General features: G+C 43.8%; 2 protein-coding genes and 1 non-coding gene across 4 annotated transcripts; 2 read left to right on the top strand and 1 right to left on the bottom strand.

The window, feature by feature from the left end:
- Positions 1-44,197: 44,197 nt before the first annotated feature.
- On the bottom strand, positions 44,198-85,498 carry LOC124407058. Of its 2 annotated transcripts, none has more exons than XM_046882866.1 (4): positions 85,366-85,498; positions 76,315-77,414; positions 50,890-51,042; positions 44,198-46,925 (listed from the first exon to the last, which is right to left on the bottom strand). In XM_046882866.1, exons 2-4 carry the CDS (start codon positions 77,320-77,322, stop codon positions 45,948-45,950), a joined length of 2,139 nt encoding a protein of 712 aa, XP_046738822.1. In that variant the 5' UTR covers positions 77,323-77,414; positions 85,366-85,498; the 3' UTR covers positions 44,198-45,947. The 2 variants fall into 2 exon arrangements, with proteins under 2 accessions (XP_046738822.1, XP_046738823.1); XM_046882867.1 differs by lacking the exon at positions 85,366-85,498 and adding an exon at positions 83,857-84,421.
- LOC124407825 lies at positions 80,174-80,314 on the top strand. The gene has a single exon (XR_006929362.1). It is a non-coding gene; the product is annotated as a U11 spliceosomal RNA (small nuclear RNA).
- Positions 85,499-87,099: 1,601 nt separating the features above from the next.
- Positions 87,100-117,568, top strand: LOC124406978. Its single transcript, XM_046882725.1, has 5 exons — positions 87,100-87,158; positions 115,546-115,650; positions 115,835-115,977; positions 116,810-117,036; positions 117,452-117,568. The coding sequence occupies exons 3-5, from the start codon at positions 115,883-115,885 to the stop codon at positions 117,493-117,495; spliced, it is 366 nt and encodes a 121-aa protein (XP_046738681.1). The 5' UTR covers positions 87,100-87,158; positions 115,546-115,650; positions 115,835-115,882; the 3' UTR covers positions 117,496-117,568.
- Positions 117,569-118,356: the final 788 nt, after the last annotated feature.

Genomic DNA, 118,356 nt, shown 5'->3' with positions numbered 1-118,356 from the left:
GTCGCAAAACTTGAACGCAGCCGCTAGGCTTCCCGCAGACTTGAAATTCATTTGGCTAATCGCGATCAAATAATTAATTCCTGACCTTTCGATCCTTTGACAAGTTGCTTTTGGTTGACCCAGCAGCCGTAACAAACGTTCGTCAGATCCTGAATGGTCTTGATCCGGCGTAGAAACCTTCGGAGAAAGTTTAAAAAAATCGAAGGTTGTTCACCGCGGCGATGACGGTCAAGTAGCCGGCCCTTTTACTGTGCGTTGGTTCACTGTTTGCTCATGAAAATCCGGAATTGAACGTGGAGTCGAATGAAGCGAATACGACGAGTGATTTGCATGAAATAATTCAACCCCGACGATAATGGGCGCTGAGTGCTCCGCGCGAACCACTCCCCAGAAAAATATGAAATCATATATTAAGTTTCCCCGAAATATTCAATCTGCAAAAAGCCTCACCAGCCTAAGCTACCGTTATTGTTCCTGCCGTTAGGGTCTGGCTGGGGTCAATACGGAGTTGCTGCCGCGGAGAGGGGTGAAGAAAGCCTAGCGCGACTCGACTGGGGGAGAGTCTTCTACTTTGACTATACGTTAGGCGAATGGAAACCGTCGAGGAGGCAAAAGAAAAATAACACGACGAAGCCAACGTTATAGGTTACAAAAGAACCGTATCACCAGTGGTTTGAAACAGGTTCAAATGCACCGAGTAATAATAATGTATGTATTCATTCCGATGATTCGATTATACTGTGATTAGACATAGAGATATTGTATTATTGGTGTTACAACTGATCCAAAATGGCCCAGCGTGCCCCACTATAGAACTATTTTTGTGGTATTGTAGATGGACGTCAGATAGTGCTAGTTCGACACGAAATTATAGGCGTTTTTTTACAGTGATACGAAACATGAATGAGTGTTGAACGCCGGAAAAAAGCTGTGCGTAGTTGGAAATTATAAATGGCGTAGATACTTGGCCGATGTGTAACCTCTTTGTGTTCCAACTTTTACGGATGGAATTTCGAGCCGAGCACAGCCAGCACATCGGCATAATTTAGAGCACTGGATTGTAGCGCTGGGCATTGGTATAGTTAGGTGAGCTGCGGTGTCCAGGACTACCTTCCATATCCACCCTCGCCACCACATCGGCGCTACCCACCCGCCAGCCTCAACCACCACCACCCTTTCCACCCATCTACACTACCTCTATCCCAGCTTAGTTCAAAGCAGCGTTCCCACCCCCGACCCAATGTACCCTTGCGTGCTCGCCTGCCTGCCTGCCTGCCTGCCTGCCACCCACCGTGGGCGCAACCTACCGACCCTACCCAACCTAACTCAGCCCCAACCCCTCGGCCCCAGCCCCTGCACCACCAGGTCTCCTGCTACCAGCAGATCCCCGTTCCCCGCACGCGTCGCACCGTCGCCGAAGAGAGAGCACAGCTGAGCCAACGCTGTGAGTAGAAATACCTTCCACCTTGAAGCCCACGTCGAGGCTCGAGGCACCCATACCGAGTTGAAGCAGGCTCTGCCCACCATTCGTGCTAAAAATACACGGGCTGGAAAATAATTGGAGATGTTATCCCTCATAACGACTCCCTCCATCTCTCTCTCCCGTTTTCCTTTCCGTTTCCCGCTCTGTTACCATCATGTCGTCCCTTCCTGTCGCTCTCCTTTCCTTTCCTTTCCTTTCCTTTCCCCTCCCCTCCTCTCTGCGCCTCTCTTCTTCGACCCCATCTTCGGTTGCCGTTGGTACTATTCTTCTCCTCCCTGCGATTATCGTGCTGTAACATGCCGACTCGAACTGCGAGCCACCTGCACGCTAAAAACCGCAATTAGCTAATGCACTATTAAAAGGATTGTGCGTGAGCGTGTCGCGGGGTGTAAACTCGCGTCAGAGTCTCCCGACGAAGGATAAGAGTGGTAACTAATCACCGGACACGTACGAATTTCATCCCTCACCTGGACGAGTTCTCCTAGATATAACTGGAAAGTCCTGCTCATCCCTGAATGCGAAAAGCAGCGTACAAGGACGACAGAAACTCGCTGGTGAAACTCTGTCAGCCCTACCTGCCCGTAATCTATGGACGAAACGTAGGCGCCCACCCCCTCCCTCTCCCTCTCCCTCTCCGCATGCGGGGGTGGCTGGATGAGTGGGTACGCAGAGCCACATGAACAGAGGTACGTACGCCTGTACGGGGCATGTATGTTCCCATCCCGTGCACAGGACCGCGACATAATTCTCTCCCGACGCACACGGCGAGCTCTGTACCGTGTGGGAGGAACGCGGTTCTCCAGGTCTGCGTGTCGCACGGACGCACACGCGTGCCTTTGCCGAGGCCGCAGAGCACCTAGGGGGCACGTTACGTACAGCCCATCTACCATGTGCCAGGCAGAGAACGGTATATGCCGAGCTGTTTGCGAGACACACAACCCCGAACGCGCTCACGCAGCTCTCCGCGTTCCTCTCCCTCTCCCTCTCCCTCTCCCTCTCCCTCTCTGTCTCTCTCTCTCTCCCTCTCTCTCTCCAGCCCCGGTTCACCGGCGTCGAGGAGTCGGGGGCCGCCGGACGAGCGCGGAGTCTCAATGCGACTGACACACAAACACCGGGAGTTCGCCTCCCGACAGAACCCTGGAACCATCCGACCATCCGACCATCCGACCGTTCGATCAGGGCCAAGCCACGCACCCGCGGCTACAAACGTGCGAATAGATCCGGCCGCGTAATCACTTGTAACCACGTCACGAAATAGCTGCTGACCTGCAACGCCTCCGTCTCTACAATCTCAGCACCCCGTTGACTGGCCTGATGGACCTGATTAGAATTTTGAGGGTGCTGACGACACTCACCCTCGCGGGGAAATCTGAAAGAAATGCACGCACGGTCAGTCGTTTAATGAATGGACCGAGTCACTCTGTTTTGGTGGCGGACGTATGTTGCGGAACTGGTTTGCTGTAATAATAATCACTACGATTACAGTATTGTACTGACTATGGGGTTGGCAGTAATTGCTGTTCCATTAACTCACTTGTACTCCGATCTCAGTCATTTTAATGGCAAAACTGTTTGATAACATATATTCGTATGCACACTTTCTATGACTGTGATTAACTTCGACATTTCTCGATTCTTCATCTTCGAATCTATTTTTACATGTACAAATAAGTTCGTTTGTGTTTATTCTGAATTAGGTATTTAATTGTTATTTCATTGACGAATATTTAAATTCCACGAAGCGAAAGTACTTTGCGTTTACCCCTGGCAGTAAAACATTAGAAACGAAAGAGTAAAACATTTTGTCAAGTATTGTGTAAACTATAAATTAAAACGGTACATTAGAAACCACAAAATGTAGTGATATAGAAAAAACTGTTATGTATATCATAAAATCAAAAAGCCATGGTCCAATTTTATAAATCGTAGTTGGCGATCTAAATTTTATATCAGTGAACATTAATATAAATCATGTCTTAAGATTCGTTGCCAATTTTGACCGATTTTCTATTAAAACAACGCCTTGAAAAATTGAACTTTTCTTTTACGCCAATTTTCATTTGTCACAATTTCAATGGTTCGTTGCAATGGGATATCGGCGCGAATAGACAAGGGTTTAAACTACTCCCGATAAAAAAAATGTACGATAATTGATGGGTTTTCATCCATAAATTTGATGTTCAATCATATCAATTCCGAAATACACCGTCGCCACCAACCCACTCCACGCTCCATTAACGGTGACACATATTCACCCGTGAATGCCGGCATTATTATACTCCTACATCGACGATGAGGAGGTCCGAATTACACGCGTCAGGCACCCGGTTATGCCCGTGTTCCCACGCGCGGACCAACTCGACACGCGTAACCGAGGATCGAAGCAGCATCGCCTGGTAGCCGGACGTCGCGCGTCGTTGACGAGTCCGTCGAGAGCACGGCCTGTTGACCGTAAACCAAGGAGCGTCGAGATTAGAGCGGCGCTAGGTGGGCGGAACTTTTTACTCCACTGCCATCGAGCAGTGACGGGTGTCTGGTGACGCGACCCGACGGTGTGGCAACAAACCCAACCTCAAGTACCGTAGACGAGGAAACTCTGAAATACCATTGTTGTATTGGTATGAAAATCTTAGGAAAGACGAGAAACTCCAATTGTATTTCTGTTGAAAAAACGAACCGAGATGGAGATAAAAAGATTCAGATTGCTGGAAGCTTTCTGAATTCATGTACCTACGCAGAGTCGATTGACGAAGACTTTGAGTAGTAACAGCGGTATCGCGAAGAGCTTCTAATGTGGCACTGCAAATTTGAATTTGTTACGAATGTAACTATGAGATTCATTCTGGAGCATCCCAGCATCACGCTACATGGATGCAAACGTGGAACACTGTTCATTTGATTGAGGGTCGGATGGCAATTTACGATGTATCAGCGTTTGATGGTTAACTGCTAATAGCCGGTAATTAAAGGAATCCGGTACTCCGAAATCCCTGAGGAATATCCCTCGATTTCTCATCGGGCATGCCAGTTCGGCAAATTAATAATTTGCAAGTTTTGCTTTGCTAATTTTTGGCTGTGTAGTTTAGTAATGGTTGGAGTTCTGAGGTAGACTTACAGTTTTCATTAAAAAAGTTGAATCCGTTTATCGCACTCTACAAATCTGAACGAGTTATTTATGTCAACTATTTTCTTCTGCAATATAACTTTATACTGACCGTACAGATGATACTTTTCATACAATTTTCATCAAGAAGGTATGTGAGGTATAATTGCAGACTAATTCTTACGAGCAAAGTTTGTCGCTCCGCGTAACCATCGCCTTTTAATACCTCAAAAATGATGAACGGTGTATTACTGGGATTGCCTTTTGCACGTTTTCACGAAGCAAGATTGAGGAGCATCGCACGTGTTCGTTTAGAAAAAGATACATTCAGATATAATCGCCATAATCATTCCTCCGAGTAGGAAGGTATAAAACGCGAAGTTCACTCGACGATCAGCCCTAGCTGCCTGGTCGAGACGTGCACGCGATCAGCTGATGTCTGCTGGTCATTCGCTGTCCCTCGAGCGACTCTTGACCCTCTTTGCAGTTGTAAACTTCAACCGATCGCCCTAATTTTCGCGTGACCTGGTCATCCTACTTCGAAACGCTGCAGCCGAAGGGGAGTTGAGAAAGAGTAAATTAACACGAAAAGCAATCTCACAGGATCACTGAGGATAGTGTATTAAGCCCTCACTTACGAACGGCTGGGTGCTACTTTCACTCGTAGCTGTACTTGGCGAAAGAATAGTAGGTATTATGCCGAACACCTGTACACGTACAAGATGCATATCCCATCATCCTGAATTTACGACTCTTCAGATTCAAAATGCGGCGTTTGGGAGAGTTTTTATGGTCAAGACAAGATTGCGAAAGTATGCACTGTAAGAGAGTGCAGAGTTTACTTATGTCACATCAACGTAGTATTTAAGTTCGAAATCCGAATTTCGGGTGTCCGTGTGTTGAGAAAACCAATAATCGTGGTCATCGAAACTTCTCTCTCTTCAGATTATCTGATCGATCGATAATTATAATCGTCATCACCGAAAACTTCAGAATTCCTCAACTCAAAAATAAACGTTTAATAGCGAGAACGTCTGGACTCGACAGGGAAGAAGCCAGGACTCGACGTCGAAGGAGCACATTTTGGTGCGGAAATATTCTAGGTCAGGAAAGTTTGTACGTAGGGGAAATATTTTTTATCAATCTGTGATTCGGATAGTTCGATCACGGGTCGCACTTTGATGACAGAGGCTCCTTATCAGCCTGAAACTATAAATTATGCAGGACCAGATGAAATAAACTAATATATTTATAGAAAACTGTTTGTTAGTTACAAAAAAAATAAGAACGCATAAGTGATGTATGAATAATCTTGAAAAATAAGATACAGATGAAAATCTGATGGAGTACTTGATAATCTGGGATAATACAAACATTTTTCTGCACGATGCATTGCATTTTAAAGCTATGCATTAGGATGCCTCAAGAAAACATTTTTTCTATCGGCCACTTCATGGAATCATATTTAATACCGTATTTTTTTTCTTTTGAACACCGGAACACCGCTCGTCCAAACGAGGAAGCGAGTGAATGAGCACAAAAATCAGCTAGTAAATCACAATTTTGAATCCACCTCAACACCATTTAATGTTGAATTTCTAAATTAAGCACAAAAATTGTTCTTTGTCAGTTCAAACTCACCAATTTTGGTCCATTTCCACACAACTGGTATTCACAGTGTTCAAACTCTACATGTTTAGCGACATTTATTCGCACATCACATGAAACGGATTCGAAGGATCACACAAAATCTACTCTAATTAGATATCGATTCGATCGTTTGAGACAAGCTCTCGAAGGATCGCGGGATTGTCAACATCGCGAGTTCAACGCACCTCGAAAACGTGATACACACCTCTTCATACCTTCTCCGGCAACCTCCCAGTTGCCTTAATTCCTCGGCCCGCACCCCTCGACATACGTGCCCCAAGCCATGCCGCATCTCAAGTCCCTGCACGAGTGTGTTACCACACATTATACAGGAGGTATACACACACGCGTTCGCATTGCATCAGTATGTGGGTCCTCCGATAAGTCGGTCGGGTAACCACCGAGCCCCTTTCCATCTGCACCATGGATTATAGGAGTATATAGGATAGGTACGAGTATATGCACATCGCGTACTTGCAGAGGAAGGAGTATTGTTGCTGGGATGATTGTGGGCGAAGGATGGAGCTTTGCACTGCAGGTTAAAGCCGCTACTACGTGCTGATAATTACAGGTAGCATAGGACCACGCCGAGTGGGTTAGGCTGTTGTTAGGACCAAATCTGACTACGCTTTTCTGGATGAATGCATTGTCGCTTTGCGAATCCTGCAGCCACTTCGTTGCCAGTCACTGGTCTATGGCGGTAGCGCAAACCTGTTCACAACTTGCTGATGATCTTTGTATGAGTCTGACTTCCTCGCTGAGGTACCTGCGTAAAGCCAACAGAATTCGATCGACGCTGCAGGCCAGCAGGCTTTGCTCTTTTCCGAGGAGACTTGTATGTAAGGTAAGTGTAGCGGTTATTGACATATTCAGACCCAATTATTGACCTTTTTAGTTTTCAAAATTATAAATTGACGGCAGAAATTGTGGATTTCTCGATTACCAAAACTAGTCACTAGAGAGTTAGACACTACAAATTTATGTTTTGGTAAGTTTAGAAGTAAGGATCAAATAGATACAACAAAAAACGGGGCAATAATTGAGGCAGGGTCAATAACTTGTACACTTACTTTACACTGTTCTTTCCGTCCTCTGGAAATAATTTACGAGCCTAAAATATGAGCGGCAAATACTGCAAGGGGTTGTTGAGATGCGAAATGGGAAAAAGTAGAAGTTAAGGTTATTGAAAATCCCGTTAAGGAAACGAGTATGTCGCGGAAACTGTTTACCTTGGGATGACGAGTATCAATTTTTTCCCAGCACTTTGAACTCTACAAGTTTTTGAAAAATTCGAGGTCCATGTTTACCATTTGAACATTAAAAACCTTGATTCACGCGTTTAATTCATTTCCGTGCGAGTGCGAAGATTTTTTTGCTTTTCATTTTTGATAGAGTAATTCTGTGTTAAATATTTTCTATGTTATATTTTTATAAGTGCCCATACTTGAGAGGAACCATTATTTATCATTATTTAGTAATCCATACTTTACAAAGAATTAGATTTCTAATTTATATTAACAAATATAGTAACAACAGGTTAATACGCATAATTGAGAAGCCAATCTTTGCGGTAATTACGTTGAAACGCGATATACGGATACTGCGGAATGCAAACATGTATGAAATGCTTAACAAATAATCAGAATAACAATTGACAGCACCAAAGGTGCGAGACAATGAGCTATATAATAAGCGATAATAAGATAACTCAAGTACAAATCGACAAGTTTAAAATTGTATAACGACGAACATACAATACAGTAAAACGATTGAGAATAAAACTGGTGATCACTTCAGAGATACATTAATACAAGTACATAAATTAATCATTGTCAAATAACGACTACACAAAATATAAAACAATGAACAAATAGAAAAAACTAGGCGATATAACAAATGTATTGATATAAATGCAACTCAGTATAATTCGGCTCACAGCCTCAAAAACGATTCGTTTGAACAAATTTAATCGAAATTGTACCTCACACAGAACCAGAATGTTTCGATGTAGTTATTATAACAGGACGATAAATTTAAGATTTACTGAGCTGCGTCTGCCGGTCTTACCCAGAGCACGTTTCGCCTAGATCTGCCGTATGATGACGACGCTACGCTCCTACAGATTATACATCGAAGAGGGGGAAATTCGTGACGACACATGTCGTGAAATTGTGAGAGTAGTTTAAGGGGTATCAAAATCTGTTACATGTTTTCTCATGTTGAAATAGTAAACATCGTTTCCGAATTCTTCAAAACCTCCAGAATTTGTAATAGTTGAGAACCAAACCGATATTCAATTTCTATCATAATCAATCACCGCGAATACTGACTCTCTTAATCCTAATTCTGACATCAACTAGTACGCACAAGTCGCACCACGGTTTTCGGTACGCTTCTTATTTCACCACTGTCCGGGTTCTTCGTTGTATCGTTGTTGAACGCCGGCTTAAGGTTAGGCGAGTTGGAACGGCTCCCTTTTCTCTGAAAGGAAGGGTTCCGTTAATCTAGGTTCCAAGGGACGTGGGTGGGAGCGAAGGTTAGGCGAGGTGATAGCGGGGAAGCGGGCGAAAAGCTCCGCCGGGGCGGACGACCCGTGGGATGGGGCAGAATGATGGAGGAAGGTGAGTAGGAGGGGTGAGCCGGGTGGGACGACTCCAGGCAGAGGGTGCTTGGGGGAGGGACGGGGACGAGGGGGAAGGTGGGAGAGGACGAGGGAGAGAGCGGGCTTGGCTCTGGGGGTTCTTGATAAAGGTGGGGTTGGTGGTCCCCTTGATGAAGGTTCAGGCAGGAGGGTTACTTCGCTCTGCTACTCTGATGGCTTTGGGGGAGGTCGAGGGGTGCCGAGGGTGGTGAGGGTGGTCGAGCCGGCTCCCAGCCCGAGAGCTCGGCCCTGCAGCCTCGACCAAGAAGCACTGATTCATCAGAGAGGCATGCGTCTGACCGCCGCCTAAGACACAATGACGAAGTATTCCAGACCGAAAAGAACCAGGTTCCACCCACCACGTTATACGGACAAACGCCCAACGATGACAAAACACCCCAAAACTCGTCCTCTTCGTCCTTCCACCTCGCGAGGAAAAAGGGTGAATGCAGTGCGGCTCAATACTCGCGTGTAACGCGAATCACTGACGCCGAGCAAGTCGAGGTTACTTCTCCTTTTGTGCCCTCGAAATTGTCCTCCTATGGTCTTCCCATTACTCAAATTCCCCCTTCGTGCTCTCGATGGTTCGGTTTACTGCCAACTGCTGCTGCTCACATCGCACCCACTATCTTTGATTGTTACTTACGGCGATGTTATTATCATCACCATTATACGCGTTACACATCACACGCTTGTGGACGAGTCGACGGATGGATTGGTTGGTTAGTCGCTGGGTGAGTGAGTGAGTGAGTGAGTGAGTGAGTGAGTGCTACGAATGCGTTCACGAGGTCTGCCTCGAGGCCATGATACACGGCCCATTGATTTCCCTCATGTTTATCGCATTCCCCAGAGCGCGGCAGTTGACGTTCGTGCCGCAGTAAAAATGTGTTTATGTTTATACGAGGTACATATCTACGTGCGTACACATCGATACAGACACAAGTACACCTCGTCACGCTGATATCACCGCACATGTGTTTGAGATTGCCTAGGAGACGGTCCCATCCAAGCCCAGAACGTCTCGGGAACGAGTTAGCGATTCGAATGGTCTAGGTGTAGCAACTCCCGACAAAGACGTTTTGTTATCCACGATGTAAAATCTGGCACCCATTTATACCCGGTTCTATACATACGCAGAGCCCCGTGCTTGAAAAGCATCACGTAAATTTGCCACGCGAATTTAGATACTTGGTGCCAGTGAGCGAATAAAATTACACTCATTATCAGTCGGTGAAGACCCAAAGAGCCTGCACACTAATCAATCATTTATGACAAGTTGCGTCCTCATTTTTCGGCAAGATCATTACATGAAGGATTTTGGCTGTATTTCAGCAGTAGTAATAACTGCTGTAAATTTGGTAATTTGTTAAAAATGCAGACGCATCGAAATGAGGTTTTATCGACGATGCATCTGGTTACTTGGATCGATCGTCACAACGACTGTTATTGTTACTGCGTTTATTTTTAATCGGAAATCGAGGGGGGTTGCATTAGCATTTTGAAAATTTTTCAGCCACCGTCCATCCACTTTGTCGCCGGGAATCTCCGGGGAGTAAAGAAAACTCGTTACCAATTTTTTAATCACTTTACCTTCTCTTTCCTACTCGGCAGGTAATTAGCGACCCGAGAGTAACTAAGCTGGGGGTAAAACTTTAAGAATGATTAGGCGCTGCACCGGGTTACGAAGAGGCTAGGAACGAGGGGTGAATCCGGTAGTTTACGAGCCGCGAAAAGTTAAAAGTCCAAGAGTATCTTTGTTCTATCTCTCCCCAAACTCGGTGCGAGGTACAGATGACGGCTCCTGCACGAGGGAGGGATTACTTTAACTTCAAGACTCTCGTCCGCTCTCCTCTCTGTTCATTTTGAATTAAGACGCATGGAAAGTTTGAGTCACTGCGACCTCAAGGGCCGCCTGTCGACAGCCCAACTGCCTGAAGGTCGCGTTGTATCATCAATCCAAAGTTCGAGAGGCGATATCGACTGACAAGCAGTGACTTATGGGTAGTCGAGATACGGCGTAGGTACATACAATCTACTCATATTCGTCCCACTGAGCTAATTATTCTCTGGTGAAAAACAGGCCCGATTTCGTCTTTCCGATGGCACGAAATGCTGTTTCTTTCTTCGTAGGACTTGAATCTGTGGCTTTGACTGAATGCAATCGTTTAATCTCGATCAAATGTATATACTAGATTGGTCCAAAAAAGCGGCCGTTTTTTTTCTAGGTCATATGTTTATTAGTGTAGAAAAAGGAAATAAGACACCCGTTAGAATTTGAGCCATTAATATTAATATTTAGTGGTTTCTGAACGAGATTTTCAGTTTTCCATTTTATTAAGATTAGAAAATAATTTTTATTGTTTCTGAATTTTTTTTGCTCCGTAATGAGGGAATACACATGAATGTCTGATACTTTTTTTTCGTAGGACTTTTATAATTTTTTGATAACTCAAGTTATTTTAAAAGTTATTCAACGTCGAAGTTGAAATCATGTAAAAATTCATTTTTTTCAGGATTAACAGCGGAAATATTAGACTTAATAAAAAGTATTGTGGTGTTTTTTTATGGAGCATTTCATACGCTATAAAATTGTATCATTTAATTAATTTTCAACTTAAGCAAATAATTGTGTAATTGTTACAAGTGATAAAAGTAAAATGTAATACATGCAATTCCACTTTAAAAGCACCTTTTTTTTTAGGTAAAAATAAATTTGCCTCAATTATTGAACATTTTAAATATTTGCATAATTTTATAGGGTTTAAAATGCTTTACAAAAGAAAAACCACAATATTTTGCGATATCTTGAAAAAAGCGAATTTTTACATGATTTCAACTTTAACCTCGAATAACTTTTGAAAGAGTTCAGTTATCAAAAAATTACAGGATACCTTTTTTGTAAAGCACTCACTTCCCTACAAAATCATGTATCGCATATTTATATACATTGCTTTCTTACTGTGCTACAAAGTTCAGAAATAACAAAAATTACGTTATCGTGTTAATTAAATGGAAAGCGAAAACTGCGTTCAGGACCTACTAAATATTAATACTAAGGACTCAAATTATAACACTCGTCTTATTTCTTCTTTATACAACCATTAAACATGTGTTTTTGAAAAAAAACATACATTCGATTTTTTCGGCCACCCTAATGTATATTGGGGTGGTCCTACATATACCATAACCCATATGTATGTACGCAGGTATATATCTTTCGGGATATATCGAGCGTGGGAAGCGGTTACCTTGAATCAACGACTCCCTCATCCTGTTCAGAAGATAATTAGTAGTCACGACGCCCGGTCGCCTTGTTATCCAAGGACTCCTTATCACTGTCGGACTGCGTCTAATTGTACGCGACAGGTGTTACCGAGACTTGATGACAAGTTTTATTACCATACCGTGATTTTAATCGAACGACATTTTTTTCTTCTTTTAAACAAAAAATGAAAGCAAAACTATTTACTATAGGTGAGGCGATTATTCAAGATAAAAAATTACGTTTCTGGCCAAAAGCATGCTTTGCCATTGCGATGATTTTCAAAACTGATGGGATCAAGGGTAACTAATTCTTTACGTTATTGACGTGCAATAGTTGTTATTAAGTAAAGTACTTCAAAATTATGGGTGAAAAATTCTTTACCTTCGAGATTATTACATCATTCAAAGCAGCAGTAAACAATCCGATACTAAGTCCTTTTTCAATAAAGTATTTCGAAACCTTGAGAGACCAAAACTCACGACAGTGAGAAATTGGTATGCATTTGCTGGTGTAAGTATGTATCAACCAATGTGAAAAAGGTTGCAAATACTCAACGGTATCCTAAAAAGTGTACATTTTTATCGCTCAGTTTGAATCCGTTTGTAGAATTATCTACTACGACAATCGTGATACTAGTTGTGCCCTGAAAGTATAATGCGAAAAAAGGGTTGCCGTTGTTACTGCGTTGAAATCACTTTTTCACGATTGACGTGGTGGAAACTCACCAAAACCAGTTTCATACTCGGGAGTAAGAAACTCTAGTAGCACTCGGCTTGATTATTATCGAAGTCAAACCCGCGCAGCGAAGTCTTATCACAAGATCGAAAAAAATATGCAAAAGAGTGGGAGCTTGTTTTTTGTCCGTTTCGGTTCGCATCGCTCGGACTAACGTTCCCCGAGCGTGCTTTCATAATACGAGTAATGGGGCTACAATTCGTAGTAAATTGGTCCTAATTCTTGAGGGACGGAGCCTGCACGGGTCTCTAAGGGTAAACAACATTGTAGCGGCACACAACCCCGTAAGCTAAATGTGACGCGGTATCTGCGAACAAATAGGTTCGGGAGAGCGAAAACGAACCTCGGGAAAGAGGGTTTGCAGGTGTGTATAGGGTTTACAGGTGTGTGAGGGGGTGGGAGAGAAGGAGGGAGGTTGGAAGGGCGGGAGGGAGGGAGAGCCTCTCGCGCTCCACGGAAAGCTGGGTCTTCTTGATAAAGGAGGATTTTCGTTCACCCTGATGAACATGGTGTGGCCGCGTGGGTGGATCCGGGAGGATCCCTCCCGCCTCGACTTCGCTCCATCTCCGCATCCCGTCGACCCTCCGAATCCTTCGAACCCTCCGAGCCTCCGACCCTCCGACCCTCCGAGGCTCGCTCCCTATATTGGGATGCTTAGCTTCACAGGGAGCGCTCCTCCATCTCGGATAGAAGCAGAGGTATAGGTGCTGTGCTCGGAGGCCGCGGGGGGAACACGGGAACGCCGGGGGTGTGGGGGACTCTGGATGGCGGTGGGTGGATGAGAGGCGACTGGGTGGCGCTGGGTGTTTGGAAGACGAAGGGGGGCTTCCAGAGTTTCAGAGCACCACGTCATCCTACGCTACCCTTACCTAGCGAGGGATACAAACTAACCGATCCGTTTGTTCGACTCGTTAAACCCCCGAAACACACCAAAGATACTTGATTAGAACTCTTCCAAGGCGATGCTTTTATCTCGCTGTGGTTACAAGGAATAAGGATCGATTGCTACGAGGATGCGATGACATCTGAGTACCTTCAACTTTTTTTTTTCCATCACGTGCGGAAGCGCGGTGTTAACGCGGGGGGGTGGGATGGTGCGGCGTGTCGACACGGCGACGAGTTCCACCGATTGAAAAAAGTTATAAACTGAGAGAGGGGGTGAGGGAAGAGGAAGGAAATCAAAATTCCGGTCAGCGCTTGAACGGCTGCGAGTAACGGCCGGCGGTCGTACCCTTCGCTACCCCTCGGGATCCTCGGCTACCTCTGCCGTTGCCTCTTTCCTCCCCCGCGACTCCTCGCCCTCCCCGCATTCGCCCTAACGCCAGGCTCGTCGGCCTCGGCCGCCTCTCGGGCGCCTTCCTTGGCCCCCTGCCACCCCTTCCCCCGGGGGTGGTCTCCGGCTGGATATCTCGGCGTCCTGTCCGTAATATCCCCTTTGCCGCCCTTCGTCGCTCCTCGCCACCCCTGGACGGCGTTAGGAGGGTTTGGTTGGCGTCCGGCGTCCGGTGCTGGAGCCTTCTTCCACCCCCGCCGCCCCCGGCTCCGAGGGGGTCGACTCGAATAGGGGCCACGGACCGGAGGATATGAACACTAGATGCCGATGACGCACTGTCGCCCGAGTTTCGTGCGTTATCTCGGGGTTACATGCCTCAAGACCGCCGGAGTAGTCCTTCCGCGAAAACCGAGAACAATATCTCGTAGAAAGTGGAAAAGTCACGTCAGCTCTAACTTCATTTATTTACTCCTCATACGTCGGCGTAAGCTGTAGGTGTGTGGATGTATATGTATGTATGTATGTGTGTACACATGCACCCAGCTCACCCGTTGAAATGAAACGGTTAAGAGACCGGAAGTACCGCTTATTGAGAGACAAATATACAGTCACGTACATCCGTCCTTAAAAATCCCCTTCTTAAATCCGAACCCTTACGAGATCCATACGAGAGCCTTTTACTCGGCAGCTTCGTCAACGGTATACACCAACCGATTGGAAATTACCAAAAAGAAAGAGCTGTGTCAAATTCGGTAAACAGTACATTGTGAAGTACGAAGTTTCCTCACTCCGCGAATTAGTGGAAACACAACGAAGATTCATTGCTTCTGTGGTTACCACTTAGAAAGTTTGACCAAAATTATTTTATACTTCAAAAGCATGGAAACCAATACCGTAGACGCTGGTTAGTGAAAGTATTCGTGTCGAAAATAAAATCACCAATCAGTCGCTATTTGAAATTTCATGATGGATCAAAAAACGTTTTTTATGTTGAAGCAGTTTCAACGCCAATTACAGTGATATTACAGAATTTACTTGTTTACTTTGGTAAAGCGATAAAAATAAATCCATGCCCTTATCTTGAATCATTCTCTTTGCTATATTCTCTGCTGCATACGATACATATATTCTGATATATTTTTCAACGCAATGCCCTATTGGGATTCATACACTTTCCACTACGATCAACAAAACTTTGTTCAAAATATATTTGTAATCGATTTAAAAATGACACATCTTGTAACACCGATCTCCGTATCTCAATACATTAAGGTTAATTCGGACAAAGGATCAATTATTTCCATAATCAATTATCTCCCGTGTGAAATCCATTTATGTGGTAAAATTTCCCGTCAGTAGGGCGAGTCGCGAATGATGCACACTAAACTCGACATAAGCAAAAGTAAGACCTTTTGTAACGGATTGGGTGTAGGGTGAAGGCTCATTTCAATGAAAAGAAACGGCGAGGAGTTTCTTATCGCGGAGTCGGAATCACGGAATTCTATATAGTACTGAATTATTCATGTATACACCCAGACACACATCCCCCGATTCGCAATTCGCGGGCATTAGGTATGCGTGTGCACAAGTCACTATACGTACGTATATATATACACAGACATTTATACCGACACACGACACGAGATCGAAAGTTGCATGCAGCCTGAAAAGCGGGATAATTTATAATCCGGCTAAGGTCAGTAGCGAAAAGTTTTCCCATCCGACCTTGCGGGTCGTGATGAACTACATATATATATACCTAACGTATCACCAACGGAACGAGGTAACGACTTGGAAAATTTTTAATTACCGGCAGACTTCATCTGCCGCAAATTGCAGATGCACGATGCACCCTTAACTTAAGAGCAGTCGATTGATCGGACGGCAGAAGTATATCAAAAACTTCCACAGATTATGCATACATAAGGATTTCGCGAAGCCCAAAGGGTGTTCCAAAACCATTTCGTCGATTCCCAAGCAATTTTGTCGAATCCATCTCGCACCTGAGCTCCGCGTATTTTCACTCCCGTTGAGTAAGGGACATGAGAACATTAGGCGTGTATCACTCGAGTGTATAAGTGCACTCGGAGCATGGAACAAGGAGCAATTTATCCGGGCGGTAATAGCTGATGGCGGTGAAAGTGTGCGGCGGTACCTCGAAGAAAAAATTGCCGTGCAAATCGATAGCTCGTAATTTCCCCGAGGCGGTGTGAGGCTCGATAGATACCTAGACGGCGACCACCCCGTATAAGGTGCAGTATCAAGCTTCCTCGAAACGGCTGAAGGACGGGGGAGTTTTTCACCCCGAATCCGTTCCACCCCCGCATCCGTCACGGCTTCCAACCCCCTGCGCAACGGCTCTATATCTAATATATATCTGGGACTCACCCGTGCACCCCCGCGAATCGCCGGCGGACGCCCCTCGTCCGGTCTCGTCTTTCGCAACGACGTAGGACCCCCACCCCCACCCCCACCCCTACTGTCGACATCCGCACCGTCAACTCCCGCGCGGATACGCGTCCCCAATATCACCCTCAGGCCTTGCAATCACGGCATACAGGGAATAGGATGGTCTGGCAGGAGAGCCCCGCCAACCCCCCGCAAATTGTGCGTCCTCGTTGACAGGCCTGCCTGCGCCGAACTGGGGGAGGGTGAAACTTATTGTTGCGCAGCAACCCAAAGAGAATAATATCCCTTTCGAACGACTCTGCGGGCGACAAAGTCGCGGATTAAACGTCGAGGAGTTACTGATAGAGGTGAGGAAGCCCTCGGGATACGGACGACTGAGGATATGCTCGTTTTAACCCTTCTTTCTTAGGTTTAAAAAGCGTCGTACGCACCGTGGGAACGTGCGAATGTCCACATTTCTCAACGTGACGTTGTTGGTTAGAGTCTAATCAGTACTGCCAGCGATTTCATATGGTGAAAAAGTGACTTTTCTATAAGAATACGTCACCAAATGGTGATAGAAATTTTTCTACACTGTTACGTTAAATGCAGTCGTAACAAAAAATGTACAATTGTACCCTTTCTGAAGAAAAAACTCGAATATAGAAGAAATTTGTTTTTTCAAAGTGACTAAGATAATGAATATCATGGCATAAAAAATGATACGAGGGACGCTACAAGTGACATTTAATTTTCAAACCCGTCGTCGTTTTTTATTCAACCCGCCACAATTTACGTCGTTTTACAGAGTAAATTTTCCATTTCATCAAGTAAAATTATATTATATAATTACTATTTTTTACGACAGGAGTGTTATAAACACGAATTCACAGAGAGAACTTGAACTCGAGAAATTGCAAATTGTTAGTAATTAATACGAAGTGAATTTGCGTGCGTATTTTTTCAATTCTTAATTTTCAGAATTGTATTTTGTACTGGAATTTTTTGTAACGAAATTCTCAAACAGTAGAATTTGTACAATTTCCAATACCATAAATTTATCTCTCTTGAAATTGTCAATTTTTCAAATTCAATTACATACCAGCGTGGTGTCGAGTGTGTTGAGTATGTTGGTTTATCTCGTGAAATAACTATCGATTACCTTCCAAAATTTTCTAACTCACTAAATAAAGAATATTATATTAAATTATCACATTTTAACAAATTTAAATGCACACAATTTTGAATCGCAGTAACACACAGAACGGGTGCGAAAATAGTTAGCAAGGAATTAGACGAGCATAGAAAGTCATAATTCGCACCAACAAATCACATTTCTTGAATCGTAATTCTGATAAATTTAATCAATGTTATAATGACGTTCAAAATGAAAAAGTAAAATTGTTTTCCGACGGTGATTAAAATATTACAAACTCTTCAAATTATTGATACAGATAGTTTTAACTTTGGAATATATTTATCTGTAATCGAGCACTGTCACGAAGCATTGCAGCTAGTTTTATTCGATAATTTAACCAATTCAAAAATCAAACTACCCGACTAACGACATACACATATATACACATATATGTATTGAAATAACCATTGCATTTACTGGCACAAAAAAATGGATCAATCATTTTTAGACCAATTTGTGAACTGGCTTGTTAAAACATGAACATCTTTATAAATTCTACTCGACGTTTTTTCTATCGGAAGAAGTCCACCCCTCTGTTTGAGTAAAGTGCAACACATCAGCCCCACAAGGATAAAAAAATTCACCTCAAACGGACCCACAACGCCTCACACCGTTCTACGCAGTTTTTTTCCACTCACTGTGATTAGCCAAAACTACGATCATGAAACGCCAGCAAGTCATCCAGAGAAAAAATTATCCCCACCAATAGAATTCCAATAGAAAAGTGGTTATTTGGGGAACTATTCATTGCTCTAGCACAGAACTAGCGCCTCAAAGCGCATATTCCCAGGCCTACACGCAACGCATCGAGTAAACGAACCATCGACAAGGGTTGTAACTAATAAACGGGGTAAACCCGAATTCCGTAGAATCCAAAAATTTTCTCCATACGGTCGAACGTATAACGCTCGTCGATACAGCGAGACGGATTCCATTCGCAGTCGTCGGTGCATCGGTGCGAAAAATAACCGCAACGTAAAAGTGTAAAAACCGCAAAAACGTAGCAACAAAGACAATTTTCGCCGTGGCAGATGACAAAGCACCGATGAATTAGCACCCGGTGAGTTATGGCCGCGTCGCGGGCTGCGGGTTGCGGGGTGACAGGGACGGTGGAAAGGGTGAAGAGGGGGTGAAGAGAGAGCGAGTCCCCACCGACAGCCGGACCGCGGCTGTGGGTGTCCGGAGGGCTCCGCGTGTTCCCGGTATCGACCTGGCAAGGGGTGTGGAAACCCTCGGGCCGAGCCTCGACAGGGGTAGCAATGGCCACCGTGTCCACTTCTACGCTTTTCCCGCTCGATCCTCCCCGTGGAGGCGAAACGCGAGTGTTCAGAGACGAGAAGTTGCTCGACGAAGCCGTTGAGTACAGAGAGCATGGCGACAGCGCGGAAAACGCGAAAGATCGTCTGCAGCGGCGGTTTCCTCAGGCTCGTGGTTTTTACCTGAAACCCTTTAACCCAACCCTTGGGACTGGGATGTGGATTAGACCTGTGCCGTGGAGAAATTAAGCCGAAGCGGAGAGAGGATGGGGGAGAGAAAGAGAGAGAAAGAGGCGCGAGTGGGAAGACGGAAAAAAATCCCACAAAGAACGGAAGGATCCGGGAAAAAGGAACGGAGTGCAAAATGCTCCAATTCCGGCAATGTCGGGCAGCTGTTCCCTTCCCTAACCAACCCCTCCCGCCCCACTCATCTACCCTTAGTTTAATTAAAATTAAAAGACGGCAAACGCGAGATTCCCCGCGCCATTTTCATCTCTCCCTTCAACGGTTCCACCCCTCCCGCCGATTTATATTCATAATTGCTGCCACCCACTCCCACCCATCTCCAACCCCCTGATTCCTCGATCTCTTTCCTCGTCTTTTACCTTCCGCGTGTACCGTTGGGCCCGCTACCGGTTCCCCACCTGCCGCTATGACTGCGAGGGTGAGGCACTGAAGAGATTATTAGCAGATGATGGAAACACTGCGAGCAAGAAGAGAGAGAGAGAGAGAGAGAAGAGAATATTTCTCAGCGTTCAGGTACAGGAAAGTCGCTGTTGTGGGAAGGGGGATTCCTAATTTTAAGGTATCTGATATATCTGGACGAAACAGTAAATAAAGTTACAATCTTAATTAGTACTGCAACTAAAGCGATACTCACTTGGTGTTGATTTCGTCGCCACGACAATAACAGCCATTCGGCAGAACGGCAGGTAATCAGATACTTTTTAGTGTACATTTCACTTTTGAAATAGGTTGTGTAGGTAGCTGTAACATTTAAAGATAACATAAAATAAAACTTATGACGATTAAAAAAAAAAATTTTATTAACTAATAACGAGACGAAGAACTTAGACAAACTACAAATAAAATTGTTAGACATGTATTATACAAGGTACAGATTGTAATATATATATTTGTTTAGTTGCGAGATGTTTATTATTTAGAATAAGAGTAAGAGACATAATATTTAGGATATGCTGTATAATTTATTCGATCAATGAGGTCTCAGAAGCGGAGTAACAAAAGAAAAGTGCGATAGTGAAGCAGATTTCTAATTTATATTAACAAACATAGTAACAACAGGTTAATGCGCATAATTGAGAAGCCAATCTTTGTGGTAATTACGTTGAAATGCGATATACGGATACTGCGGAATACGAAGAATGCGAAAATGTATAAAATGCTTAACAAATCATCAAAATAACAGTTGATAGCACCAAAGGTGCGAAACGATGAGCTATATAATAAGATAACTAGAGTACGAATCGACAAGTTTAAAATTGTACAACAACAAACATATAATACAGTGAAAAGATTGAGAATAAAACTGGTGATCGCCGCAGAGATACATTAATACAAGTACATAAATTGATAATTGTAGAATAACGACTGCACAAAATATAAAACAATGAACAAATAGAGAAAACTAGACGGTATAACAAATGTATTGATATAAATGCAACAAAGTATAATTCGGCTCACAGCCTCAAAAACGATTCATTTGAACAAATTTAATCAAAATTGTAACTCACACAGAACCAGAATGTTTCGATGTAGTTATTATAACAGGATGATAAATTAAAAATTTACTGAGTTGCGTCTGCCGGTCTTACGCAGAGCACGTTTCGCCTAGATCTGCCGTATGATGACGACGCTACGCACCTACAGATTATACAACGAAGAGGGGGAAATTCGTGACGACACATGTTGTGAAATTGTGAGAGTAGTTTAAGGGGCATCAAAATCCGTTACAAGACAGGCAAATAAAAGTGTAAATATCAAGTGCTTTTAATCATTCATTCCTTTCTCTTAAATCGTTCGCTGGATTCGAATACACTTTTCCTACAAGTACAAGTTCAGTTTTTTGTTTTTGAATCTCACAGTTTTCCTTTTCTCTCTTGTATGACTACTCCTTCTTTTATAATCACGGTTTCCTTTTTTTATTACTCGTTTTACTTACCTTCTACTTCGGTTATTGTTGACCCGCGACCTCGGCGCAAATGACCAACTTGCTCAAGTCATTGCGCAAGGTTTTCGTTATATTGATATCCTTTTGAAGATAATTTTGAAGGCAATGTTTTCATTTGTAGCTTAGAAAGGTCAAGGACTAGGCTTTGTTTAGTTACAACAGGAAGGTTAACATGGATTGATCAATTGAATTTTTCAGAGTGTCTATTACGAAGAATTTATCAGATGTTACTACCTAGGTGTTTTCTCGTAAACTGTGGTCAAAGCCATTCACCCCTCCTACCCGGCCGGTCCACCTCAACCCCTCAATCCACTTGACGCGGTAATATTTGAACCTCACAAATTCTAAGTCTAAATGTAGATAGTGCACAATTTGGGTTCCAACTTTTTATATCTCGCTGTAAATGTCGTTGATGCATCTTTGAGATATATATGGATGACACTGATATGCGAAGAAAAGGCGTTGCTCACAACGCAGAGTAATCGATTTTCTACTTTTTTCTAGAACGGATAAAGAAGTTTCTATTTGTTGTAAACGGCTTGGAATTAGTCCCAAAGTTAATTTGTGGTCATATTCAACGTTAACAAGACCTACGAGTAAACGGAGTCAGATGATGCACAATGTGAGTTTAATCTATATCTGGCTGTTAGATTCTACTTACAATATCATCCTGTCTCAGAAATGAAACCATTTGATTCTAATGAATACGCGTTAAAAAGTGCGCGAGCGTAAAACTAGTAAAGCGTTCTTACAAAGAGGTTGGAATGTATGTCCGATGAAAGAGTGTCTTGAGAAAGTGATTCAAAATCATGATCGTAAAGCGATCACAATAGAGGCTCACGATTTTCGATTGTTAATCGTGATCGCAATCTAGATCTAACCTGCTGCGTTGACGATACTGTCGTCTCACAGAAACTGCTGAATCCAAATCACGAAAACAGATGTTTATATACAATCAAGAGAATCAGATATTTTACTTTGTCCACGACCGTCCAAAAATTGTTCATATCACGATGGCACGGAGTGATTTAATGCATTGATTATATATGTTATATAATACATAAATAATTACATAAAAAGTAATAAATTTCGGAGAACCAAAGGCTAGCAGAAATATTCAGTGATGATGACACCATGTCATCGAGTTCTGGCACAGTAGTTGGGTATTCTATAAATTTCTTAACTACAAAGTTCTACACTTGTCGTTATTTTTGCAATCTACGTTTGTAACTCTCGAGTTCATTAAACGGTGTTTATCGCTATATCTTGCATAGAATAAAGGCTACGAAACTATTTGCCAGAGCAACTTTTGGACGCCAAACATTCTTGCATTATGCTTCAGAAATTCTCGTACCTCTCCAACGACATTGCTGATGCAAAAGCCTGCACCAAGGCAACCACGATAGTGAGAAGGGTCGACTTTTCACAGTATTACAGTATACAAATTAAACCTTCACCGCAGGATTGACCCCGCAGTTGAACTCGAAGCGTTTATTGCGCCTTGTAAATTGTCAGCAGTGTTAACCCGACACCAATTAGCACATTTATAAAACGTGACACACGTTCGCAGACAGGAGTAAATCGAGTCGACCATGGATCTCGATAATCTTGAAACTCTGTCAGTACCACTGCTAGAATGAAATTGCTTCGGTTCCGTAGTTGGTTTACCTCCTACAAATATGCACGAATTGCCCACCAAAGGGCGACAGCATTTAATCTGATAAATTCCGATACAAAATTGAGAACCGCTTTTGAGGATAAAACCTTCCTCTCCTACGTGAGAAAAGGTGATCCCAATTATGTCAGACATACAACTTACCGTGTGTATGCATTCTTATATATTTTGAAGCAAAATGACCTCGATGAGACTGAGTATTTCTGAAAAAAAAACGTAGATTTGTGAAACAAAAACGATTGCACAGTCTGAAGTCTGTTGATGGTCCCACGCTTTTTTCGATGTCCTTTTCGTATTCCTAAGGGGCCCAATCAGTGTAAAAATTGTCATGCAAATCATCGCGCAATCCTTACAAAAATCTGAAATAATTCGTGGGGATAAAATACACCTAAAGCAATGTAATGGCAGAAGTAAAAGTTCATGTTTCATCGCTTGGTTTTCAAAATATAACGATCTTTAACTTTTTTGAATTTGCATAAAGAAGATCTTACGGTAACGGATACCCATAATTTTTTTCGTGAGGATCCGTCAATCAAATCTCGAGACAAAAAATCGAATGCAGAAAATGTCTTTTTTTACCCCCTGAAGAGGGTGAAATGGTTCATTGAGTTTCGAACCGTTGGGCACATGTTTTTCGTATTTCACAATACGTACTTTTACATAACCCACGCTCTAGTGACAGTTACAATCCGGTTCGAATGAAATCAATGTAACAAATTGTTTTTATAAAGCATAAATTAAAAGTAGTAAATTTTAATTTGGCAATTTTTATAGTCTATGAAAGAAAACCATATTACATAATTCATTCATTCATTAATGCAGCATTCACTCATACTGTACATAAATAAATTAATTAAAAGGTGTATATTATAAAATCGTAAATATAAATGATCTCTCTTCGAGTTTAATTGTACCAGTAAAACGTCTGAATTTTTTAATTAATATTATATGTATAAATCGTTGTTCGTTAGTCAATTTGTCTATGAAAATTGTCTCTCTTTAATTTTAAAATAATAAATACTCTCTCCTACTGAATTCAATACATTCTGATAAAGTTTTGTCATTTTGTATGTTTAAATGTGTTTACCAATAACGACTTAACGTTTGCTACCAGTAACGTAGATAATTCGATGATATAAATGGCGACACGTGATCTACACAGAGAGTCAATTACACTGATCAAGACTTGTTTTGATCTAAGCGCAAATATTTGGATCGTTACAACACACAAAAGTACGTTTCCCACATGCAATATGTTATTCAGGGATAGATACCTTTTGATAAATTCTCAATGTTGGACCATTTCGTAATCAAATTACCAAAAAGGTATTGAATTTCGACTCACGAACCTCCTTAATTCTTTGATCAATTCATTCCAGAAAACGTAAACTAAATAACTAACTAGAGTGTATAGAACTAGCTTTAAATCCGTGTTAATTTCTATGTATAAGATCGAACATTTATTGCTCGAATTATACGAGTCAAGTTAATCGAGACTCGGTGCAGCAGGCTGCATATGGCAGAGGATTTTTGCAATCTGTCAAAGGGTGTTTTGCTCCCGGCAGTTTGACAACAGGATTTCGAAACCCCGGAGGTGATCACGAAGCATCCGTAACGCGGAATGCGTTTGATCCGCTCACGGCTTGTGTTCAGTTATACGAGAGCCAAAAAAAAAAGTAGAAAAAAAGAAAAAAAAAAATTTCGCCCCATCATATTTACAGATGAATTCCCGCTTCCGTAAACGGGAGCAGTGCAACAATTTATTACTCTGGAATTAATATTCGTAGCTGAAAACCGGTTTGGATTCACCTCCATCGGTCCGTGTATCCGTCGAGCCTTTGCAAATGGGCGAGAAGGCGGATTTACTCGGATCACCGATAGCATTTCCCACGTAAATCAGGCCCGCGGCTGACCGGCCGTGTCCCGCAAAGAAGCATTGCTGAATCACAAGTGATCCGGGAAAATCAACCCTTTTCGTCGACGCGACGACCGCTAGGAACATGGGGTCGTATTTCAATCGAATTTGTCGCAAGCCATAAAGCAACGATTACTCGTTCATTAATTGCCAGCTCTCACCGAGCTGAAACCACTGACATTATATGTTTACGTACGGCAACCAAACCGTATCGAACAATTTGAACGGCTTTTAATTGACGAACGGGTAATTAAAAAGCACCGCGTCGACGCACCGTATTAATAAATAAGCCGCAATCAAGCCTGGTCTCGGTGTTAGCTAGTCGTCAAACTTCGACCGGCCAGACAATATTTACATCGCAAGGGGACTCGGTGAGTTATATGAAAATGAGATTAACCCTTTTACGCACGTAATTATCGACGCGATTTTAATTATTGCGCCTGATCCTTGCTAGCATTTTTTTGGGTTTTTTTTTTCCTGGCCGAAACAAGTTTTCATTGACATGGCGTGTACCATGGAAAACGAATCAAAAGATGATATGAGCCAAAAGTAAAATTTGTATATCTATATACGACTTGCACTTTTTTTTCAAATTACAATATTTCTGGAAGTTGAATTTTTCTCCGATCGTTGGTTTCCTCCCCTTCGAGTACTAAATTTTCCAGTTTCAATTTACGAAGTTTTTACGTGTAGATAGAAAAATGGAAAACAAAAATTTTGTAGAATTTAAGGAAACATCGATTTTATTCGACTAGTACAATTATTACACAGTTTTCGAGTGATCATAGAAAAATTCAAGTCTTGCATGACTTAATGTATGTAATGAGGACTTATTTTACGAAAATCCAAAAACTTACTGACGTGGATGTCACAATGACGAAGTGAAACCCGGATGATAATCACGTTAAAAAATACACTCTCGATTGTTTCAGGTTTCTTTCCTTTGTGTAAATGATGGAAAATAATTGAATTATTACATTTACAGAGTCTGCAAAATTTATTATTCAACAACCAATGCAATCTATAAGATAAATTGGTGAAATCTTATTCCCATTTTGTATAAGCTTAACTGAGTATGGGTCAAGACGTAAATACCAAGGAATGGGAAGGACACAACGTGAAATTTTCAAAGACGGAAAATTTGTTTCATCGGATTTCAAGGTATAAAATTCGATGTGTAGAAAATTGAAAGAAATTGTAAAAATAAATCCAGACAAAAAATCGTCAGAATTCTGACGATTTTAAAAATTATGACCCTCTGCAATCTCTATAATCTATACCTTTCTACATTCTGATTTCTCATTACTTGACCTTTGCATCTTTCGAAATTCGATGGATCAAATTTTTAGGTTGTATTGAAAATCCGATATTTTTACCCTTCTATTGTCTGACCTGTCGGATATAATCGGAGCCCCGCGCTTCGAGGAAAGACATGTCCTCTAATGTGTCAGTAAAGTTGATTACTTACGATTAGTCCGACTCAATCAGTTAGGGGGATTGAAAAATCTCTTCAGCCAAATCGCGAAAAAAATAATTCCAGGTATAATAAAGACCCATGTGAGGCTCGAGAGTTGAGACCAACCCCTGTGTTCCCGTAACGCGTTTTCTTTCCTTTCCAATTACACCAGTCACCGCAAATTTTGACTCTAGATTCTAGATCGTAACTGTTGATTTTTTTCACGTAACTAATAAAATAAAAACTAGTTTTATTGGATAAAGTTTCCGTTTTATTTCAACGTGCTGCTACCCCTACTTCTTATACCATCAACTAAAAACTTCAAGACTTATTTACAAACGTAAAAAAGTCAAAAGCAAACTTTATAAGTAAAAAATGCAGATATTGTTTATTATTCGATGCATAGAATCAAAATTTATTCATTTAAAAATAAACTCAAGTAAAAAAAAAAAAAAAAAAAAAAAAACATTCCCTGACTTGTGTAATTCACCGACAAAGTGCATGCACATATTCCAAGCAGAAACATACGTGCCTGCATAACGTACGTAACGAACTTTAACCAGAGGTAGGGCTCATTTTTTAACAATCACCGTTTGAAATATTCATCGGGCAGAAAAGTTGTACCTGGGTAGTTTGCCGTGGCCGGGCGTTATACGGACCCCGCATGTCCTAGAAGAGGGGCTGCACTGTGCGGCCCCCGCAACGCACACTCGACACCGTTCGGAATCACCTACACGGGACCCCCGGAGTTCCCGCGTCCGGGTTTCGAGCAGGCTTTGCACGAGGGGTGCGGAAACGGGCGGGTGATACTCGTTGGTGACTATTCAGAGCTAGGGGGTGGTATAAATTATACCGTTCAATCGATTTGCTGTCAACCCCCCGCGTTCCCTCCGCACTCACTCGGGCAGCGGTGTGGCGATGCGTTTAGGCGAACACGCGTCTATGGCTGTGTGGGGGTTCATGGTGAGCCGGGGGTGAACCGGAGTTCTAGCAAACATGGTGCTCGGGTTATACCTACCGTGATGGGAACTGACAGCGCACTGCTGCTGCTGCTGCTGCTGCTGTTGTTGCAGACCTCTGCAAACGCTGTGAATATACCTTTATTATTAATCGGTACCCATATGCGATTAAAATCGATCCCCCCGCGGGTTAAAGGTAACTAGGATATTCCGCAGGGCACCTGCACCGTGGTTAGCAGTTTAGCCATTTACTCGTGGAATACTTGAAATTGCACGGTTTCGACTGCGCTTGATTTATTTTTTTTTATTAGACACTTGGGGAGAGTAAGATGTATTGAGTTATGAGGTACTTCTTATATAAACCAGTTAAATTTTAAACCTGGTGATCCAACGTACAGTGTTTACCCCTAAATTAACGCCAATTCATAATCTATGGAAGTCTAAACGTAAATTTTTCTCACAGTCTAAAATTGCAATAAAAGCCGGCCTGCATTCGTTTAATCCTGTAAGGTAAAAAATACCCACAAGAATCGTGGAGTGATAATGTTTTATAATCGTCTAACAATAAAGTTGAATGTTTGCATAGTGATTAATTTCCATTTCCTCTTCCTTTTCCTTTCGTAATTCTATCTCAGACTGGGATTGCGATATGAATTTTCAGACCCTCAGTTATAGCAGTGAATAAAATCTTTCAACTCTGCAGTGAAACGTGAGCTCCTGCATGAGTCCTTCGTCGATTTCGTAACATCCCTTGCGATGTAAAATTCAGCTTAGGCGCCTGCCTGACCCAGCCTGGAAGCGGCGTAACACACTAGGCAATGTGTCTGTCGCGTATGTAGGAGAAGACCTTGTGTCGGGCGAGAGGGAATATGAGGGCGGGGAAAGGGTGAAGCGAGGAGTGGAAGGAGCGAAGGGTCGAATCCTGCACGTCCTCGGTAACTCACCCCCTTCCTGCCCTCCTCCCCCGGACCGCCTAGGCGCCTTACTTCGCCTCGCAGGGACGCATAGCGCGACGAAATTCCAAATTTCGTATACAAAAGGCATACCGACACGCTGAATTTCTTTGCTTGAAGAACCTTAGGTACGAAATATTACCCCCATATTATCATCAAAGAACCTCTTCTCGCGAAACAGAAATAATCTCTCGTCAAACGATGCTTGCAAAAAAATTACGAAACTTTTCAGATGCAGTAACACGTCCGAGGAAATGGTTTATATTTTTTTCTTGTTGTAATGTGTTTGAAATTATACGTGGATATATTTTTTACTTTTTTTCTTATCGGTACTTTATTACTGTGAATATTTGGTTAGAATATCGCAGAAGGTTTCGTCAACAATTAATTTTCATCATGTCCAAAGTTGATGAATAAAACGACGTGTGAGAAGGAATCAGAAATCCAATACTTCGACTTTATCTTTACAACACTGGGAAAATTTATCTCTTTTGAGTTCAGTTTTATCATCGACTTCCAAAAATGAATCTCCAAATCGAAAACAACTCGTACTAAGTATATATAAAAAAAAAAACGCTTACATATAGTTGTAACACCAGTTAACACTTGCTTGGAAATCCAATTCTAATTCAAAACAGATCAAGTTCAATATCGAGAAATATACGATAATGTACCCAATTCCGAGTGATCTTGAGAATCGAAGTCACGGGGGTGCCAAAAAGTTAAGTGATATCTGTTAACTACCCATTGTACACACATTTCACATTTAGTTTGAAAAAAATGAAAAAAAATCGATATTTCTCGATGTGGATAAAAGTACACGATGCTTCAATTTTGCTAACTTCAACGTTAAAAAATTATGCATTTCATAGGATTGGAACTAAGAGAAGGGAGATGCGAAATGTCTCGAATCTGACGCAAGAATAATTGGACGTTCACACCCACGAACCGATTTCACGAATGTTAAGACCGCAATTACAAGACGGCCCTGCCGATCGGCCCCTGGCTACTCCGAAGCCATCCTTCCCCCCCCCCCCCCCTCCAGCGTCTCCGTCGCTGTAGTTTCTCTCAGTTTCCACCCTTGCTCTCCCTCCGGTTCTTTTTCTCCGTCGTATTCTCAGCCCCTCGGGTTGAGCCCGTTTCACCCAATTCCATCCTCCACCCCCCTAGTTCTCCACCCTGGTTTCGTCAAGCCTTGGCCCTCGTTCGCTCGTTCCCTGCTCGTTCCGCTTCCTGGCGGACAAACGAACGAACGAGCGAGCGAGCAGAGAGCGCACGTCACCGTCTTATGCCATCACCCCGAACAAATATCTTCTCCCCTGGTTTACAGCCGGGGGTGAGGTGCAGGGCGTGCGAGGATGTAGAGCCTCGAGGACGACGTCGTCTGATACGGCGATGGGGTTATACCAGTATTCGCATATCACGTGGGCTCACAGCCCCCGTTTGGCATTTAGCGAGCAATCAGTTACGGGGAACTTGAGGTAGCCAAGTAAGTAATTGAGTTCCGCGAGTTCCGATTACACTGCAGCGCAGGGACGGTGGCAAAAATTCTTTTGCTTTTCATTAAATCCCAGGATTCTTTGGAAAGCAGACGAGCCAAGAACGCGAGGGTATAATAACGAAAGACGTAAACAAGAAACAACAAATCTCTGCTTTTGTCAATCTGCCAAGAATTGTGATCAGCCTGGTAATGTATTGCCTCGAATCCGTTGATCGAGAACAAAGCCCGTACCTACTCGTGAAGGGGTAAAAAGCATCACAGATAATTAACCACGTGACCATGACATTCGTTCAATTTTTCACCATTCAATTACTCAAACGTTACAGGTATGACACATTTCAGGCAATGTCGACTGAATGAAAAACTCATTTCGATTTGAGTATCGATTTCTATGCTAATACTTCGTTTCAAATCCTCTTTCTACTAATTCTCGCTAATTCTATGCGAACCATTCTCTCGGTCAGATAGGATTATACTAAGATTATGAAAGGATTGTGAGTAATGGGTGCGGAGCGTTTTCAGAAAAATTATAAAGTGAAGGGTGTCAAAGATCATGTGTTCAGTTTTAATAAAATCAAGCAAACTCTGTTCGTCATACGAGATAATTCTTTAAGCTACCTGTAATGATGCTAACTGAACGATTCTAGACTGATTATGAAAACGTTTTGCCTTTTTGATTTGTCACATTTTTTATGTGAATTTGAAATAATTCAATATGCAGCAATATGATGATCAAATATCAAATTATCCGACAATTATTTGTGAAAATTATTGAATAAAAAAATATTTCAATAAATGTGTTACAATTTAACATCAATTCTATTTTTGAAGTCAAATATTACTGGATCATCAAACTTGTTATAATTAAAAATTTATGAGGATGTTGTTGATAGGGTAAAAAAAGTTTGTAATTTCAGTGACTTATCCGCTCAACGCTCAGAGAGTGCCACTTCGTTTTATGCTGTTTCTTTCATCCAAATAAAGCAACAAAAGTCGCACTTGTCAACTTTTGCAACTTCAGGATAGTTACTATACGTAAGTGAATCGCTTCTTTTACAAAAATATCGATTTTACGATTGTTATAAACAATAAAGGTGTGTAAAAATGTTTTTTTTTTTTAATGACGGATTCGTGATCAGCGACCCAAAAACCCAACCTATCCTAAATTTCACGGAAATCTATTCGATAGATTAACGTACCACTTAAAGGGTAAAAAGGGGAAAAGGCTTCACCAACAGTTTTCAGTATCCAAGTACCTTCCACCACTGCAGCAAATCCCGACATTAAAAGTTGAAGAATCCCGACAAGTAGTCCGGTGCCTAACGTTGGTACAAAGAAGTAAAGAGAACGGAATAACTCTACGAGCCGTAAATCATTCGCTGTTTCATTTTCTCCAGTGTACCCCATTCGCTTGCCGAAGGATCAGCAGCGGCACTTCAGCGTCTCGTTCAGTCTCTATTCGCAAGAGAATTCGCTCGTTGCCGAAGCGTGAGTTCGAATACTGGTTAAAATCGGAGCCACAGCGAACCAGGGTGCGTATACTTTTAGCAAGACGTGCGTCGAGACGCCCGGTGAGAAGTCGACGGCGTCAGCGACGTTCGTGCCAAACGTCGAAAGGCCGAAGTGTCTATCGGTGACATTAATCTCTTAATAACACGTCGACTCACCCCGAAAGAGGCATCTTCACTCGCACGCTTATATTAAGCAGGCGAATTTAATTCCCGCAATCCAACCCCAATTCTATGAATACTCTTAGGGGCGCCACCGTCTCATCTGCCCTTGTGTTCCCAAACATACGCAACCCCTCCCCCCACCCTTTTCCGTCCTCTATGTATATCTGTCTCTCTCTCTCTCTCTCTGTCTCTGTCTCTTTCCTGGCGGAAGGATGTACCCTTATTCGCCATGTGGCACCTCGCTTCTATTTGCGTAGGCGCGGAGATACATTGCGGAGATACATTGCGTTTATCCCCAGTCACGCCCGACCCGCGTCGGCTAGTTCCAGCCCGGCCGATCCAACTTCACCCGACTTTCACCCCTGCACGACCCAAAACTCCCGGTGCGGCGTGGAGACCAAGGGTGGAATGTGTGTGTGCTCGCTGATATAATTTTACAGCGCCTCTTACCGGGGCCTTCGTATAAACGTCCCGCTATTATAACTTCTACCTTCAAGGGAACTTGCCACGGGTTCGTTATATGCGAGTGTCGCCGTATTGCCTCTCCTGTCTTCCAAGTTTCTCACGGGTCTCAATCCCTTCCTTCCATCGCGTTTATTACTCACGCCGGGACATTCGTCGACAATTAGTCAAACAGCTACGTGCAGTGACCATATTAGGTGACACGAGATATACAGCGAAAACCAACGAATGCTTGCTGTAATCCCATTGCAGGAGTCGCATAACAAGTATAGCAATCGGAAATTGCTGTTATACGGTTGTACTACTTCATTTGTGGCAGTAATTAGACAGTTGGAAATTAAATGAACTGTTGCAATTTATTAACATTTATTTTTCGATAGTTTTTATTGATTTCCGAATGCTTTCTAGACGATTTTGAATAGTTTTTAGATTGGAAAGAATCACAAGTAAATCGTAACAAATCACTGAAAGTTAGCTACGGTTGAAAAACAATTGAAATCACCAAGTGAACTGGGAAGCAACAGAAGCAAATGATGTAAAAAATTCGATAGAATTTTCATGGATTGAAATCTGCAATTTCCGTTTATTGAAAGCCTTTTATTTCTTCGGTATTGTCCTTCCGTGATTTCAAGTGATTCGTAGTGATTTCCAATGATTCTAGGTATCACAGTTCGATCATTTAAATTCTTTTGATTTACAATTGACTTTACAGAAAAAAATCAAGGAATTTAACAAGAAATCTAAAATTTGTAATTACGTGATATTGATATTTTCTTAGCCACAGCTTAATTATACAGTAGCTGATATTTTTATACTTCATAATAGCCGCACAGTGTTTTTCGTATACGCGTCATTCAAGTATTACGTAACGCCCTCAGAGGGGGAAGGGGTTATCGTCTCAAATGTTACATAACAGTTTGTTTTTGGAAATTTTTAACTCAAAACGTCGTTCAAGTTTTAAAAAACATGTATCCACATCGCAAAACAGTTTAACTGTGGAGTTATAATCTCAATTTTTTTTAAGTTTTTAGCATCTCGTCATAATCTTAAAGCAGTTAGTCGAGTAACGTAATATTGCGAAGGGGGGGGGGGGGGGGGGGGGGTCGAAAAAGGTAAAAAATAGCGTTACCCAATACTTGAATGACGCCATATTGAAGCCATTGTACACTTCGCCTTTATGATATAAACTACTGTACAATCATTTAGAAGTTTCCCGTACAATAAGATGTTTTTTGGCATAATCAAAAAAGTGTACCTACTTTTGGTCAAAGGTCCTGAAAAAGTCCGGAGAAGTTTATGAAAATTCTGATACTATGAGCATCCAAGCGCTAAGATGACAGGTCTGAGTGATAAATATATAAAAGTTGTTCTACCGGCCACTACTTCGACAGAATAAATTTCATCGCATTGTAAATTTCAACATACTAATAAAAACCTTCGTGAAATCTTCAAATCTTAAAATTTACCTACGTTATTTATTGACATATGTAATCGATTTCTGACACTTCCAATCGATTATCGTTACTATCAAACAATGCAGAAATGAAGTAATATCATCGATCAGAAATGAAAATTGTATGGTGCAATGAATTATTGATAAGGTTACCGAAATTCGTATGATTATGGTGACACGAAAAGAATTAAGAAAACATTCTAAGTGTGAATATACTTCGACTTTTCACCGTACAACATGCAGAAGCGGTATCAAAGTCGTAATTCTTGACGTGCACAACCAGCGAAGCTAGTGAATAGTGAGCGTTTTAAACTTGTCTTGACCCTTTCTCTTGCAGTGACAATTCTACCAGTTTCATTGAGCGACTTAGGGGTACCCTCCTGGCGAAATTCAACTCGTACAACTTTTTATCAAGCTATTCGAGGCGCACTCGAAGCGGGACATGAGCCAGCAGAGGCGATAATGCAGCGGAAAGCCAGACCGAGGACTCGGTACGACTTTAGATCTGCTTACAAATAGTAATCTCGACCCCTCGTTATCTCCCGTCATTTACCCCTTGCCCATCAGGAGTGTTACTCCGCAACTTTGGCTGCAACTTTTGATCCGTTGCTCGTAGCGTATTGGGCCTGCGGTTAATCGATGTCTCTCGCAAAATTACGTCGGAATAGTGCCGCAACGAATTAATCACAGCAATTTTCAAAGTCGTCGAAATTTTTGCCAAAAATCCAAAGGGATTTTTTCCCTTCCCTCCGTCCCTCGATCCCTTTAACGGGAGTCAGCAGAGGCGATGCAAAGCCCGGGGTGCTTAAGATTCACGCTCGGTTGATTTTGTTGAAGAGCAAAATGCATGACGAAGAGACGCACGTGTTGCATACAGAGCTTTGTTAAACTGCCGCGTCAAATGAGTTTGATATTGAATTGGCGGTGTTAATCACCGTTCAAAACACACGTGTATTATGATGACGCTGTACGTAAAAACGACGGAAACACTTCGACGTACCTGTTAAAACCGTCTTCCAAATGTATGGTATCTGCGCAAGATGGTAGACTGGCACTGCTCCCAGAACGTGTATTTGAATATCCTCTAACAGCCGATACCAATAACTCAATTTCTACTCCAAACTCGAAGCGAGGTGCCTCTGCCAGCGTCGAGAGGCGAATGCTTCGTAATTCACATCGTAGATGTTACACGTACGCATAAAAGCACTTGCTTCTACGTACGGGAGAGCATATCCCATATTCATTTGTCTATTTAAGGGGACCATTACATGCGTCAGAGGCTTGAAGTATGCGAGGGGATTTTCAAAGTGGCTGCATATTGGTGTAAAGCAAGGTAGATGCACGTTTTTACTTTTTTCATTCTTTTCCTGGCGTTCTATCAAAACAACTATTCAGGCGCCTTAAAGTATCGTTTATGTATCCATTTAAGAGGGTGCTCACAGACGTGTGACGAGAATCGCGTTCAATGTAATATAATAGCACGAGACAAACGTACCATGACACGGTATAAAATTCAGGAATTAGGTCAATCTCAATCAGAATTGGTCTTGTACAGAGATTTTGTTACAATCACTTCACCAAATAATCAACTAACAAGTGTTGGCGCAAAATATTAATTACCCAATCAATATATCTTTTAAAATGACCAGCATTCCATTCGCGCAGACGAGAATATATCCCCGTTGAAAATTCCTGATCAACAATCTGTTAAGCGAGTGATGTAAGTATAATGAATTTTCGAAATACTCATCAACTGTCCACTTGCAAATAAGGGGCAAGCACTGGAAATCGAATAAACAAAACTCGACACCACGCAATCAATATAAATACATAACGGTTATAAAAACGTATAAGAGCAGATGATTCCGTTGCTTACAGCTGGGTCGAGAGCCCGATCCAACTTTTTTTAAACCACTATCGACTAGGCAAGTTGCATAAATCAGCAGCAATGTATTTTTCCTCTTTATCCGCGTAACTGCAAATGATTCAAAAGTAACCGTACCACAACGCAGAACGACTTGGAAAGTTCTCAAATGGTATAATCTGGCATTGAGACTTGAGTTAACCGTGAGAAATATCTCAGTAGACACTGTAAACGCGGGTCTTAAAATCATGCTTTGTGAGTGTCTTTAAGCACACTTTCGGGCGTAAATAATTGTAGGACAAAAACAGAATAAAGCAGAATTAGAAATGGGTACAAATTTCACATTCAATTCGTAAATTTTGCGCAGTTTCGTCAAGTGAAAAACAATAAGATAATATTTACACCCACGTCTTCGGCATGAGCTGAGGGTGTTTTTTAGAGACGGTAAATATATTTCCTTTGTACCTGCCTCGAAAGGAGTCGAACAATGGTTGTTCGTAGTCACTAGCCACCGTCGTAGCTAATCCTAACAATCTAGCCTTCCCTCTAGGCAAAAGAAAATGACAATTCCGTAGATACACGTAATCCTATATAACGGATGCACCCTTCCTCCCCCTAATTTTCCTCAGCATAGCGGGCGGCGCACCCCCCGGGCGTAGGTACTCATTCATTTAATTTCAGTCACTCCCGGCAGGCGCACCCCTGTCGGACGACCGACAAAAAATAATTAGTGAAGCCTTACACCGCGTTACCGTCTCTGTCCCTCCGTTCTCTCCCTCGACTTCCCCCCCCCTTCTCCTCATCCCGCTACCCACCCCCCCTTTTCCACTCACCCTCGAAAGCCCCGGGTTGCTTCAACCCGACGGGGGATGGAATGGAATGGGCTGGGGTAGGGTGGGTGCCTCGTGCTCGAATTCCCCCCAACTCCAGCGCGTTCCACCCCCAGAACTCCGCCGTCCCCCGACCGCCAAGCCATTCGCCCACCCACGAAAACCGTGGCTCAGTCAGCCACCCCCGACCCACCACCCACCGCCCACTCGGACGGCCTCGGGCTGGATGATTCAGGCGCCAGCGGGGCGCGCCCACCTACGAGGTTGGACGGGGTTAGAGGGTTCGGGGCTTTCGGGGTCTGGGGGCGGGGGCGGGTGTTCGCGAGGGTGCTTTGCCGGCGGGGTATTGGTACGTGCGAGTTTCACGCACACCTAGACCGACGCCACGCGGTCGCGCGAGGGGAATCGGCGCCCAAGGACGGCTCTGTTACCGGGATATCTGTCCCAGAAAAATGGTACCGGACTCACGCGACACCTCGTGTCGACGCTTCACGACGAGCTTTTCTACCCCACTAATTAGTCAACAAATGGCTGTCTCCCGAGATTTTTGAAAGGAATTGGAGGTCTTAAGGCACCTTCATTCGGTCCGGCTCGTCAAACTAGTCAAATTCTGGTCTCGTTAAGGCGATAATTTAAACACGATACACCTACTTTTACTTGTCCTCATAATGTAGAATGTTCTGAATGATGTGTTATTATCAAGTATGCGTAGGATTACATATTCACTTGTGAAACGTAAAAAAAGTTTTGTGGAATTGTCATAAGCTTCAATCAAACTATAGTTTAATGTAAAACTGACAAATACTGATTCATTGTCAATCACGTTGTTCTTATTATTTGAATAAATGTAATTTATGTAGACTGACGTAGAAAAATCATTTGTATTCCAATGAAGGTTTCGAATTCCCTCTCGAACTCGTTATGATTTCTTGGCCAGCAGCAACTACATGATGATAGTTGTAAGAATAAAACCAATCACCTTTTTGTCACAAGTTATTCCTAAAGTTCATAATTTTATAACCATTTCCCAAAATTCGTAATTTTCTTGAATTTCTTGAGGACGATGACAAAGTCCGTAATGCACATTCTTGGTTGTAATTAGTGATTAGTGAAATACTTTTTTCAAAAAGTACCTGCCTGCAAAAAAAAGCCACTAAATTACTTTGCAGCTTTGGAAACTTACATACGACTGGCGTCCAGTTAAGACGTACGCAGAATAGACGAGCATTGGGGGGCTTCCGTTCTCGAATATGGTTTCCTGGCGCGAGTTCTGGATCCTGAGCTCGGCGCCGTCGAGGCGTCGTTATCGGTTCCCTTTTGATATCTGAAACTCGAAACGCCTCGCCGCAACTGCATGCTCCTTAAACGGATCTTAGTGAAGTAACGACGCAGCTTCTCGAGTCGAGCTGTCTTTACTCCTGTCCAATTAAAAACGTATCATTCCAAGCGAGGATAATTCTTCGGAAATGCACGTAACGACGCAAGCAAAACCCTACATACCAGGATTTTCCTGTGGAATTCGGTGTTAAACGCCAGCAGATAAACCATCGAAGCTACATTTTGAATATGTCAGAACACAGAATGAGTTTCAGTTGACTATCAGCTGGCGTTTATCAGCGCATATCACAGAAGACTTTGCGTGTACCAATTCGACTTCTTCATCGACGTTTTAGAAGCTTCAGCACCATACAATGGCCTATATATTTATAAGATGAATAAATTCTGCGTCTCCCTGTCTGTTTGCCGGTGAAAATGAAAAGGCGGAGTCTCCTTATCCCAACTTATACTCGTTGAAGGCCTTTGTCGGATGGGTTTAAACACTCACATTCCAACCTGATTACGATCTCAAGACACACGGAAGCTGGCGATGACGTACGTCGTCTGACACAGTCGAATCGACGGTCGACGGATTCTCAGCGTCAGTCGCCTTGTCATGAGCAGATTGCATTATCCGAGTATAGAATTTTCACTCACGTTCAGACTTAAGTTACAACCACTTTATCGCAACAAGTACAACAAATAAGGAATTATATTTTTCCAGGTTCGTTGTGCTACCGTCCATAATTCGCAGGCCATATTCCATTGGCTGATTCTTAATCATTGCACTTATCGATAGCTCAACTTTCTCGAGATGCTAAAAATTATCAACGAAATCGAAATATCGTTCAAGCAAAATCCCCGAGACGTAGAGATTGCATTCAGTGAAGAAGTACCATTAATCTAGATTTTTCTTCGATCTAGTGTTGATCAGCATTACCGGAAGTTAGTAATGGGTCTTAGACCCGAAACCAAATTTCGATGATAATAATAAGGGTTATTCCTCAAATAACAAGTCATTGTGGTGTTACGTGTAACAGGTTACAAAGGAAGACTCGCCCAATGGAATACATGAGCATTATCTGGAGACTCTCTACTTACCGTAGCGGATTCATTTCTCTCCTCCTGTCTTTTTCACGTTAGCATCTACAGTGTATGGCTGTTATTCTCTCTAGAGGAAACTGCATCAGTGTACATTTGGGATGCGCTACAGAATTGATTTCTAATGGTTGCAGCTAATACCGATTGCAATCAAGCGCTGTAACCAAATGCAACGGGAACTCAGATATGTTCGGAAAGACGAGTCACAATTCTTTCACTTTTTTGTACTACAATTCAAATGCAACGGGAATATATAGCACATACTCGAAAGTCTAATATGAAGCGATTAATTTATTCAATTACATTATTCGTCATTATTGTTATGATCAGTCCACCGTATCATGCCATCAGCTTCTAGAAGTCATGAGCACGATTTGGCACATAATTATGAGCAGCAGCATGGAGTCTTGAAAGAGAGAAGCCACCTTCACAGGCATTTATGTTGCTTTGAGTCGTTCGTCAGTTTTGCAACGTACATCACGCCTGAAGATGCAGTTCTGCCTGTCATGCTATCATGGCCTCTTGGAAAAGCTTTTGAACAAGGGAAGTCGCGTGAAACGCAAGCGAATCATCATTCAGCGTTTCTGGGGAGTTTTCCTCGTGGTATGACGTCTGCAGAAGAGGCGTAATAAATTGTCGCACACAAGTAATCGGTCTTCTGGAATGAGAGTATTTCGTATGCGTTCCTGAGGTCCACGTGGACATCTATTTGCGTTTGAATAGAAGTAGTTGTGTAAGCACTGTTATTGGTTGGGCGGGAAAAGAGATATAAAATGTAGAACCGCAAGTATGAATATTTAAAATCGTTTCTTTCGGGGTAGTAAAGCAGTTTTTTTCATGCTTCTGGCATCTGGCCATCGAACGCTGTGATTCATATTCGCTGGTTACATGGAAGAACACCTAGCTCAAGTTATCCGAAAAAATCCACGCCATTCGTCAGACGGTTATCGAAACGTAGCGTCTGTTGCAACCGACCCCTCGACAACTCGCCCGGGATTTTCCGTATCCAAAAAAGACAAACCTATCGTAACACTTTCGAATAATAAATCACCCACCGTGACTTTCACCCTCACCAATGCTCCGGTATAACCTCTAATGAACCCATTATTCCATGGACACGATTAAACGACTCGACTCGCCCTATGCGTAGTTCTATAATATCAGTAATATTTCAAGTTGCATTTCGTAGTTCAGGCTTTTTTACTGAACATCAATCAGCCTGTACTTTGTGCTTTTATAAATCCTCCAGAATATGTTTACAAATGAATTTAACACGTGGTGTTATAGTTCATCAAAATTGAGTAACAATATCGTAATATCAAGAAAGGTTGTTGAGCAATATCCAAAAAAATTATTGACGCCAATGGTTGACAACCCGAAAGCCATACATGCACGTTAAATAGGCAAGACCTGTACTCTCCAGGGGTCGGGGTGTCAAATATTGAAACGGTGAACGATGTTCAAATTATGTGACGGCGTTTAGAAGAGGAAAAATAAAACGAATGCGTCCTTCTTGCGAAATTTGCCGAGCAATTAATCCCTTCGTTATTTGGGAATTAGTAACCCTATTTCATTCACGGTCTCCCTCTATCTCTCTCTCTCACGCTCCCTTTTCCCCTCCCCTTTTCGGGTGTGTTCGGGCTGTAAGACTTCGTCTTTTTTCATGTTTTTCCATCGAGCGAGAAGAAGCCATCCCCACCGCGATGGCACGAGAAGACTCGTGGCCCGAACCATAAATATGATGTAATAAAAGAAAAATGCTTTAAAACGCTCAAAATGGTATGGAATTAAACGCCGTTATTGGTCGTAAATACATGCCCTGATACATAATGGTACATTTTATATCGCGGCAGCCCGACTGCGGATCTATACCTGTGTTTACGCTAGAAATAACACGTCTTCAATTCCGCTCGGATACCGTGATTTGCATACTCCTCAATAGCCTCTCTCATTCATCGTTACAGATATTGTGAGTATGTGTGTGTATTCGTGTGGGAACGCAAGTAGGCCTGTAAGTATAAGAGATCCTTGCCTTCAAGAAGCAACGGTGCGTAATTTACTCAGGATTCAATCCGTCGTCACTGGTTTTCTGTTCCTTTCGCTCTTTGAACATCCTTCGTACTAATTCCAAAGCTAATAATAAAGTTTTCGCTACCATTTATCATTTAACATAATATTTTACTAGAGCAATCTATGGTGTAGAAATGGAGGTATTATTTCTATACTTTTTTAATAATTTTCGAACCGATAATTAGTTCCTTCAAAGTATCAAAGAGTTACTTTTGACTCGTTTAAGGTACGTCATAATTTGCATACCAGGTGAATGAATTGGTTTTTAATCAAGACTATGGTAAATAACAGTTTGAGTAAGAAGGAGAAAGGAGAAATTAAATTGAAACAAGGTAATCAGAGGACTGATCACCTGAGACATGAAACAGACATGGAACAACACCGTATAAAGTTGCCTTATTTTTTGAAAGCATGACTCCAAGCAATACCAGGTTGGACATAAATCAAATATTTCAAAGTCTGTGCTGTAATTTGATTTTTACTTGCTTGACAGGACATGAAGCTTTCTTGAAAGTACTTTTTGAAAGCTATACCCTTCACAAATTCCCTTGAAGAAATGGTCTCCTCTAAATGTATATAAATACTAGTCCGATATGCTATCGGCCAGTTTTCCTTCGGTAAGTATTGAAATTAGGTATATGAGGTGTTCAATATTCATGGGAAGGGCAATAAAAGCCTGAAATAATAAAAAAAAATGACGAAATCCGATGCTGCGAGAAGAGAGAGAGAGAAAGTGAGAGGAGGGGCGGTGAATTGGACGAGGCGTAACCCGCCTATATTTTGCGGCAAGTCTTTTTTTCTCCTATTCGAAAATTAAATGGAACGCAAGAGCGGCGGGTAGGTACATATATAGCCGTCGTACCACCCGGCGGATCGCTACATAGCGAAGCGACACCTTGGCGCCAAACTCACCCTCTGAGACTTCGCAGACTCACCTCCGTTCCCGGTTTTCCCCAGGCTCACGATCCCCATCCCCGTTCCGTCCCCCACACCCAAAGACTCGACGACCCTCTAGCTATCTCCGAAATCATCCCTTACATTCTGGAGCTAGCGCTATTCTCGAGGGTGGAATGGGCCGAGGTTCGTTGGGGAGGCGAGAGGGGCAGGGCTAGATATCGCCCGAAGAACAAGAATTCTTCTGCTTTCTCCGCAGTGGCGGGCAGAAAGAACGAATAAGCTCTTCACCCCGAGTTGGAGCACGAGGCGTCCCCGAATCCGCTTCCCAAAAATGCGGTCCGAAAAAAGCTCTCTGCTTAGGAGGCAGAAGTGTATTTTTCTACGATCGACCAAGGCAAATCTAATCATGCGACCTCACGCGAAAAGGGTTTCACCGTGTACCAACCACGACTACCGGTGATGTATATTTGAGGGAGTGAATCGTGCAAATCGAAACGAACGTGTTACGCCGTGGTAAAACGAATTTCGGTTTGCGAAACACGTTTATACACCCACCTTCGCTACGCGGCATTCGTTATGTCGTGTCGCAATTCATCAATCATTTAACCGTTCCGCGATCAGCCTCGCACTGTCCAAAACCCGAAATTATTTTTGGCAGGTCGCCGAGGTTTGCAAAAAACCAGTAACACAAACTTTTAGTAGAAAAATTGTAGGTATATTAAAAAAGCGAAACGGTAGAATGCGGTAGACCAAAAATGAACGAATGGCACATACGGACATTAATTTCTCGTAAAGAGAAGAAAAAACGAAAAACGAAAAACAAACACGACTAGCGTATAATGTGTGAAGTCATTTTTCTCGGTTAGATCAAATGAAAAGAGTTACGGCAAGCTGCAGATGCTTGGTTTCCAAATAAACTATCAAATTAGCTAGTAACTAGCAAATAACTGTGAATTCAGCACCGTCAACCAGAGGATTACCCGAAAGTCATTGATGAACGATGAAGGTAGCCAAGAGAATGAAATACGACATATTCCCCAAAGAATAATGCACAACCCATCTTGCGGTGCGAAGGGGTGTAACAGAGTCAGATTCAGTCCCCACAGTGAAAATAGCAAATTGACGTTCAACGGTCTTGCGACCCTCACCAGATATCCTCCCGCGACGTCGAACGGATGCCTGGAGGCAATTGGATGGGGGCAGCGTAATTGGATGGACGATTGAAAGTATAGAACCTACATTCACCCCCTAAAAAGGACCGCTGATTGACCGACTGCGATTTGATGGTGGATGTGTAACGCGTTCCACAACGGCGTCACGGTCATTTACGAACTTACCTATGAGTATGCGATGAGTATGGATATACGTAGGTGCATCATTCGAGGCCACACGAATGTAATTCTGAATTCACTATGTTGACGTTTGATCTGTTCAATTACTCGATCCAAGACTGAAATCCAAGTTTGAATAAAATTTGGCCGAAAGTTTTTGATACTTGGTAGGTACACTTTGTTATTAAAACATCAGTGGTCACCTAGATCTCAAAGCACGTCTGTACCATCTATGGCCGTAACTTTAAATCAACTCAATCAAATAATAGCCAGAACTGATGCTAAGCTGAAAGGTAAAGAATTGATACTTAAACTGACTGTGGATTAACTTTCCCGACGAAATATTTCCACAAATTATTTTCAACAACAGGACCGCTTAAAAGTGGCAACTAATCCTCTTTTCCCGTAAGACCCGGGATTGAAAATAAACGATCTTGCATCGGCCAAACGCATCAGGTACGAGCAGGTACCCATCGGTATCCTGCGGCATTCGACCGACCGAAAGTATATATATCGGGAAACCACGAAAAATCCAAGAAAAACACGCGCGGTGGTAGAGGAGGAATCGATAACAACAATGGTGAGGGCGAAGCGAGGCCTTTGGTCGTAAGGGTGGCGGAGGGTTGGGTGGCGGCAGCCTTATTGGAAGCGTTGGGGATGGGGCAGAGTTTTCCTGAGGGCTGACTAAGGGGCAGTAGGTGGATGGCGGTTGCAGGGGCGGAGGAGGGTGAACGGGGGTGGAAGTAGGCGTGCGGAGGACTTGCGAGGGGGTCGAGGGACGTACGGATGAGGCGGTGGAAGAGGAACGGCGGAACGAACGGCGAACAACCGGCGTGGAACGAACGGTGAGAGCGAGGGGCGAAGGCGAAGCGATGGGTAAAGTACGCCAGGGTATATAGAGTTAGTCTCGGGATTCTAGATACTGGATTCTGCGTGTCGGATCAGAGTTCGGATCGTCAGGTCCATTTGACGATTTGTAAGAAGCCGGTGTATACGTACACATCATACACACACAGCCACATATTATAGTCATACCTACATGTACCAAAGACCGAAAACAGACGTAACACGGCTGAATGAGCGCCCCATACCATCGAAATTTTTTTTCATCCTTCTCCTTTCCTTTTCAGAGTTTCATTCAGAGTTTCAAGATATTCACTCTGGCTTCGTTCTCGGTGAACGCCAATTACTTTGTTCTTCGCTACGAAACGTACAGATATGACCCCACCTTGTAGTTAGATGGAAAGATCGTGGCGATCTTAAATCATTTTTCTTTTTCACTTGTAACGGAGATCTCGATAGATCCGAGTAAGTACACATCTTTTCTCTTTGTTTTGCTGCTTTCCGGTTTTTCGGTACACAAACAGATGACTTATGAACATCTTTCAAGTACCTTTATTACCTCATATAGTCAATTTTTGTGCAACAAAATGACAAGATCCACAAAGTTCGAATGCTGTAGATCTTTTGATCACATAGGTACGTTACTGTAAATCGTAAGACAAAAGACAACCAGACTATATAAACAATTCAGAACAGCACTATACGTAGCATATTTTATATTTCATGTATGTGTTTTTCCATCTTTTATCGGTGTGCATTTTAAATACAATAATAATAATAATATTAATAGTATTAATAATAATATAATAATAATAGCAATAATAATCGTGATAATAGTAATATAATAACATAGTATATAACATTAGAAATTCACACTATGTTACAACAATGTTATATTTACAAAATTGAAAGTTCTGTGCTTTGCATAGGGTTTTTATTATAATATTACATTTATATATATATATGTATATATATAATTTAAAGACATTTTTTCACGTTTAACGTTTGCCAAATCTAAACTCTCTAACATATATATTATATAGACAACATCGCGCATAAACTTTTATCGCAATTATAATTACAATCTCTATGACTATACTATTGTTAAGAATTATTGTTAATTAAGGCTGGTATTATAATGTCATATAATATACAGATAAGCTACTTCCTCTAGCAAAGAGACACGACAAGAATGAAGATTGTTTTTTTTCTTAATTTTTCTTTTTTCTTTTTCCTTGTTTTTGAGGCGTATTATACGTATTATTTGAAAGAATTAATTCAGCCCTAAATAAGGTCTGTCCTATAACACATTGAAGTATGCAGGTAGATACGACGACATAAGTATATTATATGTATAGAGACGGAATTGAAAACCAGCATGCTTTCTCACTAAACGTAACGAGAATATAATTATTATTAAAGATTCAGAAAACTAGTGTTTTATACGTGTTATACATTCAATAATTTTTTCTTTCTTTCTTTTTTTTCTTTTTTTTTTTCACTATCTTGTTTTCTTCCATTTCAAGAGAAAAAAACCGAATCCCTTTCATTCAATATTTGATGCATGGGCTTTTCCGGAACTCTAAACTTTTGCAGTTAGTCAACTGTGCGGACAAGAAGCTTTCGAAACTCATTCGAGTGTCTTTAAGATTGCTTCAGCGATATTCAAAACCTTGCTTGACGCGCTTAACGACTTTTGTCCTACCCTAGATGCAAAGTAGCGCAGATGATTCGTCGTAAGGTATCAATCCGAAAACCTGTCGCGACTTTCTGTACCTGATGAGAACCTCTTCATTAGAAACTAAAAATAGTCAGATCAAATTTGCGTTGACGATACCCTTGAACGAGGAACACCTACCAATCGCTTCCATTGCATTTTAATGCCCATCAACATGTGAGAATGAAAAATTATCATACAATGTGTCTCCCTGCGTTGCGACCAAGATGCGAATCGATGATAGTGCCAAAAACCTGTGTCAAGCAGGGTTTGAGTTACCTCCTAGAGAGGCAGATATAATTGACAATGTAAATCAAACGCTTGATAGAAAAACAATAGCTCTCGTTCTACGAAAGTTAAAATCTCCAGTCTGAAGCCCTTCCAGTTTTTTTTTTTTTTTTTCATGATCATGAACATAGATGTAACAAATAACGGGGAAATCAGAACCGATAATTTTCAGTAAGTAGAAGAAAAGAGTTACAATTATTAACGCTTCCTTGAAGTGTGATATTTTTATGAGTAATTGAAACTTGATACATTGTGCATATAATTAATTATTATACCGTAGTAGATACGAAATTCAACTTGTGGTGAAAGCTACGTCGAGAAACTCGCTAAAGGGAGAAACCTTCTGTCCTACAATTTACAAAGAAGAAGAAAAGTAAACGATCCCGAGGTGGGTACCAGAAAATACTAATTCAGTACCTTTCCATCGAATGAATCGTAGGGTGTGACTTGAATAAAAACTCAGGAATGGTTTTGGTTTATAATAGAAGGAATCGAGATCCCAGGATGCAGCATCGAGGATGCGAGTATGGACGATGCCTGCGGCAAGGCGAGGGAGGACGGGACAACAGCAGGTCTGAGCCTCTCGGTAAGAGCAAGCATCACCTGACAGTGAAGATGCTGAATAGTAGCGAGGAGGTTGAGGTTGGTGTCGATGAGCCCAGCAGCCGGGGAGAATCTCTCTCTCTCTAGCGCTTCGGTGTCGATGTTATTCGCGACCTGAACATCCTCGACGGGTCCTTCGGCTGTCTTCGAGGCGAGCTTGGTCTTCTCGGCGAGAAGCCTCTGCTGGTGCTTCAAGTAGGTGGTGGTGATGGGCAGGCTGTAGTCGATGGGAGTGTCTTTCGGGTCAATACTAGGACTCCAAGGTCGCGCCAAGGGCGCTGAGGGCGGTGGGGACGGCGTCCGACCTTCCGGAAGCATCCGCCGCCTCTTCGAGGACGCCGAGCTCCGGGAACTCGCTCTGTCGGACTCCGGGGTTCGCCGGGACTCGGCGAGGTTCTCCGTCGACGTGGTCGTAGTCGTGATCGTGGTAGCGGTGGGGAACCCGACGACCGGAGGATCCTTCTTGAGGAGGTTCGAGATGCTGAGCGGATTGTACTTCTCCTCCTTGTCCTTGACGCCGGTCGTCTCAGCAGCGCTCGTCTGCTGCTCCGGCTTGTCCTTCGGGTGCTTCGGGTGCCTGTAATTGAATAGACTTTTCCCTTCCGGGGCGTGGCTCGCTTCCCTGGGTCTTTGGCTCGTCTGGACCGGAGACGCTGATAGGGCGGTGGCGGGCGTCGGACTCGGTGGCGTCGCGGACGTCGCCAAGGGCGTCGTCTGCGACTGGGCGGAGAGATTTGTCGGGCTCGGCGTCCTGGGGCGTCGTTGGCACTCCGTACATCCGAGGAGAAATCTGGTCACAGCTTCGCGGGGCAGAAACGCGTACGTTTCGGTGATCTGAAACAAGAAGAAAACGGGGGCGACCCTCGTAAACAGTCCTTCGTATTCGCTCAGCGCGGATCGACCGCAACCTTAATGCTAGATAAGGACGAGATGACGCAGAGGATAGCCACGGTTACCCTGCCTTCGATCCGCAAAAAAACCACTCGAATCAACACAGTTTTAACCAGTCTGACCACTCATCCATTAATCTGAGTAGTTTGATCATGTAAGAAAACAAAACGATTCGTCTATGAGATCATTCCGTGAATGAGTGACTTGCTATCATATATACAGCATCGCTAGCAAGACGCTGCAGCATCTTTGATCCGTTACGTTCCTGAAATTTCTTAACCGCATGAAAACGCGCCCCCGTTATATAATACACGCGTCTTATGAAACCACGGGAAAAAACACTTTGATGTCTCTCCACCTTGCAGGTATTTTCCCCGTAGGCTTCAGCGTTCTTTACCGTTTGATAGCAAACATTTTTTCGGGGGGCGTGAGAGCTCCCGCATAACTTGATCAGAGGACGAGAAAAGATAAGATGGAAGGCCCTCGGAGCCCTGGAACCCGATGGTGTACGCCCCTCGGTATATTCGCAAAACTCGCACAGTTCTGAAATGTGTTTACTGTGTCTTCTCTTTCTGCGGTAAAACTCGCGACAATAGATTCGGTTAGGAGTTTCCTCCGGGAGACCGAGACGAACGGACGTACCTACAACCTGCCGGTCGCTCAGCCAAGCTCCGAGAATGAGATACCATTCAGGAATCGAATCCCGGTGTAACGGAGTCTGCATTCGATCTACGTCGTAACCTTATACTGTGCGTACGGAAGCTCTGCACATTCCATAGGGGAGAATTTTACGACTCGCGAAGAGCAATGTTACAGAGAATATCTGAGCTCTGAATTCTTCAACTTGGCAGCGCAGCAGATCCACCAACTGATAAATTCAACTTTTCCTCCGAATTTCATGGTACTTTTAGGATGGTGTCGTAACACTTCTGTTATATCTAAAGTCGCTACGCTGTAATGACGTATGCAAAAAGATTTCCACGAGTTTTCCAAACTATCAAATTAATGTAAGTTTTTTCTTAGATCGTTTGTCGTTATTTAGTGAATTTCCAAAATTCAAATTCTCTAATCTTAGCCACATCCAATTACGAGTTTTACAACGTGAGGATCAAGTAACTTTAAGAAAAATTGATAATTTCTCCACAATTCTTTGTGAATCGCCGTGATTTCCCATTATTTTGACAGTTTGCTTCCAATCGTATAAAATATCTTGTATATACAAAGACACAGAATTTTCTGATCCAAATTTTTTCACGTCACCACAATCGTTTCCCCTTTTATCACGAGCTTATAAGGTTTAGAAAATCTGAGAAGATCAAGAAATTTCGGAGGATATTTAATCTCTCAACGTTCTCCATCAATTTCAAATCAGCCCAACCTAGTCCTGTCACTGGATGACGCAGGATGTTCAAAAAAACCAAAGGATACTAAAGATTCCGTAAAAACCAAATCATCCGCCGAGAGGAATTGTTACATGATAATATGTGAGTAAATTGTGTTTTATTTGAGAGTCACAAGTATCGTTATTTCCTGGACGAATCACTGGAACAAGTTACTACAGCCACTGAATATGCATATAATTGGTAACCGGTTCGTACAGATTCGAGGTGCGTACGTATAGTTGAACATAGAGTTGATTCCCTTTCCTGTTCGACGCTGGATGCCAAACAAGTAAAAAGTTAGCGTACCGATAACTTGGAGAACTTGTCCTGCATGACGGCGACGGCGGTGCACCTGAATAGCGTAATGCTCGTACAGCAAAGCCGCCTCCGAATCACGTTTGACGACAACTCCACTCGAGCGGTACACGATAGATAACGGCTGCAAGTTCAACGTCCAAGTTCATGCAGCCGGCTTGTATCTGGAGAAATTGAGGATCGGAAATCGAGAATAATCGAGTGTACGTTACGGGGAATGAGAAGTCTCCTGCCGGGTGACGAGAAGGGAAAGAAAGAAAGAGAGAAAGAGAAAAAGAGAGAGGAGCTCGAGGCAAAATAGTTTCACAGCTTCGTCGTTCAAGTGTGCGCGAGTATAAGCGGGCGCAATGCAACAAGTGTCCTTAGGTTTTGAATCACAAGCAGATCGCGGCCCACGAGCAAGAGAGAGAGAAAGAGGGAGCGAAGGGGGGGGGAGATAGAGAGGGAGATGAGGATAAAGAAGGAGACAGACACATCGCCCACACATTAGAGGGCGTAATATAGAGAGGGAAAGGAAAACGAGCGCTGAAGAGAGACAGACGGATGCTGCGATTGGTGGAAAGGAGAGAGATGAAAATGTTTGCGTGAATCTACCGTTGCCCGAATACACTGTACACGAACGTACCTACGTATAACTTCCGTAAAATGAGAAATGCACCGTCGCTCGACGTATATCGACGCTTCAAGGTCTGCTCGGTGCTCAATGCATGAATGGCTTGATACACCGATCTACCGTCCCTCGCAAGTTTTCCTGCGGGAGTCTGTAAATATCTGCGACAGAACGTCTGCGACTGCGGCGTGACTATAGGTCCGTATAAACTTCTCCGAAGTATTATATATTACCGATGATTCAGGAGTTTTCTGGTGGAGAAACTTGTGGTAGTGAGTTTTTGATCAGTTTAATGCTTACTTTTTCAGTAATGCTTCGATTAGGTTAAGTCAGGAATTTCATACAGCTTTCACTATGATATGGATCTGCGTAAACGAAAAAGTAATTTAAAAAATTACTAATACGTGAATTGGCAAACATTTGAAATGCGTGCGATCAAAATTAGACAAAAACTGTTCCCGGAAATGAATCCGCTGAAATTTCTTCCTTGAAAGGAGTGGCTAAATATGCCTCCCCGTAGACTTTTTACTTCTGTAAAGCAATTTGAAAAAGTCTCTGCATTTTTTCATCCTGCGCATAGAATATCTTGTTTTGTTATCAAGATAAAGTTCATAAATTTACAGCGTAACGAAACAGTGAACACTACTCACTCTTTTACGACTTTCGAATTAATTCTTGAGTGTTGCGACTGTATAGGATAAGTAAGTTTGATACATTGGGCCTTTTACAATTCAGAACTTCTAGAATAGTTAAATAAAATATTTAGTCAAGTTCAGGATAAGAACTAAACGTCGTAATTTCTGGCACCGAGATAACAAAGCGAGCGAAACTTTTGCCGCGAAATCTGTTGACACCGGATGGAATCTTTGTAGACAAAAAAGAACGATACTCGTGGAAATACCCGGTACACCGTGCATTTAAAAAAAATCCTCAAACAATTCGAATGCAAAAAAATTTACAGCAAGATACATCTATTGGCCTACTAGGCACGTATCAATTCTTTGAAACTTCGTCTAGCCGGGAATAGCACACGATGATCGTTCTAACCATCTATGCCTGTTACCGAGAACATGCACCCATCAAAATTCCAAGGTATGCTTTTCATCCTTGTGGTAGGTGAAAAAAATTCTGAATCGTGCAACTAATAACAGCCTAAGTTTCACGAATTTTAAACTCAAAGATGAAATCTTGAATTATAAAAGAGAAACAAGAGATTTGGAAAAGTATGGCATTGAACAAAATTGTTACTGGATTCCCCGTAAATTACAATGTCCAACAGCGATTTGTGGACTTTTCTTTTTTTAATAGTCGATATGAATCTTTCAGACAATAGGAAGTCTGGGTGTAATATGAAAGCCTTTTGTTAACTCTGACTTAGGAACGTTCAATCCTACAAATGAAGCACACCGCAAGCTTAAAAATGGCGAGAAAATCATTTTCAAGCTGCTATACAATACTCGCATAATCACGAGGTATGAGCTGGTTAAGTATGAGGTACGTGTAGTAAATTCATAGATCGATTGATTTACTGTACAGACTGTAGCGACCTACGCAAGTTTTACAACGTACAACGCTTTCACGTCATAGAATAGGGACTCACCGTCCGGTACGTGCGCTTTTGGCCAGCATGTTTTCCAGGGCGACCCTCCAGGTCGACGTGCACAGCATGAATGATGTCGAAGAAATTCTCGACGATCGCTACCTTCTTGTAAACTCGTCCAGGTGGTACCGTACCTTCAGCTCCATTCAAGGCCTGCAAAAACAAAGAAAAGTCATTCATTAGTTGGTTTCATTTTAATTTTTATCAAAATATACAAATATAAAATTGATAAGAATATTTCTGCCGATAAAACAGAGCTACGAAAATTACGAAGACATGAACCAAAAATCTCAATTCCCGGGCAATTTTTCGCGGGATATTTGCCTGGTAATACGTATGATGTATGTATGTAGCGTGATCGGCGATGCTGCAAGGATACCGTAGCGACATCAGGCGGCCGCCTGGCGAATCGGAACGCGAAGCCGCGCTCCGTAGAGAAGCTTGCGGTGCAGAAGCGCAGAAGTACAGAAGCGCCAGCGACGTTAAGCTCGAGTACTAAACTAGGGGTTGGATTTCCTGCCTTACCGACGGATCGTGGCGTACCGTCAGCCACATCAAACACCCGTTGAGCAGTAGAGCTGATTCCGGGTGGTTGAAAACTCCTCCCGAGAAAAGCCGATACATCAGTAATATAGGAATCTTCCGTATCGGGTTCGAAGCGCGAAAAAGCTTCGATTATTATTGCACCCAGAACGTTTTTCACCGGATATGGTTTGTTTTTTTGTTTTTTTCTTTGCAACGTCAAAACAGACGCTCGGAGACGTGACATGATTCTTCATTAATATAATACGGCGTTTCGAAGGGGGATCGAATAAGTGTGATTAAAAAAGTTTATCATTTCAACCGCATAGCTCACGGCCCTGCTGCAGGTGACATCCTTCATATCCGACCTTGTCCAAACGACGATGAATACGATTGGTTGAGAAATTAAAACGCGCGAGCGAACAATAGTATGACGTAAATGGTTTAAAAATAGCCACCAGTACTTCAAGCACTCGACTGGCAATGACGTTCGAGATAACAACAGCTTAACAAAATCCATTCGAATTAATGAAAATCCGTTTTCCCTCTTTATCAACCCTCTCGTTCAGACCCTTCGCACAAACGGGATGCGGAGATGTAAATTTTCCACACCGTTGGCCCGATTCGTAAACGTAAACAGGCTTTTGTACCTGTTTCTATTTTTGGCGATACGTAATTCGCAACAATATCCACTATAGAGAAAGTTTCACCTGATTTTTTATGATTAAGAAAATAAACAACAGAATATGTAATTAGTTTTTTAGATAAATCTGCAGACATTTTGAAAGCTCACAAACGGTATAAAATTGATAATCTCAATTTTACCCCATATCATAATTGATTATGAACAGCCAACTTGTCAGTAAATTTTAGGTGGAAGTAATTACTGGCGTAAAATTTAGAAGAGAGTTCACGAAGATAAGTTTCTGGCCGTCTCCGTTTTGTGAATATTAAATTGGATAACAAATTGTTATTAGATAATACCAGTTTCACATAAAAAAAAAAGTTTCAAAGTAAAATTATTCCACACAGTTCGTATTCCAGTTTAATGAAAAAGAACTAAAGCTCCGAATGAAAAATCCTCTGTCCAAAACTCGGTCCATAAATTCCTTGAGTGTTATATTCTTCGAAAATAACATACAGGGGTGAAAATTGTATCGAACTGGATTCCATTGCTAATTAAAAAATAAAATCGAAACAAATTCCTAAGCTTGATCAGTTTTAAAAGAACTAAAATGTTGTTCCTCTCAACTGTTCGATGTTTATTATAAATATCGTACGAGAATCTTGAATAATACAAAATGTTGAATCCTCGAAAGGTTTTCAAGATTCGTGTTTCCTTTGTCTTCGCGTGACGCATTGCAGTGCATGTTACAGTGTTTCTCTGTCGGTTTTTGTAAACTCCACGATATTTCCCATTCCTTCTACCTAAACCGGGAAAAACAAAATTCGTGTCGTGCAATAAAGGATCCGCGATGCCGGGACCGTAAACCATAATAAAATTATCCAGAAACCTAACCGTTTAAAATTTGCAATGAAACGCGTACGTATGTATGTATTAGGTACAGCTAAATCTCTTCATAGTAATTATCCACATCATATTATACGGCCGTAAAACAACAGCCAGAACCCTTCAACCAAGCCGTTAACATAGATACCAATGTACTCGTATCCGTTGGTGCTTCTACATACATGAAACATGGTAACGATATAACAAGTACAGAGTGCAGCAGTACACTGCATAGAGTAACGTATCGATGCAAGGTCCGAGCAGGAAATCAGAGAGGTAGGTAAATTGTTGGAAACAACTTTGCAACTCGACTCGGTAGTTGTTCGATTGCGCCTGCGCGTATATATTGTATTTCAGTAAAACACCTGTTGAAGGGTGGAAGTTAAACTCGTGGAGACCGCGGTTCGGTTAGAGAGCGAGGTGGTGGTGGTGGTGGTGGTGGTGGTGGTGGGAGTGGGGGGTGGGGGTGACGGGGGTTGTGGTCAGGCCAGTCGACAAAACCGCGCTCCGTCTGGAGCGGAGATCGCGGTCGGTGCTTTTCTGCCGAGGTGTGCCAAAGCGGCATTCTGTGGATGTGTAAGTATGTACATAGGACGAGTCGCAGCTCACTAACATCTAGCGTTACGCAACGATCAGTGACCGTGCGCGAAGGCTAAAGCCAGCAAACTTGATGGTGGGAGGCGGCGGCGGCGGCGGCGGGAATTGCGCAACGAAGCCAACGACGACGTCGCGAGTCACGGGACAATTTCGCACGACGCGCGCTACGCGTCTGCGAAAAAAGGTGTAAAAGAAAAAAGGGGGGAAAAAATGATCATCGATCAGTCCTCGAGTATGTCGCACCTCTTCACACCCACACGATGACGCTCGGCTTACTTCGCGTGCCGCGCCAGCTATTCGAGAGATCGACTCGAGATACATATCATACTACAGCCGTCGGTATTCTGGGGACGCCGACGTCGCGACGGATTCCCGGCTCTATCGGTTGGCCGCGATTTTCCACGCTTGGACGCGTCGGCGTGTGTTTAGCATCCCGTCGCCGTCTCTCGACGTCACGCGACGCGGTTTTCGGGGTGTAAAGAGCCTGCGACGGCGTCGCGTGACGTGGCACGGACTTATTCGTTGAAAAAATCGATTGGAAATGAGAAATTTGTTAACTTTTTTTCAAAAAAAATTACCCAAATGGCCACAAAATTCTTGCAATTTAGTTGAAGGATGTCTGAAATTGCGGTGGACTATATCACATGCAACACTAACTAGCTATTCTCAATTTTTATGAAAAACATTGATGTCTTTTTTCAATGTTTCGTTACGTTAACGTCACTAATTTCAGCCTCGCACGCCTCGCTACCGGGTCACCCGGACGATATGCCATGTTCACAGGCGGACCCGTCGACGCCATGGGAATACCTATTAGAGTATTCTTGCGTCACTGGCTGAGACACGTTCCACCGAAAATACGTGCCACGTGATTCCTTTCCTGGCGTAGCTGGAAGACGCGCAGTTTCGCGTTACGTGGGTCGACAGATTCTGGAGACAACAGACCCACGAAGAGAGGCCTGTAGTAATAATCTGCAAACACTTCTATGCGATCCAAGATATATTCCTTGTTTTTTTTTTTTTTATCTCACCTTTTCCTGTTAAAAATCTTTTTTCTTGATTATGTCGTTGACAGAGTGTTTGCATGGAAAATGAATGCAATTTTTATATGTAAATAAAACCAAGAAACTGTACAAATCATCAGATCTCATTTGCTCTTGCTTGTCGATAATGATAATTGTAATAAATCTTACAAACAATAGACTTTTACATAGTTAGTGAATTGTTTGCCATGCAAAGACTCAATTCACAGAAAACAGCAAGCCGATTCGCCTGCAGCTGACACTCAAAGGATGTTGAATTTACTTGATTCTGATACCCTACCGTCTTCGCATTAAATATAATAATATTCGATCGATCTTCTCTGACATTATACATTCATTAAGCATGACAACACCCGTTTAAACGAGATATTCGTTTTCCCTGATTGACCCAACGAACGTATTTCCCAGACTTCTTCTGACCAACGGATTTTCCGAATGTCCGAGGTTTTTCTGGTTATGTATTTTCTCCCTCGAACAAGTTTTTCTCATACAAAGGCATAACTTCCGTCGATTGCATTCATGCGTAATCGGAATTTCAACTTAACAATTATAATATAGTCCTAAGAACAAGATTCTAAAAAGCAGGATACAGACAATGGTGATACAAGAAAAGGAAGTCGATCAATACCCCTGTAACAAAAGCGGAAACAAATCGATAAAACCAAACTTTTAACGATTTGGTATGAGACTGATTTTTATTCGAAACAGAGTGATTAATTGATTAATTTCAAATTAATGTTTTCTCCAAAATCAAAGCTGTGAATCAAGATCCCAGTTATTTGAATTCGATTAAGAACACATGTTCCGGCTCTCTAGAAACACAAACAACCCCTTCAATACCATGTGAATAAATCCTCGTGACTACGTCACCTCGGTAATTGGCCAAATCCTGTTTCTTTATTCTCGTTTTTTACCCTGCACGTGAATAGTTCACGAAAGAATACTTTAAGTCAAATTGTTTTTATTTTTACAATTGTACAACAATTGTAGCAAACACGATGATTCGGAAATGACAAATTTGTGACGTCACCCATGCTAAGACATATATTTACGTACAGCAAAAACACTGCAATTCAATTCCCGGTAACATTCGCAATTGTTACTTTGCAGAAAAAAAAGAATAATAAAAAAAAAAAACCACATTACAACACACCATAATTATTTCAGGTTACTTGACCAAACGTACGTTCTTATCAATGTGACAAATTGAAATTCGTTATAAAGTCTGCAGCCTCCGTGATCCGTCCGATGTCCGCTGTACATAACGATTAACATTTATATGAGGTGGAAATTGTTAAGTACAATACTCTCGATGCGTTTTTCAATGCAGTCGATACGACGACACCCGGTATACCCGAGGCTTAGTGGCCACGAACTCTCGTCGGCAAACGGGCCGTCAAAGCTGCGCACCGCGCTGGCAAGTGAAACGGAGGCGTCGCGGCGGGTAGCGAGGAAAGGGGGGAGGCGTCGGCCTTTCCACGGAGGTGTCCCCGAACACCTCGACGTCGTACCGGGTGGCCACATACGCTGTGAAACTCCAAATGCGGAACCAGATCCGGAGGGGGAAACGCGGGGTTCGCGACGACGTGTAGTAAAGAAAATCAGATATTTAACTGTTGGAAATCGAAATTCGAATCAAAGGAATTTGAATGACTGAAACACTTTTTCAAGTTACTGTAGGGATTGAATCGAGAGATTACTAGAATTATTGGAAATCTTTGCGAGTCACTTGAGATCACGTGACTCAGTGCTCAAAAAATCTTTAAACAAACTTTGTGAATCGATATAAGTCTTGTGGTAAATACCGAATGGTTACAATTCATTAACATTCTATTTATACCTATCTTATCACGTGATTTCATTGGTTTCCGATAGTTCTGTTTTGGAATTAGGAAAATGCAGTTCAGTTTTAATCTCAAAGTATTGGAGGTTCGAGGGGTATCACAAAATTTTGACTTTCAGACTTCACTACCTTATTCGAATGAATATTAGAACTTTTGTTGCCAATTCTGGTTGCTAGCTTCAGCCTCGTGATCTACATGCATAGGTACATGGTTTGTTTAAAATCCTAAGACTGAGTCTCGCGGTTATTGCAGATCTTATTGCGATAAGAACAATGGATCCGGTCGAAGATTATTTCTAACGGTAAGTTGATACCGTAAGCAATAATGCAACAACTTAAGCTCGGCTATCCACATAGATGTTATAATTACTGAGGGAAGATGACGGTGCTTGGGTCAAAATAATCGCCTGGGAATCGAACTGAAATTGAGATAAAAAGTAAAGGCTTACAAAAAACACAGGCACCGACAACAAGCTGCGGGTAGCTCGTTCTTATACCGCAGTAAGGAAAGAAGAAGCCGTGCACGGCGGCCTTCTTAAGCCCAGCTGCATTGTTCGCGAATTCCTCACGTTAAGTGGAAGCGAGTTCCACAGTTTGCGGCGAGAGTGAGAGAGGAACGAGAGATAGAAGAGAATAGCGGATTATAATTGAAGGTCTGTGAGGCGATTCCGTACGAAGAATTGTTCATCAGGCTATCGCAAGATTGATTTCAAATCAGAATTTATAACAATTTTTTTTTTCTTTAAATCGTCTATCAATCGAAAAATTCAGGATTATACAAATGAAAACTAGCGTTACTGGAAAATAACATTTTATACTTTGACCATATTTTCAAATATACATGCTGTTTTACTAAAATTATTAAAATCCTGTATATACTGATAAAAACAACGTCTTTACATTATGAGATATGAAACTGGATATCCTCACACATTTATGGATGCAGAATCCGGTTTCAAGTCGTAAAAATCAACATCCATATTTTCCTAGTTTACGTCTTTGAAATTAAACGATACGAAATACATTTTTTCGACAACTTTAAACACACGTTACTAAAAAGATAAAAGAACGAAAATCGAAGACCCTGCGGGACTTGTTTAAACAAAATGCATACTCTGCGTTGGGTTTCATGTCTAATTCCTTATAACTATTGAGATAAACGCGACAACCGTTACGTCGAAGAACGGGTCTTCCACGAACTAAAATTCAGAACCATTACACAAGATACCAATTCCAGAATCCCGGCTTACTTTCAAAAACAATTAGATATTATACCTCGCCTGCGTAACAGCCACGCAAGTGTCGCATTTGAAACCGTCAATGATTGGGCGGGGCTCGTCTTATACGTCTGAAACGATACTTGATCGATGACGTAACTGTGGGATGCGGAGGCGCCGCGGTATCAACAGACGCATAAGAGGCACAGCAGTAAACATCTGCGGTTTAAACAAACGAAAACCGATCGTGGACCACCTGCATCGTCGCCATTTTTCACGCAGCTGTATACCCGCAGGTTGTAGGTACCAAAAATTTTCCCGTTGCTGCCTCTGGCCGACGACTCGACATCCACGCTGCACAAACGTCGAGATAGACGTCGACGTCGATGCAGCGGGTATTCAGGCGTGTTCGTTCCGTCGACGAGTTGACTCGTCTAAATAGCGCGACACCGACGTCGTCGTATCTCATCCTGCACGGCTCCGGATCTTCGTCGAAGCGACGAAGGCATAGGCAGTGTAGTTGTGTACAAGAACGCAGGCGGGGGCGGGGAGGCAGCTTATCGATTCGTTGTTAGGCGTCGATCGGCCCGCGCCCTGCAACCGACAAGCCGACGGAGGCAGATATGTCAGTATGTGTGTGTGCGTGTGTGCGCGCGTGCGAACGGGAAAATTACAGAGCCATCGCGACCGAGACTCAAACTGAGATCCGCTTCCTTACTTAATCTCTATTCTCATTCCAAATTCAAGGCCCCGTGCAGAGCAATCATCCAGATTTTGTATTACGTGAAGACTGGGCCTTTATAAGAAAATCCCGTGATCAACGAAATATCGCTAATACTAAGTACGAGTATGTATATACAATGAATTTAATAGGATCATGTATAACTCGATGTTTTGAGGGTTACAAATTGTTGTGTTTGTTAGAAATAGTGTTAAAATTATAAATAAATTCATGCAATATCGAAATCTTTGAGTATTTATAAAAATAATTGAATCTACTACTGCAGGTTAGACTTCAAAAAGACTTGAACTCATCAGAGAATTATCATAGTTTGAATTTGGATGGCTACTCTAACAATAAGATCACAACATTATCACAAACAACAGTCATCTCTGCAGCTGTCTCTAAACTAACTTAATTTTATCTCCATTACGATATATACAGTATAAAAACCTATGTGATTATCAGGATAAAATAAAAGAGTGTAAAAAAGGTATCGGAAGGTGTGGACAGACAATCAGAAACTCCATAAAAAGTGAGAAAATTTCTTTGTCGCCAATTATCCAATGAATATAATTAGATAGACGACGTTTTTTAACTACAGTTACTTAATGTGACAAACGACTGCAAATGAGGTATCGTTCATTATATCTGAATCTCAATTTTCCCGAATATTTCAAAGAAAACAAAATGACACACAAAAATCTCTATCAGTCAGAATAAAGTCCTTCGAAATCAACCGATCGACGCGACGCTGCACACCCGTTCGGCTCGTTTTCACGCTACTTGCGACGCGGGCGTAACTTTCGTTTGCCGGGACCAAACGGAGTCAGACAGGCCACCCAGTAGCCATTTAGATAAACGACCGGCCTCCGTTGAGTGCTGCGGTACACCAGCCGGCCGGCCGAGACTCGAGAGCGAGGAGTTGCGGCTGGCGGCATGGAGTGGGACAGAAAAGGCGAGAGAGAAAGAAAGAGTGATAGGGGGGGAGGGGGGGGAGGAGAGAGAGAGCTAGTGAGAGTGAGAGATAAGGACCGTGTTTGGTCTTTAGCGACGGAACAAAGAGGCTTAAGACTCGGGTACGGATCATCCCCGGAGGATCGATTTGTTTAGACTTTCCTTGTATATTAGTTTAGGGTCCCGGCACGTAGCGCACTTGTTTATTTTTAACCCTGCACCGCGGCCATCCATCCACGACGCAAATATTACCAATGAGATGGGTAGCCGATGATCACCAATGATTCGAGAACCGTTTTTCAGCCCTTAGTTGAGGACCGTTTGCTTCTAAATTGAGATGAAATTAGATGGAAGTCGATTCCGGTTCGAAAAGCTGACGACTGGAAGGTTAAAGTTTGTAACGTTGATGTAACAATGGTGATTTAAGAAAGATCGTTGTCTCGCAAACTTTAGGATTGACTGAACCCCAGTAAACCGTAAAACTTGACACTTTTGGAATCATTGAATTTACGACTTTTTTAAATTAATTTTTCTTTGCGTTAATGTTACTAATCTGAAATTCGACTTGAATTTCTTTCCGCTCTTTTCAGTGACGTCTAAGAAATGAACAATGTAAAAACTTTTGCACAAAGACTTGACGAGTTTGACTCTTCTAACGTCATCTAAATGACAACTCATGATCGACGTTGAAAAGCTAGAAATACGATAATGATAATGGCGACTAAAAAAAGAAATATGTCAAATAAAAAAAACTAAAGAGTAATTTTTGCTGCAAACAATCGTTGTCAAACAAAATGAATATCTCGAGTATTTTCAAAGTTCCTCGTTCCCTTGATTTTTTATATCTTTAATCAAACTCTCCAGTTTTACCTGCAGTTATTAATATGTTTCGAGAAATTGTTGAACAATTACTTGAGGTCAACGAACTACGACCAGAAACCTCTCAACTAAGATACAAGTGAAATGCAGTCCCTGAGCAATCGCAAATGATAGCCTAACCTCACAGCCAATCTCATTTGTTTATGCGATGTTATCTCAATCAACAACTTTATCGATCCAAGTTTCCAATGTTTATCGTTTTAAGCCCTCTCGCAGCAAGTTATAGACATAGACGAGACCCCGTCCGACACGTCGAGTTCTTGTCTCGAGGAGCCAATAAAATGGGCCTTCAAAGTGATCAGCAATAACTGAAGTCGATTATAGACCTCCATAGGAGAGACGGTGCGACAGTTTTTGGCATCAAGTTCTCGCCTTTTTCTCTTCCTTTTGCACCTTCACCATTTCTTCTTCTCTCCCTCCTGGGTTTCCACTTTTTACTACATTTCCTTTCACCGAAAAATGAGGTCAGACTCTAAAGTGTCCCGCACAACGAAATAAACGGTGAATCAAAAGACTTCAGATCCAAAATGCCTCAACTTTTGGTATTTTTAATTGTACTTTCGCAGAGTGAATACGGTTCTCATTGACAGATCTAGATTCGCAGAGCGTTGAATAAAACTTTCGAATTATTTTTTCCGACTGCCCCGTTTTCCAGCAAACGTAATTCGCATTTTTCATTTTTGGGAGAACAACTTCGGCTGACTGAATGATTTATGTAGAACAGCACCGTGATCAAATGTCAAGATCGTTAAAACATTGGCCAAATTCAGAGTACGTAGTGCAGTGTTTCAAATATCCGCCTGAGATAAAATCAAATCCCGTGTCTACATCATTAGAATACATTTCAGCTGATTAAAACCTCAAATCGAGAATCTAAAAACACGATAAGCAAACCAAGCATATCATATCCTCGTTTACGTAAGAAAAAAAAAAAGTTTTCAGCCTCAAGTTTTCAGGACTAATCGATACATTTTTCCAATAACGCAGGAATGCCTTATTCTTTCCATTACGATACCCCGACATCCAGCGTCAGTAATTCGCGACTCTGGCATAAGGCAAAGACTCCATGCATCATTTCGGCGCAAGTATTTCGCCCGTAATCTGCGACGAATGTGATTTCTGTGTCGAGTTATAGTCGCATATCCTTGAGGGCAGAAGCCCGGGTCTCGAGTGACGCGCCGCGGACGAGCGCGAGACCCGAACTGAATAAATTATCATCGGCGCGCATCCCGCTCTCGGTATCCCCGCCATCGTCTCAGCGTGACCGGGCTGCCGCAGAAGATTCATATCTGACTCGACTAGTCCGTTCACAGGCGGCGTCGTCGCCGTGAGTCCCGTACGGGACACTCACGGCCTGCGGCGGGAAGGCGGCGAGGCGGCGAACCGACTCGAGTCGACTCAAGCCGAAGCGGGCCGGGACAGCCGGCGTCGAGTGGGACAATAATTGTCCCGGCGTCATTACACCTTTGACAAGACTTCGGCATCCGGCTCGTCGGCGGTGGGACGCCAGGGAGGCAGAGGGAGCGAGAGAATCTCTCCGAGAGATTCCACGCATGGCGCGGTCGGTCGCCGAGGGAGGAAAGGGGGGGGAGGGGGGGGAGCTCAGCCGGTGCCAAGCCTCGTTGGTTCCTCGGAAGGCAGCTGGCAGTCGGACACTCACCGCGGGCTTCGGGTTCTGCGTGGATATATATACGGTTGGTATCGCACCACCAGCGGCGATATAAAGTGAGAGGGACTATGTATGTACCTATGCATGATCGCGGGAGTTGGAAGGACCAGAGATAGTCGCGCTGCGATGCCCACCCCCTGTTACAACCGACGAGAAGCTTCGAATTTCCGGGGGATAAAATTTCCGTGGGCGACGACGTTGGTCGAAGTGGTGGGCTTTCTCGGTAAAAGGAAGGTCGTTCAGACTCCGGGTGCTACATGCGCCGCGTCGGCTAGGCTTCAGCGGTACGTGCTGTGTATATCCGGCCGGCATGCTATGCAGTCTCGCGATTCTTCTTTACGTTCCTCGAGGATCGATTTACAGACTTTTATCAAGGAATTGAGGAGCTTGATGGATTTTTATTCTCTTTGCTTTTTTAGCATTCCTTTGAAGACCGTTTAGCGACTTTTCACCAAGGACGCCTGCAATTTATAAAGCGGGCAGAGGGGTTTGAAGAATATTGGTAACGAAGGACGGTTGTTGCACAGTATTAGGACTTCCGCTTTTTTCTCAGACGAAAACTTGGTCTACTTATGTGTTTATGCATGCATGTTCGCATCTGCTAAGCTCGTTTACTGTCTACGTCTATCTCAGAAATGTAGAACTTAGTGAAATTAATTATAGTTATTACTATTCTGGTATGAAAAGTACAACTCAGTTTACAACGGAAGGGGCATTTTTCGTATATAATGTAAAGATCATCCGTCCCAAAAACACTACAAAGTGTGACAAAATAAAAAAGAGATTTAGCTCATGTTTAAAAAACTAGAAATGAGACAAAGACTAACCCACGAGTGATTCATTTTCCGGCAACATATACATGAAAAAATTAAATTTGATTGACATCAAGAGAGAGAGAGAGTCAAGTATAATATATCTTGAAATCGCAATAAAATGGTCTGAAAATGGAGATAGAAATGGTTACTACTCAGTTTAATTTTCATCATATACCGATTCGACTTTCACGAAAGGGTTAGAAATTTCTCATCGACAGAGCGGATCGCGGCCTCCGGGATGCGCATACCTCTGCATATTTAGCCAGGTGCCGCACACGGCGCAGGGACCGCGACTCCGAGTCCTTCGAAGGTTTTAAGATGACGCTGGCGCATCTTGCCTGCCTACCCTCGTACTCCAAAAAGTTTCTGTTACGTGGCGCGACTCGGGTTTCCACCCGCCGTTGATGGCAGGTCACAGTCAGCCTACAGGGGAGGAAGGGGATGGGAAAGCCGGGCCTCCCCCGTTCGCCACGCTCGACTACCCTAGTCGGTGTACAGGCACGTCAGATTTCAGTTTCCTTGACGCAACGCGTCAGACGACGGCCGTGGAAAACTGGGCACGTACATCGCGGACGTATTAGAATCATTTAGCTAGGCGAAATGCGAAATTGAACATTTATTTTGATTTTCCACAGATGGTGATGATACTCGCAAAACTGACAGAGTAAAAGCATGTCATGAGCTGTAATGCTGATTTCCCATATCAGTTAGTTCTTCCGATGTGTTGAGTAAAAATCTCACAAACAACGAAATCACAACTGGAAATCTAGTAGACGACTTTCTCTTTCTGTCTCATTTTAAAGTTTTCTCGGGCTGAAATTGATATTTCAAATATGCAGTGCAGTTTCCGAAAAATATGCTTTTATTATCTTCTTTGATCATCGCGTGAGTTATACGCTCATATAAATATCTCACATAAGTACTTAACTTTGAAAAGTTGTTGTTGAATAATAGGAAGGATAAGAATTTTTGGGTGCTATGGTCAATTGCAAAAAATATGAATACTTCATTACGACGTTTCGGTCGGAGCATGTCTGGCCATCCACAGTTAATCTTGATGAGCAAGTAGAAGCCAAAAATATCAAAGATACAACCGAAGTAAGAGATAACAAATTGCGGACCATCTTTGAGCTCTCTAATCTGAGCGAGTGTAAAAAATTTCACCACGATCAAAAAGTCTCTCTGCATCGTGGAGAAAACGAAAAAGCTATAACCTACGGTGACACTCGTCGTCGGCCGTAGTCAAGGCAAGCCAGGTTTGCCTCGGGACCGACAACGTCGATCGAAAGGAGGGAGAGACCGGGAACATTAGCGCGAGGTGTTCATTGTGAAGTGTTGGCGTTGCACGACCATGTGGATGTGCGGGCCGTTCGGGACGTGATGCAGAGAGCGCAGAGCGCTTTTTCCGGGGTCTCATGGTCCCGTTGGTGAGTCAAGCAGGATTGGTGAATACATCGGCAGCTCGTCGCGCGGCGGGGGCCTGCAGGAGGATTTCCATTGATCCCAGAGGTCGGCGAGGGACCGAGGACAATAAAGCGGCAACCGTTGTTCGCGTTCCACGAACCACCTTTGCACGTGGCTGTCCCGAATCAGGATTTCCTCGCGTATCGATCGACAGGGTGATGAAAAGAGATCGAAAACGAGGGGGAGAATTAGAGAAGGAGTATACGAGGGAAAGGCGGCGTAAGGCGTGAGGCGTGAGCGTTCGCGATTTCGGATCTCTCTGGGTGGGCTTGTGTACATTCCCAACGGGCTCGGCCGGGAGTGGAATGGCAGCGACCAGAAAGCGCCGCCGATTACCCACCAACCTCGATGCAGCGAATTTGCCAGCTCTTCGTCGAATTAGACTTTCTTCGTTTCTGAGACTGCGGTACCCCAAGACGCCGACTCTCGGTGCTCGTTACCGTTATCTCAGCGTGTCGCCTCGCCTGCCGGGTGTTCCGCTAGTCGCAGAGACACCATCATTATTATTATTAACCGAGACATAGGCGCGTTGGTGGCGGCGTCGCGGTTGCTCTGCTCGCTTCTAGGCTCTCGGCCGCGCGGGTCGTTGTATACAGAGCGTCGAAAGGCGCGCGCATGCCTTTTAGATCTAAAAACGGAGGCGGACCTAAACTTTCAGCCGTAATTGAAGGGTCGCGAGGCTCCCGCGGCCGCTCCGACCGACTGAAATATAGCCGCGGCAGCAACCCGACAGCTCTGATCTCTGTGTGCGCGGTCACACAGACGCGACGCCGCCGACCCGGTATCGGAGAGACGGAGACGGAGACGGTGCGCCGAGAGCGAGACGGAAGAAGGCGAGCCAGCGAGCCGGCCGAGGCGAGGCGAGGCGAGGTGGCTGAGAGAGCCGCGTTCACCGCAAATCCACAAGTGAAACGGAGGCCGACGCTCGCGCCGTTACGGATCCGAGAGAGACGCGGATAGCGCGACGTAATGGGCCGTAGGTGCGAGGTTTGCGTGTAATTGGATTCATCCCCTCGCTACACGCTGGTACTCTCCGTTTCGCTCCCTCTTTGCCCCTTCGCTTCTCTCTTTTGCGTTCAACGGCGGCGCTGCGACCCGGCCGCTCCAACCCCCCCCCTCTTCAGATATCTCTTCCTCTTTCATTGCTGAAAATTAACCGAGTACAAGTACGGACGCGAAACAGCGAGAGAGAGAGAGATAGAGAGAGAAAAATAAGAGTCAGAGATGCAGCGCTCGCACGGCTTCCGCGAGTTTCGTAATCGCAGGGCATTTCAAAGCTGCCGACTCTGTTCAAAGAGAGCGTGTCTAGGTTTACAACGCTGCGTCATCCTAGACTAAGAGCCGAGGGTACGAAATCAGGCTTTTCAACTACCTTTATTTTTTAATCTTGGTGACTTTTTGTACATAAGTTTTCAAACCAGTATTGGGATTTCACGTTTGATGATTTTGCAATTCTCATCCGAGATAAAATCATGTTTCGCAATTGATAACGTTCAGGAAAAAGGTTGATCTGAATTAATCACAAAGGATATATAATACATATGGTAGTTACAAGCGATTACTGAAAATAACGCAAACCTTTAAAACCTGTATTCCATATTACAAATTTTTTATCGGATCTCCTGATTTATTTAAATTCGCCATAATATTACGTCTTAACGTTCCAATTTTCAGAAATTTTTCATCAGAAACCCGCAGAGGCAAGCTGGTGTAGAAGCGATTTAGCCTGCACCCACCAATTCCGGAAGAACAGGAAATTACTAATCAACAACAGATTTTCCGCTCTCTCGCCTCTTGACTATAGGGTGAGTCAGTTTTTCGTGACCAGCAAGGGGAACGACAGATGCGAGAACTAGAAAATGGATGGTCGAATCATTTCTTAATAATAAAACGAAACATACATACATACTTTACAGTGTCTAAAGAGTTGGTTACGTTGGTTTTAGGGGGCATTATCAGGGGTGGCATGCATACAGAGTTTTCATCAAGAAGTTGAGTCTCTTCTCAGAAACTCTCCACAAAAAGTAAAACTATAGGTATCATGTGGTAATTGTATAATGTCGATAAGATGATCAAAAATGTTTTTGCATCGTGCAGAGAATAAAGATCATAATTTCAGAAGACGATATGCATATACTACTTTTCAAAAGTCTGAAAACATATTCACACTCTACCTACCAACAAGTCCAACAGAGTTACAATTGAATTTTTCATAGGAGTACAAGAACTTGAAAATAACGAAAAAGGGTCATTTCTATAACGTCGAAATTTCGTCCATCGGCTTATCATTACAGTCTAATACTCCGTCCGGGTCAATTCAACGCACCCGAACGTGCAAACACACAAACCTATACCTATAATTCACAAATAAAGCAATAAGTGGCGTCGCGACGCACCGTGTCACGTAGCCGCGATCGACGTGCCGCATTATACTCCACAGCCACTCGATCGGCCGCCGAAGGCGGCCTCGGCACAGAGCCTGAAAGACGTAGCTCCGCGAAGCGAGGGAGACAGAGGCAGAGAGAGAGCGATCGCGAGGGTGAGCAAGAGGGAGGGAGGCGTCGGGCCGACGAACGTGGCGAGAGGCCAGGGGCATGTGGTAATTCGACTCATCGATAGCCGGCGGTGGCGGGCCGAGAGGCCACGCGAGGTCTCGGCTCACCAACTCACCGACTCACCGACTCACCGACTCACCCGCCTGCAGCTGTGTCGGCCAGGGGCGCTGAGTGGGCCGAGTGTTATGTCCCCAGGCCCGGGCAGGCAGGCAGGCAGCCGACCGTCGCTCGCGTCGCGTGTGTGCGTCGCTCATTAGGCGGCATTCGCGAGCGGCTGCTGCGGTCGCTGCTAAACGACCGACCGACCGACCGGAGCGGGACTCGCGATCGCCGCCCCAGTAACGGTGACCCCGGATGCGAGGCAGCTGGTCGCTGCAACGGGGGCGATGGGCACCTGTGTTTTCACGTCGGGCTATACGAGAGCACGTGTTCGCTCGGGGCCGGTTTGGCCGCTGCGCGGGACTGCCTCGCGCTTGCTTTATCTACGATGTAACCGATAAATTTTCACTCTCTGACGCAGACGCTATCCGCCCACCGTAATCTGATTAGCGCCTCCATGCGCGACCCCCGCTTCGCATCGCTCCAACCTCTGCAGCTTTGCCCTCGCCGGAACGGAATTTTGGTGTTTCGGGAATTCCAGAGGCGGCACCCACTCCAACTTCGAAATCGACTTCGCCTGACTTTTTAAGGAGCTGCGGGACAGTCGATTTACCAGTTTTCTCTTTCTTGCTACATTTATTACTGATATCGATGAATTTTATCCGAACTTTAGGTTAAAATATCACTGGATTTTTGTATTCGAATTAAATCACAGCATTTCTCTGTCAAGTCACACACATACGTTGGAAAGCATAGGTTTCGCTAGCAAAACGTATATGGGTTACTAAAGTCCCTACCAAAAACTTTGGTTACCTTTTCAAAAATATTGTTGACACAATCATATTATGTGTCAGTGTGGCTAGATTAAACAACGTTTCAAATATCACTATAAAGTGTAATTCTGATATACGAAGTAAAGATCTACGCGAGTGAGAATTCTATATTCATTTATCGAACGCGTATAAAATTGCAAATTGCAAAATGTGTCTCAGAATCTTAGTTCAGTTACAATTGAATTGATTTCTCTTTCCACAAACCCAACGGGAATGATTTGAGGCCGGCATTACACAGACAGCTGGAACAAGTCTTAACTCATTGCCAGCTCGGTGAAAATGGTACAGACAGATGCTCTTGCCAAGTGCCACAAGTAATTTCTTCTCCCAGCTCTTCCGTAACGACTTTATCAAAACCACCACGAAATCGATAGAGTAATTATCTTTTCGTCAAATTGGTTTCCTATTTTTACTATTCCGTTCTCTCCCTCTTTCTCTCTCTCTCTCTCTCTCTCTCTCTCTCTCTCTCTCTCTCTCTCTCTCTCTCTCTCTCTCTCTCTCTCTCTCTCTCTCTCTCTCTCTCTCTCTCTCTCTCTCTAGTTATAACCTAACATCTCGCCATTAAAAGTCTTCTGCCCATACATAGTTTTCTTTCCTTTTTACAAACCGATTGTCTTTATTTATTCGTTCGTCATCATCTTTTATCGCCAATCCTAATTTCCTAGCCTGATCAACCCCACCCTCCGCAGGGAAAAAATCGTTCAATATTGTTATCACGCACCTGGTCGCATGCACCGCGAAGTATAAAATAGGTACAGCGGGTGATCCAAGGCCACCGGAAAGAATCCATCCCACTCCATCATAATACATAACTGAAGAAAGATGCAGGCGAGCACCCCGCGTGCCCTTTACTAGCTAGCTACACCTTTCACGTAGGCCGCACACATACACCAAGAGATAGAGATCGTCGGGCAGGGCGCTATCGGACTTATCTCTCCCTTCATCCACCCTCTAACAACCAGCTCGTACGGGACGGTGAACATCGCCGCCGAGGAGATGCAAAGAGAGACGAAACTTGTTGGGGCGGAGGACGGAAGGGGACTCGAGAGGGCGAGGGGGCGTCTATTTTTGTCGGTCGTCGGCGGCCGCGGCCGCAGGACAAAAAGTCCCGGTTTTCTCTCTGTCGCTCTCGCTCTCGCTCTCGCTCTCTTTATCCCGCTCCGTCTCGGTCCGTTTTGCTGCCGCTCTCCAAGGCGCTTTTTATACACGCGCGCGCGCTCCAAGCGCTGCCAAAGCCGAGGGTGACGGGTTGGGGGCCCGGAGCCGGAGCCGGAGCTGGGAGCCGGCTCTCCTCTTCCCCCCGGTCGCTTCTCCCTTGGCGGCAAAATACTAATTGCCCCCGGGCCGGCGAGCTGAGCGCACGCACGCCTCTTTCGGAAACGCGGGGCGAGAGGGACGGACGATGATGAGAGGTCCCGGTCCCGGTCCCGGCCTCGATCCCGCGCGAAACCCCGCGGGACACTCCGATGTGCGTGAGACCGTACCCGCCCTCGAATTTTGAAGGAATTAATGCCCGTGTCCGGGACGCTCTCGAAATACCGTCGTTGGTCCATGACCGGCAAAAAGGAGAGCGAAAATTGGCGGCGGCTATGCCTAATTACCGTTGTCAGTAAAAAGAAAAACTATTATTAATTGATTAATGGAATAAGCGATATGTTTAAAGGGCTGAGAACCGATTAATCGATTGATCGCGATTTCCTGTCCTAAACTGAGGTCTGTGTAGAAAGATAGTTTCAATTATATTGGTTTATAAATTTTTCGAAACTTGCACGCCGATTAATCTTGCAGACTTTGTTAACGTATGATTATAATTTCCTATATAATTTTACCTAATTATATTATCAATTCGTATATTGCAATACATCCCAATCTAGGCTGTGATTCAAATCCATTTTGACCAACTTTAAAACTGAATTTGACAGAAAATAAATTCTTATAATTCTTCACCAGAAAATTCAGCGCTTGATTATTTTCTTCCGATAAAATCAAAATTTGTCTGTACAGGTTGTGAAAGAAGATTTTAAACTCGAGTGTAAAAGCCAACATAATAATCGTATAAAATGACGATACTTTATTTCTGAGAAAACTTGCACGATGATGCAGCTATACTTTAATCGCTCTGTAAGTGATAATTTTTTTGATTCTCACATAAAACAGCAGGGGCTCTCATAATGGCGAATAATCATTCAATAACCGTCGTCTCATTCTCCACCATATATAGCGAACCACGAATAGCAAAGCATCATGGTACAATGAAAGGATTTCTCGGCAGAGAGTATCACAATACATGCTCTAATATCTTATCTTGAATCAATCCCTGGCAGTTTTCCAACACGGCACGATAATGAACAGAGATCAAGTAGGTGCGCCTTTTCGATCGAGTTATACGACTTTAACTAATGAACAGTGCTCGTCATTGGTTATTGTTACTAATATCATCATTACCGATGTTCACGCAACGTAATTATCGTAATAGTTTCGAAAAGTTTTCCGTTATTCTCAAATGATTTTGGAAAAAAAAATCAGTGATTATCATACAACCTTTCACGTGCCTCGTTATTCGATACGCGGCGACTTGAATATACGAGAAATTGTGTAAAAGGATTTGGTTCTTATATACGTTCTTTCGCGTTACGTCGTATAACGGAGCATTTAGAGAGGTACAAGCCATCGTTCGTAAAAGACAAACAAAAACACTGCAAATAATAAGATGAAAAAGGAGGAAGAGGAAGGAAAGGAGAAGTGCTATTGGATAGCGAGTCGAGGCAGAGCGAGGGAGCAAGGCTTATCTCCTCTCGTTGACTCCTGGTATAAGGATAGGCGATCTTCTCCGCCTCTCAACCTCGCCGCAATTTCCTCGAGCATTCCGGGCAGCCGAAGTTTAGTTATGACCGGTTAAACGGATTTTTAATTAGCGAAGGCCAAAGTGCAATTACACGCCACCCCCGGCACGGGGTTTGCAAATTTCGCGTATAATCTCGTTGGAGTCCCCGCAGGCTCAAATCCTCGCGATTCGCTTTTAGGTAACAGTTAACAGAAGGATTCAAGTGAACCAGTAACTGCAGTAAAAAGTGACTCGCGGATAATTGGTGACTTGATAAATAATCCTTTCAAATACACCATCCTAATTATGAAAAAACAGGAAACTCGAGACAAGAATAAATTTAAGGGTAGTACAGGTGCCAGTTACACTGAGGTTCTCGGATCGTATCCGTTTCGGAAAAGCTCCTGCTGCAGGACACGGTGCAAGCGTATAAATGTGAATGTACTTGTGCTGGTATTGGAGAATATTGCGGTTTTAACTACAGCACAGCTGTGCGGCGCAATTACAGAGAGTTAAAGAGGTTGAGGACCGGTTTTCGCGGCACTTGTGTGTTCGAATTTCGGACTGCAAGTTTGAAGAAATAAATTAAACATGACTCAGAATTATTTAGATAGAATTGAAATATACAATTTAAGATTGCTCAGGATGGTTTCATATTTAACAAAATATTTCAAGTACTCGTTGAAGTGCGTTGTAATACTAATTATACGACGATTTTCTGTTACAATGCAGAGATAAAATTTGAGGCACCGATAAGTTAAAAAAAAAAGAGGATACACTCGACAAGCCCCAAAGGTTATTTTCAAAAAACTGTATAGCATCGAAAAAAAAATTGTACGTATACTTGCTGTACGTAAATCGGAGATTCGAGGTTAGGTAAAGAGGAAGTCGAGTCTGACGGTTTTGAGAATATTAATAGAATACAGGGCTACGCCCCGGCAGGCTGCGTGCCTAGCTCTGGTCAGCTTGAAGGTCCATTACTCCGCTCCAGGAAGTCACAGCGTTGTGATACCTGAACTAAAACTTTTGCGGGAAGGAACAAATTATAAAGAAGCCGGACGTAAGTCCGTCCAGTTATTTCGGAGTGCAATTGCGAAAGAGGCGGACAGACGACAGCCCAAAAATGCCTTCCATCGTCTTTTCTGAAAACTTTATCTTCGTTCTATTTCATTGTTTCATTACCACGAGCCATCGACCCTATAAAATCGTTTCACTTTTAACAAAGTTATGGAAAAATTATGCAGGTGAAATATTTTATCCTTGCTTGTCTAGAATAGACGAAGATATACGAGCGACAAATTTCACGGCGTTTAGTGGAGACGATCGGTTCGGATGACCTCGACTCATAACATGATACTGGCGGTAAGCAAACTGGAGAACGTGAGGCTAGTAACGTTGACTAATTGGATACCTGCGTTACGAGAAGCAGCTCGTTAAAGGGCCGCTCTTCCTACATTGTTGAGCTTCAAAGCTCCGTAACCCTTGAATGTCGCAAGCGAAGGACCGACCAAAGTTCCGCCCACGACTGACTCTCGAGTATAAAACCGACCAATCAAGGTATAGCAATGATATTCTATTTCTCGGAATCCAACCCCCTCAAAGCCTCGTGATGAATAAAACTTATAACGAAAGACAGCGAGAGCATCAGTGAAAAGTGTGTTGAAATTTCGCTATACGCGTTTAGCAAAAAATTGAATGAAAAACACGAACTTTTTTCTTTATTCAAAATCTCAGCCGGGCTCGCAGTTCCTGGCTGCCGTTCAGTAGGTATGTAGTGAAGACCGAGCCGCAGCCCGGTTCGTACGCACATGTGTGTCTCGCTCGAATTACCGCGGCTCGAAATCCTCGGTCTCTATTTTCCTCCCCTTGGAGTCCCGGACTCTCCGTTGAGTGCGTGACTCAGCCGAGCTGAAAACCCGTGTATCGCCACCCCAGCTCTTTCCTTTTTTTCTGTAGCTCTGGCCTCCTCACCCCGGGCGAAACCAACACCAGCAAACGCGTGTGCTTTCATTATCGGGGCAGCCTGGCGATAATCATCGAGGGCGTGGGGCGGGAGCGCAGAAGGAGAGAGAGAGAGAGAGAGAGAGAGAGAGAGAGAGAGAGAACAGCAGGAACCGAAGGGTCCCTTCGACGCGGATATTGGGGTTAGCGATGGTTAGCGACGGTTAGCGACCTAGCATCGAAAGACTCTGAGCTCTCTCTCTCTCTCTCTCTCTCTCTCTCTCAGATAAATATGCGCTCCTACAACCCGTTTTCCCACCGAGGGGATCGACGACTGCTGACTCGAAACGTAATCTCAACCAGATTCGAATATTTAGAGTAGATTCGTACTTCGGATACTTGCGAATTCTTACATTCTCATCTCTTGCCAAAGAGTCAAAGTACAGTAATGGTGTATAAGATTGATTATGAGGTGATAAACTTCGTCAAGATGCAATTTTTGAAAAAACTCTTTATTTTGAAGCAGCAGGATTGTCATATTTTGCAAAGAAAAACTCAACTCCATCAAAGTTATGCGTATAGTTACAAAGTTGTGGTTGATTTTTTGTTCAATCTTTTATAAGTTACATAAACGTTACTAAATTAAAATTCATGATTAGTTGAAAAAACAAAGGGAAAAAAAATTATTCAAGTCCCACACTTTATTCGAACGGAAGATTGAAAATTTCCCCATGCATGGTGATTATCAGAACCTTATTTACAATTCAATGTACATTCTGTCTGATATAAATCGCGGTTTTCGAGCGAATTCCCAGACTCTGTCCGGTTTTTCCGGCTCGTAATAACGATCCTGCAGTTATGGCTGTTATATCAGCGACGAGATGAGTCGCGCTGTTAAATTATATTCTCGTAATCATTTTTTCCAGTGTAAAAGATGCAATAAGAATTAGGTATACGGACTAAATTCAAAAACTAAATGTTATACCTGCGGAGGTTTGCTGCAGGACTGCGCAACGGGATACGGCGAGACTCCGGGGCGTTGCAGATGTATATTGAATAAAGTTAAAAGTTAAAGTGAGCGAAGCTGAGGCCGGCCGGGTGTCTGCAACCCGAGCGAATTCTTGTGTCCCAGATTCCCGCAATTATTTCGTAATTACTTTGCCTCCCATCGAGAGTCTGGTTGACGAGTTGCTGCTGCAGTTGTAATTAGATTTTTCCTAATTATTCACAATTACGCGGAAGAAAGGTCCGTCTGTCTGGCTGCTGAGGCTTGTCTGCCTGTCAGTCGCCCGTTGGGTCGTAGTTCGATTCGATGTCGAACGGAAATTGCGCTGTGAGGATTCGTTCTCTCTGCAGCTAACCGCATTTTTTTCATCAATGCAGAATGCACTGTACTTCCTTTATTAACCGACGTATCGAGTCAAGGCTTATTGTTAATACCGAGATATGATTCTAAAATTAATGGAATACAATTTAATCGGGTATTCGGTGAGCTGGAGGGTCATTTTCAGACCGGAAATAGTTTGTTAGAAATCGACTATAATCAGTGTAAGGAATGAAAAAAGTGGGTTGCAAAGTAGGCCAGGTTAGAATGCATTGGCTTGGGTTAGGCGAAAATTTCGGCATTCTTCAATCCCTTATAGTGATACTTTGACAGTGAAATTCCGTGACCACGAATTTGATTGAAATGTTTCAAAACAGTCACAAAGATTACAATTCATCAAAAATGACATTCGTAACGAAGCAAAACGCAATTTTTTTCATTTTTGAAGGTTTCGTTATTTTTGACAAAAAATTCTGAATTACAATCAATGAGATGTGATACTTTGAGAGAAAAATACTTCTATATTATGACTTGTAAAATTGATTTGACGTTATTACTGCATAAACTGCTGTCTCTCTATTGCAGAGTTTATTCTTCAAACTTTCCGTAAATTTTGTATAAAACAAATGGTAAATATTATTTAATACGTACATGAACCCAAGTCTGAATTAGTTTCGAAGAACAAACAAAATAGGTTATTTTTTCGCGACAATTCCTACAGGCATAGCACGAATCCCCTAGAAAAATTGCAGCCTTATCAGAACAGAGTCCTACGCAATTAGACTCCGCGTTTACGATCTAACAATAAGAAAACTTTGAGTATAGCGATAATATATCTCGGTCGAAGCACGGACTGCGGGACCGAGTGGAAAAGCAGCTCCCAGGAACGAGGCGAGGCGACGTGGCAGAGGCGTCGACGGCCTGCACGGGACCTTTAGCGGCGAGTTGCAGTCGGCGGACGATCAATGACAACCAGAGTCGGTCTCTGTCGGGCCGGAGGCCCTGGCGTCGGTTCGTTTCTCTCCATACTCACCGGGCCCGTCCGGAGAACTCCCTCTCAATCAAGATAGACGGGCGAGAGGCTTAGCGCCGAGAGAGGCGAACACGATCGGTAGAATTTCCGTGCAGCAAGAGGGAGAAGGAAGGAAGACGAGCATCGGCGGAGCCTGTCTGTGCCTCTGCTTCGGCAAGTGACTAATGACTAGCCCGAGACCCCACGCTTCTGCCTGCCACCCAGTGAGAGAAACGAAGAGGGCAATATGCCGCGGGGCTTTTTTAACCAACGCGTATCAGCGGCAACGGCAGCAGAATGCGAGCGGCGCGTCGTTATCTCCTCGCATCCCCGTTGCGCAACGGTCAACCATGAAAAATGAGTATCGGGTAGCCGAAAATATTTTATATCCCTGAGCCCTGGAACATCATCTCCTCGTGGATATGGCGTGACGGTAGCGAGGTGAGTCGACGAAATGGAAATTTTTGCGAATTTAGACTGGATGTCGGAAGTACGGATTTGGGATTATGAAGGCAAAGTTGAACGGTTATTAGACACACTCTACGCACGTCGGTAAGATGTTTGTCAATTCTCAATTCTAGTCGATCACACCTCAGTAGAATCGCATAATTGGTTGAAATTCACCCTAAAAGGATTTTTTTTTTAAATATCTAGGCATTGTTTAAGGATCGCAGAAAAGTGCTCTGTTTTCCTAATCAAAATTGATTGTTTAAATTTGCTAAAACATCGGGAAAGTTCATGAAAGTGCCAAAATGTCGAAAAAGATCTTTACTTCGCATGAAGAATGACGCCACGGGGTCCGTTTCCACGACTATGAGACTCCATAAGGAGTTTGAAATTCACTCAGAGTGACGTGGTTGATACTAAAAGTATTCCACTGACGTATTCCATTCCCGAAAAGCTTCACTACAAGTGTTACTAAATGATCTGAAACGGTTTACCTTCACTCCCGAGTGTTCATAAATAGTATATTACATACCTAGGGCAGTAAAATAAGAAAAGTCTCAGATCACATGCAATTGTTGGCCGAGGCAAAGCCGAGGCTAACAAACATGTGATCTGAGGCTTTCTTTTTTACTGCCCAAGGTTAGTATACCATTTTTCTGCCCGACAGAGCCGGAAAGTGGTAACTTCGTTTCGCGCAGGCGGCAGAAAGTTGCCACTTTCTGCTCTGTGGACAGAAAATGAATTGAATATTATCAATTATCGTTGACTTTGAGCTCAGCTAAAATAAAATTCACCGCCGGTACATAAAAAGTATTTTGAGGCGACGGTCAAACCTGTTCCATCAGGTCATTCTTGCGGACGGAACGAAATTGCTGATCAACTGGTTACAATTTGTTTCTGTAATTCACCTGTCTAGGGTGACCATAAATAATGCGTCTAAAGTTTTCATCGTTCATCAGGCGCAATCGCAAATACTCAAATTTTCACCGATAGCAACTTCCAAAAATTCACGAATAGCAACAAGTGGTGAAACTACGTCAAAAGTCAGAGTAAAATATTTCCTTCAGATCAGAAGTTAGATCAGTAATCTATGAGAACTTAATGTACGTCAAGAAATTGTCCCCAGGGCTTGATGCAAAAAGATGACACTTACCTTGTTATGAGGTGGCTGGGTGGGAACATAGAGAGGTGGATCGAGTCCCGGACTGGTGACGGCGTGTCTGCCGACGATCCTATCGGCAGGTTTGGCATCGTATCCATCGGGCTGTCCGATGTGAAAGCCCTTGCTCTTGACCCAAAACCTGAACTTGCTATTTTCCGCGCTGTTGGCCTCCTCGCCTCTGAGGGTGCGAAGAATCCTGGCGTACTTTTTAATCGTGATAGTTTTGGTCTTAGCGAGATCGCCGTAGGTCTTGATGACCCAAGGCTGGTAGGCGTTGAACATAGTATCGTTCTGGAACTTCTTAGCGGGTCCATCCTTGCCCAGACCGACTCTAAATACGCTGCTCGCGTTCTTGGTCGGCGAGTGAGCGTTGTTTGGACTGGCAAAAGCCGCGTTGGCCGTCGATCCGATGTTGCCACCGCCGGCGCTCGTCATGTTTGATATATCGAGGTAAGAAACTGCCGTGTTTTTGTTCAAATTCGTCGCGTTACCAACGAACGTTGCAACGGACGGTGTCACCGACGGTGTCATGTACGGAATGGCGCTCCCGGCGCCAAGAGACGACGAGGAGGAATTACTGCCGCCGCTCATCGTCGGCTGTCCCGTGGCGAGAGGCAGCGCCGCTACAGACGAGAAGCTCGATCTGGGTACGGGCCAATTCATGGGTCCCGATTGGCCCGCGGCCTTCGAGGGGCCCTCGCTCTTCGCGACGGACCCTCCGCGGCCCGAGCCGCCCCGACTCTTGGTCCCCAAAGCCTCGGAGGTCCCGGTAGCAGAGCTCCTCGTCGATCCGGAACCCGTCGAGCGCGACTTCTTCGCCGGAGGTTCGCCCTGCCCGCTCGTTAACGAGTTCAGATTCCCATGGGACGGACTGTTGTTGTTCTCCGACCTCGAGCGCTTGTTGGAGGACGTTGAGGCCGGGGATATGCCGCCGTTCGTTGTCGAGCAGCCGTTGTTCACGGGGACTCTTCGTCGTAGTCCCATCATCACCGAAGCCATGGTAAGAATATCACGTCGAATCGCTGACGATGGAATTAAGTTGCAGCTTTATAATTCCGGAAGAAATAGCTCTGCGTTTCCAAACTCAAAGCCTGAAACATAAAGGGAAAAAGGTTGAAGATCAGAGAGAGATTCACTTAAACAGTGTATAGTTCGATGAATACAGGCGACGCGTTTTAGAAACACCGTATAACTTTCAGGAAAATAGTCTAAACTTATACCGCGAACTAAATTTCGGTCCGCTAGTCAACCGTAACGGCCGTCCTCGCCTGCCTATACTTACACTTACACTTACACTTGCGTTGTGGCGGCCCGAGTCAATACGGTCGCAAGATAAGGCCGTGCACGAGGGTTTTGGCATTTTCCTGACGACAGCATCGCGCAAACAAAAACCGATAACGACGATAATAGCGTCGCGAGGAGGTGCCGCGACGGTAGAGTTTGCAGGTGTACCACACGCAATGCAGTGCATTCACAGTACTGGCGATTGCAACGCTAGAACGCTATGCGATGGTATAGGTATGACACGAACGGGATCCAGTTTTTCGCAGTTTTCTTCTTTCTTCGATACTCCGATTATCATCAAGTATTCAAATCACATGCAATACCTATTTTTCGAGGCATACTTGCCGCACTGAGGTCTATCTGTGGGAACCCACCGGATTTTCGTTTATAACTTCGACTAAAATGGTTATAGTTTGATTTGTGATAGTTTTTTGTTTACGATAGCCAATTGGTTGAGAAATCTATCCATGCATTGACAAAGTTGTAAGAGTTGAAGACTTTTGTGATATGGTTATAGATCGAAAAATGTCTTCTCTCGAGAAACGCTAGTGTATAGGGTTTCACCTGAAACTCCGTCGAACCATAATTGAAAAACCCATACGCTGCATGTTTGGAAACTCAATACAAGTTGAAAAGTCATTCCACAACTGTAAAATGTCGATAATTTTGTTTCATTGTTTCCTTAGGGTAACGTCAATTTCCGATCTTACGGGCGAATTTACCTTCTCGCAAATCAGAAACACACGTCTTCTATTTTCCGTATCTCCGAGCGAAAGGTGTCTCAAGAACAGATATCTACCTATAAATCTATATCATGATCCTGTACTGCAAAAACAAGCCCTGAGGCATGTGTGAATCGTCAACCATTTCAAGAATGAGTGCAACTCCAAGTGTGACACCTAGATACCGTTCTCTGCAGAAAAACTTCGGCGCTCGAAGTGTACAAAATCGGGAAACGAATTCTTCCGGGTCACAAATTAGGGTCCTTTACCCCGCCTTGTCCCCATGCAACGACACAGGGTTCGAAGAAAGCGGGGTGCGCGCAAGCGGCATCCCGAGGACTCACGCGTCATTTGACCCCCCACGTTGACGACCGCTGAAAACCCGAACGAAACGACAAGGCCTAGTACGTCGGGTGAGAGGGGGGCGGAGGGCGACGTCTGCAGTCCCAAAGAAGGTAATGAAATATAACGGCATAAAAATGAACCGTCCTCTCTTGCGCGTGTGTGCTTTTGGTCAATGCGCGCAGAGCGCATTAAACCTCCCTTGGAAGAATAATCTCTGTGTGTTTCACTCTCTGCATTCATCATCAACGCGACCTTGTTGACGGTTAGGTCTCTATTCTCATCGTGACTATTCGTCAGGCCTGTGGAGTACCTAGTTGTTTGGTCCTTCGAGGGTGCAGTGTACATTACGGTAGGTGTACGCTCATAACTCTGTACATAGCGCAGCATGCGCTTCTAAGGACGACCGGTGCGTAGTTCGCGCTCCGATGCATGGTCGCGCCGGAGTTCCCGAGTCATTAAATAGGCGACCTTTCCAGCCGACGGAGGCGGCGGAGGCGGCGGGGGCGCCAGGGAAGCCGAGCCCGAGTCACGTAACACCAACTAACCAAGCAGCCAGCCAACCTACCGCGCTGCACCCACACATCCAAAAGGACTCTAGCAACTCCGTAGCGTCGCGGCGCAGACGGCGGTGCTCCACTGCTCGCCCACACGCTTCTTACTATCTCGCGCAATGCATACGACCTCCTCCTCCTCCTCCTTCTCCTCCTCCTCCTCCTCTTCCCGCATGGGACGAGGACGGGACACATTGCGCGGCCAGTGTCACGCTAGGCGCTTCCTGTCGGCTGCCCTCGTCGGCACGGAGAGGCCGGGGCGCGTGTCCGCAATACGTAATCGCGAGTCGCCCCCTCGTGCAGCGTGGGTATCGAACCGGGGGTGCCAGGGGGAATCTCTCCACGTTTAAATGCCGCTCCCGGTTCTCTAGCGCAAAACCACCCGGAGGGACTCTCTGACTGGGAGAGCAGCGACCGACAATCGCTGATCCGATACGTATACGATATATGTATGTACGTATGTATATGGAATTGAGATACAGAGCTTCAATATCGTTATTACAGGAACTGGATATATGCATGCTAGTATGGCACTCAATTTGGGACATTTTCACATTACTTTTTGGGAGAAGAGAAGAGGGTTTTTTGCAGTATTGACCAATTAGAAATATTTTTTAGTTTGATGAAATATAATTCAAGCTGATTCGAAAGTACGAGGCGAATTATTGAACGAATCGTCTTAACTTTTTTATTTTGTTTAATCAAGTGCTATAATCTTGATAATCGAACATAAACATTTATTTTTCCATTCTTTATTGTCATGTGCGGTATCGCCGATTGTCTCGACAGAATGTCTTCGCTTCGTATTGTAGCACCGAGTAGCGCAGAATTGACGACTTCGTTCAAAATATGCACAAGTGTAATATATATACAACTGTCAGTTTCAATTGCATAGTCGTTTGTAACACACCGGGAATTAATATCCTGATCCGTAAAATTTCACTAAAAAAAAAGTGTGCTAGTCATTTAAATGGCGCTACGAATCAATATTGATTCGGCGGGGTATGGCTATCAAGACATACCCAGAACGTAATTTTCGATAACGTGAGGCTGCCACTATAAAAAAAATAATGCGAGTGGAACGTCTCTCTCAAATATTACAAATCAGAAAGTAGAAATTATATGAAATTGCGGTTTTTAGATCAAATAACAATTTGACTTGGATTCTTCAGTAGATTAAGAGTTAATACTCTGTCACATAAGTTTGTGACATTTGAACTACTATGTTGTAGAACTAAATTCAGACTACTGATTGCACGTTCAAATGATCCGGATGGTTCCACCTACAGTGGATTATTTTTCCACATATTGCCAACTATCGAGAGGGAAACACCGCGTCCGCAGATTAACCTAAGTTGCACTGAAAAAGTAGGAGAATAATAATTTGTAAATCGTTAAATGTTCAAAGAACCGATCATCTCTCTCTCGTTTATATCCGGTGTAATTTACAAAGCCGCCAGAGACTTTCATGTGTGTGTGTGTGTGTGTGTGTCCCCTTAACGGGCAGTGCGTCGCATCGCCTCGGAGCTAGATGCAACGCAGCAGCAGCAGGAGCCCGAAGCATGAGGTCGACTGGAGAATTAAGGAGGTCGGGTGAGCGAGGCGAAGAGCGAGCGCAGCGGTCGGGCGCGATAAGGAAGCCCGGGACTAATTTGGAGGTGTGCGAGGTCTTGAATTTCACTCGCAGGATACCGAGCCGTCGTCCTCGTTAGCCGCCGCACCGTAGGTGAAGAAGCGGGCAGCGCGAGTCGGAGAAATAATTCTCGTTCCTCCTCCTCCATCGTCGTGCAGGTTTCGCGACGACGCGACGGTGAACCGACGACGGCCCGGATAGCCGTTCTATGCCTCCGTTCCACGGATCTTGGCTACGCGTCGGTGTACTGGCTATAATATTACAGACGGGCGCCGCACAGCTCAAGTGTTATTTATCCGCGGATGGCGGCTGGCTCTTTGTTTCGCGCTGAAGCGGCTATAGGCTCTGTAGGTACCGTGCTCGCGGATGGATCGGAGGAGGAATTCTCCGCCGCTGATCACTCAGGCACGAAAACTGAAGCTGGTACGCGACCGTCACGAACGGTCGTCCGAACGAGGCAATCGCATGTGTTGCGCGCCGGCCACGTTATACGGTTTATACCTATATCTATAGGTATAAAACCAACGTCTCTCTATCTGACTGTCCGTATGTTCGCTTGTAACTCCGGAACTACCGAACGGATTTTGAATCTTTTTTATTCTGTGGATAACTGGAATGTCTGGTCAGGTCTCAGGCTATATCTCATTACAACTGAATCGACAGTTTTGGAGGTACAACGATATTTGTAAACACCAAGTTGTAACGGAATCACACATTTATCCGAACGCTGACCGAACTATTACAGATACAGAAAAGGTATGGTCGAGAGTTTTCAAGGTCTCGACACGTTCTACAAAAGAGTTTGCAAGAGCATAAAGTCTTTTGTGTAATAATTTTGAAAAAATTTACAATCGGTACCGCCAAGGGCTGCAGTATACATCTGTACAAAAATAAAAAATACACACGCAGTTCCTGTGCCCACGTAATAGAGTGCAAAGCATTATACGTGCAGAAACAGCAAAAGTATTGATCACCGGGTAGCGCAAGTGATACGGACTATACGACGTGCACACGCGTGTTCCGCAATGTTCGTACATTCCGGGGATACAACGTGTGCATTGCCAGATCCATGCTGAACACTTTCGCGACTCATGTATCGTGACATATGAATGTAGGTACTTCACCGCGATAGCGTATGTGCACAGAAGCCACCGCGGCGGCCAGAAAGTCGGAATACTGAATCATTCGTCACTCGATCTGTTCCTCTTCCATATACCTAATTAGAAGTAGACACGAAATCCGGTTTATAACGTGTCCGCCGTAATCATTCAAGAATCGTTCGAATTGAATATAGACTCAGAAATTGTCAAGATTCTGATCAAAAAATATTTAAAAAAAAGGAACAAATTATTCTTACTCACTTAGTCATTAATTTTATATAGGGTCGACCGTTAAAAATATTCGTTTTTATCATTTACTCCGAGTAAAATTTACCTGCATATAATCAAATTAATGTTTGTTATAAAAACCATGAGACGAGAATATTTCCTTCATACTTGAGTAAACATCTACAGATTTGTATATTCCATTGACATAAAAAACGAATGTCATATCGCTTTTAACAATAATTGAAAACTAAGCACAACTATAGTGATTTCTCCGACGAGTATGTGGAACTAGTTAATTTTTTTTTAGTTTTTGTTTTTCTCTTCTCATCCAATTTCACTAAGGTTTGATTAATTCGTGGTGCATTTGACCTAACCGATCCCCCCCCCCCCCCCCCCCCCCTCCCCATATACGTGGCATACCCGCCGAACGACCAATTGCCCAGCACCCCTTGCACTTGGGCCAATCGCGCTTATCCCCCAATTACTCCTCGACGGGCCGCTCGCTCTTTCCTTCCCTCTCTCTCTCTCTCTCTCTCTCTCTCTCTCTCTCAAATATCGTCGTCTCTGTCTCCCTCTTTCTCTCTTCGCGGCGCAACTCGGTATTTACGCGCACCTATATACATCTATATACCAGTAATTACACCAAGCTCGGTTCGCCACCGTTTGAAAGTAGAGTTTATTGTGTTGCTCGTGGTAGCCGCCGGGCCGTCGTCAGTCCGACTTGAATCCAGACGAAACAAGGATCCGGCTAGCAGCGATTGGTCAGAATAGATAAACGTATAAACGGATGAACAAGGAACCGAGTTGGGGAACGCTGTCTGATCTCGGACACTAACCACACACAACTAGAGGTCTTAATTAACCCTCGAATTCTCTTCTTCGCCAAATGAGCTAAAACGTGCTAAAAAAATCCGACCAAATTCCGGTAACGGGTTCGATATTACGGGGGCGAAATCCGATCAGGGATACGGAAATTTCGGCAAAAGAGAGACGCGGAAAAGGCGGATGAGTCGAAAGAGAAGTTTGTCGGAAGCGTCCGTCTCGAACAAAGGACGGCACTCGGTATCTCGCACGCTTCGAGGAATCCCGGCGGCATTCGTCGCCCGCGGTGAGCTGAATTCCCGAACGGGCGGGTGTGGCGAACCCCGACGACCCACGGCGACCTGGGCCTCCACGACCGTTAGCGATTCCCGATCCCCCGGATTTCCTACGAGCTCTCGCGCCTTACCCAAACCCCAGACGGCGCGACTCGCCTATTTTTAATGATCCGCCAGCCGTTTAGCGGGCTGCTAACAAGCTCCAGCTCCTCGCCTCTCGAAGTCGTTGTAGGTACTGCATGATCCGGGCGAGATGAACCCTCAGGGTTGCTGCATGTGAAACATGTGAGGCATATACGAGTATGTGTGTTTTCGAAAAGGAAAAGACGGTATGATATTTATCATTGCGATCTCGATCAATGCTCAATGAAGAGAGCGTCGAAGGATCCGTTTGTTTGGATTAACGACCACTGCCGAAGATCACGCTACTGGAAAGTTTCAGGATCAGTCTAACGATTTGGGATGCAGTTTTGTTTTCACAGCTGGAGCAGGAAGTGCAGAGAATGAAAAAATAAACAGACACTGTCCAGCTTCTTCTCACTATTCGCATGACAACTGAAATTGGATTATTACCTATACAACAAGTACTGCAGTTCCGGTAATGCTGCGTCGCGTAGGTAATCCAAGAAAACTCTGCATGGTCGTGTGTTCGTCAGTATTTCTTATCCGTAGCTTGGCACTGTAATACAAGGTAAGTTCACACAAATAACTATTCATCCACGAATCGAGCTATAATTTCTGTTTTTAATTTCCAATCAACACAGTTCACACACCGCAAAGTCTGAGATTTCGTAGCGATCAGAGAAAGAGCGGTATCAACACCCCGACTACCGCAAAGCGATGGTAGAAATCCCGCACCCGGTAGAACCGAGACGAACCGACGAACCAAGAAACTCGCTTAGGTAGACAGGAACTCTCGAGTTGCGACGCGGCGCGAGGGAGCCGCGTGAGTCGTCTGATCAGGTGACAGCGCCGGTGAACACGTTTCAAAAGTGCCGCGAGTGACTGGGACGGAGGCGTACGCGTTCCGTACGTCCCGAGGCGGCGGCGGCGCTCACCGCTCAGGAGAGAGCGAGAGAGGCTGAGAGAGAGGAGAGAGGAGAGCGGCGCGGGCGTCGATCGCTTCTGAGTGCAAACTGTTCGGCGCGCGGTGGGACACTGGCGCATGGATAGCGGCGGCGGCGGCTGGAGGCGGAGGCGGGAGGTGGGCGGCTCTCTCTACGCCGCCACTATGCCAGCCGCTGAGCGCAACCGAGTCGGGCCGAGCGGCGACGGAGGCGACGGGACACCGTCGGCGCTCACGTTGCTGCACCGAGAGAGCCGGAGAGCCGGAGAGTATCGGCTCTCCCCCCACCCTGTACTCCGACGAGGCTGCAACCGCTCCCATGCCGCCTGGCAGTAGCGTAATATCTCGGGCTCTGCCTGCGACCAGAGCCTTTCAGGGAGCTTCGAGTCGAGGGAGAGAGAGAGAGAGGGAGACAGAGAGGGAAAGAGGTGTCCCGCGTACGTACGTCTGGCAGCGGGTGAATAAAAACGAACTTTGATTACGAGTCCAAGTGTGGATGAATTTCACTCAGATTGCGCTTTTCTCACCGCGAGAAACGATCCGAAGATTTATTACCAGCTGTCACGGTTTAGAATTTTTTTTTTTTTTTTTTGTCTTGTTTTCTCAATCGATATTCAGTCGTCATGAATTTTGTGTAAATATTATATCATCGTAAAGTGATGAATTATACGTAAGTACTGTGGATACCTGCTCAGTTATCGGTGTCTCGGGAATTTTTCATTGTTCAACTATTTCTACTAAATAACTGATTGAAAATTTCGTAATGTAAACTATTGGAATATGAAGTAGGTACCTGAAACTGATTATCTGAATTTTTTGCAAATTTTTGAGAAGCCATAAATGGAGGAAAAAGAGCCCAGAACGAAATCGTCCATGAAGACCGGCAACGTTCGTGAGAAACCACATGGTCGGTGGAGAGTTGATACGAAATTTGAAATTCCTTTGAAACGAAACCACGGTTTATAAAAATCTAGACCACTACGCTGAATCTTGCAAATTTCTATGAATATACTCACATAATACTCACATCTGATGATCGTTGTAAAGCGCCGTTAAACATGAACCACGTGCTTGTTTATGAAAATTTATTCAATTTTGCATGAAAGGACCCGATTTATGAAACTGATAGCACACGCAAAAATGAACTAGTTTTTTTGATCATTTATACTTTCACAGCGTACTTTCATTTCTCAACTTTTCACTGAAATTCACATAACTGTATAATCTGATGTTGAGTATTGACGACACAGCCTGATTCTACCGCGATCAAATCCAATCGACTGTTCCTTTTATTCGTTTCATTTGCTTTTTTAATTTACACATCCTGGATTTGAAATGGTCAAATCCCGGATCTGCATATCGAAGATTATTATCAAATTTCGAATTCCATTTGAAACACGATTACACAATGGGATCGCAGTGTAATATGATTGAGACTGAAATGCCGGTGTGAACTTCCTCCCAGAGGGAAGTAAAATGACGAGAATAATACATCATACGATTTATCTTCCTTATTGACGTCGATGTTACAGTTAATCGAAAGAACGAAAAACAATTCACATCAATTTTTCTGGGCGATTAGACTGCAGCGTTCGAAATCGAATATTCACACTATTTCCAAATACATTTCTACCAGTTCCTAATGTTTTTAATTTTAATTGAACTTTAGTGATTAGTCTGGCGCGGTGGCGCCGTTCCTAAACCAACTAGACAAACTGTCAAGGTGACTATCGGTTTTCCCCCCCTCTTAATGGAAAGCACCGAAGAGACAGTCCCGTGAACGACTTAAGAAAGAGAAAGGGAAATGAAGAAAGAGAGAAAGACGGATACGGTGTCGATTTTCGAAATGCGGAATTTGACTTTTCATAAACTTGATAGATTTAATCTGAATATAGATGTAGATGTTGGTGTCGTTTATAGTCAATAGCTATTTTGAGTCGTCCTCATACATGTACGCACACTCGCGTGCAATGTTTACCAGCCCATCTCTACTTCAAATCCTACCGCTTGCCGTGTCGCACTTCGAAACAGATTAGTTGTGTATTTCGTGTATTGTATACTTACTGTCTCATAGTCAGTATCTTCTATGGGTATCGTCTGCAAGTATTATCTCGCCTTTGTCAAATCTCAGTTGTTATACAGATCTCATGCGATACTCATCGTGTTGCCTTATCTTACTTAAATAAGATATCCCTTATTGTTATTTAATCATTATCTATCCTAATCACCATCCCGCTTGTTCACTACAGTCATTTATTGAGTCACTGATTCGCGGATCCTATGTCAACGATCCAGATCTATCGCTATCTCTCAAATCATCCATAATTTATTTATCTGTCTATTACTATTCCTTTTTGAACGATTCTTTTGAAATCCCACGAATCTGTAGATTTTGCAATGTGTGGTATTCGTCGTTAATTCATCATTCTAATTCAGATTGATTCAGTTTCAGTAAGTATACCGAAACCACCGAATTTCTCTGATACTGGGTACAAAATAATCATTTATCACACTTCACTCAAAATAGGTCAACTCATTATATAGAATGGAATCAAATTTTTGTTCCCATGATTGTAATGCTTTATAATCTTTGACGTTTCTTTAACGAATTTACTTCCTTCAATCCCAATGTATACCGCTCGGAGAGAGACAAATTTCATATTCTTCTTTACAAGTAATTGATTTTTATATATTTTTAACTAGCTATTCAATGATTGCAAGCTTGGCACATCCTCTCCGGGGAAATAGTGAGACTGAAGGAAGAAGAACGATTGCAAGCTATGCCGAGTACTGCAGGCGTTCATACGAGGTAAGTTACGGATGAATTTTTAGGTTTGTGTAACGTACCTTTGTTTGTATCAAAGAGTAGATTTATTATAGGTACATATGTGAATAAGAGTCATGAAAAAGAAGTATATGTAAAAATTATTCGTCCCGCCGGTCTCCGAGAAATAAATAAATGCGTAACCGTCTCAAGAGACATAATTAAAACAGGAACATCCTCGCGAACTACCTATATTGCCTATATTATACCACAAAATGAATATAAAAATATATTCAGATGGAAGGTGCCGACGAGACGAATGTTACAGGTACAGTTACAATACCTGCTTATAGTACAATGCACAATTAGTCCAAGAATAGTGAAAACGAAATAAAACTAGTTTCAAAGCAAAACGTCATTCAACCTTACAGAGACACGCGCGGGATCATATATAGGCAAAACCTTAGCGATCGTGAGCGCAAGCTCTATAAGAGTAAGGTGTTATTCCAGAATACGTTTCGAGGGTAGCGGCGTGGAAAGGGGGCGGCGGGGGGGGAGGTCCAAACATATTCCGCTTCCCGTCGGGAACGTGGAAGTTTCAAGACCACCAGTTCGTAGCGTCGGTTAGACGATAAACAAAAGAGCAACGAGGCGAGCAAGCGAGCGGTGGACGGTGACTTTAGCCGTCCGGAAATTCCGTTAACCCGCGGGTATGAGGAGAGGAGAAGAGAGAGAAGTGGATAGCGTCCATCGAGCGCTGGCAAAGCTCGTCGCCGCTGCTCGTGGGTCGTTCCGTCCTTCCACGGACGAACAGAATTTCCAAAAACCCTGGGCGCCCGTCGCCCTCGCCCAACACACACACACACAGGCATGAACCCGCGGGTGCGACGGAGCTGGGCTGAACGCGGTGGGGGGCCGGTGCCCCGTAACGCCCGGCACGAGGCTCGGGGCCCGTCGGTCCCCCGCTGGCTCGGCCGGAGGGCCCGGAATTATTAAACTCCGGCACACATGCCGCGTCTCCCTGCCCCCACCCTGCCCTCCCGACAGGAAACCGGTACTTCATGCGGCACCGCAGGCTAGTAGACTGTGTGCGTTAATGTACCTACGACCTACGGGCAGCGTGCGTGACGTACACACGTGCGTACACCGTGTGTACCCCCTTCGACAATCGACCCCATCAATTCTGGCGGTGTTTGTCTCCGCAGCGTTACGTGGGCTGTGGGCTGTGTGCTGTCGGCCCGATCGCTCTGGGTGAGCGGGACGTACGTGTTTGGCGGTGTGGGGCCCAGTTGGGACGGTGAGTATAATTCGACGGTATATCCTGCTGCAGCTTCGGACTACCGAACGCCGCTAGTTACCGCGACGCGACGGGATCAATTTATGCGACTCGTCGCCTTTGATCGCTCTGCATGGGTCGACTCTCTTTGTCGAATCGAACGGTACGTGCGGACGCCTTGTGGACGGTGGCGCTGAGTTTTTGAAATACCTGGTTATTGCGGGATGCGGTATTCTGGGATTTTGAAAGGTTTATGGGTAGACCGTAAGTAGCATTGAGATACGATTTGTGACTTGTCTGGGACTGGAAATGCTACATTTTTCTTGCTACGTTCGATGAACGTTGTATAATTAGTACTAAATTACGATGTTCTCATATCTGAGAAAATTTATCACAAAAATTGATTCGTCGACCGTGAATTGATGTGATTTTTTTTAAGAACAGCCTGAATAAGATTCGGACTTCTGTAACATCCGGATTACGTGGTCATGATCGAGAAAATCAATAAACATAACCTTTGGATGGTGGAAACGTATTTTCTTTAGATCGTAACGATTGTCCTGAGATATAACGCAGGTTTGTCACAGTTACAAAATTGTTGTTAAATAGGTACTTGGCATTCAAGATTAAACGCTGGTGTAAAATCGACATGGCTGTTATACGCCTATTTCACTTCGAAACATTATTTTAGTTCATCATCATTTTATTGTTGACGGAATTCCAAACGCTGAGTATTTACCTGACTCAACCGTAAACCCATCAGGTCGTCCGTTTCAGGCTTTCAATCTCTACCCGAATAATTTTTAATATACAACCCACTTAACAAAGCTTGACAATATTAGGGTGCCCGGACCCTTTGCAGTGAAATTTTCCGGGGATGCTCACGGGAGCATAATGCAGCCGAGGGGCAAGATAGAAGAATAGTTATCGCCGTATACCCGTGGTCCAGAGATCTGGAAACCGAGCCTAGCCGCGTCATCGGAACTAATTGATCGCCTCGTCCGCGTGTCGGAGGGCCGGCATGAGATTTGATTGGAGTTTTTGTCGATAACTCAGGACTGAGATATAAATCGGGTAGTGAGTTGGACGCACATACACAGCCGGAGAGATGTTTACCGCCGGGAACCCGTCCGGGGTAATGAGATTTTTTAAATTAATCGGCAAGTCGCCAATATTGGATAGCTCTCCGCTCCGCCTGGTGCGGGTTTCCATCCGGCCGGCAAACTTTCCGCCGCCGGAGAGACGAAGTGCCGGGGTAAGAGGGAGGACAGGGTTTATTACGGCTAATTCAGAGAGTAACCCGGTCGCCGGAACGGGAAGAGAAACGGGAAGTCCCGAGCGCGTCGAGGGCCGGAGGCGGCAGCGATGTGGGCTCAAAATCTGGCTGCCCGCACCTTGCACAACTCTTAAAGCTCCCGCAAGAAGACGGATCAGCAACGCGCCCGCACGGCCCGCCGCGCTGGCTACCTGCCGGATGGGCCTGAGTCCCACTCCCGTTCGGGGCCCGGTGACCCGCGCGGCGACCCGGCGACCCAGCACCACCCATTGTGTCGCGGACAACTTTGGTGGCAGCAAATGTAGCCATTAGGCCCGCCCGCCTTTCGCCTCCCGTGTGTCGTGTTGGTACAACGAAATGCGGTGTAGGTATTCAGGCGCGTCGCTGTGTCGAACCCGGCTAACGGAGGTAAAGAAAACACCGATTTCAGTCTGGCTGGAACAGCTTCTGACTAATCGGACCCGGTCTGCTTTGGGATTTTACGACAACTCGATTCCCTGACCGTAAAACGACTCAGCGAAGATTCTAGCGAGTCAAGTTTTTCATTTCGTGCATATTGTACGTATCAGTGTTTCTATATGTACACGCAGTTTCGACTGGGTTTTTGCAATATTGCCTAACTTGGAGATCGATATAATTAATATTCGTATACGAAGAAAGTTATTATATGGGATTCCACAGCAGTTTGCCCAAAATTGTCTCGGCTAAAGTGTAACATTTTTGCTCGCCGAATCAGATCGAGATTGTTTGAACTGAATACATGAATCGTTCTAAGAATTTGCGTCCAGTGAGAATTGACCATTATTTAAGGGTGAGAATATTGGTGTTTCCTTTTTTGAAGAATGTTTAAGGCTTCAGTGGAACTTTAGAATACATTCACATTGTTTCAAAAATTTTATAAACTTCAGTTGAGAACAGGAAGATTCTGAATCGCTATAGACTCCGTATCTATACTGTGTTCAAATTTTAATTCAGACTAAAAACGTTTAAAAGAGACATGGATTTCATAGATCTCATAGATTCATTCCGAATGTTTTAAACTATTCTTCTTCTTCCTGCAATTCCAAGTTATTTTTGAAATTCACCCTTGTTCCGGGTGTGTCAGCCTATACGATTCCCCTAGAGGATTAATCGAATTTGTAAATTGTCGCACGAATTCCGAATTTCCCGTCACGTATATCCGCATGTTTTGACAGTTAAAAAGTGGCAAATAAAATAACAATCAACAGGTGTGACATGGCTTTGCGATTTTTTGATACCTCTTCTCCGCAACAGAAGCTCAGGCAGCGCGCGCATGTCGAGTTTCAACGAAGCCTCTCAGCCCCGCGGGTCAAATAACTGGCTAAATCATGCAGCGAAAAACTAGGCGGCGCCCAATCGCGGTCACCCTTATTTACCGCACTGGTTTTATACCTCGATTCCACCCCGTTCCGCCCGGAGATCATATCGTCACGTGATACCAGAATGAAAATACACATGCGAGGGTTCATATCTACTCGTGAAATTCTACCACCGTAGGGTGGAAGTCAACGGCAAATGCGGATTCGATGTAACGAGGCAAAATGTAATTTGAATAGAAATTAAAAAGAGATATAAGAAATTTCTCAATTAGTTTCTCGAATTTGTTACTAACCTTTGAAATCAAAATTCCATAGATTTTCACTCTGTATCACGGCTATTCATCGAGTGCAATAAATTATACGTGTATTCGTTCACCCAAACTTGTTTCCAATGCCAATATAGTATTGAAATGAATAAAGGCGGAAAGAAAATGTTCAGGTGTTTTCAGTGCTATTCGGATGAAAAATTAGATGCATTACCTGAACACGAGCCGAGTCACTCTCAACGCATTAAATCGTGGAAAAAACGGTTTCTAGCAAGTTATGGTGCACGTTATCCACGGTCATGCTAATCCGTTTCTCTTTCATTTTTCACTAATTTAAATGAACGCCTTTCTATTCCTATATGTTTTATCTGTCTCTCTTATATTGCATTGGCAATGAAAGTTGTATCGGATAGAATGTATATTCAGGAAATGTACGGCAAAATTTTGAGACATATTGGTACTAACTCATAATCCCTCAAAGTCGTTTATGTTTCAATACAACTGTGATATTTCAGTCCTTGTTACGTAGGATGTCTCAAAAAGTACCAGAAATACGGCGAAATCAGTTTTACGATCACGATGATAACGGGTTTAGCCGAAAACATGACAACTTTCAGCTACTCATGGAAATCCGTTACCTCATTAAAACCTGCAAATGCGACGATTTTCGTTTATTTTCATTCATTTCAACTTTCGAAAAGTAATTGGCCCAGAAATTGTGAAATTCTTTACGGAATTCGTTGCGACATTTTACGATGTGATCAATCGTGACACAATGGAAATACTACGTTATGCATGCATATATTAGATAGTACAGTGACTGCACTCACGATTTTCCACACATCGTATTTTCCCCATAATTTTCGCAAAGTCGCAAAACGCACGATTTCGTCGCCTCTTAGGTATAGCTCTCGCGAACGATGAAATGAACTCGTGGCAAAAGTAACCTTCTAATCAGCTTGTGCTTCTGCTTCCCCCGCTTCTTCACACATTATTCAAGGTGCCTGCGTAGAACGATCGGAAAAGCCAGCAACATCAAAGCGAAATTTCTCACCAATCCTCCGGTATATAGATGTCTAGTGAAATCCCGGGGCGTCGTTAGAGGCAAGTGGATCAGAGCTGGGTAGGTGCCTGGCTCCAGTCCAACGCTGAGTAGATTAAAAGCTTCTTGGCTTCTTCCGTGGAAACTGAAACTTCCGGTTCGCGGTCGCGGCGGCTCCTGAACAATCCCGTCGCTGCCGGGCCTTCCCTCAACCGCCACACGCGCACTCCGACGAGCCGACGAGCCGACGCCGACGTGGGGGGGCTTCTGCGACGTCCCGGACCGCGATCAACGGGTTTGCTAAACCTGAAACACTTACACGGACAACACTTTACCGCCTTTTCACGCACTTGTGCCGCGTCACCTGCGTGCAAAAGCTGATAAGAAGTCTCAAAAATTGGACCACCTTAAGAAGCATGAAAGAATGTATGATTCAAAAATTTTTTTTTGTTTATTCTATTCGTGTAGACAATTTTTGAAAACCGGTACCTGTTCTACTACAAATTAATATTACGTTACTAAATCGTGAGTAGTGGAGAGTCAAACCATACTTTGTAAACTTTTTTGCACCAGATAAATTTCGTAAGGGTTGTTATACTAATGGTACGTGAAAAGAAAATTTGAACAATTTCTGATCCTTTAAACGTGACACCGTGGAACGAATAAATATTTGGTCACGGAACAAATGAAAATGGCTATTAACAGGTGTTGAATCTTTTGGAAAATTTTGACAAATCTTTGCTTCTCGTTGCTTTGGATACAGAAAAAAATAAAGTCAGCCTAAGTCGATATCAATATACATATTTCTAAACCATACGTTATATAGGGCTAGGAATTAGAACAGTATACGTAAATTTTAACTGTTGGGAAAAATATCCGGTATGATGTTTCGCTCCGATCCTCGTCACTTGGACGATGTTTGAAAGTTCGCAGCGTCACTGATACAGTTTTAAGCCGGTTCACACACCATTGAACATCACGTCACAAGGGCTTATACGGTATTATGCAAAAATTGAACCGATCGTAGAGTGAAAAGTTTCGAAACGGTGGAAAATAAAAATAAACAAGCAGCAAAAAGAAGTAAACAACTGAAAATAAAAAGATAAATAAGAAATTGTTGGATGAAAAACTTGCAAAGCGTCAAGCGAATATAAACTTTTCTAAAAAGATGTAAATGCGAAACCACCGTCAAACTTCGTAGACGCGAAAAGTACGATTATTTAAAGGCAAGAATTGCGTCGCTGTTGATACGTCGATGAATGAAAAACGAGACGTCTCTGCAAAGTGAGCACTGAATCCAAAAGAAGATGAGTACGAAGTGAAACGAAGAATTTTGATTCCCATCTTCTTGTATATACGCCGCAAGTATCTCCCCTCCTCTTTTTCACTCTGGGCGTATAAATTTTTCACTTTCGCTGGACCAGTTTCTGGGCGCGTTTTAATTCTCACGGGCCGGTACAGCGAGAGATGCTGCTACACTGGTGCCGCAGGGGCAATGGACAACGGTCAAGCTCCCGGGCTGTTTCAAGTCCCGCGGGATGCAGCCGTGCCACATAGGGGATGCTCTCGAGGGAAACGCGTCATCTTCGAAAAATCGGAAGGGGTTTAATTCTGGTTTTCTGATCCGGAGGGATGCGAGGATCCACGAAGATGGACACTGGTCAGCCCGTGAGAAAGGACTGCACCGAATTGACCTTATGCGATCTCGACTTGCTCCGTACGATTATGCTGCAAGCCAGGAATTCAAACCTGCCGAGAAACGGGCTTCAGAGATACAAAAAATGTACGCGCAGGATCTTCCACTTGAAATGTGCGTCACTTTTCTGATGTGCGTGTCCATTTGTTTTTATGAAACTTAACTCTAACAAATTATTTGATTTCTTGAATGGGTTCCGATGCTTTTCAATACCTTACTCGTCATTCATTTGTAAACATTTTGTAGTGTTTCTTACATCTTATTGGGTGGCACCTGTAAGATTAAATATCTTCATGTGTAGAATCAACGTTCAACCATGTTTAGAATGAATTTTGAAAACAAATCTTGAAATGTAAGACTGCAGGTACTAAATAATTGAAGATTGATCACGTTGTAAAAACATGAAAGCTATAATAGTTTGGTCAATGTAATTTGTTGTTTTTTCTTGATTTTACCATATGTACTACTAAGAATTGATTTTTTTTAAACAGTTTTATCCAAAAATATTTTTACAATATGTAACATAGAGACCAAACTGAATCGATTTATCACTTCAAGAGCAATGATTTCTTTTGTGTACGAGAATTTTATTTCATGGCTAATTTCGTTGACTCTTCTCGAATTCTTGCCCCTTCACCTCTTATTCAAAAATGTGTGTCGAAAGATTGATCAGTGAATATCCTCATTTTTTTTAAATCAAAGGTACCTCATAATGGCTATCCGAAAAATCGGATCAATGATCCCTGGCATTCGGGTCACCTTTGAGAAAAATTGATTTAAAAGTTAAAGAATATTTAAAATCCTTGTAAAAAAATATTGTTCACCGTGAGAGTGCAGCTGTTACCGAAAATCTGCTTTCATCATTGATAGCACAGAAGTGCACTCTAATCGATTTATCTAGAATTTATACACAGTAGGTTTAGTGCCTGCAGGTAACTGCAGCATCAGTAATGGCCGACCGGTGAACACAAGGAGAGAATATCATGCATATATATATTATATATATATACATATACTCGTGTCGTAATAGAATCAGTCGTATGTGAGGCGTAAATGGATAAAGCGTGCAGACCATGCCTTTATTCCTGCTTCCTGATTTTGCGTACCTTGTTTTTCCTCTTTGTTTCGTGTTCCGAGGTGTTTTCTCGTAATAATACTACACCCTGCTCTGTGTGTACTCGTGCTTTGTGACTTTCTGTAACTCGAGATGTCTTGACACAGTCATTGAGTTATCCTGAAAGTCGATCACTATTATTCCAAAAGAACGTCCTTACATAACTGATAAAAATAAGACAACGGAGCTCAACAATACCAATCTTGTCAAATATCACGAAAAGTTGACACACATTTTCGAGAATTAGTCAGTGGAAGTAACGCTGTGCTGCATAATCCTATTCGAAAGAAGTTTGGACGCATGTTTAGCAGCAGCTAACTCTGACTACTAACTTCAGTTTCATCCGGTTTGCATGGAATTCCGTGCACATATATCTACGCACAATCGTATAACAATTTACGGACAACTAATGCTTCCGTAGCGCTGACGGTAATTAACGCAATTGAGCCCCAGCTATGATAATTACAGAGTAGATAAGTCGTTAATTTTATAAACATCTTCTATCTCACGTAAAAATAACTTAACCTTGTTCTGGTCCTACACACGTGTAGAAAGGGTATCATGTTCCATGTACGCGGAAGTCTGCAAAAGGTAGATGAAATAGATAAATTACATTGCACACGGACTGTGGCATCGAGTCCCAATCAAAGGCCGTCGAGGTTTTGTTTTTTTCTTTTGAAAAAAGTAAATCCGTAATAAAAGTAAAGTAAACGAAAGGAATTCATGAAAAACAAAACCCCACTGCGGGATGCACAAGAGCCAAGTGTCCGCACGTACAGCGGCCCTTCCTTCCCGTCGACGGAGTATCGATGCCACGAGTTTCCTCCTGGAGTCAAATTGAAAGTACAAAGCCGCAGGCGCCCAGAGCAGCCGAAGTCGCGCCTATCTGATAGGCCAGAGGTTGCTGCCGCCCGTTGGATCCGTGGAAAAGTTAATACATACAACCCACCGGCAAACTTTGACCATCCCTCTGAGAAAACAAAACGTGAGTTGAAACCCAGCGGGACAGGGAAAAGGTGGGAGGGGTAAATTAATCAATAGCTGGGGAAATTCACGCTAATAAAGGCGTTGTGCGGTGTTAAGCTACGGAAATTTTTGCCCCGGATGTTGCATCCGATGCACGTGCTCATTGGTGTTTTGTATAGCTGTGCACCCTGATATACAGACACCCGGCTAATTCGAATAAATATTTACTACGGACGCCTCATCTTGGGGTGGGGGTATACACTTGCATGATCATACGTATATTCGCACGTACATATACGCGGCCCACTGTATATATCTATGTACTTGAATCTCGCGAGGAGCCTAATTCGGTTAGTTCACTTGGCAGACGCCCAAAGGAACTGCGAAATTCTTATTTTTCCCGCCTCGAGTAGAGTGCGTAAATAAATTAATAAGAAAGAGGGAGGCTTAAGGCGTGGAAGAGACCGGAGTCTGAAAAGAGAGGGGTTGTAAGAAAAGAAAAATGCAAACAGGAGGCTAGTATCGATATTATACACCTAGCGTCTCACCACGATCCGACGCTTCCGTAAAACTAAATCGGTCCGTTACGCACGTTCCAAATTCAAATTTCAACCGCGTGTTTGTCACGCTTAAGAACCTTGCTTCCCTTCCGTGTAGAGACTACATGTAACATAAATTTGGTAAACCTCAAAGAAGAATTAACACAAAAACTGATATATTTCACAAATTAAGACCTACGTACAACTATTTCAAGTATTTCGTTCCATCTTTACGGCTCAACGAATTCTCGAAACCCCTCGAAGAATATACCATCATTTGACCAAAATCATAGAATTGCATAAAGTCAGTGTCACCTCGATGCGTAATTTATCCGACGCAAAAAATCGAACTCTGCACAATGCATTAACGGATCGCATTGCTTGGATTTGAAGCGACGACGCTATTACATAGCCAGGTAAATACTTAGCGTCGGAAAAACGGAAGCAGTGCGTAATTGAATACAGATACCTATAACGGCGGAAAAGCTAGCTCGGAGAAGGGGAAGCGGCGACGACGTGATAATACGTGCAGGCACACAGTGCCGCGTCCCATCCACAAATATTCCCAAGTTCTCCGTGTGTTTGTGTGTCGCGTAATGGTCAGTCATCCGATACCGCTGGGTTATGTCGCCTCGCCTCAGTTCGTTCCTCGGTCCCGCCGCGGAGCGGTCGCTGCCCCCCATCCCTACACCCCCCTTCCGCGATGTGCGAGAGTGAGAGAGAGCACACCGAGTGCTCACCCCTCTTGGCTCGAGAAGCCCGACGAAGCGCAACGGCTATTGGAATATCCGCCTAGTTCGGGACGTGCAGAGAGCAGCGGCGACGGGAGTAAGGGGTGGGTGGGGGGTGGGGATATGAACGAACGCCGCCGAGTCGAGGAGCGAACCGGCCTCTGACCCGTCCCAGGAACCCGCAGCTGTCGCGTACCCAACCGACCCCCTAACCGGGGGCTACCGCACATACACACGTGCATGAGTGTGTGCGAAAGAACGCCTTGCGTACGGGTTGCGGTTCGCTGTGTGCGTGCTCGCACGGCCACGGAAACACAGATTGTAGTTACGCACATCGTATCCACACCGCCATGCAACGCACGTCTGATTTACACCCTGAAATTTCTTACTTATACATATATACCGGTGCTGCCAACCTGCGTGTACCCGACTTACAGGGTATATAATACGCACTAAGCCGTGAGCATCGAGGCATTGATATGACGCGCTTTAGCGCATTGCATCGCTCCGGGGTATATATATATATATATGTATATAGGTACGTAATATGCAGCATGCCAGCTATCAACCGGGCCCGGGATTCCCCCGCCTCCGTGTGCTCTGCGCTGCCCGACGACCGGCCGAGCCCTTTTCACTCCCCCCGTTTGGCCCTGAATTACCGACCGGGAATCCACGGCTCATACGGTTATTAATATGTCCGGGGGTCCATGCCACGTATGTATTATAACCGCTTCCATATCATATTGTATGGATGTGTATATCTGCACGGGCTTCACGGGTTAATTATTGGGATGAACGTTTACCCCGGACGTCTCGAGAAGTAGTTCGCCTACTGTTAGAGCGATTGAGTTCACAATGTATGTGTATAAGGCGAAATCTCGATCGAAGAGTTCCCTGTATATCGTTTTCAGAAAAGTTCGCGGTAATATCTTCATTTTTCTGTGATTTATACAAATTGGACGAACTTATGTACATAGGCATCTGTGTACTGCACAGGATGAAATTGAGATTACTCAAAATATGAATACAATAAATATAAAACGGAACACAAGGCATGTATGAGTAGGTGAACGAAATCAACAAATCGACAAAGTCCAACAAACGTTCATTCGCTGTTGAGAAGATAAAACACATGTCATGAGATTCATAGACGCTTATATCTTTTTCCGATACTCTCAGGCATAAGGCCCCGTAATTTCACGCTATCTGGAAAGCTTCCTTGAAATAAGTATCGACCATTTGGTTAGATAGATCCTCGACCATTTTACCGAAGAAATGTAACGAATATAATCACCGTATACTAATATTTCGTCCGATGTTTGCGTTTAAATATAAGTAGAGGAGTTTGGGGCTAACAATAAGTGTGTCACTTGAGCAAAGAACATATCACGGTCATTTGAATGACATTTTTCGATTATCAAGTTTACTATCTAGGCTGTAAACAGTAAATGATATTCCGTCGTGGTGAAAAAGGTTTCGCGCTTCAAAAAAAAGCGTTTCGCCATTTAATATTTGCCTGCCTCATTTTGTTCCGGTACTACTTATGTCAAGGTACCATATCCTACGTGAAAAAGTGAAAACGAAATTAAAAAAAAAAGGTCAAATTCGATTTTATAGATCTCACCTACATACAAGCATACGGAGCACGCCCACAAAACATATCCATAAACGTTAAAATTTGCGTGGTGAACGGTTATCGTCCAGAGACGGTTATGCCGGCGGGCCATGCAGAACGTCCCGAGCACCGGGTTTCGTTCAAGTTCCTAGCGAGCTGTTCCGCCCCGGTCGAGAAGAGATACCTCTATATATCGTTATAGCTCAGACAGCCGCCTCCATCAATCCACTTCTAGAGAAGACAGGAGCCACGGAGGGGTGGTTTTCATGCTAGGCAGTGCGCGCCGCGTCGAGTGGAGCTCGGAGGCCGAAGGGCGAGGTTGTAATAGGGACCGGCACGGTGCTATGTAGGTTTATCGAATGCGGGTGGGCGGCCGGGCGGCGGTTCAGGCGGGTTCAGGAGAGTTCAGGCGGGTTCAGGCCGGCTGAAAACTCCCAGGACCGCGCCTCCGCCTCCGTTCGCCGTTCGCCGTTCGCCACCGCAAGGTTTATGATCCCGTCGAGAGCGAGGGAGACAAACGCGCAACACCCGTCGCCGGGCCGGAGTGGGACGCAGCGATCACGGACGGAGTTGAAAAAGGGCCGAGAGAGAGCGCGAGAGAGGGAGTGGAGAGAGGAACGATGGTGAGGCGAGGCGCGGCGCGGCGAGGCGAGACGAACGCGGGAGAGAACGGGAAAAAATGGAACGGTGGGGGAGCGAGGGGCGGAAAGAGAGAGAGACGGGTGCGCCCGGCCGACGTCGACGCAGCCGTTCCAACCGTTCCACCGCCGCCCGTCCCGCTGACGTCCCGTTCCTAGAGAGAAGCGCGTCCCGTTTATTCGAGGGTGGCGATTCACCGCCGTGGTCTTAACGCGGTCTTAACGCGACGAGCCAAACTTCTAGCCAGGCGATTAGTTTAATTTTAACTCGTTTTGTTCCTGCACTGAAAATTTACGCGCCAGCTGAGAAACACACACGGGGAGAAATAGAGAGAGAGCGAGAGAGACGGACCGGTGCTTCACTGTTGCAGCGATGGAAGGGCTATAAACGAGGCCTCCCGCGTAGACTCTCGAGAGCTCGACTAATTAGACCCTCTAGGCGCGCCTAAGGCAGGACGTGGATTTTCGCACGCGAAACCATATCGTGATCCGGCGATTTTTAATTCTTCAACCAGCGGGTGAAACGCTGTGATCTGGCAAAAATTCGCCATAAGTAGGTATACGGAGAAATTGGTTCACGTAATTTCGGGAGCTGTGATGTTCGCGTTTAATAATTTTCTATCTCGCCACTGTAATTTTGGATTTGTTGTTGTTTTCTTCACTCTTTTCCTAGCGGTCTTCACCATTTTAATGGCGCAACAATACTTTCACAATATGCATTTAGCCTTATCAATCAAACAATTGAGGTCACTAATTATTCAAACAGTTTTCTTTTGTGTGTAAAATTATTCATCTAAAGAAGTCAGCGAGTGGAAAACAAAGCTCACTCTACACCAAAGTTTTATCATGTCAATAGCCGCCGGGAATCTTATTATTTTGTCTTTCAACAATTGACACAATTAATTAGATTATTAGTTCAAGAATCCGTGAAGGCGAGGTGAAAAATGTAAGAATAAAATCTTTTTTCCCATTTTTTGTTTCGTCGAGTCGTCCGACTTCGCTCCGAAAAAAGAGTTTTTCTTTTGGCAGTTCAGAAATTAAAATATTTCCATTAACTACGATTAAGCAAAAATAGAAATTTCGTTTGAATAACCATAATCACGTTCCTTCCTCGAATTCTCCACTTTGTGTAAATGCCTGAAGCGTTCCAGAAAACTGTCTGCATTTTTCGGCTGGCTAATTTTTCCTACCGCAACTTTATACCAAACGCTGCGATATACCGGAGAGCCTAGTTTTTGGGATTCCTGAAAAATAAGCGATGCCGGTACTCGAGCCGCGATCACTGAACCATGAGTCAAAATTAAACTCGCCTTAGCGTAAATTTTCATCCCACCTGCAGCGGTACTTGCCACCCGCCCGCCATCCAGAATCTCTAAGCGGAGCAATTAGTCATTTTTGGCGTGATCCTGGAACGGCGGCAAATTTCTCATCGGCTTCGCTCTACGCGTTATATATACACGCGTCCCTCACTCCTCGCCCTCTGCACATCTGTCTCATTGTTTTACCCTCGGTGGCATATCCGCCTACTGCACCTACAACATCGGAAGAGTCGACGAGGCGGAAGCTATAGCTATATATAGTGAAAGGCGGGGGCTCGGGGACCCCCTGGAAACCATTCCTCGCTACCACGGGAGATATATACCAAGCCGATAACAATCAGAGACACGCGTCGCGACGCCCGCCACGGTACTTGGGCCCGGATAATTAGCGGAGGGAGAAAACCGCAGACAACTCAGATGTGGAATCGGTCGGAAAATTCACCCGAACGAAGGAGTTAGTCTTTGGTTAATTAGCTCCGGGGACTTCCGGGAACGATTATCACCCGAGCTCGACGGGAAAGTTTCCTAAAACTTATAGTCAAATATCAGAGCTAGGTGCAAGTTTTTTTTCTCTCTCTGTGTTCTTGGCAGGCTTCGAGGTCTCGACTAGTTTTACTTCGAGTCGAATTAAAATTTTTCAGTTTTTTTATTTCATCTTTCAGACTGGAAAAAGTGGAGGGTCATTCCTAAGTACCATTCCTCAAAAGTTCAACACAAGCTTTTTCTGAATTCAGTTTTTCCAAAATGAGATATTCACAAGGTTGTAGGGTGGATAATAACAAAAAGCACGGACATTGCTTGACCTTCTACACTAGAAATAATTAATGTTGGAGTGATTAAAAAATTTTTAGGTAGAAAGATAATCCATTTAAGGCTATAATCTCGATGACATTGTTAATGAACTATTTTCTTCTGTGGCATTTGATACTCTTGAGTCATTTGGTAACGTTCACAAGTTGAGGTTTTTATACCATGCTTAGGAGATAAAAATATCACGGAGTACCGAACAAGGCAAATAGTGGGCGTTTGTACCTGCGAGTTAATGGTAACTGAGGGATGTGACCTGTAATTTTATATCCCTGGGAATCGTGCCGATTCTTACTAACATGGCTAACTGAAGGTAAGCATTGTTGTTGACGCAAAATATATTCTCAGCTCTGATGACATGCAATAATTTTACTTCGAATGACTGTCAAACTTCTCATCTTTCACCACCTTGAAGGTAAAGGACTGCGCTTTTCAGCGCAAGACTTTATTACATTTTTCCCGTCTATTGGTGGGTTATTTATACCCAGTTCTGTGCCAATCATAGTGTGATCTCTGAGTCTACAAACCTAACTTTTCTAATACACATCTTTGATTTCCCGGGAAAGTTAGTAAACAGGAACAACGTGATTACTGTTGTTTGATTTATCTTTTTACAGAAAATAGACGTGAGAAGCGAGGAATGAAAATAAATGTTTTAGCTTCTCATCATCAAATCTCATTGATTAGTCAGTTGTTTATCAAACGCGTTGTGAATAATGATTTTTACAAAAATCGCTTGGTGTTTCCGAGTCGTTGAACTAGCTGCCATATAGTGATCAACTAAAAAATTGGCAGTAATCCTTCGTGTTTAGAAAGATATCGGAGAAAGAAAAATAATCATTTCTTCTATGACCTGTTGAAAACCAAATTAAACATTCATCACCCACTTATTGCAGTTTTGCGTTGTCACGCGAATTTTAACGAGTAATAGGTATAAATTAAAGATGCTGAATTAAAAAATTTTATTCAAAAAAAGCACGAAATACCATTGATTATTCTAATCAACTAACGATTATAATAAGAATGTTACACGATGATCTGTCCGCCTAAATAGAATGAAAAAAAATCGGCTTCCGATTCAGTGTGAATCGAGAACGAACCTCGTTCACTTCCATTTGGAATGTCCCGCGTACAGCTTTTCGAAGTGAAGGAAGTGAGCGCCTCCGTAATCGGGATATATACACGTAGCTATAAGTAGAAGCTGGGAACTCATCCGATACTGAAACTCGTCCACGAAGCCATCGCGTCCTAATCCGGGTTGTAGCTGGCTCTCCGCCGTTCACCCTGCAGGCCGGCTCCCTCGAGCCGAGTAGCGTTAAATACTTCCCCCAGGAATCCGCGCCCGAGGTTCTGGCACTCGGCGTCGCCGTTCGCGAGTCATTGCGCCCGAGGGTGGCGCGGGGGTGGCTCGGGGGTTGGGATTTGCGAGACGCCACTGCGAAAGTGCGCGCAATTGAACTTTTCAACCCACACCGACACCGACACCGTCACCGACACCAACACCCTCGGCACCCGGGCCGCCTCGCCACGCCGATGTCTCCGTTTCCTCGCTTCGGATCTCTTCTTCTTCGCCCCCCGCTCCCCCGCCTCATACCACTGCCGGCGTTCGAGGTTGCGCCCCTTTGTCAAGCGCGCACCCTTGTTCGCGCTGTCCCACTCTATTTGCCTCTCCCTTATACGTCTCCCCCTCCCCCGCCACTGACTCTCCAACTTCCACCCCCCGTCGCTCCATCATCTCCGCTCAAAGCAGTTGTGTGTCGGTGGGGGCTGTTGAGGCTGCCGGGGTGGCCGCAGGGGGGCGTGGGACAGGACTTAGCATATTGGAGGACTTACCATCCGCCACCGGGTTCTCAAACTGTCCGGAATCCCAGCCGCCCCCTTGACAAAGGAGTCCGCAACAGGATACCTCGTGACGTTTTCACTCCCCTAAAATTTTTCGGTATATGGATTGTAATAATAATGCACGTTGATCCGTATTAGTTTTACAGCAATTAACTAGGCGTAGCATTTGCTTTTTGAATGATATTTTCAAATGAGTTTCTTTTCTTTCATTTCTCAACTCTTCGCAGATGCGTGTCTTCCAGGGAAGTGAATAATACCTGCAATTTTTCGGTGCATTCGATTCTGAAAATTAACACACGTCTAATCGAACGTTATAAGACATCGCAAAAACATGGAACATCGCTTTCTTAAACGCAATGTACAACGTTCATTTTTTAAGAGAATCTTTCATTCAAGCCAAATAAATTTTTCAAAGGGTGCCACGATTGAAATTCGCGAATTACTTTTTCGTGCAATACCCTAATATGTATATTATTGCAAATATTAGAGACGCGTGATCGTTGCTGGCAAAAATTTAAGAACCAAGTTGACTTTATTCGGTACCTCAAAAACACATTAAACTGGAACTCGAGCCCAGTAAACCTCAAACATGGCACCGTGGCTGTTGTGACGTAATATGCCGGGAGTTAAACGACCACAAAAGCCACGTGTCACCGCGAAAGTCTAAAGAGGGCGAATCATCGTCCATTGTCAGGGCATATTTTCAACGTTCGCATTAAGCAACGAACGTATGCTGAAAAACTGTTTCCAGTGGACAAACGAAAAATTTCAAAAGCTGGCTAAAAGGTCGACAATAAAGAATAAACCTCAAAACCTAAAAAACATTACTAATTCAATTCACTCAACCGATCTTCCGAGCACTTTTTCAGCCAGAAAATGCTCCGGAGAGATCAGAGTTTGTCTTTCAGCTGCGTAGGAGGGAAAAATCGCAAGAACGAAATGGATCGTCTCTCGATTATCACCGAACATATCGACCATCTGTACGACATATTTTCTCCCTAGTTGCTGGTTGTGTGCGGGGATTCCGGAACGATCAGCAACAAATTCTTTCACGTTATACGGGCAAGTGGGCAGCAGACTAGACGTGTATTATACGTCTATGTGTATACGCTATAACTGCTATACGTGCAGGTCTTTCCTGGGAGCCGTTTTTAAATCGGTACAATTCATACAATCGGCTGCTTCCGCTGGCGCAGAGACCCTGGGGCATCGTACATGTCAACCTTATACGTTGTACGTTTCTATCCACGGACACGAACCGTGCGGAACACCGATATTCGTCTCGTTCCAACGGCCTTACATCCCACGCTCGGAATACCGATGTTCCATGGGGAAAAATTGGACAATCGATGCATTTTTAATTGAGATCTTGGCTTTCCAGGTACGCGTTAATCATCGTAATCTCACTGTTCTTTGGCCATCGCGATGTCCAGTTGGCCATTTCGAATCTGAATAACTTGACCTTGAATATGAAATCAACACACTCTGGAGAAAAATGTGTGTCTCATTCCGGTAATTTTTGAGCTCTGAATGAGTTTTTGAATGATATGTATATTTATACATGTGATTTTGCGGTAAGAAATTGTGCATCTGTAGCAGAAATGAAATATAATTCTGTTTTGTGAACACAGTCGAATATTTTATCGAATAAATAATTATCATCAAAATTTCCGCTACGCAAGCTTAATCTTCATTTTTATCGTGAAAATATTGTTTTATGGCAAAAAAAATTTACATATTTCAGGGAAAGTTTTTCACGGGTCCTGAACTAGGAACTAAAATAATGTGTGTGTACGTTTTTGTTCTAATTATTAATTTAGAAACCCGTTCCACTGGCCGAGTGTTAAAAACTGGACACACCTTCCATTGTGTATATGGTTAGTTGATCGATACAACATTTAAAATCGTCCTCTTATATTCCTGACAAATTATAGCGCTGCAGCCTTATCGCCATCTAATAATACAGTTGTGTCTTTACACCTGGGTGCGGTGCCCCATTGAATACAGTAATTATCAAGATCTATTTCTAGACCAATTTACTGCGTTATAACAAAGTATAGATAGAACAGAAACAAAACCCTGACTGCAAGTAATGCCTGCTGAATTGCAGAATAAAATCGATGGGCAACAATGAATTTTTCAGTTACCACTCCGCAACTCTTTGAGTTGCCACCTGAATTTAAAGGAAAAATGCTCACTGCAGTATTTCACTAATCATCTCCCATTATTGTTCGATACGGTACTCTGCTTTTTTTTATCATTTGTTATTTGTCTATTGAGCGATAGTATTCCATGTACCTATTCTTCATTCGAACCCAAATACCACTGTATGTGTTTCCAATATTTTATTAAAGTAAATCAGCCTTGCCAGTCCATCCTTTAAAAATTATTTGTCGACTGAATTAATGAGTCTTTACGTCATTTTACGTAAAGTTGACACGCTGAGACGATTCCTCCTCCCTGATGAATCATGTGCAATTTGTAGGAATAACCGTACCGGGATAAACATCTTCCATATCACCTCAGAAATGAGGGGTCCCGTCATATCTCGACCAATTAGCTTCTCGGCCTCGACCCTCGCATCACGACCTAGACACGCGACGGGAAGCGCGGATTCGGCGTGACTTTCAGCGACCAGAGGGGGGTGAAGTGGGGGGTTGAAAATCAGGCGTCGAGTTTTCGCGACTCGTTTCGGCGGGTTCGAGGCGCGCAGGCGGAAGCCACCCTCGGCGGAAGTCCGGACGGGGTGCGGAAAAGGGAGGTTGCAGGTCGACCGCAAGTGTCAGTCGTGACTAGCGTCGCTGACGGCAGCGGGGGGGTGGCGGGGGTGCCGATCGATGCCTGGCGAAGGCGAAACGCGTACGCGAAGCCCGCAAAGTGGTTTGCCAGGGGCCGGAGGGAGCGGCGTAGGCGAGCTTGCGGGCTGCGGGCTGCTTACGAGCTTGTAAAGAGGCGATAACCATAACCCGTGGCGGGCTGCGAAGGCAGAGGCAGACCCGAGGAAGAGAGTCACCCTCGACCCGCTCGCTCAGCCAGACAAAGACGCAGGGTTATCGATTATAATCATTGCGGACGCGGGCGCCGCGTCGGATCCGCAGTCATTAGAGACGCCTAGAGTCACTCACTCCGCCTTTTTTTCCCCCCTTTACCCTTGTCTTTCTCGCTCTCTGCCACCCTTCCCCTCCGCCCCTCGACCCTTCACATTTTTCTCTCTTCTTCACCCCGCTTCTATATCCTATAAGTTTCTTTCAGCATATCAGATTCGTGGATTCCACGTTTCCGAGAGGCTTTATTAGCCTGGTACAGATTTAAAGAAAATTGTGAGACTTAACATTTCTTAACGGTTCATCGAGAGATGTTGCTTTATGAGTTAGTGGGTAATCCAATTGTGACCTTCGATAATTTGACATTCGGAAAAATGAAGATTAGCAAAGTTGTAGCCTTTGACAGATCATTTTGATTAGATCAAAATTGGATTGAATTTTATTCTTACTCGTTCAGCGGTTATCTTCAGCGGCTGTAGTTTTGCACTTTTTTAGAACCCAGCGTCTAAAATTATGGGATTGAACCTGAGTGGATTGTTAAAGCACTGATCTACCAAAAAAGTAACTAGTGAATGAAAAAGAAATACGTTCAATAGAACTTTGCTCTTAGAATGATTGTGTAAAAACAACTGCGTGTTAAAAGTTTGTTTTAATTAATGTAGAAATCTATTTCCTACTTGAAAACAAGTTTTTCCTGCATTCGTTTGCAATTCTATATACTTCACTGATTTATAATATGTCTATTCTAATTGATACTCTGTAACTAGCCGGTTTCGGCGATTATCCAACTTCGGAGCCCCAGCACTGGATACTTAGAGAATGTCTTAAGACGCCATTCACTCGAAGAAATTATAAATTCAACATTTGAACGTTAAATTATAAAACAAAGGAACTTAGATGACTGAAGAATTCTTTAAAATAACGAGAACTTAATCAAGATCATCGAAATCATTGCGAATCACTCAACTCACCTGATAGCAATCATATAAAAATGATAAAAGCACCAAATGGTTTCAACTCACGAACGTTCTATGGCTTTTCTCTTACGTCTACCTGCTTTCTTTGATTTCAAGCTTACCAAATGATTAATTCTACTGATATTTAATGATCTCCCAGCGCTCGGGACGATGTTCACCGATTCCCAAGTGATTCGGTGCGATTTCCCGTGACTTTGTTCAGTCCTAAAAACATTAAAAATCCTCCAGAACACTGAAGAATCATTGTAAATCTATGAATATCATATGTTATAATAGAAATCAGCTAACATGAGTCAAAATAAATGTCAATCAATCGAAGTCACTCGCTCGGTTTCCAAGCCAATGATCCTTCGGAAGGTTCACTGCATGAAGCGGCTTTGGCGCATGCATCGCGACGAAGGTGTCTAGCCATTGCAGCTACCGTGGACGCCCGGGGAAAACTCACAGCACACGCGGTCGTATTGGACCATAAAAGCACGCGAGCTAACTGCGTCACCTTATCTGATAAACGTGTATTCCTCGCCTCGCCACACGCATGGCGCCTTCCTTTCCCGGGCCGGCGATATTCCAGCTACGGGCTGTGTAAGCACCCCCTGATGTAGGCAGTAGGAGTCACGCACCGATGAACACAAAGGCTATCGCCAAGCACGCGATTTCCTCCATCCGCCCTCACGGCGTCCTCCCACGAAATTGGATATTTTCAAAATACCTCAGCTGAGCTTCGGATGTATGTACGAGTATATATATATATATATATATATATATATATATATATATGTATATATACGTAGGCGTATATAACAAACGAGATGCGTACCTACGAGCTCGCGTGTCCAACTCCGTTTCTTCGATTTCAAAGAACCAGTGATCGTATGATCGTGCAGACTGGAGTCTCGCAAGAATCTCGACGTCGCGTACAATCAATCGTGCTTTCAGTGAAAATCGTCTTCGAAGTTCTGCAATTCCGGACGTGAAATTTGAAAAGATATACAATCTTTTTTAAATTCTTTGACTCGGTATTAGTACCTAATTGCTCTCAGTATAGTTGACAGAAAAAACTTCCATATTTTTATAATAATTTCATACTTTGTACGGTCTATTCGTACAACATTCTAAAATCGTGAACCATGAAAGCATGCACGTGGCAAGACGATCGAACTGATTTCCGGTTCGCGCAAAGGCTGATCGTTCGTCATCACCCTCGAAGCAGGTGTCTTTGCGGAACGAGACCGAGAGAAGAAAAGGTGCCGCCCGCAGGTTTGAGGCTTTGGAAAGACGGGCGACCTTCTTCGAAGCACCGGAGGGCGAACAGGTTGAGTATACGGCCGAGTACAGCCCTGCAAGACATGTATATATCATGAAACGGTATACCTGCAGTTTCATTTGAGAATTTTTTTGCCCGCACGCTTCGCAGCAGGTGTTTCGTTGCTGTCTCGTTCCAGAGTCGCCCCCGGTTGTCCGTCTCTCTCTCGCCACTTGGCCGAGGGCAAGGACCTCGCCCTCTCTCTTCCTCTCCTAATCCTCTTTCTCTACCACCGCCTAGAAGCGCGAGATGGGCATGAAGGAAACCGCGTGCATCGCGCACCAGAGAAGAATTGAGTTTAAAATTAATTGCCCGCTAATGAACCGGCGTGACATTAAACCACGCTCACGATCAAGATCTGCGCCCCGGGTGAACCACCACCAGGAAAGGTGACTAATCAGGAGCTATTGGAAAAGCGAAGCAAGCCTTTTAACCGCTTCACAACCAGAGCTGCTTCCTTCCTCTCCACAAGTACTCCCAGCTGCACTCGTTCAAAGTTCAAATCAATACCCGCCCCCGTCGAACCTCCGCAACCCCTCGAGTGCCGATCAAATTTATTCCTTCTTTCCTACGCTCTTGGCTGTAAGGCGTTTCACGTGAATCGTTATGAAATTTCTGGGAAAACTTGGTGAGTTAATTTATTTTTTTTATCAAGCATTAACACTCGGAGACGTTAGTATAGTCTCTACAAATCGGTCAAATTTTCAAGTGAAGAATGACTTCACAGACGATTTTAGGTTTATAGAATCACATCCGTTTTCGAAAATCTACCCCTATTACATTTCGACGAAGTTCACGATCTAAATACCTAAATATATCGATATATTATATGTCAACTATATCCACAAATTGACGGAGTCGGTGCGCGACGATTAGCTGGGCAAGTTTGCCAGCCCTAGACTTCGAAGTCGGCAAACCACCACACAAAGGAGTATGGATATCGGGGTAGCTACCCACTCGGGGTGAAACTTCGCACCCGAGGAAATTGGATTGGCCGCGGTCTGTTATCCGAGAGTCTGTGCAAGCCCCGGGTTAGCGTTCTGTCACCCGCGCGAAAATCCAAATCCGATGGGGTTTCCCCTATTCTCTCTATACCTAGGTATATACGTGTATATATATATATATATATATATATATATAGATATGTATATGATATAGGTGGATAGAAATCCCATTACTTTATTAATAAGCGCTGCGCCATCGGGCGCGTTCTAGCATTTTTTTCCTCTCGCTCTTTCTCCCGCTTCACCAAGTGCGCTTCCTTTCATTTTTCCCTTTTTTCTTTCCACCCTCAGGATTAACGGCGCGCGAGGATTCTTGCTGGGGGGATTCCCCCTGCCTGCAGCCTATCGCCTCCTCCTTCCTTCTTCCTCGTCACTTCGCACAGCTGTGTAAGTAGGCGGTGTTCACGTTTAACGTTGAGCCTGCACGATCGCTTCATGAAATTAGATGCCATTTCAACGGCACGTAAGTTTTGAGACCTGTAATTATAATAACCGAGCCACGAGCCGTTCTCTTCCTGACCCGTTGACACAGCTGGGGGAAAAAAGGTGCAATCAATTGCATCTATAAGACTTTTGGTAAAAATTATCCAACAATACCCGAAGTTAATGGTGAAATTACAAATTACTACAACGTGTGCAAAAATTTAAATACCTAAACGTCTCCGATTAAAACTGAATTGCCGGTAAACCAATATTTAAAATCAAATGCAGCCCTATCTCGTTATAACTATCTGGTGTAATAATTTATTTTTGAGGGTTGATCACAATCACTTCTGTTCACTTAGCTAAATCATTGACCATTCAAATCAAAAAAGTAAAGAAAAATCCATTATGTATTCCCAATTAGCAAGATGTTTTGGTCACTTTCATCCGAGCCTGCAACAGTTGGGGAAATAATTTCGGCTCGTTTTAGGTTACGAGGGACAAGCTGCAGGGTCCCGTACGGAGATACGGAATTTATTGTGTTACCAAGCTGTATCCGAGGGGCAGAAGCCGGCTAAGTTTTGTCACTTGACTGCCGCGGACATCTGTCTCCGTCTGACCGTGGCCGGAATTGTTCATTATGAAATAAAAATTACTGTGGCTCCTACATCTGTCGGGTTTCTACGCGTAATTTTTCTCTCTCGTTTAAATATATTCAAGAGTTGGTATTATCGACGTGACTAGAATTCTTAAGCAGATACGACTTAGATTCCTATAATTTTTTCTTTCTCTTTGAATGCCTCGCCTATACGTAGTTTAATTTCATTCTTTCGGTGTGGCTCTAACAATTCATTATCTGTGTTTACAGATATATATCTTTTACTGACAATCTCCTCGCATTCTCTTGAGGACCTAATTCTTATGAAAAAGGGCCTTAATGGGTATTATAAATAATGGGCTATTGTAAATAAATAAGACATTCTTAACCGTGGAGATATTTAGAAGCCGATTGGTATATCGGGTCTTGTTGAATTTGCCGAATGGCAAGTAGGTTTGGTCTGGTCTCCGCGACACTTGCTACACTTTGAGGTGCATTCCTGTTATTCACTTTACTGCACGTTTCAATGTTCGCTAGTTTTACACATGCCTAAAATCAGGGTTATTAGTTCGTTCGCCTCGTAATTCTCTTCACAAATTGAACGAATTATTGATATTAGCTGTGGAAGTAAATTGAACATGTTAAATAACTTTGACGGCAAAGCCTCAAAGTCTAATTGACGGGCGAAGCCACGTTGCCATTCCGGCAACACCAGGACCGGGACCGGAGTCCATCCCCATGTAGAACCAAGTCGCTATATATACAATATATATCACGGTGGCATATTACGCGTAACACGATAGCGCGGGTGAACCGAGTTGAAACCACTTGTGCGAGCGAGAGAAGAAAGGAGGGTGAAGGGACAGCCGGAGGTCTGTAGCGCGAAGTGCCGGGACCGGGAACCGGGATAACAGCCCATTGCGTGTGTGTGAGTTACAGCTCGGGATCAGCGAGCGAGGAGGGCGCTGCCGGCGAAACGGCAGGGAACGAAATACACGGGGATATTCGGGATCGGGAGAGGGGAAAGGGGAAAGGGAGAAGGGAGAGTGGAAAGGGGGCAGCGGGATGCTGAGGGAAGAGCCTACACGAACCCACGATGGACGTAAAACTTCCCGGTCCGGTTGCCGCGAAGGGATCCGGTCCCGTTCCAGGTTGGTACTGCCGAGGAGATATAGCTCCTGCAATCAATGCCCAGCAGCGATCTCTGCTCCGGCAGAATTCAGCACCGAACGTGGGTGAAACCGTACACACTCAACTGTAACTGCGTGCAGATGTAGCTGTTATTCATACCTGTAAATGGGTTCGCAATTTACGCAAACATGAATGCACGAAGATCGTTGAAACGTGTAAAAGGTGCTACTTGGGTTTTGATAATGAGAGTTTTACAGGTAACACTGCCCTTGTGATGATTTCGACTACCGTTTAACCAGTTAAAGCCAACTTAATGTTGACAGATGAAAAATTTAACTCGTACAAGTGGCAGAATGTCGACAAGCCGGTGAGTCACGAGTCTAAAGTTGATGCTGTGTGAACCCTATGTGCACGAATGTGTTCAAAAACGTTGAAATCAAGACAAAGTTAAAGCCAAAACTAGATAGCATGTAGAAATCGCTATATAGCGAACGTGATAGCGTCAACAACATTGAGTAACGATCAAATTTTCACAGTTTTGCTCGACTTTTTTTTGATAACAAAAAGTCAATTCCCTGTCAACTCTTAGACTGTTTCAATTAACCAACTGCTGAATATTTTTGAACGTCTGGTCAACGTATAGACAGCTATTGCCTTCGAATACGCCCTTTTCGTCAGTCTCTGATTAGTTGGTTTCATTTTCTGCCGGAAGTAAGTGAAATATGTGTCGACAGTGTGTTATTTGAGTCTGTACGTGATTCAAAGTGTTTTCAAGCATTCTTATTTTCCCTAGTGAAACAGTTACGAAACGCTTGCATTCGCATAAGTGACAAGGAAAACTGGAGAAAACCTTCTCCAGGTGTAGCAGGACTGAGTTCAAACTTCAGCTTGCCGATTTGGCACCTGAGCCACGTGACCTGTGTTACAATTTTCACAAATTGTCGCTCAGATCCTCATCGACACGCTGGGTATTTGAACTCAACTCATTTTGATCCGCAGTCTCGTATACTATCCGTGACGCTAATACGGTCGGTATAAGTCGGCCATAAGACAGACGAAAATGTGAAAATTCGTGATACTTTGAAGACAGAATCGAATTTCTAGTAGCAAGCCACTTTGGCCATGAAATTTCCACTTAAGCTTACATTTCTTTGTTGAAATTGTCTCTATGTAATATGTGGTTGATCAAAGTTGCACTGTAATTTCCCGATAGAAATAATCAAACTGAAATCACTTCTTCAAAGAAACCCATGAAATAGTAGCAATCTTTGCAGTCGTGCGAGATCAAAATTTGAATACAAGGTATACTTAGTATAAACTTCTGAAAATGATCTACTTGCGACAGTATCAAGTCTCGTTGAAGTTTAGCTTAAGCAGGGTCAAATACAGCCACGTAGGCAACGGAAGACCCGTACGAAACACAATAGTATTAACCCTTTGTACCGGTTCACTTAGAAGTTGGAGTATACCGTGTACGATTCCTTTTCTAGTAACTTTTTCACATTGAAAGCTCTGCATTTTTCTTACCTCCTCAGAGGATTTACCCGCTACGAGTTCTGGGGTAAGGCTACACGAATATTCCTTGCCATGAGAAAGTAGGTACGTACGTACAACATGGGTGGGTGTGTATACGTATATACACATCTATACACATCTATATCCATACCAGATTCGTGCATAGGTCTATCGAACCGTAACGGAGTGTGGCGCCATCTTGGATCCAGGCTTGGCCCGTTGTAGAAACGTCGATTCGTCGAACTCGTTACGCTGAGAAAAGCCCCGCAAAGTTTCCGCACGTTTGCGCTCGACAGGGATTGTGCGGTGCTTCGTGTAGGAAACTCCACCGGATGGATATCCTGCCTCTCGAGATCACCCTGCTGCAACCAGCCTTGCTGGCTCCTTCGTCTCCATCCACCAGCTCGTCTGTGGCTCCCTATATTCATATTCTTATACGTGTGTTGGATGACGGCACCTAGGCTTAACGTATTCACTTATTTAGCAACACTAAGCTGAAGCTGAAGCTTCTGTGGAAATGCAGCAGCGATTGATTTTTTGTTGTTCTGATGACGTGAATATATTGATCAGGTATCGTGGTCAATGAATTGATTAACACTTTCTGTCACATCATGCGATAAAAAGTGAAAACGATGATGTTTTGTGTTCATTAAACTGTCTATTTTGGTACTTTTCAGTTTTAGAGACATTCAATTTTAGAAATTTTTTGCCTAAATGGGTACTCTGGAAATTTTAAGTAGTACTGACGTGTAGGTAAAATTGAAAAACGTTGGCTATTACGAATTTCTATGAATGGAACTACATAGATTCAAAAAGCCTAAGTATACGACGTGGCATGTTTGTAGAATATGCAATTTAACGAACTTTATTCTTCAAGAACTTATATATATTGATAACATGAAATTTGATTGCAGGATGTATCAGGATTCTAGCAATAATTTCATACGTAATTTCAACTTTTGATACCACGCACTATTCGATAATGGAAACATCGATCTTCCACCACACTTCATTCAGTGTGCACTACATCGAACATCGTCTTTAAATGATTCTCCGCTACCACTGCTTCCAAATTTCGAGCATAGCAATTATCACGTAGACCAGAGCAACCCAGGAGTGTTTCTAAGGTGCACAAGATCGTCAAGGAATGTCCCATGCTTCCGCGACGGTCCTCTGGAAAGTCGGCTCTCCGGGTGGCCTTAGTCCGTCATGTTCCTACGCCGCACGTGAAACCCCCAGGAGTCCCGTGGGTGGCGAGGACGTTGGGTGCGGGAGTGTTCCAGGGGCACTTCCTGGGGGTGGGGGAAAGCGCTCTGTCGGGGCCATTACACCCTTGATTTCATTACGCCAGCCTCGCTACTCTCCTGCAATCTCTCTCCCTCCATTGCTCCCTTCCACTTCCCTACTATTAGATTACACAAGCGCGGACGCGAAACGTCGAAAATCAAAGACAACCACTCACCGCCGTCGTCCTCGTCGTCGTTGTCATCTTCGCGAAGGGTACTACACAGTTGCAGCCGTGTCGAACTCTTTCGATTGTTGTCTCTTTCCGAGAAAAAGTACCACGATCTGACAAAGAATAGTCCCCGAGCGATATAGCTCTTCTTAAAACTCGATCGAAATCAAGTCATTTCATACTCGGCTGCATGTCTATTCAAGGGTTGCTTCCCGAAAGAATCTGCTTACCCGAAGTCTCGTCGAATATTACGCAATTACAGTATTCGGACTTCTTCTACCTCGTTAGTTTAATGATGGAAGGTAGGAGAATCCCGATAACTGGAGAGAGCATCCTAACGCAGAGATTTACTTTTTTCCTGACCTCGATTTTTATCTCGGTATAGAACATTTTACCCTGTTTTAGGACTCGAGTTACAACTTTGCCAAGTAAATGCATACCTACAGCTTTCAAAATTCAAACTTTACAATGTAGATATTTCTATAACTGGATTGATTATTTGAAATTGTTGCAGGTCATCTCAGTATTCACGCCAGCTTGCTGCAAAGCGATTTCAAAACTCTCTAAACAATCGGACCGCTGGATCCTTGGGTTGAACGATACAATATAGGCCAATTATGTAAGTTTTCTAAATTTGAATTTTCACGAGACACTGCAGTTGAAGCGGAAGTCTTTTATAAGTATGAAACCTTCGTAACTTTTTCTTTTAATCTTTTTCCTTCCACATTCCCGCTTATCGGAAAAACCAAACTATGTATTACCAGCCTCGTTTTGATTGGAATGCACTGATTCAATTTGTCAAGGATTCCATCCTCGGAGGCCAGAAAACCCATCGATCGAGTTTCGCTGGTATGAAGCCTACGGTATTCCCTGGGGTTTGGGCAACCATAGAGCTAGGCAGTGAGCACCGGGTCAAAGGTCACCTCACACCATCTACGAAGGTTAGGTAATGCAAGAAAGCGTGAGTAAAATTCTCAGGGAAAACAATTTGATCAAGCTTCCCCAACGTCGCCTCGTCGTCATCGCCATGAGCGTTCCCCCACATACGTACAAATATACACAGTATACCTACCTACACCTATATTCGCAAACCAAATGGAAGCCTATACACCGAGATACCCTTCGGGACGATTGTTGTGCGTAGTTTAGCCTGCGGATGCCGCCGCCTACGTACCGCCAATTGCCACCGATTGATAATCCTTCGGATTGCGATCCCCATCACCGATGGGTGGGGGTCGGATGGCGATCCGGGATAAAGGTATAAGCGGGGGTCACGGCCCGACGGACGATCCATGGATTTCCGAATAGGGTTACCGAAGCTCCCAGCTGCCGTAATGTGATTATGGGCCCGTCTCCAGTCCTATTCTGCTGCCTCTTGTAGCCTCAACTTTCCTCAACGTCCGGCAGAAATTAAGACGACCATTTCGTGATCATTTTGACAGAAAGGGATCGTGATTGATCTACCGAAGAACCAAATCTCTTGATTAACCAGAAAAAATGAGTCGTATGAATAAGGCTTCAGGCTTCCTTAAACATGATTTGGTTCATTGATCATGCTTGTTTCTAATTTACATTTTTCAGTGGAATGACTTTGTTGCCTATCCAGAATGGTCATTCCTGGGGACTGGAATGAAATTCACCAAGTCAGAACTTTACTGGTATGACTATCATACTGATTACTCAAGAACTACAAGGTTTTTAGAGAATGATAACAATATGATCGAAACCACATCTTTCTCATTAACTAAAGTTGAGTAATATGTCCTTCAAATATGCAGGGTATCACTCGGGACTAGTTCAGTGAAAACTGAGCGATTCGTGATGGGAATAGAACTCTTCACCACCGGCACAGGCTTCATTTTCGAGGTCCTCACGTTGTCGCACAGCTGTATTCGAAGGTACGTCTTATCGCGTCCCAGGCGAGGATGTCTCCTCCCTATCTCGGCTTCTCTCGACTCTCTGGTCCTTCATACGGCCCACATGATCCGCAGCAGCAGTGGGAGTGGTGAGCGATTATAACGAGATAAAGGAATTGTTATGGTTATTAGTCGGGAGAAATTTCTGGTTACAGTTGCTATAAAATTCTCAAGTATTTAAATTTTTTATCATAAACTGACTATCTTTCTATATTTCCTTCAAACGATTGCGATAATTTGCTGTTGCAAAGTCTTATTTGACTAACAATATGTATTCAATTAACCAGATTCAACATTGGAATAACCAGACAACGTAGAATTTCCAACTGTAACCACATTAAATAGTTACTTGTAGCAAATTTTCTTGTGATTACAGCAACATTTTGATCGTTATTTTATAAAGTAAATGTAACAAAAGAAATTTTTCTCACTGTAGGATCTTGAGGTAGAACGGTGTGCTAGCAGAACACATACTGAAGGTATACATACCTTATCCTATTCCAGATCTCGCGGGTACGCTACACCCATTTACCCGAAAACCGCACTAGGAGAATCCGATCGACCTAAAGTCATTTTTAATGAGCCGGGGAACCCGGCCTCGCATCCGAACCCTTCCGCCACCGGTGCTTACAAGGGATCCGTCGGTCAATCTGGCCGCTCCAATATTTGCCCGAGTGGCCAGCTATGTCGTCCGTGAGTAGGGGCTTCCGGAAAGAGATAAAGACAGGGGCGGGACGAGGAGGATCAAAAAAGCAGAGAAGGTTGCGTCGAGAGAGAGAAGCTGCGGTCGCGTAGAGGGATAAAGAATGCCTCGGTACTACTGCATCAGTTCCTGCGGCTTGGTGTATAATGTACATCACATTCCCATAACTATACGTATGGGGCGTTCCGTTTCCACTCCACCGCCTTTATCTCGAAAATTCACCGCCAGTTACGCTTAAGCTCAAGAAAGAATCGATATTTGATTTGAAAATTTGTGACACAGTTTTTCTTCCGGATATCTTGCTACTGTATGGTGAGAATCTGTGAGAAAAATTTAAAGAACTAAATTAGATATAATTGTGCGTGGAACTGTCCAGAATAGTGTACGGTTGAGAGAAAACTGCGTGTGGATTATGATCGGGAATTTTGTTTCAAAAGACTTCCTGCGTTGGGAAAAATTTTTCGTTTTCAATATGATCAAAAAATATGGTTTTGTGTACAAAGTTGAATCGAGGTTTATAACTGTGACGAGAAAATCTAGTATATTTTTTTGCGTTTATGTATGACTGTTTCATTGAAAGCGTGTGGTAATCCAAACAAACAGATTGATATTTCAATTACTCTCATCTGCAATAATACCGACAGCTATAAATACACAAAATAACAATTACGAGTACAAAATTTTCTCGTAATTACACCAACATTTG

This window comes from Diprion similis, chromosome 6, assembly GCF_021155765.1.
Source record: "Diprion similis isolate iyDipSimi1 chromosome 6, iyDipSimi1.1, whole genome shotgun sequence".
Lineage (NCBI taxonomy): Eukaryota > Metazoa > Arthropoda > Insecta > Hymenoptera > Diprionidae > Diprion > Diprion similis.
Note: the sequence above shows the minus strand (reverse complement) of the source record. Positions and strands in the feature narration are given on the sequence as shown.

Excerpts from the sequence above, each read along its gene's own strand:
- LOC124407058 (XM_046882866.1), bottom strand. The coding sequence starts at position 77,322 with ATGGCTTCGGTGATGATGGGACTACGACGAAGAGTCCCCGTGAACAAC. Across the intron at positions 51,043-76,314 it reads CCCAGCCACCTCATAACAAG|GCCTTGAATGGAGCTGAAGG; the intron begins GTAAGTGTCATC and ends TTGTTTTTGCAG. Across the intron at positions 46,926-50,889 it reads AAAAGCGCACGTACCGGACG|ATCACCGAAACGTACGCGTT; the intron begins GTGAGTCCCTAT and ends TTCTTGTTTCAG.
- LOC124406978 (XM_046882725.1), top strand. The coding sequence starts at position 115,883 with ATGAAGCCTACGGTATTCCCTGGGGTTTGGGCAACCATAGAGCTAGGC. Across the intron at positions 115,978-116,809 it reads ACACCATCTACGAAGGTTAG|GGTATCACTCGGGACTAGTT; the intron begins GTAATGCAAGAA and ends TCAAATATGCAG. Across the intron at positions 117,037-117,451 it reads CCGCAGCAGCAGTGGGAGTG|ATCTCGCGGGTACGCTACAC; the intron begins GTGAGCGATTAT and ends ATCCTATTCCAG.